The sequence below is a fragment of the Dasypus novemcinctus genome, chromosome 7 (assembly GCF_030445035.2).
Source record: "Dasypus novemcinctus isolate mDasNov1 chromosome 7, mDasNov1.1.hap2, whole genome shotgun sequence".
In the NCBI taxonomy this organism is placed as follows: Eukaryota; Metazoa; Chordata; class Mammalia; order Cingulata; family Dasypodidae; genus Dasypus; species Dasypus novemcinctus.
The window spans coordinates 125351473-125494514 of NC_080679.1; the positions used below are offsets into that span (position 1 = coordinate 125351473).

At 42.9% G+C, this 143042-nt stretch overlaps 1 protein-coding gene across 13 annotated transcripts; it reads right to left on the reverse strand.

Moving 5' to 3' along the window:
- Window positions 1-13771: 13771 nt before the first annotated feature.
- Window positions 13772-109741, reverse strand: LOC101430044 (cilia- and flagella-associated protein 221-like). 13 transcript variants are annotated; one of them, XM_058301135.2, is made up of 24 exons: window positions 109459-109739; window positions 107814-107994; window positions 104016-104116; window positions 95651-95737; window positions 95405-95503; window positions 93551-93651; window positions 72561-72664; window positions 71028-71187; window positions 68549-68669; window positions 68347-68458; window positions 68033-68141; window positions 64818-64905; window positions 61566-61655; window positions 49177-49275; window positions 46165-46267; window positions 43535-43671; window positions 38813-38893; window positions 38020-38127; window positions 37793-37927; window positions 31347-31505; window positions 29944-30035; window positions 24482-24574; window positions 17749-17841; window positions 13772-14045 (listed from the first exon to the last, which is right to left on the reverse strand). In XM_058301135.2, exons 2-24 carry the CDS (start codon window positions 107950-107952, stop codon window positions 13937-13939), a joined length of 2520 nt encoding a protein of 839 aa, XP_058157118.1. In that variant the 5' UTR covers window positions 107953-107994; window positions 109459-109739; the 3' UTR covers window positions 13772-13936. The 13 variants fall into 13 exon arrangements, 11 of the variants coding, with proteins under 11 accessions (XP_058157118.1, XP_058157120.1, XP_058157119.1 ...); XM_058301137.2 differs by lacking the exon at window positions 109459-109739 and adding an exon at window positions 109324-109450; XM_058301136.2 differs by lacking the exon at window positions 109459-109739 and adding an exon at window positions 108751-109283.
- Window positions 109742-143042: the final 33301 nt, after the last annotated feature.

Here is a 143042-nt window from a genome sequence, read left to right on the forward strand (position 1 = left end):
ATTATTAAGATGTCTATCCTACCAAAACTGATCTAAACATTCAATGCAATCCCAATAAAAATCAACACAGCCTTCTTTAAGGAACTAGAAAAACTAACCATGAAATTTATTTGGAAAGGAAAGAGGCCCCGAATAGCCAAAGACATATTGAAAAAGAAAAACGTAATATGAGGAATCACACTACCTGACTTCAAAACATTCTACAAAGCTACAATAGTGAGAACAGCATGGTATTGGCATAAGGAGAGACACACAGACCAATGGAATCGAATTGAAAGTTCTGATATAGAATATCATATATATAGCCATGTAATATTCGATAAAGCCACCAAACACTCTCAACTGGGAGAGAATGGCCTATTCAACAAATGGTGCCTGGAGAACTGGATATCCATATATGGAAGAATGAAAGAGGATGACCATCTCACACCTTATACAAAGATCAACTCAAGATGGATCAAAGACCTAAATATAAGAGCCAAGACCATAAAGACCTTGGAAAGCAGTGTAGGGAAACATCTACAGGACCTTGTAATAGGAAATGGCTTCATGAATATCACACCAAAAGCACGAGCAGCAAAAGAACTAATAGATAAATGGGACTTCCTCAAAATTAAAGCCTTCTGCACCTCAAAGGAGTTTGTCAAGAAAGTAAAAAGGGAGCCCACACAGTGGGAGAAAATATTTGGCAACCATATATCTGATAAGAAACTTATAACTTGTATATATAAAGAACTCCTATATCTTGAAAATAAAAAGATAAACAACCCATTTAAAAAATGGGAAAAAGATTTAAATAGACACTTCTCCAAAGAAGAAATACAAATGGCTAAAAAGCACATGAAAAATTGCTCCAAATCTCTAGCTATCAGGGAAATGCAAATCAAAACTACAATGAGATACCATCTTACACCCATAAGATTGGCAGCTATGAAAAAAACAGAAGAATGGACGTTAAATGTGTGGAACCAAAGTAAATGGGGGGTAAGAGAGGAGTTTCTTGAGAGTACACAAGGATGGATATAAAACATGTAATATTACACCATAACATATAGGAGATGACAGACTGATAATGTAAACCATAATGTAAAACATAGGATAACTAAAAATGTAAAGAACTGTGTATCCTAAAGTATGCACCATAATGTAAACACAGATGTCACCTTGTTAGAAAGCTAATGTCTCAGACTCTGTACATCACTTTAAGTAAATATGATATGAATAGGGCGTAAGAGTATCACTGTGGAAGGGGAAAGGTTTTCTGGTGGATGTGTGGGAGTGCTGTATATTATATATATACATTGCTGTGGTCTAGGACTCCTGTGAAGAAAAGCTGAATAATTAGGGGGGGGGGGGGGGAAAAAGGAAAAAAATAGGATGTGGAATTTTTTCAAGTCAACATTCTTTATCTAAGTTCTTTATCTAACTTTATCTAAGTTCTTTATCTATCCTTTAAACTCATCGCTATATGCCATTCCCTAGTAAGGGACCATGACATTATATTGGGCTTCAAATTTCGGGGAGTTCTGGATCACAGAATGTTTCAACAATGGCAATGGAGGGATACTGGTATGGGATACCAATGACAGGTGATATATGACTGACAGGGAGCTGTACAGAACATATGTCCAGGGTGCATGGTAATGTTTGGATATACTCATAGTGGCAACAATTAAAAACCACAGTAGGGGGGGTACTGGGTTCCTGGCCAGTGGTGCTCTGTCGTGGTCCCTAGGGGAGCAGCGACAGTCTCCCAGGTACAGTGGTGGGGACCGGGAGGGAGTGAGGGTTCAACAGTGAGCCCCTGATACTAATGACTATGCTTGTGAGCTGATAAACCCAAAATAATAACAAGGCCTAGAGCAACTTTGTGCCTGGGAATTTCCTTCTGTCAGCCTTCATGTTACTCAAATGTGGCCAGTCTCGAAGCCAAACTCAGCATGTAAATGCAATGCCTTCCCCCCAGCGTGGGACATGACACCCGGGGATGAGCCTCCCTGGCAACGAGGGACCACTATCAACTACCAACTGATGATGCAACTGGAAAATGACCTTATACGGAAGGTTCAATGCGGATCAGCAGAATATCCATGTCTACATAAAATACCATGACTTTAAAATGCTGTTTGACCTAAAGTAAGGGGGAAATGGAAAGGAGAAATGAGTTTATATGGCTACGAGTTTCTAAAAAAGAGTCTGGAGGCTGGCAGAAGGTTTGCCCTCATGCACAACTGAGCAGAGTCAGAGAGACAGATAAAGCAGATACAACCCCCAGATATTGGTTCCTTTGAGGGCTAAAGAGACCCATGGGAGTTATGGTCATGGCCGATGGGGTTAACTACCAGGGCAGATGGCCCCTCTTTGGAAATGGTGTTTATGTGTGATGAATCTGGACTCAGATGGGATCTCCCTTCATAAGACTTTCATGCTAATGTGCTGGAGGTGCAGTTAATGTTGGGGTTTAAGATATATTTAGGGGATTTGAATCTCTGGACTGACAATGTGATAGCCAGATCGTGAGCCTCAACAGACTCCAGCACCTACAATCTGATTTATTGGACTTACCACACTCAGCTAAGATGGAGGTGAAGAAGGACAACCACCACACCATGGAGCCTAGAGTGATTACAACTGAAAATGGGAGGATTGCATCCAGCATCCAGGTGGAATCTGAGCCTCCTCTTGACATAAAGGTGCAATGGACACAACCAATCCAGTGTCCACATAGAAGAGGTGGCATTGGATTGGGAAAAGTGGACATAATGGACAAAGGGTATGGGGAAAGGCAGGAAGAGATGAGAGGTGGAGGCGTCTTCGGGACATGGAGCTGCCCTGGATGGTGCTTCAGAGGTAATCACCGGACATTGTAAATCCTCACAGGGCCTACATGATGGAATAGAGGAGAGTATGGGCCATGATGTGAACCAATGTATATGAGGTGCAGAGGTGCCCAAAGATGTACTTACCAAATCCAATGGATGTGTCATGATGATGGGAACGAGTGTTGTTGGGGGGGCGGAGAGGGGGGGTGGGGGGGTGGGGTTGAATGGGACCTCACATATATATTTTTAATGTAATATTATTACAAAGTCAATAAAAAATAAAAAAAATTAAAAAAAAAAAAAAAAAAAAAAAAAAAAAAAAAAACAGAAGAATACAAATGCTGGAGAGGATGTGAAGAAAGGGGAACACTCATCCACTGCTGGTGGGAATGCAGAAGGATCCAACCATTCTGGAGGACATTATGGCGGTTTCTCAAAAAACTAGCCATACATATGCCATATGACCCAGCAATACCACTGCTGGGTATATACCCAGCAGAACTGAAAACTAGGACGCAAACCGATATATGTACACCAATGTTCATAGCAGCATTGTTCACTATTGCCAAAAGTTGGAATCAACCCAAATGCCCATCAACAGATGAGTGGATCAATAAAATGTGGTATATACACACAATGGAATACTACTCGGCTATAAGAACAAATACACTACAAACACACGTGATAACATGAATGAATCTTGAGAACCTTATATTTAGTGAAGCAACCCAGACATTGAAGGACAAATACTACATGACCTCAATGATATGAAATAAGCAAGCTGCCTCAGAGAGCAAGAGACTGAACGATAGGCTTACAGGAAATCGGGGGGTGGAGGAAGGAAGTGAGCCAACGTCTGCAGGGGTGGAATTTATGACGAGCTGGTGGTAAGTATGAACACAAAGAAGAGATAATGGGGGCAAGGGGTTGCCTTTGGGAGGGGCTTTGTGGGTTTGAGGGTGGCTGGGGATGGGCGGATGGGTAATATTGCCCAAAAGTAGGGGGAGGGAGGGGTAGCATACGAACATAGGAGAGTGTCAGGTGTTGGTGAAGAGTAAAATGCCGAGAAAATCATATCAAAATATAATTAAGAGGGTTACCTGTTTAGAATGCTTGGAGGGGATGGTCCAATGTGGGACGGACTCCTGGGGAATGTCTGAATGCTCATTTTGCCAGAGTGGGTGGCACCATTGGGTAGAGACCCAAGTAGTGAGAGTGGGGGTGGACCCACATCCTGGGAAGGACTAATGCCATCAAATAGAGGGAACTGTATCTCTCGAGAGAAAGGGTGGCTCCCAGGGAATTGGGGCAGTTGAGCAAGTTAGGCCCTGAACACTGTTGCAAGTATCTCTGGACGTGGCTCCTCGGGAAACGGAGGTTGGCTGTCACTGTGGGCACCAAGGGGATGGGAAAATGGATGTTAAATCTGTGGAACCAAGGTAAATGTGGCATAAGAGAGGAGTTTCAAGAGAATACACAAGGATGGATATAAAACATGTAATATTACACCATAAACATATAGGGGATGACAGACTGATAATGTAAACCATAATGTAAAACATAGGATAACTAAAAATTTAGAAAACTGTGTGTCCTAAAGTATGCACCACAATGTAAGCCCAGATGTCACCTTGTTTGAAAGCTATTGTCTCAGACTCTGTACATCACTTTAAGTAAATATGATGTGAATAGGTTGTAAGAGTATCGCTGTGGAAGGGAAAAGGTTTTATGGTGGATGTGTGGGAGTGCTTTATATTGTATATATGAATTGCTGTGGTCTAGGGCTGTTGTGAAGAGAAGTTCAATAATTAGGGAAAAAAAAAAAGAAAAAGATAGGGTGTAGAATTTTTCCAAGTCAACACGTATTCTATATCTAACCTTTAAACCCATTGCTATATGCCATTTTCCTTGTAAGGGATCCTGACATTATATTGGGCTTCAATTTTCAGGAAGTTCTGGATCACAGAGAGGCTCAACAATGGCAGCAGAGGAATACTGGTATGGGATTATATTGACAGGTGATATATGGCTGACAGGGAGCTATACAGGGCATATGTCCAGGGTGCATGGCAATGTTTGGATATACTCATAGTGGCAACAATTAAAAACTACAGCTGGGGGGGTACTGGATTTCTAGCCGGGAGTGCTCTGTCATTGTCCCTAGGGGAGCAGCGGCAGTCCCCCAGGTGCAGCGGCAAGGACCGGGAAGGAATGAGGGTCCAACAGTGAACCCCTGATACTAATGACTATGCTTGTGAGCCCATATGCCTGAAATAAGAACAAGGCCTAGAGCAGCATTGGGCCTAGGAATTTCCTCCTGACAGCCTTCATGTTACTCAAATGTGGCCAGTCTCGAAGCCAAACTCAGCAAGTAAATGCAATGCCTTCCCCCCAGCGTGGGACATGACACCCGGGGATGAGCCTCCCTGGCACCAAGGGATCACTATCAACTACCAACTAATGATGCAACTGGAAAATGACCTTGAGTTGAAGGTTTGGTGCGGATCAGCAGAATATCCCTGTCTACATATAATAACGTGACTTTTCAATTTTGTTTGACCTAATGTAGGGAGAAATGGAAAGGAGAAATGAGTTTATATGGCTACGAGTCTCTAAAAAAGAGTCTGGAGGCTGTCAGAAGGATTGCCCTTATGCACAACTGAGCAGAGTCTAAAAGACAGATAAAGTAGATACAATCCCCAGGTATTGGTTCCTTTGAGGGCTAAAGAGACACACGGGTTCTATGGTCATGGCAGATGGGGTTCACTGCCATGTCAGATGGCCCTTCTTTGGAGCTGGTGTTTTTGCATGATGAAACTGGACTCAGATGGGATCTCTTTTCATAAGACTTTCATGCTACTTTACTAGAATTGTAGTTGGTGTTGGGGTTTAAGATATATTTAGGGGATTTGAATCTCTGGACTGACAATAGATAGCCAGGCCCTGAACCTCAACAGACTCCAGCTCCTACAAGATGATTTATTGGACTCACCTCACTCAGCTAAGATGGAGTTGAAGAAGGACAACCACCACACAATGGAGCCTAGAGTGCCTACAACTGAAAGCAGGAGGATTGCATCCAGTATCCATGTGGAATCTGAGCCTCCTCTTGACAAAGAGGTGCAACGGACACAACCAATCCAAGGTCCACAGAGAAAAGGTGGAATTGGAGTGGGAAAAGTGGACATGGTGGCTGATGGGTATGGGGAATGGCAGGAAGAGATGAGATGTGGAGGCGTTTTTGGGACTTGGAGTTGCCCTGGATGGTGCTTCAGGGGCAATCACTGGACATTGTAAATCCTCCCAGGGCCCACTGGATGGAACGTGGGAGAGTATGGGCCATGATATGGACCATTGACCATGAGATGCAGAGATGCCCAGAGATTTACTTACCAAATGCAATGGATGTTCATGATAATGGGAGTGAGTGTTGCTGGGGGGGTGAGTGGTGGGGTGGGGGTGGTGGGGTTGAATGGGACCTCATATTTTTTTTAATGTAATATTTTTACAAAATCAATAAAAAAGAGGAAAAAAAATAAGAATGTAAAAAGGGAACCTACACAATGGGAGAAAATATTTGGCAACCATATATCCGATAAGAGACATAATTTGCATATATAAAGAATTACTATATCTTGAAAATAAAAAGATACAAAACACATTTAAAAAATGGGAAAAAGATTTAAACAGACACTTCTCTAAAGAAGAAATACAAATGGCTAAAAAGCACATGAAAAAATGCTCCAAATCTTTAGCTATCAGGGAAATGCAAATCAAAACTACAATGAGATACCACCTTACTCCCATAAGATTGGCAGCTATGAAAAAAACAGAAGAATACAAATGCTGGAGAGGATGTGAAGAAATGGGAACACTCATCCACTGCTGGTGGGAATGCAGAAGGATCCAACCATTCTGGAGGACAGTTTGGTGGTTTCTCAAAAAACTAAACATAGATTTGCCATATGACCCATCACTACCACTGCTGGGTATTTACCCAGCAGAACTGAAAACAAGGACACAAACCAATATATGCACACCAATGTTCATAGCAGCATTGTTCACTATCACCAAAAGTTGGAATCAACCCAAATGCCCATCAACAGATGAGTGGATCAATAAAATGTGGTATATACATACAATGGAATACTACTCGGCTCTAAGAACAAACACACTACAAACACACGTGATAACATGGATGAATCTTGAGAACCTTATGTTGAGTGAAGCAACCCAGGTATTGAAGGACAAATACTACATGACCTCAATGATATGAAATAAGCAAGCTGCCTCAGAGAGTTAGAGACTGGAAGATAGGCTTACAGGAAATCGGGGGGTACAGGAAGGATGTAAGCTGACATCTACATGGGTGAAATCTATGATGAGCTGGAGGTAAGTATGTGCATAAGGAAGAGATAAAATGGGGGCATAGGGTTACCTTTGCGTGGGGCTTTGTGCATTTGAGGGGGGGCTAGGGATGGGCGGATGGATAATATTGCCCAAGAAATTGGGGGGAAGGTGGGGCAACATACAAACATATGAGATTGTCAGGTGTTGGTTGAGAGTATAATGCTGAGAAAACCTTTTCAAAACATAATTAGGAAAGTTACCTGTTTAAGATACTTGAAGGGGATAATCTGATGCAGGACAGACTCCTAGGGAATATATGAATGATCATTTTGCCAGAGTGGGGTATACCATTGGGTAGAGACCCACATAATGAGAGTGAAGGTAGACCCACATCCTGGGAAGGACTAATGCCATCAAATAGAGGGAACTGTATCTCTCAAGAAAAATGGTGGCTCCCAGGGCATTAGGGCAGTTGAGCAAGTCAAGCCCTCAACACTGTTGCAACTATCTCTGAACATGGCTCCTCAAGAAATGAAGATTGACTGTCACTGTGGGGCCCAAGGGGAGGGGGGAAATAGATATTGAATAGATGGAACCAAAGTAAATGTGAGGGCAAAGTAAGTGTTTTACAAGAGTACACAAGGATGGATATAAAACATGTAATATTACACCAAAAACATATAGGGGACGACAGACTAATAATGTAAACCTTAATGTAAAAGATAGGATAACTAAAAAATTTAGAAAACTGTATAGCCTAAAGTATAAACCACAATGTAAACACAAGTGTTACCTTGTTTGAAAGCTATTGTCTCAATATCTGTACATCAGTTTCAGTAAATATGATATGAATAAGTTAAAAGATTATCACTGTGGAAGGGAAAAGGTTTTATAATGGACATGTGGGTGTACTGTATATTGTATATATGAATTACTGTGATCTAAGGCTCTTGTGACGAGAAGCTCAATAATTAGGAAAAAAGAATAAAAGATAGGATGTAGAATTTTTCCAAATCAATATGTATTCTATATCTAACCTTTAAACTCATCGCCATATTCCATTTTACTAGTAAAGGAACCTGACATTATATTGGACTTCACTTTTCAGGAAGTTTTGGATCACGGAGTGGCTCAACAATGGCAGCAGAGGAATACTGGTATGGGATGTTATTGACAGGCGATATACAGTTGACAGAGAGTTATACAGGGCATGTGTCCAGGGTACATGGAAATGTTGGATGTACTCATAGTGGAAACAATTAAAAAGAACAGCTGGGGGGGTACTGGGTTCCTGGCGGGGGGGAGGGGGCTCTGTCATGGTCCCTAGGGGAGCAGCGGCAGTCCCCCAGATGCAACGGTAAGGACCAGGAAGGAATGAGGGTCCAACAGTAAGCCCCTGATACTAATGACTATGCTTGTAAGCCTATACACCTGAAATAAGAACAAGGTCTAGAGTAGCACTGTGCCTAAGAGTTCCCTCCTGACAGCTTCCGTGTTACTCAAATGTGGCCAGTCTCGAAGCCAAACTCAGCATGCAAATGCACTGCCTTCCCCCCAGTGTGGGACATGACACCCGGGGATGAGCCTCCCTGGCACCGAGGGATCACTACCAAGTACCAGCTGATGACGTAAATAGAAAATGACCTTGAAGTAAAGGTCCAATGCGGACCAGCAGAATATCCATGTCTACATATAATAACAGGAGTTAAAAATGTTGTTTGACCTAAAGTAAGGGGGAAATGGAAAGGACAAATGAGTTTATATGGCTATGAGTCTCTGAAAAAAAGTCTGGAGGTTATCAGAAGGATTGTCCTTATGCACACCTGAGCAGAGTCTCAGAGACAGATAAAGTAGATACAACCCCAGGTATTGGTCCTTTTGAGGGCTAAAGAGACCCACAGGTTCTATGGTCATGGCAGATGGGGTTCACTGCCATGTCAGTTGGCCCTTCTTTGGAGCTGTGTTTCTGCATGATGGAGCTGGACTCAGATATGATCTCTTTTCACAAGCCTTTCATGCTACTTTACTGGAATTGTAGTTTGTGCTGGGGTTTAAAATGTATCTAGGAGATTTGAATCTCTGGACTGACAATATGATAGCCAGGCCCTGAAACTCAACAGACTTCAGCTCCTACACTCTGATTAATAGGACTAACCCCACTCAGCTAACATGGAGGTGAAGAATGTCAACCACCACACCATGGAGCCTAGAGTGCCTACAACTGAAAGCAGCAGGATTGCATCCAGTATCCATGGGGAATCTAAGTCCCCTCTTGACATACATGTGGAATGGACACAACCATGCCAAGGGCCACAGGAAGGAGGAATACAGTAAGTATTAGAGTGGACTTAATGATATTCTATTCATGAACTATTGTGGTTAATAGTCGAGAAAATGTGGCCATGGTGGCTGCTGGGGGTGGGGAATGGGAGGAAGAGATGAGATGTGGAAGCATTTTCGGGACTTGGAGTTGTCCTGGGTGGTGCTGCAGGGACAATTGCCAGACATTGTATGTCCTCCCATGGCCCACTGGATGGAATGTGGGAGAGTGTGGGCTATGATGTGGACCACAGGCCATGGGGTGCAGCGATGCCCAGAGATGTACTCACCAGATGCAATGGATGTGTCATGATGATGGGGGAGAGTGTTACTGTGGGGGGATTGGTGGGTTGGGGGCAGTGGGGGTGAATGGGGACCTCATATTTTTTTAATGTAATCTTTTTTTAAAAATGAACAAATTGAGTAGAATTTGAAAAAAAAGAAAAAAGAAATTAAGAAACCCATGACTGGAAAATAATATCCACTAGTCATATAACTGCCAAAGTCCACATGTTGAGACTAAAGGACTAATAAATATTCACCAGTGTAGGCAACCCACGTGAATAGACATTTGAGGGAGTCCTGGGTCCCAGGGCCTGGCTCCTCCTCCTCAGGGGAAACTCAGCCCCCGCATGCCCCAGGACAGAAGTCAAAATGGAACAGATCCCCCGCAGGGGCATACTGTACAGCTGCTGTCTTAGAATGTCATTTTCCCCAGACCCCATTTATGTGCTTCAGGTGACCTTAGCAGAAACTCTGTTATGAAATGACTTTGTTTTGAGGTCCTCTATTTTCCCCGAATCTTGGCAGAGCACTCCCTTCATTCTCTGGACCACCACCACCAGAGAATCTCTCCTGTCCATCAGTCCCAATGTAGCCCACGCCCGGCACTGCGCCAAGTGCATCCTTTGATCTTGCTCTCTGACCGACCCTGCCCTTCAGAAGCTGGGCTGGAACAACATTTTATTAATAACAACCAAAATACACAGATGTGTAGTAGGCGTAGTAAAAGATGCTCCAGATTACCAGATAAATGGGAATTAAAACCACAATTACGTACACTACTGGTATTTATGTTATCTGTCATTTAATATAACTGCCTATCAACCTACAAACCACAGTGCATACACATGATGGAATATTATGCAGTGGTAAGAAGAAATGAAGTCGTCTAACATATGACACCATGGATGAACCTGGAGGACATTCTGTTGAGTGAAGCAAGCCAGACACAAAAGGACAAATACTGTATGATTATGCTCTTATGAAGTAAATCTAGTGTGTAAACTCATGGGCCAAAAACTAGAATATGGGTCATCAGAAAATAGTATGAGGTTAGAGAATGGAAAGCTGAGGGTAAGCTGTATAGAACTGGTAAAAGACTGTTACTTTTTGGAAGTAAATAGAAGTAAACAGAAAAGGTGAAAGGACAACACAGTATGTAACTGGTAGTGCTATTATGTGGGTATGACCATGGTTGAAAGGGAAAGTCTAAGGTCAGAAGGAAAGCTAAAACATGTGACATGGGACTGTACAGCATAGTAAAACCTCAAGTGAAATACAAATGCGAGTAGTATCACATATATAAGGCTGTTTTTCTTTGACTCAATAAATGTATGTTAATCCTATAAGATGTTACTATCAGGCCAAAAAAAACCATATTATGCTAAATGAAAGAAACCAGATACAAAGTACTATGTACTGTATGATTCCATTTATATAATGTGTAAATACAAATCAATTAATAAAGATGAAATTAGGTTACTGGATATGTAGGGCTGGGGGAGGCTTGAAGGATTGAGAGGTGACTGCTAAGGAAAGGGGTACTGAGTTTTTCTTTTCGGAGTAATGAAATTCTTGTAAAAATTTTTGTAGTGATGAATGCACAGCACTGGGATTATAATAAAAGCCACTGATAGCACACTTTGGATAGATTCATGGTATGTGAAAATATCTCAATAAAACTGCTTTTACAAGAATGATGTAGGATGATGGGTGATAAATTTTAAGCCCATTATCATTGAAGCTGATGTTGGACTTGGAACAGCCATGGGGGTCTCTGAGCCCCTCCTGTGCAGGCTCTCCCTTCTGCTTCAGTACCTGCTATGAGCACTAGGTCTACCAGGCTCCAGGCAAGGACTGGCTGGCTGTCATCCACAGTGAAAATGACAGAAGTCCTGGGAAGACAGTGAAGAGCTGCCTGAACTCCTCTAGGGACTTTCTGCATCTGCTAATGCACAACCTGAAATCTGATGCCAGAGCCCTGTATTTCTGAGTAAAAGTCAGAGTGAGGGGAAGGCCCTGTGCCCCTGGACAGAACCTCTCCTGCGGGGCAGCCGGGAGAGGGCGCTCACGACCTAACCTGGGCCTGGGCTCAGGTCCCTGGTCTGGAGCAGCTAGAGGGAGGTTAGGGGCTGCTTTCCTGCCAGGCTCTACAGTTTCCCTGGGGAACCTCTCTGGGCTCCCACTGAATTCCTGAAATAGGAAAGTGCCACTGCACTCTCAGGAAACATTTCCCCATGTCCCCAGAGCAGAGTGCCCCTTAGGAAGGCAGCGATGGTTCTGCCAGGATCTCAGTTCTGAGCAGCTCAGGGCAGCCCGGTGAGCCTTGAAATCGAACTCAGGGCACAGGCCTCAGTGGGATTCTGATGAGGACACTTTTGGGGATTTGGGTGAGAGCCAATAGGAAGCTACATTAGGATCAGTAGCCTCTAAATCCTAATAGAATTGCACATCTGATTCTCGTCCTCAAAGAAAAGTGCACGCCTCAGGCTCAGAACTGGTCTGGTTGGTTGTCCTTTCTACTCCTAGTCCACCTTCTTTCTCCCAGTTCAGCAAGGCAATTGGGATGTCTTGAGTCAGTCTGCCCCACCAAAGGAGTCCCATGTCCCACTGAATGGGTCTCAGTATCACTCCCACACTCAGTCCTTGACTAGGTTGTCTTTCATGGGCACAAACAAGGTGATGTTTTCAGAGAACAGCAGCTGGGTGCTTGGTCCATTAGGTCCCTGGACCCTCGGCTCCTCCACCCCAGCAGACACCAGAAGGCCTCTTTCTGGGGAGGGGTGAAGTGTGCAGGCCCATCCTGGGCCCTGCCCAGGGCCTGGCACGCCCAGGGCAGCCTGCTGTGAGCCTCAAACCCTACAACCCTCCTTGCTGCTCATTTCCTTCCTCCCTTCCCCACTGGCGCCCTTCCTCCCACCACTGATCAGTAGAAAAACTATATAGGACACCCAGGCAAATTAGAATTTCAGGTAAATAAGTGATCTATTGTGCAATATGTCTTAAATATTGGCAAAGGACAAGCTAAAATTTATTTCTTGTTTATCTGAAATTCAGAGTCAGCTGGGCATCCAGGGCTGATCTGGCATTCCTGGAGCTGAGCAGGGGCCACTGGGGTCTGCATCTCAGGGTCTGGAGCTCCCCGCCCCCTTCTCCCTCCCACCTCCCCCCCAAGGGCCTTTCCTACCGCCTACTGCAGGTGGGATCCAGACCACTGCAATAAAGTAAGTACCACAAAAAAGCCAGTCACATGAATTTTTTTGGTTTCTTAGGGCCTATAAGAGTTACGTTCACACTATACTGTAGGCTATTAAGTGTGCAACAGCATTACATACATAAAACAATGTGACTGCATTAATTGAAATGAGATGAGGGATGAGCAGATGCTGTTGCAAAAATGGCACCTATAGACTTCATCAAGGCCAAAAACCATCAGTTTGTGAAAAACAAAACAAAACAAAACACAGTTATCTCCAAAATGCAAGAAAACAAGGCCCACCTGTACGTGGTGCATAATTGAATCAGGGAAACTTGTATTTTGATGTTGGACATCTAGGCTCTAAAACTAGTCAACAAATGCCTTTGATAGAGTGAAGCTGTTGTGTGGTATTTGTCGCAGCAGCCCAGTGATTTCTGACACTCCCAAATCAGCCTAAAAGCTCCAGCTGCCTCACCATGTCCCCCACTTCCAGTACCCCTCACCGGTGTCTGCCACAGGAATGGCTACTATGTCCATGCCAACTCTGTCCTTTCTGGGAGTGGATGCCACCCAAGCCAGCTAATGCTCAGGGAGCTGAGGGGCCCAGTTCCCCACAGAGTGGGGAGGGCGCCTTCCTTCCCCCACCCACCTACCCCTGGACCCTGGGCACTGCACCTGCCATGACTCTCAGGGGACAGCTGTCAGCATCTGGCTTCAGTCACTAGTTAGGGCAGCTCACACCTCACAAAAACTTGATCCCAGCACTAAATCTTGTGCATAGAAACTTCAAATACTATTACCATCCATACGACCTTTATTTTTTCAAAAGAAGAAGTTATAACTGGAAAACTACATCACTCACGGTTCAATTTTTTTTCTCTAGGAATTTTAATTCCCAAATGGACACAAAGGAACATGGGGTCCCACAGAAAGTGAACAAGGGGAACCGAGCTATGGGTGATGGTTATTCTAGAATCAGGTATGGGTTGAGGGCTTTTAACCGCAGATTCTTCATCTCCTCAGGCACCTTTTCTCCAGCCTTCTCTGGTTGCTGTGCTTGGTCTTTCACTTCTCTAAATAGGAAAAAAATGAAAAGGACATGTGAGGACAGTAAGTCACGCAAGCCACCCAGCACTGACAGTGACATCCCAGTCATATTTGGTGGAACGTTTTAAAAACAAGGCTTTACATGGTATTTTGTGATCATTTAGCTACCAGTTAAAGTCTCAGCTTGTGAGTGATATGAATCTGGCATCAACCTCCCTGCACCGAGGTCTTAGCCTCCCCAAGTTCCCTAAATGTTCAGAGCCTCCATTTCCTGAGAGGGGTGGGAGCTCCGTGGAGATAACAAACACTCTCTCAAGTTCATTACAGTCATCAGGAGAGAGCAGGTGATTCTTTGCATCCATGAAAATAAATATTTGCCAGAAACCAAATGGACAGCAGTCTTCATGGGGAGATGGAAGGCGACGTGTGCTGTGTGTTCCTTGTGACTGTCCCTGTCTGTTCAGCTCTGGTGCATGTACCTGACTAAAGGAAGGGCTTCTGTTGGCTTCTGGCTGAGGCTGATGGAGGTGAGGAAGGTGAACATGTAAGGACAGAGAAGACAAAAATGAACATGGGATATAAGGCTCATCTTGAGCTGAAGAGAATTTCCAAACCAAAGGAGTTTTGAAAATGGTCTATGGGATATCAGCCCATTAGAATACTACACAGCCAATCAAATGAGAATTATGTTGACAACTTTGACATGTGGGGAAAATGTATGTGAGCTTTATCTGCAAAACAGGTGAATTCAAAATACCAAGGATACATTGATTTCAAATGTATGCAATGCATGCCTACTTTGAAAAACTGGAAGTTAATCTGATGTACAGAATATGTTAGTTTATTGTTTGCTACCTATTTTTTAAGTAAACTGGAAGTTAACTAGTGTTTAGAAAATTTTCAGAGTTTATCATTTGCTAGCTATTTTTTTTTCTTCTTAAGTAGCTAAAATTCATTTTTAAAAAAAGAAAAAGAATGACATACCACTTTGGGCAAATGTATAAAGTAAGAAATTCTATTTCACTTAATAATACTTTGATAATCAAATGGCATTGCACATTAACTCAGTAGCATAAAGAGTAAAAAATCATCTTAAAGTACAAAAGAGTATATCGGTATTGGATATTAGCCTGATCATTGGGCAAACCATTCTATGTCCTGGGGTAATTTTTGAAATAAAATATATATATGACACTCTTAGCCAACTATTTACTTGAAACAGAATGCAAAGGGCATCTGGGAGTTGAGTGTCACAGGATATTTTATAGTGGTCATTAACTGATCAAAGCAGGCACTCACTGAATTTCCATTTAAAATTTTCATCCTTAAACTCTCTTACTAAAAACTTGCAACTTCCTTTTGGAGACCTGTGGGTTGCTGCAGGCCTTGAAATGATCACAAACAAACCAAAGACTCCCACACTCCTAAGACATGTGGGCATTCCTTTCAGAAAAGATAGGACCCAAAACACCTTAAACTAAGTTAGAAGATAAGCTGAGAAAAGAACTTTGCAACATACCTAGAAAGGGTAGAGACCTTTAATATATGAGAGACTCACAAGTAAATGAAAGATAATGTTAAATAGGCAAAAAGATGAACAGTCCCCTCACAAAAGATGAAAAAACAGTTGATAAGCAGAGAATATTTTAATATCACTAGTAAGTGAAGAAACGAAAATGAAGACAAGGGGATGGCCTTTAAAAAGATCATCTTGGTAAAAACGAAGCGAACAAAGAAAAGGACAGTGTCCTGTTGTGCAGGGTATTTGGAGACAGGTGCCCTTGACCTCTGCTGGTGGGAGGTATGTGGAAGGACTTTCTGAATGGTAATTTAGCAACAAAATTACCTTAAAATGCATCCACAAACATTGCATTTATGTTTCTAGGAGTTTCTCCTAAGGAAACATTCTGATATTTTGCAGGTGATTCTGGCACAAGAACGTTGGCTGCAGCAAAACATTGGAAAGAGTCTACGTGTCCAACAATAGGCGTTGGATAAATATATCAAGGCACATCTACCCAATGAAATAGGAAATATGTTTATCAGTGCATATTTATGATATATTGTTTAATAAAAATACAGAAAACAAAATACGTAGAGCATGATTTAATTGTTGTTAAAAACTCTTTATATGTGTATACATATGTATACAGAAAGGTTTGGGAGGCCATATATCAAAATGTAAAGTCACCACCCCTTGGTGATTAGATAATGTTTTTGTTTTATTCTTCATATTTTTCTGTATATTCTTAGTTTTAAAATACAAATGATAATAAATAAAAGAAAGTGTATTTTCTTTTAAAAAGATAGTTTTAAAAGATTATACCCACAATTTAAAACTTATAAACCAAATGAACTATGGGTGGTTATTTACATCACAAAAGGATTCTTAAAAAATGGATATGTTTATGACTGTGACGATGTACATTGGAAAGACAAACAACATACTAGATGCTCCTCACTTGACCTGTGAGATAGATTTTTTTTCGGAGGGGGTTGTTTATAGTATGGGTTTATTTGTTCTGCACTGGCCAGGTGACAGTGAACTCAACATTTACAGAATAAGAAGAAGATACTAGAACCTTCCTTACTTTGCTGAAAGGGACTAAACAAGAGGTGCTGGGGGGCACATTCAGGGGAACTCAAAGAGCTAAATGAGGGCTAGGGGAGATGGTTTACTAGCTGAAGTGTTCCTGTATTCTGAAAATAAAATTGCCCTTCTCAGCCAACGTTTAGCAAAGTGGCAGATTCGTAACTCCAGTGTAGAGGGCTGAACATGCCAACAGAGCAAACAGAAGCCTTAAGGAAATACCTCCAATTTCAAACCTAATTCCACCAGTGGAAACTTTCAGTGCTCTGTTTCATGCCCTAGAAGTCTAACTCTGAGTAAGGTTGGGATGTGGGGGGAGCTTTGGACACACGGGAGAACATCTGGGAATACCTTGGTTGCACATTGGAATCACCTGGGGAGACATACAAAACCCTGGCACCTGGGTCTCAACAACTAGAGGTTCTGATTCCATTAGGCTGAAGTACTGTCTGGGTAATGGAGTTTGTAAAGCAATTTTATTGAGCTATATGCACGCACCATACAGTCCATCCAAAGTGGACAGTGGCTCTCAGTATAATCACAGAGTTGTGCATTCATCATCACAATCAAGTTTTAGAACTTTTTCATTACTTCAGAGAGAAAAACCCAGTACCCTTTAGCAGTTACCTCTCAATCCCTCTATTCTTCCCCAGCCCTACACAACCACTAATCTAATTTCATCTCTGGAGTCAGATTTTATTATCTGCATTTTTTTTTCAGGTGAGGAAAGAGGCCCAGAGACAATAAGCAATTTGGCTCAAGACCTCACACGTGATAACCTGTGATAACCAGTGGTGCTGGGATTCGGCCCCAGGTCTCACCTGGCTCTAGAGAGCCCAGGGCCCTTACACTGAATAAAATGCAATCAGCTGTTGAGAAGAAACAGACACATCTCTGAAATCAAATGATAAGCAAATAGAAAAACTGGATTCCGTCTTTAAAGTTCACTTGCCAACAACATTTAAGGGAGTGCATGTATGCAAAATAAAGCCCACATCAAAATAATGAAGGCCTTAGAAACATGTCTCTTACTAAAGCCTGAGATATTTAGATTCAGCTATGATAACAGTACCGTAATTTATGCAGGACAAATTTTACCCAGTGCAACATCTGATTATGGCATTAAAACGTCCACTTACTTCTTCTTGTTGTCCTTGCGGTCTAACATAGGGAATTCCACTTGGATCATTTCTGGAGTCAACATAATATTTACATCCCGTTCACAAAGCTCACTGAAAAGTAATAAGATGTTTAGCCGGAACTGTTTCACCTTTCCAAAGGAAAAATAGAAGGAATATGCCATCATTTAAGAGTTACACAATTCTTGTGGCTTTCCACATTGATTCCATCTACCTTTTTAAAAAAATTTGTTGACGTATATCACTCTTACATAAACATACATAAACAATAAGTGTATAGTAATAGTTGTAAACTTATAAAACAAGCATACATAATAATGTCATACAGGGCTCACATACCTCACCTCACCCTACCACCAATACCTTGCATTGTTGTGAAACATTTTTAACTATTGATTAAAGAGCATCCTCAAAATATTACTACTAACCAAATATCTTACATTTGGTATATTCGCCCCCCCAGCCTATTATTATTATTACTATATCATTTATACATGAACATACATAAACAATAAGTGCATAGTAAAAGTTGTAAACTTACAAAGGAAAACATGCCTAACATCATTCAGGTGTCCCATACATCAGTCCACCACCAAACTTTGCATTGTTGTGAGACATTTGTTTCAAATTACAAGAGAATATTGTCAAAATCTTACTACAGACTATAGCCCTTATATCTTTTTTTTTTAAGATTTATTTATTCATCCCTCTCCCCACCTCCCTCCCCACTGTCTGCTTTCTGTGTCCATTCGCTGTGTGTTCATCTGTGTCTGCTTGTATTCTCATTAGGCACTTCTGGCAACTGATCCTGGGACCTTCCAGAGTGGGAGAGAGGCGATCATTCTCTTGTGCCACCTCAGCTCCCTGATCTGCTGTGTCTCTTACTGTCTATCCTCTGTGTCTTTTTTTGTTCCATCATCTTGCCACACCAGCTCTCCATGTGGGCCAGCACTCCTTTGCGGGACAGCACACCTGCAAGGGGCAGGCTATGTGCAGGCCAGCACTCCACGTGGGCCAGCTCACCACACGGCCAGCTTTCCTTCACCAGGAGGCCCAGGGCATCGAACCCCGGACCTCCAATATGGTAGACAGGAGCCCAAGTGATTGAGCCACATCTGCTTCCCTATAATCCTTATCTTAAATTTGGTGAATTTTCCCTCCAGGCATCCCTATTATTATTTTTAAAATATACTTTTATGATACAAGATATAAACTTAAAAACAATCATGCACATGTAAAGAATTCCCAAATAACCTCCCTCTATCAATACACTATACTATGGTAGAACATTTGTTACCAATTATGAGATATCTTCAGACTATTAGCAGGTCCATAATGTACATCTGTCACACATTTTCTATACTCCACCACTATCAGTACAGTACATCTTCGGCATAGATGCATGAATATTATATTATTACTGTTATTCACAATCATAGGTCACACCAGTTCTGTTTTCTCATGCTTCTCCACATTCACACCACCCTTTGATATTGATGTACATCTGCTCTAGCTCACAAAGGACACTCTTGCATCTGTACTATCAACCACAATTCTCATCCACCTCTGGGTTTACTGTGTTAAGTCATTCTTTAGATTATATTCTAGCATTCTTTCATTTGACATTTACATCCCTAGAATACCCTTTTCAGCCATATTCCCATTTATAAACCAGCTGTAACTATCATGTGTTACCATCCACTCTATACATTTCCACCCTTTTACAGTAAAGTTAGTTAAAACTTCTATATACCTTATACATCAGGAGTCCATCGCAGTCTTTCTCTTATCTCCTTTAACAATCCACCACCTACCACCAGGTCGTGAACATATTTTCTTTTATTTTTTTCTAGAAGCTTTATGGTTCTTACTTTTATACTTAGGTTTTTGATCCATTTTGACTTAATTTTGGGGTAAGGTGTGAGATAGGCGTCCTTTTTTCCTTCTTTTGGCTATGGATATTCAGTTCCCTTGGGGCCATTTGTGGAATGGACTGTTCTGCCAAAGCTCGGTAGGTTTGACAGGCTTATCAAAAATCACTTGACCATAGATGTGAGAGTCTGTTTCTGAGCCATCAATTTTGTTCTATTGATCTGTGTGTCTGTCTTTATGCTAGTACCATGCTGTTTTTACCACTGCAGCTATGTAATATGATTTAAAAGCTGAAAGTGAGAGTCCTCCAACTCGGTTTTTCCTTTTTCAGCTGTTTCTGGCTATTCAGTACACCTTACCCTTCCAAATAAATTTGATAAGCATGCTTTCAATTTTTTTTAAATGCCAGTGAAATTTTAATTGGGATTGCATTTAATCTATATATCAATTTGAGTAGCACTGACACCTTAATGATATTTAGTCTTCCAATCTGTGAGCATGGAATGTTCTTCCAATTATTTAGGTCTTTTAAAATTTCTTTTAACAATGAGTTGTAATTTTCTGTCATATTTTTTCTGTCATATTTATTTCCACCATTCTTTTGACACTTTGTTACTTTTATTGTTATAATCTTTATTACTGTCCTCTCTTCCAAGTCTCTCTATCCTGTCTTATCATTTCAGACTATAGCACACCCTTTGGTATTGTCTGCAATCTGTTCTCTTGGCTACAAACTCTGTTTCTGTTTATATCTGTGAATATTCTAAATTCACCATCATGTTTGAAAGACAATCTTGCTGGATATAAGACTCTTGGCTGGAAGTTTTTCTCTTGCAGTATCTTAAATATATCATACCACTGCCTTCTTGCCTCCATGGTTTCCAATGAGAAATCAACACTTAATCGTATTGGGTATTCCATATATGTTTTTTTGTTTCGGTTGTCTGTTTCTGTGTCTATTTGCTGCATCTTCTTCTTTGTCCACTTCTGTTGTTGTCAATGGCACTGGAATCTGTGTTTCTTTTTGTTGAGTCATCTTGTTGTGTCAGCTCTCCGTGTGGTGGTGCCATTCTTAGGCAGGCTGCATTTTCTTTCACACTGGGCAGCTCTCCTTATGGGGCACACTCCTTTTGTGTGGGGCTGCCCTACACAGGGGACACCCCTGCATGGCACAGCACTCCTTGTATGCATCAGCACTGCACATGGGCCAGCTCAACACTGGTCAAGGAGGACCGGGGCTTGAACCATGGACCTCCCATGTGTAGACAGATGCCCTAACCACTGGGCCAAGTCCGCTTCCCCCCTTATATGTTATGCATTGCTTTTCTCTTACTCCTCTCAGAATTCCCTTTGTCTTTGGCATTTGACATTCTGTTTAGTACATGTTTTGGAGTTGGTCTGCACAGATTTATTCCTATGGGAGTATGTTGTGTTTCTTCATCATGGCAATCTGTCTTGCAATAGGGTTGGGAAATTTTCTAACATTATTCTTCCAAATATTCCTTCTGCTCCTTTTCCCTTATCTTCTCCTTCTGACACCCATGACACATATGTTTGCATGTCTCTTGCTGTCATTTAGTCTCAGAAACCCTGTTCAACTTCTTCCTTTCTTTTCTTGATCTGTTCTTTTGTATGTTTGCTTTCAGAGACCATGTCTTCTAGCTCACTGATTCTTTCTTCTGCCTCCTCAAATCTACTGTTATATGCCTCCAATATATTTATTTATTGTGCCATTCATTCCCATAAGATCTGCTATATTTCTACGTATGCTTTCAAATTCCTCTTTGTGATCGCACAGTGTCTTCTTAATATCCTTAATCTCTTTAGCCATCTAATGGAATTTATTAAGGATATTTGTTTGAACATTTATGATAAGTTGTTTCAACTCCTTTGTGTCACCTGGAGGCTTATCTTGTTCTTTTGACTGGGCCATATCTTCCTGTTTCTTGGTATGGATTGTGATTTTTTCTTGGTGTCTCCACATCTGGCTTACTAAATGGATTTATTTCTGTGAGCAATTTCTCTTTTTAGGTTAGTACTTTCTTGCCCTTTCTCCTTTGTAGGTTGTGTTGTAGTAGCTGAGGATTTCATTGATACTGTAATCTGTGGAGGCTGAAGCTACCCACATTTCCCAAGGAACTAGTGATGCTTCTTTCCCCCTTTCTCCTCTACCAGCGATAGGGACAGAGCTACAGCCATATGTAATAATCCAAGTCTTACAGACCAAGACCATCTGTAGTTGCCTGAAAAGAATGATGAAACGTCATGCTCCTTCCCCTACTACCTGAGCCAGGGATGGAGCTGCAAGTTTGGGCAGCAAACTATGTCACAAAGGGCCAAAATGACTATAGTTGCCAGGTAGAATGACATAGACTGGCCCTCCTCATCCCCTGCCAAGGGTAGGGATGGATCCTCTGGAGTGCCCAACAGTCTAATCTCTGTGAGCCAAATGTGCCTGCAGTTGCCTGGAGAGGCTGAGGGAGTACTGTCCCTTCTGCCCCTGGGGGGATGGTAGATTCACAAGTACCCAAGAGTTCAGTCCCTGTAGGATGAAAGTGCCTGCTGTCACCCAGAGAAGCTGAGAATACACCAGTCCCCTTCTATCCTATTAGGGGATGGGGGCGAATCCACAGGCATCAACAGTTGAGTCCATGAAAACCAAAGTTCCTGCCATGCATGGAGAGGCTGAGGAAATACCAGCCCCCACCTACTCTATTGGGGGATGGGGTTGGATACAAGGTACCTAACAGTCCAGTCCATGCTGGCCCAAAGTGCCTGTCATTGCCTGGAAAGGCTGAGGAAACATGCCTCCCTCTTATCCTACTTGGGGGCAGGGATGGAGCTACAAGTGTCTGACTATTCAGTTTGTGGGGGCCAAAAGCACCTCCAATTACTCCAAGAGGCTAGGGAATCACTGTTCCCTTCTTGCCCTATTGGAACTGGTGTAGAACCACAGACACCCAATAGTTGAGTTCATGCAGGCCAAAAGCACCTGCATTTGCCCTGAAAGGCTGAGGAAACACCAGACCCTTCCTATCTTAAGAGGGGTGGGAGGTGAAGGTGGAGATGGAATTGAACTCACTCAACAAACCAGTTCATGGGGGCACACAGGGCCTGCAACTGCTTGGAGAGGTTAGGGAATAACAGTTCCCCTCCTATCATATATGAGGCTGGGGATGGAGCTACAGGTGTCTGAGTATACAGTCTGTGGAGGCTGAAAGCACCTGGGGTTGCCTGGAGAGGCTGAAGAAACACCAGCCCTTCCTATCCCATGGGGGTAGAGGGGTGGAGATGGAATCAAAGGTGCTCAACAAACTAGTTCTTGCAGGCCAAAAACACCTGCAGTTGCCCAGCAATGCTGGAACCTTCTTCCCTGCCAGAGGTAGGGCTGGGGCTTTGGCTAGTGCTGCAATATGATCTGGTTAGAAGAAGCCAGTCCTGACAGTTACTGTGATTTTCAACTGTCACTGAGATTTTCAATCAGTCTCTCTTCCCCTCCTGTCGGAGGCAGAGTTAAAATGGTGGCTACAAGCCTCTTTACAACTTGGACAGGCTCAAACTTCAACTGTTCTTAGGATTATACTTCAGCCAGCCAAATTTACTATTCAGTAGATGCAGTTGGTGCCCAACTGTCTCTTCCAACTCTGTTTTGGGGAAATGGAGCTTCCCACTCCAGTCATGGAATACCTCCTGAGGTAGCTTGTGCTGCCAGTGTGGGATGGGCACTGGTTACCACAGTGTGGAATGATCAACTCATGAATCCTCAATGCAGAGAGGCAGTCTTCTCCTTCTATTACTCATGGATGTGTCAGGATGCTCTTCTGGTCTCCTGGCCCCCATGAGGTGCTTTAGATAGCCCTGGGTGACTACTAATGGCTCTGTAGGATGAGCTGACTCTTGAATGCCTTACTCAGTCACCGCTTGCCCTGTCCTTCTAATGTAAATTTTAATGGAAGATGAAGATCTATAAAACTCTAGGCCATGTTGGTTAATTAAACCAGAAAACTTAAACGGATTTTATTCTTGTCTGGAAAACAGAAACCCACTAACAACAGAGCTCTGGAGGCCACCGTTGTGCAATAGGGCAGCCCACAGTAGCAATGGGGAAAGTGCCCTGGTGTAGAAGGATTCTGGGTATTTGTGGAAGGTTGGAGCCAAGAGAAAATGTTGAGAAATGGAGGTGGGGTGTGAGAGAAAGAGAGGGGAACAAAAGTCTTGGCTAAAATATATGAACTTCTCTGAAATGATGTGATGGTAAAATAAATTGCTAACATATTTTTTAAGGGATAAAGCAGAGCTTGAGACCTAGAGGGACTGGCACATGGGGCTGCACAGGGGTTCCAGCTGGAGGCAGGGTACACTGGATACTGGGGAGACATGCACAGAGGTTCTCATGTGGAGAAGCTGCTCCTGGCCAAGGACACACACTCTGCTGGGTTTAGATTTGATTCTCAGATCTGATGCTGAGACTGTAGCTACCAGGTTGAAATGGGGATGAAGCAGGAGATTCAAGGACACAGTTTCACTGCCCATTGGATGCTGATTGGTGAGAGCAAATTTAAGGGTCTTGCTTTCATGGCTATCCAAATCCTACCCCTCTTTCAAGTATTAATCCAAGTCCACATGATCACAGAAGCCTTCAAAACCCATTTATGCCCTCTGAGTTCCCCTCCTTTGAGCTCCTGGAGCACCTAAAGATAAGGAAACTTTTGATCCTACCATGAACTTAGTTACCATCTTACCTAGTTAATGGAATGGCTAGGTGTTGGCCTTATCTTCTTATTTGGCTGTCAAGTGCTCATGACATCTACAATATTTTTGGAAAACAGACCACATGAGAGACCAAAGGAAAAAAAAATACCGTTGGGCTATTTCCAATCTGTCTTCTTCTGGCAGGCCATCCACAATTGCAGGGGCATCTATAGGAAGTATAACTGTATTGAAGGAGTCACAGCTGTGGAGAAATCATACAAGCAGCCAAAGGTAAGTGATCACATTATTAGTTTGGGTGTCTTTATATAATTTTCCCAAAGCATGTTATTTTACACTGGGAGAAGCTACAGTTTCCCTAGAAGGAAGACCTTCTACTGGGGAGGTCCCAGTAGAACCCAAAAAGGACAATTTTCCAGAATTTGGACACAGAATCATAGGATTTTTTACCTGGTAAGGACTAAAATTACATTATTTCTTGGAGAGGGGGGACTGGTAAGTCAGTTTTCATTCATAATAGCTTTTCCCACTTTTATATACTCCCTTCATCATTCTATTCAATGTCAAACCTTCCCTCCCTCTCCCATCCTTACGCATTATTTGGTATTACAAGTTTAGAGCTTTATATAAAAATTCTTGGGTATTAGGACATTAAAGGAATTGAGCTAGGGAGAATAAAAGTATTGTTATTTAAAAGTTGGCCACACACTCACTCTTTGTTTCTACTCCTTCCTTATAAGCCTTTCAAATGATATTAAAAGAATAAAAAAAAAAAAAAAAGAACCTGCAACAGCAAAGAGAAAGGACATCAGTGAAAAAACGTTTCAATAATTTCCAGGAATAATTAATGGATGCTGGGAAGTGAGCTGTCTGAAGCAAAGGAGAGAAGAAAACTGACCTCCTTGCAGATCCCTAAGAGGCAGCAGAAGGCAAGTAAGGCAGCAGATGGGGTGGCAAACGGAATAACTGAAGGCTCCTTGTGAGGACTTATATGTCTTTGAGTTGTCTCTTCTTCTACCCCCTTTGTTTTCTTTTAAATGTTACATTCAAAAAATATGAGGTCCCATACACCCCTCACCCCCCCTACCCCACTGCTCCCACATCAAAACCTCTTTCATCATCGTGGCACATTCACTGCACCTAGTGAATACATTTCGGAGCACTGCTGCACCACATGGACAGTGGTCTACATTGTAGTCTACACTCTTCCCCATTCCACCCAGTAAGCCATAGCAGGACACGCAATGTCCAGCATCTCTCCCTGCAGCACCACCCAGGACAACTCCAAATCCTGAAAATGTGTCCACATCATATCTCTTCTTCCCTCTCCCTAACATCAGCAGCTACCATGGACACTTTCTCCATGTCAATATTACAATTTCTTCCCTTACTAATCACAATAGTTCCCCAGCAGAACACCAGCAAGTGCACTCTAATCCATACTCTATTTCTCCATCCTGTGGACCCTGGGGTGGTTACTTCCAGTCTCTTTGCCTTCTTTTAGTTTTTGTGCAAAAATGTACCAGCTCACTGAGTATGAGACTGGTTGAAAAAAAATATGGAACATAGTTTTCACAGCTGTAAAAAGAATGTGGAATGGGATCTAAGCCCCTTCTCAGATAGAAGGACAATTTGGATCACCATCCCCAAAACCTCATGTTGGGAAATGAATAGTGGACTAAAGTAGACTCATTGTTATTTTCCTATAGACTTGTTATTCTAGCAATGCAGGAACTTTTATCACTGATATAAAGGTAGGGTCCACCAGAGGTTCTGAGAGATAGAAGAGGGAACAATAGGTATAATGTGAGGGCATTTCCAGGACTCTAGAATTGTCCTGCATGACACTACAGTGACAGATACAGCCAACTATATATTTTGTCACAACTTACAAAAATGTGTGGGACAGAGTGAAAACTGTAAACTGCGGTACATGGTTAGCAGCAATACTTCAATATGTATTCATTAATTGTAACAAATGTACCACACCAATTAGTAATATTGTTAATGTGGGAAAATGCATGTGGGGGAGGGAGTGGGGCATATGGGAATCCCTCAATTTTTTTATGTGACATTTACGTAATCCCAAAGCTTCTCTGAAACTAAAAAAAATAATTATTTTAAAAAAGAATGGGGAAGTTCTCTATGAACTGATAGTCATTTTTAAGAGATATTAGTAAGTGAAAAAAGTGTGAAGAACACATATGACGAGTCACATTTAATAAAAAAAAAAAGAGGAGAAATAAGAAAACCTCGTATATTCATAACCGCCTCTGCCAAAGACGAGCTGAAGTATCTCATTAGACCCCCACCATGTCGGTGGGAGTGACTGCAGTCTCTCTTCAGACCCCTTCCGTTGGGAGAACTTCCCAATAAACTTTCTGCCTGCAATCATTAGTCTCTGTGTCCCAATGAGTGCAATTTTATTCTAACAGTGAGTTTTTCAGCAAACAAAATTTACCCAATTTTAAATATCTGAGACCATGTTCCTTTGACTTTACCATGTGTGTGTTAACATGCTCTTTTAAAATTAAAATACTAGTGCCAGTAGTTGTTTCTTGTAAGCTTTTTTAAGAATGTCATTACTTGGGAAGGAAAAATTCTGACAACTATAAGCTAGTTCCCCAATTTCTTTTGGAGATTTCACTGATGTATAAAACCTGAAATTCTGGAAAGTAATGGATTCGATCATTTCTTCAGTTGCTGCTGACTCAGATTTTATGGAAACCCATGCAGACTGAAAAAATTCCCTCTGATTTTATTAAAGAGTAAAGAAAACCAAATGGGCATTTCAGTAACACAAAAATGACTTGGAATAAAGACTGAATACCTACATTGCAAGGCTTAACAACAAATAGGTAACTCTCAGGTGCAGCAGACACAAGGGGAAACACCAAATAAGTGATGGGAAGTAATTTATTCACAAAGTGGCTGCAAAGTTGAAATATCATTAGTGGATTTATAAAGATTTTAAAAAGCAATTATCATTTTTCTTTTGTTACAGTTTCAGGAGGAAAACAAACCACCATGATCTAGAATCTTGCATCCAGTGGACATCGACAACAAGGAAATATATAATTCTATTTTGGTTGTATAATCTATTATATAATTACAATTTATTTTAAACTGAACTGGCCTAACAGAGCCCTCAGGAAAAGAAGCTATAAGTAACAATTCATGGAGAGTGTTCTTTAATTCCTGCAGAATTCATGTTTAATTTTGGTTTCCTTCAAGGGCATTCTGCCTGCAGCAGCCATGGAGATTTTGCCAAGGACACTGCTCTGGGAAAATAAAAAAGGATGTTTCTTCCTAATTCTGGAGACAGTGCTCGCTGCTGTGGTATGCAGGTAGTACATGCTTCTCCCTTTCCTCCTTTTGCTGATTCAGCCTCCTGACTGGACCTAAAATCCACCTCAGTGGAGTTTTCTGATGGCAGGTGGGGTTACTACACCAAGCACAATAAGGCTGCCTATTAGAGCATATCATCTGGCGGTGACAGTTACTGCAGGGTTTAGTGGGTGGGCATAGGGGTAAGGAGAACAAAGTTGCCAAGTGTGTACCAGGCAAGGAGCTAAAAGCTTCACACACCACCCAGGCCACACAGCTGGTGACACAGTGGTGCAGCATGGGGACAGGACTCTCTGACTCCAAGCTCTGTTCTTTCTACAGTGCCACTGTGTCCCCCATGTTCTGGAAACTTCAGAGTTTAGAAATATGCTAAAATGAAGTACAAGAAGATCCACAGTTCATTTGGGGATGGCAATGGAGTGGGGTGGATGAGGTATAGATGAACTAAGATAAAAGGATCTAGTGATTTGTGCTCCCACCATGTCCTAAATCCTGGGATGGGTGCTTTTTATTGACCTCATTTTAATCTCCAGGCTAGGCAGAGTAGTAGAGGATCACTAAGAAAATAAAAGGGGTAGCACATAAAGAGGCATCTAGAAGCAAGCCTGGGGCTTGAATGATTTGCAGAGAGCTTTTCCTGCTAGATATGAAGTAAGAAATAAAAAGAAGTGATAAAGAGTCACAAACTGGACTCCCAATACCGTGGGTGGGTTGTGGGTAGGGTGAAGTATGGTAGATGGGTGGCATCTGTGGGGTAGCTGCATCCTCTGGAGAGCTTTTTACTCCAACTAAAACTTCCATGTCAAGGCTGAGAAGCCTCCACAACAATTCCAATTCCCATGTCTTACAGAGGAGAGGAATGGGCCCAGAGAGGCTGCTGATGAGCATGCCCAAGGACAGGCAGCTCCTGGAGGCTGGTGGTCATGGTGGTAGGAAAGGGAGGCTGAGAAGTTGGGTTTTTGAGCCAAGATCCAGGACATATCAGTGGTAGGGGGTGGGGTAGGGGTGGCGGTGGGTGGGTAAAGATTCTGGATGCTTCTCCTGTTTGGTGGCAGAGTTCACATTTCCTGAACACTCCTGGGGCCAAGACAGGTGTGATGGATTTAATTATGTGCGCCAATTTAGACAGGTTCTTGGTCTTGATCAGCATTCACATGGGTATGGACCCTCTGTAAATAGATCTCTTGAAGATGGCATTTTAGTTAAGGTGTGGCCCAAATGAAGGAGAGTGGGCCTTAATCCAGATTACTGGAGGCCTTTATAAGCAGGATAGGGAGGAGTCAGAACCAGTAGTCAGCAGAACCCAGAAGAGAAAGGAGAGGACATCACCGTGTGATGACAGAGAGGGAAACAAGCAAAGGCACCCCAAGAACAGCCAGCAGCAGCCCCAGAATGATATAGGTCTTGGGGAGAAAGCCTCGGCTTGCTGACACCTTGATTTGGACTTCTTCTCACCTCAAAACTTTGACCCAACAGATTGCTGTTGCTTAAATCAACCCATTGTGTGGTACTTGTCAAAGCAGCCTGGTAGACTAAGACAACGGGCCTCTGCCCAACTGTGGTGGGAAACCTCATTCCAGATCAAAGGTGTTGAACAAAAGGTGATAGCTGATGGTCATCATTTTGGTATGTCAGCCACATTTGCTGACCAAGAACTTTTTAAAATCTACTTATAAAGACAAGGGGCTAAAGATGTAAATTCAAGGGGTTATTAGCTGAGCAGAGTCCTAAAGACAAAGCATCAGGCTACTTATTTGATATCTTAGGGCTTTGAAGGTAGAAATAAGAAAATTTGCAAAAATATGGTCACCATAATTTCTTCTTTCTTTGGTTCAAGGAATTTATCTCACTTACATGTTCTAGGTTGTATGTGTAGCTGAGCTAGCCATGGGGCATCACAGTTAATGCCAGGTTATGATATGAGAGAGAAGATCCTTTGGAATTGGATATAGGGTGTGTAGATATTTAATCTCAGCAACTGGGGGACACACTGGACTTTTTAAAAATGACTTAATATTTCCAATAAATTATGTGGATCAGCTGTCAACTTTACTTGAGAATTGTCAAATAGCCCCCTGTGACATTCATTTTTTTAAAGGTGTACCTCAAGACAAATTTGAAATATGAAAATCAGTCAATATATCATCAGAGTTCTCAGTGAAGCAATCTTTTCTCATGCCTTAAAAATATAATTTGACATAGCTTCAACATTTAACTTTTCAGGATCACAACCTCTGTGACACAAACAGATGAGCTTCAGCTTACCTCTGGCTCACCTCTGCCTTAGAGGTGTCGGGCAGGGATGAAAGAACCAGGGACTGGAAACTTTTCCAGTGCATTATTCCAGGAATAATGTCCTATAATGAAAACCAGCAGATGACCTCAAGTATAAAGCCACTGTGTGGTGAGGTAAAGGCTAGGAAGAACTTTCATTGCCTTCAGGGCAATGATTCCAGTTTTTCAGTCTGGAAAGTTTAGCTCCAAAATTTTTTATTCCATTAAGTTTAATTTTTCTGAAGCTAAGAGACAACTGCACCAGCAAAGAGCATTAAACAAGACGACACAGAAATAAAATAGGGACAAAGGAGACCTGTTTTCTCCTTCCTTCACACAGTAGGAAGGGATATCTGCTTAAGGGGGGATGGATTTGGCTTTTGTGGTCTGTTTTAGTGATTGCAAATGCAAGGCTAGTGCAATATTCCAGGACGATGGGTAGCTCGTCAAATGGCACTCCGGGCAGGGGGGAGGCGGGCGAGCATATGAAGCATGTGTGCAGATGAAGGAGGGCGCTGCTGGGGACCACCAGCTCAGGGGGGTGTAGGGTGTGTGCTGGGGACTAGAGGGGGGTGTGAATGGAGAGGCAGGCAGGTCACAGAGGTCCTTGTCGGCAAAGTTCACGAGCTTGGAGCTGCTCCTGTGGGCAGCAGGGAGCCACCAAGGGCCTCTGAGCTAGAAAGCAATGCAGCTAAGGGAGCCTTCTGGGGATAGTGACTGTGACAGTGGTCGGCAATGGGGCAGAATGGAGAGGATGGATCCACGTGCACTTGAACAAGCAGACTGCGGGGACCCACTGATGTTTAGACGAGTGAATGAGGGAGAGAGGGCTCAGGGAGACCCAGGTAATCGCCCAAGTGCAGTAATGAACTGAACTTGGGAATTATTGGGTCTGAGTGGCCTGAGTGCACCCACACAAGGGGTGTCCTGGATGGTGGGTTTTCAGGACAGCCCAGTCTCCTGGGGGGAGAAGGACATCTCTGTGCCACCTCCCTTACTGTGTACCTGTCACATCACCACTGTGCCCATTCCTGAGTTTTACATACTTGGCAGTGCCAAAGGAAAGAGGGCATCTGCCCATGGGTTCTTCCCACCTTGGGACCCTCTTTACACGGCTGAAATGGGAACGCAGTGAGCCTCAGGAGTAGCCTTCAAGAGAAAAGCAAGAGAGAATGTTGGGGAAAGGGCAACATGCAGCCCGAGAGGCGGCTATGGGTGGGCAGGAGGCGACAGGGCTGGCAGAGTAGAATGAACGGAAGCCACTGAGGCTGTCGCTCTTGGTGGAGGTTGCAAGCCTTCTTTTCCTCAACCCCAGTGGGGACCTGCTGCCCTCAGGCCCTGCACCTCCCTGCAACCCAGGGCCAGCTCAGCTGGCAGCCCGGTGATGGCTTTACCGTGTGATGGAGAAAGTGCTTTTGGGTGACAGGAATAGTGGAGCCGATGTGGGACTCTTTGGTGAACTCGTACTTGGGGTGAGGGCACAGATGATAATCTATCACAGTTTCCATGTAGGTGAGAGGGTGCATCACAGCAAATAAGCCCGGGCTGGGATTCTACAGAAGAGAGAGGAAGAGAAAGGAAGATTCCTTTTTGTTTACCAGTTTCAGCATTGGGCCAGGACAGTTGCCAGCCAGTGCCTCTGGCTCCCACCAGCACCAACACTCAACTCCAGGTCATCTTGTCAGGGGTAGAGAAGCAGGACAGCAGAGGTGTCTTCAAATTGGCAGGGTTTTTAAATGTCACAGTCATTCATACAGGCCGCTTTTCAGGTTTAAGAGCTTCATTTCATCCTACGTAGATTTACTGAGTCACTTGGAAACAAGTAAAACTGAAATGGCAGCCTACAATGACTTAAGTATTTCTTTTGAAATTTGATGAATTACAGGAAATATGGAAAAAGCCAACTGGCTGAAAAGCAAATAAGCTTCTGGTTTTGAAAACAAAAAGAGCCTCCTTTGTCATTTAATGACTTTGAAAAGGAGAAAAAGGAGAGGATGACATTTGACATATCATATCAGGAAATGTCAATGCTTAACATTGTTTGGGTAATGTTTTTAACCTGGGAAGGCTCCATTTGGATGCAGGGTCAGGTCCTTCAGGAGGTCTGCACCAGATTTTTTGTTGGTATTATTTTATGCAAATTTTTCAGCACAACTGATGGAAGCACGGAGCAATTACATCATAATAGTAAAATATAGAGAATTTTAATAGTCCTCCTGGGGCATGCACAACAAAACACCTATTCCCAAAAAAGCTCTTCTTCCCCTTCCAGTTGTTTAATCACAGATGTTTCAGAACATCTAAGCTAAGATTGTTGTATGATTTTTTAACAATAAAATAGCCACCGACTCCTCGTGGACATCAGAAACCCAACCTCACTGTGAAGAAACTAACCCTCTCCCACTGAAATGAAACAAAACCAAACCAGGGAAGCCTGGGAGCCCCAGGTGCAGGGGCAGGAGTCCTGGTGCAGAGCATGCACCTAGGAGTGGGGTGGGAGTTAAGGAGGCTGGAAAGACCAGGGGATGTTAGTGCAGAGATGTGATGGGGAGATGGATTTGGCTGAAGGGGTGGAGGTGAAGAGAGGGGGAAGGCAGGGAGGCAGTGAGGGCCACGGAGGGTCTGCCTTCCCCCAGGAAGGAACGATCCAGCACACATCTCAATGAGCACTCAGTGCGAGAGAGTCAGGGCACAGGGACAAGGACAGAGTGTGACGTGGGTGGCACTGGGTGTCCCCTATGAGGTGGTGACCAGGGGAGATGTGTACAACACCAGGGGAAAGAGAATTTGCTGCATGGCCCTCAGGAGCGTCTCTTACACTGGTTGACAGAGGGTCCACAAGGTTGCCACTTGGCCAGCTCTCTTGGTCAGCCTCAGGCCAAATGTGGTCAATGAAACCTTTTTGGAAATGGCCATCTCCTCATCTCCAATGGCTGTCATGCTTCATAGCCACCTGGGTGAGCCAGCGGTCAGTCCCCTACCAGGTGCCTCCTGAATTACAGGGTTTTCTACTCTGGCAGTGGGAAGTGGAACTCTCTTTGCCCTGTGTGAGTTTCTGGTTTCCCTCCTTGAGTCCTTTGGAGTTATTCTTTCCTGGCTTTGGGCAGTTTCCTGACACACATGTGCTGATCAGTATTCAGCTGCTGACTTGAGAGACCCAGCTCCAGAACTTTCTCTCTGCACCTCTCTCCTCCCTTGTATCCTGTCCCATGACCTCTCAGCCCCTTAGCCCCCTCATTCCTTCTCATAAACTTAGGAAGAATCCTGGGCTTAGTGTGGGTTCCCCAACTTTTGCTGCAGCTTGGATGCTCTCTCCAGGTAACCCGCAAGGCTCTGTTACTTAACATCTCTCAGGGATCACTGTCCTTTGTTAGTTGATACCCAATGTATGTTTTCCTATGTTTGTCAGTTTCTCAGTTGATTCAGGCAGGATGGGAAGGAAATTCAGACCCTGTTACTTCATTTTGGACAGAGTGGAAGTCAGTTATTATTTCTTGAAAGCCAAGTGTTCCTTTTTTCTTCATTTACACTGTTATTTGCTGGAGTATATGCCCAGGTAATGTCCTTAGAAGACAGGAACCTGCCTTCCTATCAAGAGGCTCTGGGCTTAGAGTTATTGAAAAATCCATGTGGGGCAAGATTGAGAAATAGGGAACCTCTGCCAATTTTCCCAATACTTTTAGAGGAAATAGGTAAATATATCTCTACATCCTGGGGACTTTCTTTCTTTTTTTTTCTTAAAGATGTATTTTTTTATTTATTTCTCTCCCCCCTCCCCACCCCGGTTGTCTGGTCTCTGTGTCTATCTGCTGTGTCTTCTTTGTCTGCTTTTGTTGTTGTCAGCGGCATGGAAATCTGTGTTTCTTTTTGTTGCATCATCTTGTGTGTCAGCTTTCCATGTGGGTGGCACAATTCTTAGGCAGGCTGCACTTTCTTTCCCACTTGGTGGCTATCCTTACGGGGCACACTCCTTGCGCGTGGGGCTCCCCTACATGGGGACACCCATGAGGCACGGCACTCCTTGCACGCATCAGCACTGCTCATGGACCAGCTCCACACGGGTCAAGGAGGCCCCGGGTTTGAACCGCAAACCTCCCCTGTGGTAGATGGATGCCCTAACTACTGGGCCAAGTCCACTTCCCCTGGGGACTTCCAATGATCTGAAACCAATGACTACATTTTAGTATGTGAAATTACTGGGACAAATTTTATAGTCCACTAAGAATCTCTTAATGGAGAAAATAGTATAAGAGCGGATTGTAAATTAGGAACAAAAATTCATGACTAAGGGAAAATTTCATAGGTGAAACTTTACCTAGAAAGTTTAGCTCTGCAAGCAAATCCTGAGATTTTTTTGTCTTCCAAACACAGGCAGAGCTGATAGACCCAAAAATTCCACGGGAGCGAAATGGGCATCTGATCTAGCCACCATCCCTGATAATGCTCCCCAGAGCACAGGGCCTCAGATTCCCTCGTCCTCTGCTCGTGTCCACTAGCAAAAAGTAGGGAATGATACGAACACAAGGCTTTCATAGAAAGGAGCCATAGAGGAGGCTGTCCCTGAGCACAGCCGTGCTTGGATTCCCACCCTGTACATGGAATCTGTGCCCAAGTATTTGTGGAATTAAAGGATAAATAAATAAATTCTGATACTTTCCAAGAAAGTACGAGCCTGACTAGGGAAAATTCTCTTGACCTCTCGAGGCTGCAGGTTTCCCTCTGTTAGAATGGGAGAGGAGCGTAATGGGTGGATCTGGGGACCAGAGGTGGAAGAGAGGTTTTATAGCCTACCGTGGGGAAGCCCAGGTTTGTGCAGGGACACCCCTCTGGGGATGCCCTGAGGGCAGAGGAGGTGTGGGCAGAGCCCCTGACCCCAACGCAATCTGAGCAGCCAGAGCCGCCTCCATTTTACCTGTTGGCTTTCCAGGTCAGATTCCATTTGATGAGAGGACCCTGCCACTAAATGAAAGGTGGAAATGTCCTGTGAGGTGAGTTCCAGCTATAAGATTCTCCATGTCTCTGTGGAACACTTCCCTCACCCAATAAGACTATGAGGAGTGCGTCCCATGATGGCCAAAGTGCTAACATCACAGCTCACAGAGGAAGGGAACCTCAATTTTGGAGCAGGGGCAAGGTAGGGAATCTGGGCTCTCAGGTGGGTTTTTGTTGCTGCTCTTACACCAAGTAGCTGAGCAACCTTGGCTATGACCATCAGCAGCTCTGCCCACATGAGAGGCAGAGCTTATATGGAAGAGACGGAAGATGCCTAAGTAGTGTCTCAGGTACTCTTTTTTTTTTTTTTTTTTTTTTTTTTTAATTTTATTCATTTTGTAAAAATATTACATTCAAAAAATATGAGGTCCCATTCAACCCCACCACCCCCACCCCACCACTCCCCCCCCCCCCCCCCCAGCAACACTCACTCCCATCATCATGACACATCCACTGCATTTGGTAAGTACATCTCTGGGCATCTCTGCACCTCATGGTCAATGGTCCACATCATAGCCCATACTCTCCCACGTTCCATCCAGTGGGCCCTGGGAGGATTTACAATGTCCAGTGATTGCCTCTGAAGCACCATCCAGGGCAACTCCAAGTCCCAAAAACGCCTCCACATCTCATCTCTTCCTGCCATGCCTCATACCCATCAGCCACCATGTCCACTTTTCCCACTCCAATTCCACCTTTTCTCTGTGGACCTTGGATTGGTTGTGTCTGTTGCACCTCTATGTCAAGAGGAGGCTCAGATTCCACATGGATACAGGATGCAATCCTCCTGCTTTCAGTTGTAGGCACTCTAGGCTCCATTGTGTGGTGGTTGTCCTTCTTCAACTCCATCTTAGCTGAGTGGGGTGAGTCCAATAAATCAGAGTGTACGAGCTGAAGTCTGTTGAGGCTCAGGGCCTGGCTATCATATTGTCCATCCAGAGATTCAAATCCCCTAAATATATCTTAAACCCCAACACCAACTACAATTCCAGTAAAGTAGCATGAAAGTCTTGTGAAAAGAGATCCCATCTGAGTCCAGTTTCATCACGCAGAAACACCAGCTCCAAAGAAGGGCCATCTGACATGGCAGTGAACCCCATTGGCCATGACCATAGAACCTGTGGGTCTCTTTAGCTCAAGGTCATTTTCTAGTTGCATCATCAGTTGGTACTTGGTAGTGATCCCTCGGTGCCAGGGAGGCTCATCCCCGGGTGTCATGTCCCACGCTGGGGGGAAGGCATTGCATTTACTTGCTGAGTTTGGCTTCGAGACTGGCCACATTTGAGTAACATGAAGGCTGTCAGGAGGAAATTCCTAGGCACAGTGCTGCTCCAGGCCTTGTTCTTATTTCAGGCATATAGGCTCACAAGCATAGTCATTAGTGTCATGGTCTCACTGTTGGACCCTCATTCCTTCCTGGTCCTTACCGTTGCACCTGGGGGACTGCCGCTGCTCCCCTAGGGACCACGACAGAGCACCCCCGGCCAGGAATGCAGTACCCCCCCAGCTGTAGTTTTTAATTGTTGCCACTATGAGTATATCCAAACATTACCATGCACCCTGGACATATGCCCTGTATAGCTCCCTGTCAGCCATATATCACCTGTCAATAGTATCCTATACCAGTATTCCTCCGCTGCCATTGTTGAACCACTCTGTGATCCAAAACTTCCTGAAAATTGAAGCCCAATATAATGTCAGGATCCCTTACTAGTAAAATGGCATATAGCGATGGGTTTAAAGGTTAGATATAGAATACGTGTTGATTTGGAAAAAATTCTACATCCTATCTTTTTCTTTTCTTTTTTCTAATTATTAAACTTTCTCTTTACAAGAGCCCTAGACCACAGTAATTCATATATACAATATACAGTACTCCCACACATCTACCATAAAACCTTTTCCCTTCCACAGCAATATTCTTATAACTTACTCATATCATATTTACTTAAACTGATGTATAGACTCTGAGACAATAGCTTTCAAACAAGGTGACATCTGTGCTTACATTGTGGTCCATACTTAATTCCATGTGTGCACGTGTGTAAGTGAATGTGCACAGGTGTGTGCTTGTGTGCATGAATCTTTAAAAAAAGAGAACATAACTTGGGCGATGATTGTGGATTTTCACTGATGGTCACATTATTACATAGAACCTTGTCAGATTTCCTGTCTGGATCTGATGCCACCAGGATTGGGTAGACGGAAATGGAAGGATAGAAGAGAGAAACCATGTGAGGGTAGACAGGGGTAAGTGAAGAGGGCCCACAATGTGGCTGGGACATGTGCAGCAGGGGGCCACAGGGTTGGGGTGTTATTACTGGCCAACAGGAGATTGGGCTTGATTTCGCAGAAAACAGGGAGCCAGTGAAGAATGTTGAGCAGGGTAGTGGCCTGAGTAGAGTGTGCTTCAGGGCAGTTAATCAAGTGAGGTTATAGAAAAACCAAACACAAAACTGAGAGGCATGTGTGGCATGTGTGGCAGGGACACTTACATCTCTGCCCAAGGACAGAAAAAGGAAACAGCACTGTAGTGACAATAATCCTGAGTGACAGGGTTTGGGGTGATTTTGCTTTCTTTTTCTTTCTCTTTCTCTCTTTCTTTCTTCTTCTTCATTTATAATACCATGAATGTATGTACAGCTAATGACAAAAGCATGAATACAAATGCTACAATTCTTGAAAGATAGAAATGCAGATATTCTCCAAATAATAAATGCTGGCATGCAATTTCCAAGATGAGATATAATTTAACATTTGAAACATATTCCCTATTAATGCTTCAGTTTTCTTATAAAGTCATTCACTGTTGAAATAAAGGAACAGAGAACAAAAGATTGTCACTTACAAAAATATAAAGCTGATCATAGTCTAGGGACTTGGCCAAGGCCTCAGGTGGCTTCATGTTCAAGATCGAGGTCTTTCCAGAGAGCTGAGGCATGGCATCCTGCTTTGGAAGGGTGATGATGGTGGTGGCTTCGTCCTTCACAAGGACCAAAGGAGGCAGTTAGACTCTAGGCCACAGTAGGGTGGGGGAGGGAGTCTGGGGCAATTCTGGGAGATGGGACATGTTACCTCAGCTCCTTGCTTCAGGGCTCGAGCAAGCTTTTGAGGTTTGTAACTTGTCGATGACTTCTGGATAGAGAATGGCTGATACCCCTTGATTTGGTACACTTGAGGGACCTGACAATGAAAGAAGACAACTGAGTGGATATCCTTCAAAATCCTTTACCCTTCTTGAGTACTACCACACATGCTGGGTTACTTCAAGGGGTGGGTGGGATCTATTTCTAAACAACAGCATTTCTGAGCCACCCAATGTTAAAAGTAAAACAAGCATCACGTTGTAACTGGAGATTGTGGCGACTGCTAATTTGGACCAGCACCAGATAGATGTCAGTCCAGAGCCTTCTTCTGTGTCCCACCACACATAAAGGTTCATACTTCCTCTCCCATACCAGATGTTTTAACTGTAGAAAGACACCCAACACTGGCTGGTCAATTTAGATGATTTACATTTTCAAAAAAAGAAGTGGTCATATACCTCAAGAGAGGTCAACTAACTCTTATTCACTTCATCTTGCATTTTTTCCTCAAGTTTCTAATAAACGCAGTTTGCAGAGCTTCATGTATGCACAATCTGTGGTATATCATAGTTAAGATACTGCTCTGTGTGAGCCACGTTCAGCAAAAAGGATCTGTTACACCTCACACATACAATAAAATAACAGCAGAAAAACATACGTAGTGTGCTACCCAGTATCACCCATAATAGAACAAAATGATAAAATAATACAATTCAAATTTTAAAATATTTTGTTGACTTCATAAGAAACACAATCAACGAATGCCATGTGACAGGTCTGACCTGCAAATTCAAGAAGGAATAACACTGCTTGATCTGAACTTCTGAAGACTTAACTGGGACCAGTCCAAGACCATCAGGAGCCTAAAGTGTGAAAAGTTTAAAATTGGCACATAATCCACAGAGTAAAAGCTTCTATTTCCACTACATTTTGAAAGGGGAATTTGACAGTTCTCAAGGAACACTGTTCCCGACCCCAGTTGCTACTCCACGCACAGGGTACTGAGCAGCTCTGGTTATGCCTCTCAGGACTGAGGAGGGCCACATTCCCACTGAGCTGGAGGAACACAAATGCCAGTGGTAAACTTGAAACTGGGTCCAAACAACTCAAAATGCACCAAGAAACATCAGCCCAGGAATTATGAGGAAACCTAGTTTTCTCTGATTTCCTACCATAGGAAAGTAGTTATTGGTAGCACCAAATAATCTGAGATTGATTTTTGCCCTGGTTTTTATACCACTTGGATGAGATTTCTTATTAATTTACTAAAGACTAGCTGAAATTCTACTTCTGCTGACAGAACATACAACTAGAATGGCACTCTGAAGTGTTGCAAGGCACTGGCTTTCTCTCTGAAGTGACGCTAGCGTGGGGTGGAATACAGACACTACGTATACCTGTAGTCCAAGTGGACAGCAGGGTGTAAAGTCTGCTGTACAGGTGTAAAGGAGTTGATTTCTTAGGAAAGTAAGCATTCACCAAGTCAGGTAAAAAAACACTGTACAAGGTTCATCTTTCTTTGTTTGGGATAGCCTCATAAAGAAAACTTGAAGAATTTGTGATCCTAACTTATGTCCTTACTAAGAGCTGTGGGGGCAGTTATAATACATAATAGCTAACATATATTGAGCATTTATTATATGCCAGGAAATGCGTGAAGAGCTCTATATGTATTAGATCATCCAATCCTATCAACAGCTGATAAAATTTAAGGTCTCACTTCATGGATGAGGAAATTGAGGCTCCAAAGAATTAAGGAATAGGTGCTTGGTGGTACCAGGACTGAAACCCAAGCCTGTAGCCCAAAACGCACACTCTGCCTTTTTAAGGAATTGGCATTGGAGGCATGTCTGTCTCTGAGGTCTTTTCTATTCTTTCTCAAAGAGGAAAACTCCAGCAACCAACCATTTTCATCTTTCTTTTCATTTCCCAAGAGTGTCGCATGCAGAGGTGTGTTTAAGCCTCTGTTCCTCAGGTTGTACATAGCTGTGGAATCAATCAGCAGTTTGATTGGAAAACCAGCCTGGAAGAATACTAGTTGGCTCTACTCTCAAATCACTGCTGAGATATGGAGAGATATGGAGATGATGACTGTTGTAATTCACTGATGGCCCAGGATGTTTTCCTGATTAAAAGCCAATTGTGGTTGGCCTTGGGGAGGAGGGAAGCTTCTAATATTCAAATCTATCCTTTTGTCTGGCATTGCTATCCTGAAAAATTTCATATGAAACTGCAAATTATGTAGGTCAAAAGTGGTTAACTAGCATAAGTTCATCTGGTCCAAAGGAGTATTTCTAGAATTTTCACTGATATTCCTCTTCAAAAGGGGAATAATGATTATATATCACAGTCTTCTGGATTTGTGGTTTCATGTTTGTAAAAATGACAATGCTCATTTTTTCAATCAAGCAATAAGAAAGTACTAAAAGAAGGTAAACATTCATTCAAAATTCTAGCATTTGGATTTGGTAAACATGATTTCAGATCTCTTCTGCCTATATACAGGCATAAAGATGAAAGCAACATTTGGAAATGGGATCCAAATATATATGGTTCTAAAATTACAGCAAACATTAAAGGAAATTTTTAAGTTTAACAGAAAAGGAAACAGGTGAAACTGAAAAGAACATGACAATTTCTAGAATGCCCCTCTCCCCATATCACCTTTACGAATTCTTGTTTCAGGAAGATAGTAATATCTAAAAAAATTTTGAGCATATGAAGATTGCCTTCCACCTCCAAACTCTTCCTCTGTTTCCTGGGTCAATTCTTCTTCTACTTAATGTTCTTATCTGCTGATGCCCTTTCTCTTTTCCTCTTCTTCCTCCTCCATTCCCATTCCTCTCACTGCTCTGCCCTGGTATCTAGGCAAAATCCTCTACTGACCCCGTTCTGGTTATCATCCATCTTTGAATGAAGACAGTTCCATGGAGATCATTAGCTGCAGACTAGAGTGGAGAGGAATAAAGCAGGGTACTGCAGTTTGGATTTATCTCTCAAATTTGTAATGCCTTCCATCCTGGATATAAGTCTCTCTCTTGTTTTTCAGGGGTCCAGAAGGAAGGTATTTTCTCAGAGACACTCTGTAAATAACCAGCTTTCTTTTTGGTGATCTGATGGGTGCTGCTTTCCTTCCCTCCTTCACTAGCTTCACCTCTATCCATTTTCCTTGGAGAGGAGGGTAGACCACAGATTATGACTGGCATATTGCCTTGACCTCCCCTGCCATTTTGCATCTCCAACAGCAGTCCCTCCTCCTTCCATGCATGCCTCTGACCTGCTTGTAACTACCATCAAAGAATCCCTGGGCAGGCCTTTTAGGGATGTGATACCAGAAAAAATGGCATCCTGCCCTAAGCCTTAAGAAGGATGGACAGGCTCATAGCTTCTTGGGGGTTTTGACTCAAATTTTATGATTTGGGCTGGACGTACAGCATAATGTATGGTTTGCGACTAGTTTCTCATTTCATTGAAAATGGAGCTTTCACCTGCATTTTCCATTTCAGTTTCAAGGAATGGCAGTGGGGTGAAAATGCCTTTAGTCCATTATGCCTATGACTTCAATCTTAATTTAAACCCTGAGGACTTTGTTTGATTCTTCCATAAAGCTATCTATGAAACTGGGTACCTACATTCTAGGGTCATACTTGAGGAAAGAAGTTATACTACTTTTTGATGCTACAATACAAATCCAAGTTGGAATTGTACTTATTTGCATTCATGTTTCATCTCCTCAGGAGTGATGAATTCCTTGAGGGAAGATTCTGTATGTGATTTATCTTTTTTATTTTCTACTGTAGCACCACCCAGAATCCCCTCCAGGCGAAGGACGATGTCTCCAAGCTGCCAGGAGTCCTCTTGAGAGAAACAGCTCTAAGGGTCAACCCTCTTCAGGCACTGACTTCATTGAAGGTCAAGAGGCAAGGGTATAAATACATGGGCCTCTAACTACCGCAGCTTCAGAGCTCATCGCAGTTCAGCCGATGTGTGGATTGAAGCCTCTCTCCCTCCCAGTCCTTCTGTCCCTGCCCCCTCACACGTGCTAATCCTAAAAGTACCCCTAATACGCATTCTGAGTGCTAATTTCTGTCTCAGACACCCACAGAACCTAGGATAGTGGCTGACATATTATGTGCACTCAAGAAATACCGTATTTCATCTATGCTAAGACACCGTCACTAAATTAGTATGAGACCATGCTAATAGGTAATTCTGCATGAAATATTTCTGAATTACTTAGATGATAAATATAAAAAGAATGTGGATCATAGGAAGGATGAAATACAGAAATTTATGGAATCAATAATTCTTTATAGATAAGAAAAGTGAACATTCCATTTTTCATCAGCCCTGACCAGCAGAGAAGTCTTCATAGAACTTAAGGACCAAAGGAAATGTATAAGGTTTGAATTATTCAAGATACTCAGATGGGTTCCAAAGGAACATGTGGAAATTGCTTTTCATCCATACCTCATTAATTATTGAGTATTAGGCATTTATTCTTGCTTGAAAATCACAAATATATTATTTCATATGAGATAAATAGTCTGATATTTTAAGCCATTTAATTATTTATGTGAAAAAACACATGGATTCTGAGAGTTGATCTTGTAATTCTTGAGGACATTAATCTGCAATGCTTAGCAAGTATTTTGGAATATGAATGGCACATTTATTCTCTGAAATTAAAAATCATTTTGCATATACTCTTCGATATTGATTTAATCACACTTTTTATCATTAACTTGGAGAATGTGGGCAACATTTTATTAGTGGCTATGTGACCCTGTGCCTCAGTTTCCTCTTCTGTAAAATGATAAGGCATTCTCATAGATTTGTGGCAGATCAAATGAGTGGATACCACTAAAGCTCTTTAGATACTGCCTCACGCTCAGTAAATGCATTGTATAGGTTAGCTATTATTTTTATTATAATGCATCATTATGCCCATAAGAAAAAGAACTGTCATACCTCCTGCCCACCCCCTTTAAGAGAGAAAGAGAGAACTACGTATAGGGAGAGAATCGTGAGTCTGATGGTTTAGATTCTGGGGACACATTTCCTAATTACTAGCTTGGGTGACAAATCTGGGGGCTGCCCTTCTCTGGCATACCCATTACCCCATGCAGCAGAAGGGCTCTGATGAGCAAAGCCTGTCTCCTGGAGCCAGGCCTGGCTCTCTTGGTTTCTCTCTCTGCCCTTCTGCTCTCACACCAGTTCTTGGGTCTGGGTTCTTGGAAAGGGCTCTAGTGCTCTGAGCCAGATTCCAGGCTGGGCAAGACCCAGCCCAGTTTACCAGGAAGCTCTGCACAGGTGTATCAGATGCAAGGCAGATGCAAAGAGATGATCCCTGGTTTCCCACTGGGCCCAGTTCCCTGGCCACAGATCTCCTTGAGAACGTCCCTAGAAGAGGTTAGGGGATGGGAATGGACTGGAGTTTGCCTTGGCTGCCCAACTATGGTCGGACCCCATCCTCTCCCATGCCTCAGGCTAACAGCACCCACCAACTCATCGGAGCCTTGTGGAGGACTGTAGGATGGGAAGGCAAAGGGCAGCACAACGTTGGGTGACACAGAGAACTGGATGGAGTAATCATCTTGACTCATCCCAGGCAGAAAAAGGTATTTGGAGGGAATTTTGTCTATGGGTGGAGAGAAAACAGCACTTTTAGGGCTTCTTAAAGTATTTTATGGGAAACTACCATCTTCAGTTTAATATTTTGACCGCCTCTTGGATATGTGTCACACACCACTGCAAAAGTAAGATGTCTATATAGTTTCCCCCATTTTTTATCCCCTTTTTTCCTAAGCTCAACTGCTTCTCTAGTTTTAAAGAAAAAATTTGTTTTAAAATATGTTTCCCAAAACTTATACTTCCCAATTAAGGTATTTCTCATGAATATTCTTTGTCTTTGCAAGGAAAGAAAAAAGAAAAGATTAAACTAAAGAAGTATATGAGTAGATTTTAGAGATAGCCACACATAATTTGCAGAGAAAGTTTAAATATTTTTTATACAGACAGTTTCTCTATTGGAAGTTCAAAATCAGAGACATAAACAATACAGGAGGTATGGTAGTTTATAACTGTATGAACCAAAGAAAATCATTATCTTAAAGCGAGTACATTCCTGTGGGTGCAAATGTATTTGAAGTAGGGCCTTTTGACAAGCTTCATCCTCTTACTGGAGTCCTTTATAAATGGGATGAACAGAGAGACAGAGGCAGCAAACTACAGAGGCATGAAGCTGAAAGCAATGAAACCTGGAAGAGAAGGAAGAGCCCAGCAGATGCCACCATGTGCCTTGCCATGTGACAGAGAAATAAAAGATCACTGGCAAGTGTATTCAGGGAGAAAGCATCACCTGAGGATGCCTTCACTTGGACATTTTTCTCACTCTCAAATCAGTGAGCTTGTAAGCTAATAAATTCCCGCTGTACAAAGCCAGTCGAGGAGAGTAGATGTGGCTCAAGCAGTTGGGTGTCCATCTACCACATGGGAGGTCCTAGGTTCAGTTCCTAGTGCCTTCTAAAGAAGACAAGCTGGTACAATGAGATGACGCAATGAGGAGGCACAATGAGGAGGCACAACAAGGAGACACAGCAAGCAGAGAGCAGATGTGGCTCAAGCAATTTGGCACCTCCCTCCCACATGGGAGATCCTGGGTTCAGTTCCCAGTGCCTCCTAAAAGAAGGTAAGCCAACACAGAGAGCACACAAAAAACAGACACAGAGAGCAGACAGCCAGCACAGACAGTGTGGCGGGAGAGTGTGTTGGAAATAAATAAATACATAAATCTTAAAAGAAAAGCCAACTCGTTTTCTGGTATCTGCTTTTTGCAACAAAGCAAACTAAAATGGGAGGAAAAGTGTAAATCATTAAAATGCTGTAAAATGTTTTGAAAAACACAGGCTATACATACTTCTGGACCTTGGCAGTGAGGAAGAAAGGAGCATGTGGCTGCTGCTGGCAAGGGTGACAAGCCTGAGGGAGGCCGAGACAGTCAGGCAAGGCAGAATAGAATGAGACTGGAAGGGTCAGGGCCACCTGGGCACCTTCAGAAGATCCATGGATTGATATTGACAGATATTGGGAAAGGATGGGACTATGCCTTTGGGACACCCAGAAGCTACTGAGAATGGGCCTCCAACAAGCCCCAACGAACCTGGGGATTGGAGGGTTGGATTTTTTAAATAGCAAAGACTTGTGTCCCACAACATGAGATCAAAACTTTCTGTAAAAATTTTACATTGAGATGATGCCAGACTCAGTCAATCAGCAAGTGTGACAATGGTCCTAGTCCCCCTGCTTCCAAGAGGGAGCAGAAGACACAAAACCAGAGGGTGGAGCCACAGTCCAATGTCACAGATGCCACAACCTGGCCTGGGTCGGCCTTGTCTGCTGTCAACTGGGCAGGTATTTTGGCCAGACCCAGCATGAAGGTTTGCTTTACGGGATGTGGCAGACTGGTAACAGCCCCCAAAGGCGTCTGTGTCTTAATCTCCAGAACCTGGGAGCATGTTCCACTACAAGGTAAAAGGGATACTGCAGAGGTGAGTAAGGATTCTGAGATGGAAAGATGATTCTAGATTACCTGGGTGGGCCCAATGTAATCACAGGGGTCCTGATAAGAGAGAGGCTGGAGAGCCAGAGGCAGGGAGAGACCTGATGACCAATGAAGAAAGGTTGAAGGGGGCATGGATGTAGATCAGTAGGTGGGCACCCGCCCCCATGTACAAGGTCCAGTTCAATCCCCAGTACAGAAAGGAGGGTAGGGAAGGGGGAGGGTGGGGAGCCAAGGGGAGGAAGAAATTGGACTGATGAAAGGAAGGTGCCAAGAGCCAAGGAATGCAGACCGCCTCCTGAAGCTGGAGAAGGCAAGGAAACGGCTTCTCTCCAGTAGCCCGCGAGGAAAAGCAGCCTTACTGACCCCTTCATTTTAGACTTCTGACCTCCAGATCTCTAAGACACTAAATTTGTTCTGTTTTTAAGTCACTAATTTTGTGGTAATTTGTTACAGCAGCTATAAGAAAGTAAGATGCATGATTTTTGAAAATACTATTCCTTTTCAGCTAAATTTATTATAATGGAACCTCAGTCATGGTTGAAATTGCTGAAGTTCAAAGATATACTTTACCTAAAAGTGATGGTTTTCTTTGACCAACCCCTTTTAGTGGCCTCGCTTTGTCAATTTCACGAACAGCATTCAGCATACGGATTAATCGCAGGTGAACCATGATCTGAAATTGGGAAGAACAATGATTTCAAGTTATAATTGATACGTGCTCATTGTGGAGCTCAATTTCATTCACTTCCCTCAACCACAACTGAGGGCTGAGGGAGCACTCTAAGTCAGAATTCACAAAGCGTCACACTGCCGCACGCGGAGGCCATGGGGACTTCTAGGTCTAGGCAGTGGGTGACTTCCTTGAAAATAAATAAAGACCAGGGGAACAGGTGAGCTCGTCCCACCCAGTTTATGAGCCCTGGTTTTCACATGTTGCCAGAGCAGGAAAGAAGGATTAGTTCTACATCACTTCTTTTGGAGGCATCTGAGGAAAAATGCTACCACTGTGCAATTTTCAGAGCCAAAGGCCAGAAGACACAGATGATTCTAGAGAAAGCTTTGAATTAGGGGCCCTGATAATGCACTCTACCCTGCTTGGAATTTAGAGAGGATGCTACTGAAAGTGAAGGTACAAGAGCTGGGGCTGAAGAGATCACTGGTTCCATGATGAACACTCTTTGCCATTCTGTAAGAGACCCTTTCATTCAACAAATGTTGAATTGGCTACTCTGGGCCTGTTTAGTCAAAGAGCTGGGGATGCAGTGGAGAGCTGATGTAGTTCCAGCCTGCTTGAAGATGAGAGTCCAAGTTGTGTGGGGAGGGGAGGGAGTGGCCACAATAAGCTCCTAGGTGGGAAAACAAACCAGCACTGTAAGGAAATGGACAAGGGCATGACAGAAGGACTGGAAGAGGATCTGGTCCCTTGTGCAAGGGTCATTAGAGAAGGCCTTCTCTGAGGAGGGGAGGTTTGATCTGAGACTGGGATGATGAGGAAATAGTGATGAGGCCACCTTGGGAAAAGTTTCAAGGAAAGGAAACTAGCAAATCCAAAGATCCTGAGGATATACTTAAGGAACAGAGTGAGATCCAGTAGGCCCTGTAGCCTTGATTTTTTAAAATGGGTATTTTATGCTAATTGTAATGAGAAGGGTTTTCTGAAGGGAGAGCTGCTATCCACATTAAGCTTCGGAAAGGCCACTGTTCTGGCTGCTGAGAGGAGACTGGAAGCAGGGGGGCCTATGGCGCAGCCCAGGCTGGAGCTAAGGGCCTGGGCTGTGACTACCTGGGATTATGGCAAGAAGCCACTGGGTGGAGTATATATTTGGACCTAGGACTGGTAGGACTCTCCATGACTAGGAAAGGATTGAGAGCCAGCACTCAGAACAAAGCACATGACTCTGGACAGGGCTTTGTTAGGCTCGAGGGCTCCTTCCAGAAGGGTTCAGGGTGCCCCACTTGCAGCAAGCAAGGCTGGCCAGCTTCTTGCTGATTTGTCCCCTCTGTCAACTGCTGCAGCCTCCTCCCTAGAGCTCACTTTGCCTGTCTCTGTCCACCACCTTCTTCTCTGTATGTGTTCTCAGCAAAGCTTCACTGGGAACACTGGCTCTCTAGGGGCCTTGGTTGGTGGTGACCAGGTCACTCAATGGGGCCACCAACCCAGGCTGAAGGTCTGCTTGAAAGATAATGCTTAACTCAAACTTTGGGAGTTCCTAGTGTAATTTCTCATTTAACTTTCATGGTGACCCTTCACGAAAGGTATTATTATTATCCTCCTTGTATGGATGAGGAAACTAAGACACAGAGGTTATGGAACTAGTCCAGGAGCATAAGGCTGTGAGAAGCAGCTCCAAGAATTATGCTTGGGCAGTCACGCTCCCGAGTTCAGGCCTGAGCTCTACAGAGTTGACCTGCTGGAGGTGCCTCATGGTCCCCAGGGCAGCCTCACCTTATAGCAGGGACAGAGACCCACAGATGGCACAAGATGCAAGGGGTACCAAGAAGACCCCAGGACTAAAGCGCTGAAGGACTGTTTCTCCCAGGAAAGGTGAACTTGAGCTAGCCCAAAGAACAGGGAGGGTTGGAGACAGATAGAGGAGACCTGAAGAGGCATTTTAGTCAGAGGATGAGGTGTAAACATACAAGTTTGTGGTAGGGAACGAGCAAGGGGTGTTTGGAAGAAGAGAGGGACAGGGAGAGCACAAGGGGACAGTAGGGGACTGGAGAAGAGTGGCTGCAGCCAGACTTGATGGTACCTTGAACACTGCTGACATCAAAGGCTAACAAGTCCTCATTTTAGCCAGACAAGAGGAAGCCACTGGAGCCATGCTTAGAAATGTATTTCGTGGAGACCAGTGTGAGGTGGATCAAGCCTCATCACTGTCAGCCACCAGCCTGAGTTTTAGAAGATCCCACAGGAATTATCAATTGTTCTCTCCAGAAAGAATCCATCAAACTCCCTTTGTTCTAGAGCAACTCTACTGCGAAGTATATATCCAAGAGATGTGAAAACATGTGTCCACCTGAAAACTTGTACACCAACTTTCATAGCAGCATAATCCAAAACAGCTAAAAGGTAGAAACAACCCAAGCAGCCACTGACTGATATATGCATGAATAATACAGTTTACTAATACAATGGAATACTACTCAGCCACAAAAAGGAATGAAGGGATGATACATGCAACAACACGGGCGAACCTTGAAGACATGCTAAGTGAAAGAAACCAGTAACAAAAATGTCGGATTCCTTTTACACGAAAGGTGGAGAGTAGGCAAAATCCATAAAGACACAAAGTAGATGAGCAGTTACCAGAAGATGGAGGGCAAGAGGGAGAAATGGGGAGAAACTGCTAATGGGACTGGGGTTTATTTCAGAGGTGATGAACTTACTAAAATAAATAATGGTGATGGCTGCACAACTGTGAATATATTAAAAACTATTGAATTGTACAAGTTAAAGGGGCAAATTATATGGTATGTGATTTATATCTTAATAAAACCATTATTAAAAAAAACGACTGTTCAACTTCCTTGTGCTGATGATCAAATAAATTAAACTTTCAATCTGGTGCTGAGACTTACCTTGCGTGCTGCTTGTTGAAACCGCTTTTGTGCCCTGAACCTATTGATCCATGTGTTGTTAATGAGTGGGTCAAAATTAGGATGAAATTCATGGACTTTCTGTGAATATAAAATATTAGCACCTTTTAGATTTAAGTTTTCACTCCAGGCAAATGCATTTAATCGAAACAGAGTATTGACTTAAGAGTCTGATCTCAGATCAAGTTATTATTTATTCGTTCTTTCATTTAATAACCATTTCTTAAATACTTCTAGTGTGCAGAACATTTCAGGGGATATTTCTGCATGGGAACCAAAAAGGAGAAGATGAGATTGGGTTTATAAGGAACTTATGGTCTAGTTAGGGCTATTAGGGAAGTTCCAGGAGAAGTCATACAGAAATCAGTCCCACATGGTGAGACTGCTTCTGTCAAGAAAGGCGACACTTGAGGTGCTTCTGAGGGACAGGGGGAGAGGGGAAAGAACATAAACTGTGATGTCTGTGAGTGGGGATGGCATGTGTGTGAATGGAGAAGATAGTTTTGCTCGAGTCTGCAAGATGAATGCCAGGCAGTGTCCACAGAATCAGTGAATGAATGAAGGGTACTGAGACCCACCAGAGCCCGAGTTCAACTTTACATGTGGCCCTGAACAGGAGATAAAGGAAGCAGCACACATCTTGGAGAGGCAAGGGTAAAGGCAAGGAAAAAGTGGGTAGGAGGAGACAGTTAAAAATGGACTGGATGGAAGCAAAGAGCCCATGCCAATGGGCAGCATGAGGCAATGGACATGCACAGGGTGTGAGCTTTGAGATCAGTTAAAAATGGACTTGATGGAAGCAAAGAGCCCATGCCAATGGGCAGCATGGGGCAATGAACATGCACATGTTGTGAGCTTTGAGATCAAAGGGCCTAAGTCAGAATCCAGCTCCACTGTTTCCTGCTGAGCGAATGACTTACTCTTGCTTTCATGGCTGTAACACAGAAATCTGCTTACCTACCTCTAGCTTGTTATCAGGAGCAAATAAGCTAAAACAGGTAAAAGCATTTCTTCAACAACAAAGCTATAGACCCATGGTTCTCAGATTTTAGTAAGCATCAGAATCCCTGGAGGACTGGGACATGGGGCCAGGCTGTGCCCAGAGTCTTTGATTCAGCAGGTGAGGAGTGGGTGGAGAATTTGCATTTCTAACAAGTTCCTGGTCTAGAGAACACACTTTGAGAACCACATTGGGCCATGTTAGAGTTGACTGAGGTGGTCAGTGTTAAGGAGGCACTGTACGCTCTTGAATGGGAAAACAACATGAAGAAAAAGGCATCAGAAAAGAATTATTCATATGCTGGCACAAGGAGTGGACTGCAGAGGAGAAGGCAGAAAGGCAGAAGGGTGAACACAAAATGCTCTTAGGTTAGTGGAAGGGTATGACAGTTTGAAGTTCTTTTATGAATGCCCAAAAGAAAAAGTTTATGTTTTTTAAAGAATCCATTCCTGTGGGTGTGATACCCTTTTGATTGGACTACATTAGTGAGGGGTGATTCAGGTTGAGTCTCTGCCCTCTAGCTGGGTTTGACATGAATGGACACACATTGAAAAAGGAAGGTGCCATGTTGATCCTGCCATGTGAGAGAGAGGACTGCAGGAAACAGGGAAGCCCCAAGGGCTGAGAGAGGTGCAGGAGTCTAGAACCAGGAGAGCACAGAGGCACAGAAAGAGGCCTTTGAGAGGGTGGGCCCATGGAATAGCCAAGGCTAAAGAGACGAGCCCTGGGCCTGATCACTCACAGCCAAACTCGCTAAGAATGGAGCAGCTGAGAGTGAGAGGAGGCCCAGTAACAGACAAGCCCCAAGCCTGCTTGTGCACAGGGGAGACAGTGGATTCTGGAGGGAAAGGCAAGGAATTCAGCAGAGATCAGTGGTCAACCTGCTTTGCCACTTGGCAGGGCTCCAGAATCACCAGTAGCTGACTTTGGTGAAAAAACATCAGTTGTGGTGCCTTGATTTGGACATTTCATGGCCATGGACGTCTAAGTTTTTACCCCAAATAAAATTCCTGTTATAAAAGCCAGCCCATTTTTGGCACTTTGCATCAGTAGCCCTGTGGCAGACTAAGACATAGGGTGAGTCAAGAAGGTTGGATTTGGGCATAACCTTGTAGAAGAGCTATTGGTAAGCCTGTGTGGCCAGATTAGACATGGGGAGAAGAAAAGAGGCAAAAATAATAATAATCCCAAAGTGGCAAACCCAGTAAAGAAAAGTTAGAATGAGGAGATGGGGAAATTAGTAAGAATTGTTTTTCATTAGTAAAATCAACAATTTGAGTTGTAACAGGAAACTCACATGACAGGGGGTTTTCAGGTGGAGGGCAACCATCCTTACTTTATACTTGAGGACACTGAGGCATCAGAGCCAAGAGGGCTCCTCCCAAGTCCTATGTCTGTGACAGAGCTGAGAACAAACCTCTGGCTTCAGAAATCTGATCTTCTATCGATTACCAAGTAGATGGCGGCAGTGAACAGAGGACCGAGAGAGCAAAGGGAAATGGAAAAAGGATGCCAAGAGGGCAAAGAATGTAAAGGGGTGGAGAGAAGGAGCCAAAGCACAGAATGCTGTTAATTTCAAGAGAAAAATAAATCCCAAGTTTTGGTGCTTTGATTTCAGAATCTAAAAAAAAACACTGTGAAAATATAAGCATATTTAAAAAAATACTGAATATCTCTGGGTAAAAGTATTTCAATAAAACTTTTGGGAGTTTTTTAAAAAATCAACATAGAAAAGACTGCCAATAATTAGACTCAAAAAAAAAAAATACAAATTTGGTGGGGCAAGAAGGCATCTGAGTACACCCCATAGTCTCTCCTGCTTAGCACCGGCTGGGTGGGGTTGGAATCTTGCTGGAGGGGCTGCTCAGCAGCCTGCAGGGCACGAGGTGTCTGGACGTCGGTTTAGGGGGACTGCGACAGGGGTGATGCATCCTGGAGGTGGGACTGGGGGTTTCTGACACTGAGGTGGGAGGTGGTGGGAGGGCGGGGCCCTTCCCCCTAGGGTTGAGGGCTGTGGCTTCACTGGGGACTGTCAGTTGTGCGCAGCGGCGATCCCAGCTCCATGTTCCCCAGGTGTGTCTTCCCCCAGTCCATGTTCCTGGACTGCCATGGCCCGCGTTTTGTGGACGCAGGTGCCTCGGGTCTGCAGCATAACAGACTTCACTTCCCGAATCCAGGGCTCCCCAAAGTCCAGGATTCCCCTCCAGTCTATGACTGCCTCCAGGAGTGGGAGAGTTTTGGTGGGAGGTACAGAGGGTCCTGATGAGTGCAGGCTCAATTTTTTGGAGCCCCCCCCCTTTTTTTTCCTGAGCTTGGAGGAGCGTGCCAGCTGGATTGGGGAGAGCCTGGGAGGAACAAAGGGGCGCAGGGGTGAATCTGATGAGAAAACCCGATTTACCTAAACGCCCTGGTATGGGGGACTTGGTCTGGGAGAGGGTGGAGTCAGAAAGGTAACTGGCCCTCCCATAGCACACCTGAGGGAGAGGGACAGTGGGGCATTCTTTGCAGGCTTCCAATAGCATATTTAGGGTTCCTGGCAAGGTATGGGTGCTCTCTCCAAGAACTGAGTCATTAATTTTTCCTGTGGCGAGTTGGTTCACCCATTTGTGTCTCCTGCTGGGTCCCTTGTGCAGCTTTCCTGCTGCCCTGGGAGAGAGGGAAGTGAGGAAGGGATAAAGGGGAAGGTTAGACTCCTAAGCGGTTTATTTAACTGCAAAGAGGATTCCTTACTTGAAGCATTGTCTGGTCTTTTTTGTTGGTTTGTTTTCTTATTTCTCCTACCACTTTAACCCCCACCATGGCCTTTTTTCTTTTTTTTTTCTTTTTCTTGGTTGCTTCCCCCACCCCCACCCCATTTTCTTTCTTCTTTTTTCTTTTTTTATATTATGTCTGCAGGGAGTGTTTCTTATTTGCTGTGTTTCCCCATCTATTTTCTCTTTTCTATGTGTACTGATTTGGCTACCAACGCTATCCCCTTTCCTTTACATCTTTCTATCCTCTATTGTTTATTGTTTCTCTTACATTCCACCTCTCTTTGTTTAGCCCCCAATTTTTCTGGCTTTTTATTTCTAATACCTTTGTTCTGTTGCTATCCTTTATTCACTCTTTATATTATTGTCCCCTCATTTCTCTTTCCCTCCTTCCTGATCACACTGGCCTTTTTAACTCATACTATATTCCTCCCCATATTGACTTTATTATCTCATTATGGGTACTCCAATTTTCTTACTGTTATAACTATACAGAGCTTACATGAGTCCAATATCCAGTCTCAAGACCTCATGTGCGTCTTCTGCTAACATTTACTATCAATACTACCACTATACTTTTTCTTATCCTACCCCTTTTGCTTTCTCTGGCCCTAATATTTTCCTTCAAGAGAACTTAGCCAACAACAAGGAAATAGAATAAGAAAACAAAGTGACAAAAAGAAGACTTACCAACCTCGAGACTAGAAGCAGCTAATCAACTGAATGAATAAACCCATCAAGATAAAACGATGACCAGACAGCAACAAAAAACTACAAACCAAATCAATAATCAGGAAATCATGGCCCAGTCCAATAACCAAATTAAAAACCAGGAAGAGGAGCAGAACATCGAACAACTAATCAAGGCTCTCAAAACATATCATGGATCAATTTAATGAAGAAAAGGAAGAGATTAAGGATATTAAGAAAAAACACTTGGAGAGCATAGAGAAGAAACTGTAATCATACACAAAAGATAACAGATATGATGGTGATGAACAGCACAATTCAAGAAATCAAAAATACACTCTCAGAAAAATAACAGCAGCTTTGAAGAGGCAGAGGAAAGAATTAGTGATGTGGAAGACAGAGCATCTGAAATCAAACAAACAGTAGAATTGATAGATGAAAAGATAGAAAATATACAGCAGGAACTTAGGGACCTGATGATGATGCAAAACACACAAACATATGTATTATAGGCATCCCAGAAGGAGAAGAGAAGGAAAAGGGGAGAGATGGGGTGTTGGAAGAAATAATGGCTGAAAAATTCCCAAATCTACTGAGAGAGATGGATGTACATGTCCAGGAAGAAAAACACACCCCAAATATCATAAATCCCAACAGGCCCACCCCAAGACATACACTTGTCAAATTATCCAATGATTAAGACAAAGAGAAAATTTTAAAAGCAGCAACAGGAAAGAGAACCATCACATACAAGGGAGGCTCCATAAGATTAAGTGCTGATTTTGCATCTGAAACCATGGAGGCAAGAAGGCAGTGGTATGATACAGTCAAGGTACTAAAAGAAAAAAATTTCCAACCAAGAATACTCTACCCAGCTAAACTAGCATTCAAAAAATGATGGAGAGTTCAAAATATTCACAGATAAACAGAAATTAAAAGAGTATGCCAACAAGAACCCTGCCCTTCAAGAAATACTAAAGAGAGTTCTGCAGGAAGAAAGAAAAAACCAGGAGAGGCAGAGTTGGAGGAGAGTGTGAAAGCAACAAAAAAGCAAAAAGAGAAGGAACAAAACAAACAAAATATGACAAACACAAGTCCAAACAAAATATGGCTAACCTAAATAATTCCTTGAAAGTAATAACACTGAATGCTAATGGATTAACTCACCTGTCAAAAGATTCAGACTGAAAGATTGGAAAAGGAAATATGACTCATTTATATGCTGACTACAAGAAACACATCTTAGACCCAGGGATTCATGGAGCTTGAAAGTGAATGGCTGGAAAACAATCTTGCAAACAAACAATAACCAAAAAAAGGCAGGAGTAGCTATATTACTACCAGACAAAATAGACTTTAAATGTGATACAATTATGGGAGACAAAGAAGGATAAAGGATACTACATATTAGTGAAAGGGATAATCTTTCAAGAAGAACGAACAATCATAAATATTTATGCTTCTAACAAGGGCGCCTCCAATACGTGAGGCAAACACTGGAAAAACTAAGTGAAGAATAGATGCCTCTACAATTATAGTGAGAGACTTTAATACACCACTATCAACTCTGGACAGAACATCTCAAAAGAGAATCAACAAAGTAACAAAAACTTTGAACAGTATATTAGAGGAGCTAGATATAACAGACATATACAGATCATTACACCCATTATACCCGAAGACAGCATACATTTTTCTCAGGTGCATATGGATCATTCTCCAAGATAGACCATATGCTAGGCCACAAAGAAAGGCTCAATGAATCCAGAAAGATCGAAATCATACAAAATAATATCTCTGACCACAGTGGAGTGAAACTGGAAATTTGCAAGGGCCAGAGGCTGAGATTTCACACCAAGATATGGAAATTAAGCAGCACACTCTTAGAAAAACAGTGGGTTAAAGAGGAAATCTCAAAAGAAATTAATAACTACCTTGAAACTAATGAAAATGATAACACAACATACCAAAATTTATGGGATGCAGTAAAAGCAGTACTGAGAGGGAAATTGATAGCCATACATTCATACATCAAAAAAGAAGAGCAAAAATTGAAGAACTAACTGCACATTTGCAGTAATTAGTAAAAAAAAAAAACAACAACAAAGTAACCCCACAGGAAGAAGAAACAAAGAAATATCAAAGATAAGAGCAGAACTAAATGAAATAGAAAATAAGAAAGCACTTGCAAAGATAAACAAAACCAAGAGCTGGTTCTTTGAGAAGATCAATAAAATTGACAAACCCTTAGCTAGACTAACAAAGAAAAAGAGAGAGAAGATGCAAATACACAAAATAAGAAATGAGAAAGGGGATATCACCCACTCACCCCACAGAAGTAAAGACCATCATAAGAGGATCCTTTGAAAAACTATATTCTAATAAGAAGGACACTTTAGAGGAAATGGGCAAATTCCTAGAAATACATAAGCAACCTACATTGATGAAAGAAGAAACTGGCGATGTCAACAAACCAATAACAAGTAAAGAGATAGAATCAATCATTAAAAACCTCCCAAGTAAGAAAAGCCCTGGGCCAGATGGCTTCACAGGTGAATTCTACCAAACATTCTGGAAAGAACTAACACCAATCTTGCTTAAGCTCTTCCAAAAAATAGAAACAGAGGGAACACTGCCTAACTCATTCTATGATGCCAACATTACCCTAATACAAAAGCCAATCAAAGACACCACAAGACAGGAAAATTACAGACCTATCTCTCTAATGAACCTAGATGTGAAAATCCTCAACAAACTACTTGCTAATCGTATTTAAAAACACATTAGATGAATTATACACCATGACCAAGTGGGATTCTCTCTTGGTATGCAAGGAGGTTCAACAAAAGAAAATCAATTAATGTAATACACCACATAAAAGAATTGAAGGAAAAAAATCACATGATTCTATCTATAGATGCGGAAAAAGCATTTGACCAAATACAGCATCCTTTCTTGATAAAAACACTGCAAAAGATTGGAATAAAAGGAAACTTTCTGAACATGATAAAGGGTATATATGAACAACCCACAGCTAACATGATTTACAATGGTGAAATCCTAAAAATCTTTCCCTATAAGATCAGGAATAAGACAAGGATGCCCAGTATCACCCCTTCTATTTAACATTGTGTTGGAAGTACTTGCTCAAGCACTGAGGCAAGAAACAGACATAAAAGGCATCCAAACTGGAAAGGAAGAAGTCAAAATTTCATTATTTGCAGATGACATGATCCTATACATAGAAAGCCCTGAGAAGTCTATGACAAAGCACCTAGAACTTATAAACGAGTTCAGTAAAGTCACAGGTTATAAGATCAATGTGTAAAAATCAGTAGCATTTCTGTACACTAATAATAAGCTAACTGAGAAGGAAATCAAGAAACAAATACCATTTACAATAGTAAACTAAAAAAATTAAATACCTAGGAATAAATTTAATTAAAGATGTAAAAGACTTATACACAGAAAACTACACAACACTGTTCAAGGAAATCAAAGAAGACCTAAAAAATGCAAGAATATTCCCTGTTTATGGATAGGAAGACTAAATAATATTGAGATGTCTATCCACCAAAACTGATCTAAGATTCGACGTAATCCCAATAAAAATCAACAAAGCATTATTTAATGAACTAGAAAAACTATGAAATTTATTTGGAAAGGAAAGAGATCTCAAATAGCCAAAAAATTATTGAAAAAGAAAAATGAAATTGGAGGAATCATACTACCTGACTTCAAAACATACTTCAAAGTACAGGAGTGAAAAGGGCATGGTATTGGCATTAGGATAGACACACTGACCAATGGAACCGAATTGAGAGTTCTGATATACATCCTCATATATATATATATAGTCATATGATATTCGACAAGACCACCAAACCCATTCAACTGGGACAGAATGGCCTCTTCAACAAATGATGCCTGGAGAACAGGATATCCATATGCAAAAGAATGAAAGAGGATTACCATCTCACACCTTATACAAAAATCAACTCAAGATGGAGCAAAGACCTAAATATAAAAGCCAAGACCAAAAAGACCTTCAAAAACAATGCAGGGAAGCATCTACAGGACCTTGTAATAGGAAAAGACTTCAGGAACTTCACAAGCAGCAAAGCAGCAAAAAAACAAATAAATAAATGGGACTTCCTCAAAATTAAAGCCTTTTGCACCTCAAACACATTTGTCAAGAAAGTGAAAAGACAGCCTACCCAATGGGAGAATATAACCATATATCTGATAGGAGATTAATATCCTGCATGCATAAAGAACTCGTATATCTCGAAAATGAAAAGACAACCCAACTAAAAAATGGGCAAGAGATTTGAACAGACACCTCTCCAAAAAAGAAATACAAGTGCCTAAAAAGCACATGGAAAAATGCTCAAAATCACTAGCTATTAGGGAAATGCAAATCAAAACTACAATGAGATACCATCTTATTCCCACAAGACTGGTGGCTATCAAAAAAACAAAAGACTACGAGTGTTGGAGAGGATGTGCAGGAATGGGAACACTCATCCATTGCTGGTGGGAATACAGAAGGATCCAGCCATTCTGGAGGACAGTTTTGGCAGTTTCTCAAAAAACTAGCTATTGATTTGCCATATGACCCAGCAATTCTACTGCTGGGCATATACCCAGAAAAACTGAAAACAAGGACACAAACCGATATATGCACACCAATGTTCACAGCAGCAGTATTCACTATTGCCAAAAGTTGGAATCAATCCAAATGCCCACCAACAGATGAATGGATAAATAAAATGTGGTATATATATACAATGGAATACTACTCAGCTAAAAGAAGGAATACGTACAAACACATGGGATAACATGGATGAAATCTTAAGGACCTTGCGTTGAGTGAAGCAAGCCAGGCATTGAGAGACAAATACTACATGACCTCTCTGATATGAAATAAGTAAACCAAGCTGTCTCAGAGACCTAGAGACTGGATCACACACTTAAAGAAGTTGGGGCGGGGAGGTTGTGAGAAGTGCCCACATGGGTGAAATCTATGATAAGCTAGAGGCAAGTATTAGTACAGGGAAGGGATAAGATGAGGGCATAGGAATACCTTTGGTTAGGGCTTTATAGGCTTCAGGGAAGGCAAGGGTTGGGAGAGTGGGTCAGATGGCCCAAGGAATTATGGGGAGGATGAGGGGAACATTTGAACAAGTGAGATTTTCAGGTATGTGGTTGAAACTACAATGTTGAGAAAACTCTTCAGAAAATATCATAAAGGATTGCCCATTTAAGATGCTTAAGTGTGACATCTGCCTGGGGTCAGGTTTTTAGGGAGTGTGTGAGTGTTCATTTTGTCATAGTATGTTATATCATTGGGTGGAGAACTATAAAATGAGTGTGAAGGTGCACCCATATCCTGGGGAGGACTGATGTTCTCAAACAGAGGAACTGTGTCTCTTGAGAGAACTGGTGGCTCCCAATGGGTTAGGGCAGTCTAGTATGTCAAGCCCTGGGCATTGTTCCAAGTATCTGTGAATCTGGTCCTTCAAGTAATGAAGATCGTTGGTCACTGTGGGCCCTGAGGGGAGGAGAACAGAGGTATAGAATAGATGAAATCAGAGTAACTGGGGGGCAGTGGAAGTGTTTCACAGGAACGTGCATTGATGGATATAGAACATGTTAAATTACACCAAAAATGGATAAAAGTCAATAGGCCAAAATATAAACCATAATTTAAAACATAAGGTAAATAAAAATTTAGAAAATTGTATAGTCTAAAATATGAACCATAATGTAAACCAAACTGGAACCATGTTTGAAAGCTATGTTTCAGTATCTGTACAACAGCTACAGCAAATATAACATGAACATGTAAAGGGATCATTGCTGGGAAAAGGGGGAAAGGGTCTGATGTTGGATATGTGGGAATCCCCTATATTGTATATATGAATTACTGTGATCTAAAACTTTTGTAAAGACAAAATTAAAAATCAGGGGAAAAAAAAGCAAGGATGTTGCCACTGAAGTAATGAAAGAAATTTCCTTGCCACTGTACATACATGGTAATACCTATTGCAGTGATGAAATGCAAAATGTCAAAAACAAATCTTAATAATAGTTTTCATCCCTTAATACCCCAATTTACTTTTACTCTATTTTAGTTTTCCTAAATTAATATGTATTCTATTTCCAATTTTTAAACCCATCACTATATTTCATTTTCCTATTAATTGAATTTGACAATATATTATTCTGCTTAACTTTTGAAGAAGCTTTGTACCACGGAGTGGTTCAACTATGGCAGGGGAGGAACACTGGTGTGGGGTGTTACTGATGGGGGACACATGGTTGGGAGTTCTCCAGAGCATATATATAGGGTACATAAAAATGTTTGGATATATGTTGGGTATTTTCATAGTAGTTACAGTTACAAAGGACAACTGAGGGAGTGCTGAGTTCCTAGCCAGCGGAGCTCTACCACATTCCCCAATGGAACAGCAACAATCCCCTAAGTACAACGGCAAAGACCAACAAAGAAGGGTGGTCCAACAATGAGCCCTTGATACTGATGACTATGCTTATGAGCCTGTGTGCCTGCAATATGAACTAGTCCTAGAGCTGCAGGGTGCCTAAGAGTTACCTCCCAAGAGCCTCCATGTTGCTCAAATGTGACCACTCTCTAAACCAAACTCAGCATAAAAATGCATTGCCTTCCCCACAATGTGGGACATGACTTCCAGGGATGAGCCTCCCTGGTGCCAAGGGATTACTATCAAGCACCAGCTGGTAACATAACTAGAAAAAGACCTTGAATAAAAGGGTCAACTCAGACCAGCAGAATATCTCAGCCTACATGTAGGACTGTGTGATAAAAACTGCTTTTTGACCTTGAATGAAAGGGGGAAATGGCAAAGACAAAAGAGTTTATATGGCTAAGAGTCTTCAAAAAATAGTCAGGAGGTCATCAGAGGGGTTGTGCTTACACACTGTTCAGCAGGACCCCTGAGGCAGCCAAAGTAGGTACAACCCTAGGTACTGGTTGTCCTGAGGGCAATGGATACCCACAGGTTGTATGGTCATGTCAGATGGCTCTGGAATTCAGTGCCATGTCAGTTGGCCCTACTTTGGAATTTGTGTTCCTGAGTATGATGGAGATGGACTCAGAGATGACCTTTCTACACATGTCTCTTCTGCACTTTTACTGCATCTGTGGTTGATGCTAGGGTTGGTATACACTCAGGAGACTTGAATCTCTGGACTGTTCATGTGCCCTGAGCCTCAGCAGTCTTACAACTCTTACCCTCTGGTTCATTGGATTTACCCAGGCCAGCTAACAGGGAGGTGATGATGGTCAACCACCACACCAGGGAACAGAGACTGCCTACAACTGCAAGCAGGAGAATTGCATCCATCATCCATGTGGAATCTAAGACCCCTTTTGATATAGATGTGGAGTGGACATCACCAATCCAGGGTCCACAGGATGGAGGAATAAAATATGGATTAGAGTGGACTTACTGATATTCTACTATGGAACTACTGTGACTAGTAATGGAAGGAATGGTAGCACTGATTTGGAGAAAGTGGCTATGGTAGTTGCTGGGGGCACAGAAAGGGAAGAAGAGATGTGATGTGGGGTGTTTTCAGGACTTGGAGTTGTCCTGAATGATGTTGCAGGGACAGATGCTAGACATTATGTATCCTGCCATAACCCACTGCGTGGACTGGGGGAGAGTGTAAACTACAATGTGGACTGTTATCCATGTGGTGGGGCAGTGCTCCCGGGTGTGTTCACCAAGTGCAATGAGTGTGCCGTGGTGGTGGGGGGCATTGTTGATGTGGGAGGAGTGGGGTGAAGGGGGCAGTGGGTATATGGAACCTCTTATATTTTTTTAACATAACATTAAAAAAATAAAAGAAAAGAAAAAACAATTTGAAAAGCCAGAGTTACCCACATCTTCTAGATTGTGGATGATCCGTTTGTGGTTAACTTCGGTCTCGAGTCGCTGAAATTCTTCATCTGCAACTGGGTCTCCTCTATCTAGCTGGGTTTTTGATCATCAGAAATATTAAAGTTGAATACAAGTGCATAAAACTTGGTTTCTCTTCAAAGCTGGTAGAGACCCATTAAGCAATTAGTCAAATGCACCCCACCCTTGGGATTCCCTTAGGAGTGGTGGAAACACATGTAGGTTAAAAGTCATTATAATTATACTTGCTTTTTAAACTAAAGGGGTTTTTATAGAAGCACAGACCTGAGAACTTCATTTTTTAAAATATAGTTATTGTCCTTTTTCCCTGAGTAAAACCTCATCATCCTTTAGGATTTGCACCATCCAGCTGTAAAGCCCACCCCTTCCTCCGTAGCTCCCTCCACCACCCCATCCTTGCCAGCTCTTTTTCCCAGCTCTCTGCCATATGTCTTGGGCCCCAGGTGTTCCCTGCCAGGGTCACCTGTCAGATGAAATCCCCTGGACACAAGGAATAGGTCCCTGAAAAAACACCAGGGCCTTGGAGCCTGCTCACCCTTCCACTTGTCCTGGTGAGCACTGCCAAGCATGTGGATGCCCCCTCCTGCTCGCCTCAATCAATTTGCAAGCCCACACCCCTCTCTTCAAACCCCTACCTGACCCCCTCACTCTGTGCAACTGACCTTGCTTCTTGAACCATCCAGAAAGACAGGGCCACAAGCATCACCTCCTTGGACGGCCCATCTCCCTGCACACAAACCTGTCTAGACTCACCATCCTTGCTAACGGGGTTGTCCCAGTCCTTCCTCCTCATGATAGATAAGCTGCCCCAGGACCTTGGTCCCCTCTGGAGCTCATTCTCTAAGTGATCACCTTCTCCTGCTTCTTCAAACTTTTCCTCTATAATTGCTCTTTATCCTACACCTAAAAAATATGCTCAAGTTCTTCCAGCTCAAAAACTTCTTCCCTGATCCCTCAGGACCCTCTAAATGTCCAGAAGAGTTTTCTTTACTTCTGCTCATTTCAACTTCTCAAACTCAAACTATCTCTACTTCTCACCTCAACATAGTCCTTGTTCCATTAGTTTAACTTCTTTGCCTCTAAAAGTCTACTGAAATGGCCATCCTTAAAACCAACCATGAGCTCCAAAATGCCAGTTCCAAGGTGTATCTTCCAAGCCTTATCACCCTGGAATCTTCTTGTGCACTTGACCGATCCTTCCTCCCTCTACTTGAACACAACTCTTCCTTAGGCTCTGAGTCCTCCAGTTCTCCTGACCTTTCTGACCATTTCTCTGCTGTCTCCTGAAACTGTGAATTTCTCTCATTTCCTGCATTGTGCCACCTCCTTTCTCATGCTTTTTCCTGGATCTCCACAATTGTTCTTCAGATCTCCTCCTCTACGTCTGATCTGATCACATCTGAAGCTCTGTTTCTTGCTCTGACCTGTCCACTTAGGTGCCACCTGGTGGTCCTCAGTCACCTCAAATGCAGCAAGTCCCAAAACTGAACACTTCATCTTCCCTGCAAGTCAGGTTTTCCTCTGGTACTTGGGATCTCATTCAGAACAGCCAACATGCACCCAAACTGGAAATCCAGGAATCATTTTATCTTCTCCCTCTCCTTACCCCTCACCTACAATGGAGCAACAAGTCCTATCTCTATCACTGCACTTGGCATATGTTAAATTGTCTCTAAGAGTCTGTACTGTGATCTTCATGAGGACCATTGCTTAGTCACTGGTAGAGACTCTGCCTCACAATGGGTGCTCTCTAAAGCTATTTGACAAATGAATAAATGCTGGCAAATACGGTCGTAAATCTCACATTGACCTAGTCATAGCTTGTCAATGATCTCTTTAAAAAGTTAGGAAATACATTCTATTGCAGGTTTCACAGATAACACTTGATAATTTGCTTTAAAAATAGCATTCAAGAATCTGAAAAATTAAATTTAAATGAAAATCTAGTATGTGCCACTCAAACGCTAAGATTTATTGATATAGGGTAATGACATTCTTTTATTTATCTTTTGAAAAATTATGAAAAAATCAAATAACTGATATGGATGCCAAATCTAGGGGAAAATGCATTCTGTATGAAAAACAAATTCATAACTGATAAGATACATATATATGTATATATATGTTTAGGAGGTACTGGAGATTGAACACAGGACCTCATTCTTGGGAAGCTGGTGCTCAACCACTTGACCTACATCCGCTCCCCATGATATATTTTTATCTCCAATCCATCCTACCCACTGTTGCTCAGTTCATTTACCAGAAGCTCACACATGCAGTTTAAATATAAGGGATGTTTCCACAAGATCTAGCAATTAAGTCCAAGCTCCTCTTACATGGATCTCCAAGCTGAGGTCAACTTCCTCTGCCCCCATGGACTTTCTGGACTTGTCCTCTGAGCCCTACACTCAGCTTCCGGCTGCTACAAATACCACCTGCCTCCCAAATTGTGGTGAGGCCATGTGCATCCCCTATCCCACAGCCTGAGTGCCTCTGCTCCCCACCCTGAACCTCTAGGGGTTGCTCAGTATCCTAGCTGTGGTCCAGTTTTCCCACTTTACTCCTTCTTCAGATCTGGCTCTAGTTTGGCTCCTGGTCACTGTCTTGGTCTTTGCTCCCCAAAGCATGGGACAAAGGCACCTCACGTCAGAATTCTAGCCGGAATTTGAGACCTTCCCTCCATCTGGCATACCTTCATACCCTTTACCACTTTTCAAGCTAAGATCATGTTTTCCAGGAAGGTTTTCCAACCAGGCTCTTTCCTCTCTGGCTTCTGAATTCCCACAACACTCAGTTGTAACACTGAGGACCAGTCTTGATTTATAGTTAACAATGTACTTGTCATCGGCCTCCCATACTCCCAACTTGACTATAAATTCTTTTCCCCTGACATGGCATCTTGCACATACAGCAGAAGCTGAAAACAGTTAGTGCAATAAAAGATATCAAGTTAGGAGTAAGTCTGTGATTACAGGTTAACAGGGATGGGGCAGGAGTGGGAATGGGGAATTAACGCTTAATAGCTAGAGTTTTGGTTGAGGGATGATGAGAAAGTTTCAGTAATAGATAAATGGCAGCACAACATTGCAAGTGTAGCCAACAACACTGAATTGTATATTTGAAAGTGGTTAAAATGAGAAATTTTATGTTGTATATGTGTTACCAGAATAAAAATTTTTTAAAATGAAAAAGAAAAAAATCAGCAGTAATTCTGACCTTAGATTTGGCGCATGCTCTTTGGTATTCTTCAGTAAGCTCTTTTTTAAACTTAAAAGACATGTGATCTTTACCAAGGTGCACCTGCCTAGGGAGAGAAACAAAACAAAACTAACCCCAGCAACTATTCTGTAAACCCATCAGAATACCACAGTCAAATTTAGGGTGGAAGGTCCTGGCTGTATTCCACAACTGAAAAGGGATGTTGAAACATTGGAGACAGCATGAGGGAGAGAGTTGTAGAGCCTCCAACAACATAACCAACATGAATAATGTGTTCTACAAAAGGAAGCTTCTTTACTAGGGACAGATGCTAAAATATTTATGAATAATAAAACATCTGGGTACCCAACATCATTATTCAGTAGGAAAATGCAAATCAAAACAATGAGAAGGGAACGAATATGGCTCAAGCAGTGGAGAACCTGTTTTCCACATGGAATGTTCCAGGTTCAGTCCCTGGTGCCTCCTAAAAACAAAAAAACAACAAGCAAACAAATGTAAAAAAAACAACTCAAGGAGGCTGATGCGCCTCAGTAGTTGGGCACCAGCCTCCACGTATGAAACCTCGGCTCAGACCTAAAAAAAAAATACACAAAGAGATATCACTTCACACCCACTAGGATGCCTATAATTTTTAAAAGGGTGAAATAAGTGTTTGTGAGGGTGTGGGGGAATAGGAATCCCCCTGCATTGCTGGCAAGAATATGAAATGGCGCCGCTTTTTTGGAAAACAGTAATTCCTCAAACAGTAAACACAGAATTGCCACATGATCCAGTAACTCCATTCCTAGGCATATTTTCAACAGAAAACATACATCCACACAGAAACTTGTACACAGATGTTCAGAAAGCATTATTCACAAAGGCGAAAAGTGCAGACAACCCAAGTTATCAACTGATAAATGGATAAACAAAATGTGGTCTATCCATACAATGGAGCCATAAAAAGTAATGAAGTAGTCATACATGCAATAACATGGATGAACCTTGAAAACTTTTTGCTAAGTGAAAGAAGCCAGTCAAAAGACCACATATTGTATGACATCATTGATATGAAAGCATCCAGAAGGGGCAAATCCATAAAGACACAAAGTAGATGGGTGGTTGCCAAAGGCTGGTGTGGGGGGTGGGAAATGAGGAGTGACTGACTACTGTGTCCAGGGTTTCCTTTAAAGGCGGTAAGAAATTTTCTGGAATTAGTGGCAAAGTTTGCGTGATATTGTGACTACACCAAAATCTACTGAATTATACACTTGGAAGTGGTGAATTTTATGTTATGTGAATTGTTTTATCTCAATAGCAAAATCTGGCATGTAATGTATCTATCATAGAGCCTGGCACATGTTCTGAATAAGTAGTTGCTCTGATTTTTAAAAGGGGGAGGGTAGTCTGGGGAACTGTTTTTAGACTAAAGGAGACTAAAGAGATGTGAAAATGAAACACAAATTATATGGTCTTTGATTGGACCCTGGATTCCCCCTATCCCAAAATGAAACAAAACAAAACAAAAACAAACCCCAGTTACTGGGGAAATCTGAACTGATTAAGTAGTATTTCTATATTCATGTTAAATTTCTTGGAAGTGATCATGGTAATATAGGAGAATATGCTTGCTCTTAGGGAGCTACATGGAGCTTCAAAATATCTGTAAGTTACTTTCAAATGGTTCAAGAAAAAAGATGGTGTATGCACATGTCTGTGTTTGTGGCCGTGTGTGTGTGCACACAAGAACAAATAGTGAGTGAACTTAGGCCAAGTGTTATTACAGGTTGTTTTTTTTTTTTTTAAAGATTTATTTATTTATTTAATTCCGCCTCCCTCCCCCAGTTGTCTGTTCTCTGTGTCTATTTGCTGCATCTTGTTTCTTTTGTCCGTTTCTGTTGTCTTCAGCTGCACAGGAAGTGTGGGCGGTGCCATTCCTGGGCAGACTGCACTTTCTTTCGCGCTGGGTGGCTCTCCTTATGGGGTGCACTCCTTGCGTGTGGGGCTCCCCTACGCGGGGAACACCCCTGCGTGGCAGGGCACTCCTTGCGCACATCAGCACTGTGCATGGTGCAGCTCCACACAGGTCAAGGAGGCCCGGGATTTGAACCGCGGACCTCCCATGTGGTAGACGGACGCCCTAACCACTGGGCCAAGTCCGTTTCCCTATTACAGATTTTAAATCTGTCAACATAAACAGCTGACATAGTTAAGATCTTTACTTGAATTTAGAAGGTGATTTCAAGGACGTTACAGATCAACATAAAAGGAAGGAAATGCACCAAAGCATTAATTGGGGTCATGCTGGGAGGTGGATATTGGTGACCTTTTTTTTTTTACCTTCTCTATATTTTTAAAATAATATTTTCAGGTTTCTACAATGACAACATCTCAGGATTTTATAATCGGAACAATTATGTCTTAAAATTATGTTTAGCTATTTAGCATAACCGTAAAAACAGACTTTGCACTGAAGAGAAGGTTTTTCTGTGAGAAACAGAGGCCTTTCCCCATTAAAATGGGGTAGCAAGGTGTTGTAAGCACCGTTTTTGAACGTCTTTGAGATTAAGATGTTCTTGTCTGTCTGGGAAATGTGAAGGCAAGGGCAGGGATTAGAGCATTTCTCAATGACACTTTTGAAGAGTGTATTTAGCTCTTTTAAAGTCTTTCTAAAGTTGACTTTAGCCAAATCTTTGTTATGTTGAATATGCTGGGGATGATCCTTTTTTTTTTTTTTTTTTAATTGTGGAAAGGTTCCATTTTGATCACAGAAGCACAAGGAGGAATTCTTACGTGTGAAGTTTCAAGCCTCTGCCAGGAGTCTCCCGCTTCTTCCCACCAGGGCTGGCATCCTGAGGGCTCCAGGGGCTCGAGCTCGGGGCACAGGGGACCATGGGGGAGTGAGAGGGGATAGGGTGAGATTTGAGTGCCCAAGTCACCAAGCTCTCTCCTGGAGCGAGGAGGGTGCTGCCAGCAGTGTCTCAGCCATGCATGGAACTCCACTGCTGCCACCAATCGGTCTCGCTTAGATAGAGTGTGGTTTGATCACATTAATTTACTCCAAATAGAAACACCATTTGGAAACAGAGTCATCTTTTGAGCGGAGACAACAATCAAATACTTCAAAGGGCATAAAAAGTTATTACATTTCATTGTGTCCCACATATAAAAAGGGTTCATCTAAAAAGAATCATACAGCAACTTGACACAAATAACTGATCAGTATTTACCACTTAAGGTGATTTTCGATTTCTTCTTGAGTGTCCTGTCTGACTTTCTGTTCAAACAGTGCTTCCCTCATTTCTCTTGTTTTTGAAATCTCATTGCCTTGGTCCAAAACTGAAGGAAGAAGAAAACAATGATGATACGATTATACCAGGAATCAAATCGGAAGCATTTGCCAAAAGGAAAGTACATTTTTAATGGCAAAACATAACAGCTACTTAACCAAGTCTTGTTGTTGTTTGCAAACAGTAAATGTGACAAGCAATCATTTTTTTTCATATTCATCCAGGGGTTGATTTATGATGGATATATTGGTTACCTTTTCTTAATTCTTTAACCTTCATTTTTCCTGGTTCTTGGTTTAAAACAGTTGCTACAGCAAACGGATTTGATAAATTTACTGGAAACCTCAAGTTCTGGTATTCAATTTCCTAAGAAACCACAAGGGGTGGGGGGAGAGGGGATAATTATTTTGCTCTCTATCATTCCTTCCATCATCTGTAGAATAATGTCCACTTTACCTTACACTTTTGAGGCTTTTGCTTTGCTGGACAGCTGCGAAAATGCATACGTGGCACTGTCTTTTCTGGAGGAACGCCTACTTTCTTAGAAAGAGTATTTAATCTTTCAAATTCTTCTAAGCTGTTTTTTAAAACAAATATTAAATTAGTATATAATCCATGATTCAAGCTCCTGTCTTTATGCTCCCTCTCATAATACCATGACTTATAGTCGATTATATTATAATTAAACTGAAAAGAATTGCCTGCTAAAACAGTGGTGTACTAAAATAAATGTGATATCAGAATATCATAATCCCACCAAGAGCTGTTTTTCCTTACATTCTTAAAGAAGCAAGTGAAAAACATGGTATGCTGGAAAATGCCCTCATGGTCCAGCATAATTTACAGGCTGTTGGTTTTCAAAAGCCAAATTTACTTTCGTAGCAAAAGAATGAATATGCCCACTCTTTATGGAAAGGTCTTAAAGAGATTCAGACAAACGTTTCAGATCTTTTCTAAACTGAAAACTGCCTTTGGACAGATGTAGGTGGAGCTGGTCCCAGTCCCAAGGCTGCAGAAGATACTCAGGGGACCTGGGTTATGTTCAGAATTGTTTTATAGGATGGCATGCCTCCATGACATTACAGACATTAGATAAGAATATGCTAATATTCATCCATTCTGACAGTCAATATGCATTTGCTGAGCACCTACTGAATACTCCCCATTGGAAAGTAAGGGCTGTTTGCTGGCAATGTCAGATTTAACATCCACCTATGGAAGATGTCCGCCCAGGTCCATGGCGAGGAATCACCTGTCGTTTGGCAAGACCATATGGACTGACAGGCGCTGATGTGCAGTGATGAGGAGCTTAGCTAGGGAGTCAGCTGCAGGCCCCCATCCATATCTCAACAGACCTTTGTTATCACCTCGGCTGTGAAACACAGGGGAGCAACAAAACCTTTGCAGGGGGATGTGAGGCACGGTTCCCTAAAGAAATCTAATTGCTAGTGGTGAAGACGGAAATGAGGCATCTAAGGAGGGGATACACTAACAAGGTACATGTGGAATTCGGCAATGCCAAAAACTTAGGACATGGTAAGTCCATCACACACTCTACACGCAGACAGGAAAAGCAATCTGTGACATTTTCAGAGAGTGCTGCAGCCAGTATAATTTCTGTACTTCACGATGCAATCTATATGTTATCATACTATCCGCAGTCATGGGAGACAGGCAGATCTTGAGACCTAGTCCTTGAAAATGTCAAAACTGTACTAAATAAGGCACAGTCTTTAATTCATTGGGAAATAAGGCACATCTGCATTTGTTTGGTGCTTCTACACATAGAAGATGCCCTCATGTATTGAGAGCATGTGTGTGGGAGGATATGCACGGGTCAAAATCCTACTTAAGTGCTGTCTTCAACAAACGCCCTTCTATGTTACAGCACATGACATGAGATGGCAAGTGGCATTTTGTTGACCCCCTTATCTGACACCGGACAACTTAGCACTATTTGCTTTTAGTCAATTCTACTTGTCTATTGCTTGAGTGATTTTATTTCTACCTTGGCTTTTTGCAGGATATGCACTCACTAATATTCCATAGTTAGGTTAGACTACTTTGAACTGCTAAGAAGAAAATCATGGTATAAATGTAAAATAAAGAATGGTGTTAGTTTTATACTTTGGTGTGCTCGTTACTCCACTTTTAATATGTCTAATGATATTAATAGGAGCTATGTATCTAGCAATGAAAGGAAAGAGGAAGAAATCAAGGTATTTCTTTTTCATTTGCAAGATAATTTTAAGGATTTTCTAAGGGCAGTATTTATACTGTGTCAACTTTTCCTTTTAACTTTTATAGAACTCATGGCTATTAGAAAACAACTTGCAATATATATTGGGATATAAAAATATCAGCTTATGTTCAAGTGAAAATTGAAGTTCAGTAAATACTGGTAAGAAGTAAAAGTTCCATTTCACATCTTTCTCTTCTCATTTGAAATCTGATGGGGCTTTTTAAAAAAAATTTGTGTGACACATTTTAGTTTCTACCTTATATCGAAGTAACTTGTTCTACACAACTTACTTCTGCTCCTTGGTCATGAGTATCTTGAGGGCATGGGCTGTTTCCCATGGTGCTTTGCAACTGACACTGCACACAGCAGGCTCTCAATGAATTGTAATGTTGTACTTCAACTTTTAAAATAATTATGTTATGTTGGCCGCCTTGTAATTTAAATTTCTGACAGTAATATATGCATATAGTCAAATTTTCACTGTCCATCAGTAGTAATAAGTGAAAAGAAAGTAACCCTTGCAAACCCCTTTCTCTCAGACGTACTACTGTTACATTTTATGCATGCTCATCATTCTAAATAAGTTTTTGATGGCAATCTTTTATAAGACAGAAAGATAGAATGGAAGAAATGAAGATTTGAAGTTTGAAAGAAGTTTTTAAAAATAAATGAAACATGTGAAAGAAGCCATACTTTAAAGACATGTTGGGATAGCAGGTTCCAGTGAATACACATTCGTATGGTTGAGAGTTGAACTGTGAAATCCATAACTGCACTTTTATCTGTGCAGTCCCATACTGAAATGGTGTAAACTTAATTATCACATTCACCTTCCCATTCGCTGGAATTATTCCTTAGAGGAAAGAAAGGAGAAAACATGATACTCTTTATTGCTAAGTTCATTCAATATAGTCTTCCCATGATAAGAATTTCTATATTCTTTACAATCGTCTTCTCGATAAATACACCTGAATAAACTTCTGCATGTTCACATTGATCTCATTTGTCAATTATTCCATTAATCCTTTATAATAACTTTATTGTGGCAATTATAAATATCTATATACATATCCATCAGCATTAGTAAATCAGAAGTAAACGCTCAGAACAGTAATCTTCAAGCTAATTGCCAGATGTCAATTTTAATGCTCCAAACAAGGAAAAACTGGGAACATACGTAAGCTTTGTGCCCAAACAATTCATTTCCCTATATTTTTGTGTAATTCAGTTCTCTGCTTTCAATTCTTCAGATGGAAAACTATTCTCTCAGAGATCAAACATCACTCTATACCAAACCTATTTCTCCTTTATATCCCTGGTACCAATGGAGCTCAGAACATAGTAAATGCTCAATAAGTGTGGAAAGGAAAAAGGAAAGGAAGGAAAGAGAGAGGGAGGAAGAGTCAAGGTCCTAGGTCTATAGGGCTAGTGTTTTCTCTGACTTCCAGAGGCTTTGGTTTCCTTTCTAGAATGAGGTCTTCTGCCCTCGCACATCTGGTCACCCCACTGTCCCCACAGAGGCCTTGCACATTCTCTCATAAATGCCTAAAGATCAGTTTGTTCACCTGGAATACCTCCTTCTTGTCTATCCCCTCCTCTGAGGGTTATACTACTCTCCTCTTGCTACATTCTGCCCCATGCACCTCCCATTCAGCCATTCAACAAGCACTTATTGAGCACTTACTGTGTACCAGGCACTCTTTTAGGAACCCGAGATACAGCAATAAACACGGCAAAGTCTCAGGTCTCACAGAGACTCCAGAGCAGCACTGAGAACTATGTCCTTTGGGGCAGGCAAAGATGGATTTTTCACATCACACATGACACAAACCTATTAAAACCATCACGAAGATTCTGAACTCTTGGAAAGAATATTCCCATTTTATTTGAAATTGAATTAAAGGTGAATACCAAGGATGTACCAAGAGCTAAAATTAGAAATGACAGAGGATTCACTTCGGCTTTTAAGCACTGATAATGGACACAGCTAACCTGGATATTATTATAAAGTATTGAGTATTAAAGTTATACCAAAGTGTTCTTATTCCCAAGTCTCCAAACCCAATTAACATTGCCAGATATATAAAATTTGTTAATGTTACACACACAAAATTACCCGCTTCAAATGTTGCTTATTCTCTCTTAGAACTTGACACCAACTTTCCAAATCCCCTTTGGTCAGAGAACCCTAAGTACTTGGAAACTGGAAATCCTGAATCTCATTACCTGATTTGGGCTCAATAGTAAAGGCACGATGAGACTGAATCAAGGCAATATGAAATTCAAAATCCACAGGGCAGCTGCACTGCAAAGGAATAACATGATTTTTGCTGCAAAACAAAAAAGAGAAATGGAAAATATTATTTTTCTTTATAACCAGCTAATTTGGTGGCAAGGGAAGACTTTCTTATGTTATAAAGTTCGCAAGAGCCCACACTGAGAGTACTTCCTGTGTGCCAGGAAGTCTAAACATTTCCCAGAATTAACTATTTTGATCCTTTGAGGTTGGTTGTTCCCCATTTACAGAAGAGGAGACAGAGGAATAAGAGAAGTTAGGTGTTCCACGCAAGGCAACATAGCTAGAACCAGGTGGGAGAACCAGGACTGAACGCAGGTCGACTACTGTCAGGTGTCTGCACTCCTGACCACTCTTGGAACTGGCTGATGTAATCTATGGATTCTCATGGTGACAGGGGACAGGTAGTCTCGTCCATGCAGCCAGATCTGAATAAACCAGCCTTCGAGGAAGCCTGGGAAACCCTGGTCTTCACAGAGCCTAGAACAGTGTTGAAGAAAACTTGCTTTGGGTTGGGTTTGATTTAAATAAGCTGGAGATTCCGTATATGGTCAGAAGTCCCGTAACCCCTGGAGAACACAGGGAGGGGCTGTGTATCCACGAATGGTCTCCACACCCAGGGTGGCAAGCCTCCTAAGGAAGCTTGAGGCTGTCACAGACAAGCACCCGGAAGCTGCCACAGCAGCCGCCACCTCTCAGAGAGCCCTGTGCTGTTCCTAAAAGCCTCTCTTTGGATCACGACACGAGTGAGGACCAGAAAGGCAGAACTTCTCAGTGATCTGTCTTAGACTCCTGGAGCTGCTGTAACAACGTACCACAAACCGACTGGCTTAAAACAACAGAAATGTATTCTCTCACAGTTCTGGAGCCCAGAAGTCCAAAATCAAGGGGGCCAGCAGGGCCACCGTCCCTCTGACCCTGTAGGAGATTCCTTCCTCACCTCTAGAAGCATTATCTTCCAATTAATTAACCTTCTCTTCAACTACGTCTAGTGTAAAGTTTTTCTGATCTGTTGGTATTTTTTATTTCAATGGTTAAGTTTTTTTAATTCCTAAGATTTCTAAATGGTTCTTATTTTCCACCTGTTTTTAATTTCCACCTAGTTTTATTTCATACTTTGTTTTTATCTTTAAATGGAAGATTGCTGGCATTTATCTAATTGAATGTCCTAGTGTACCTATTTTAAAGTCCTTATCAAACTGTTCTACAAATTTAATTTCATCCAACCATATTCTGATTTTTGGGATTTTGGCTCTCTTTTTTAGCATGAGGTTTATTCGTGTGCTATGGAATTTGGATTTGTACATTCATTTTGAGTAAAAGGTTTCAGTCTTATACTGGGTTTTGTAATGGTGTACTGGAGTTCTGCCAGGCAGCTATTTTGGGGCTTTGGTGTTTTCAGTTACTGGCCAAGCAGGTAGCTTGGCTCACAAGCTGGATATTATTGTTCTCCCACATTCCTCTGCCCACAAAGTGCCAGGTAACAGGTCAGCAAAGATTTTTCCAACCTTCTTTCATGGGAGCTGCAAAAGTGGGGAGGCTCACTGTACCCCGGCTTTGAGCAGAAGGCCAGATTCTGATCTCCTGTGTCAGCGGGAAATTTGTGGTCTCTTTTACGCCACAGCCCACAGGAGCGAACTCCAAACCCCCATTTTCTGCTTCAGGACCTAGATCCTCCAAGGCCGTGGCTTTACCCTGATCACCAATTAGCACTTCTCTTCCTGCTCTACAGTATTCTTTGTCTTCTTTCTGAGTTTGGCTCTGTCTTTCTGGGGGTCTCTTTTTATATGTTATCTCTCACTACTAGGTATCTGGAGCAGAAGGGGGTACACATTGCAGCATAAGCTTGGTGCTGCTTCTTGTCACATGTCTCTAAATGTACTTTCCTTTTTTTTTTTCTTTTAAGGAACTAGGGTGTTTAGAATTGAACCTGGGACCTCGTAAGTGGGAAGTCATCACTCAATCACTGAGCTACATTGGCTCCCCTAAATGTACTTTTGAGAGACCTACACTATGAATGCAGAGAGTTCCCAATACCTCCAGGAAATACCCTATTTTCTCATTAATTTTCACTGGCATTTGTTTTTTTCTTCCTTTTTTTAATATGATTTTTATAGAAACGTCATGCAGAAAATATAGAGTTCCAATATTCCTCCCCTTACTCCATGCCTCATATGCAGTTTTCCCTACTAGTAACACTGTATTAGTGTGGTACCTTTGACACAATTAATGAAGTATATAATTATGTTATTAATTATGGCCCATAGGCTATGTTACCGTTTACTGTTTGTGTTTTACACTTCTGTGGTTTTTAAAACTTTTCATTCTGTTAACATATAAACCACCTAGTAGCTCCCCTTTTAACCACATTTAAATGTACAATTCAGTGGTGTTAATTACTTTCACAATGTTATGATGCCATTACTACCACCCATTACTGTAACTTCTGGTAAATTTTTGTCGACTTAAAATATATATATATATATATTGTTCTTAGCAGAAATGTATCTGAGAGAGGAGAATAGTTGTCCTATAAGTACATGAGATCCCCAGTGAGGTGCACGCTTGCCTCAGATTTTATACAATCATGGCCAAGGGCCTCACATTTCTGATATAAATTCTGGATAAGGGTCTCTGTGCAGAGCAATCTCTTTAGCATCAATGAGACAAATAATTCACAGGCTTTGCTTTTGGTTTTTACCATACTCATAAACTTGTCCTAAACCAGGCTCTACACAAGGTCAATCTTAACTCTCTGAGATGCTTCCTAATTCTGGAAAACAGAGTCCACAGAGGTCATTGCATTTTCTTATTTCTTTCTTTCTTTTTTCTTTTTGGCTTTATTTATTTATTTTTAACGTTACATTCAAAAAATATGAGGTCCCCCTATAAACCTCACCAGCCTCACCTCACTCCTCCCACATCAACCACCTCTTTCATCATCATGGCACATTCATTGCATTTGGTGAATACATTTTGGAGCACTGCTGCACCACATGGATAGTGGTTTACATTGTAGTTTACACTGTCCCCCAGTCCACCCCGTGGGCCCTGGTAGGACATACAGTGTCCAGCAACTGTCCCTGCAGTACCACCCAGGACAACTCCAAGTCCTGAAAATGCCCCCACATCATATCTCTTCTTCCCTCTCCCTACCCTCAGCCACTACCAGGGCCACTTTCTCCACATCAATGCTACATTTTCTTCCATTACTAATTACAATAGTTCCAGAATAGAATATCAGGAAGTCCACTCTAATCCATACTCTATTTTCAAGGCAATTCAGCCTCACTGATGCTCATGCCTCACTGGGTAGACAGAAGTAGCAGTACAAGTTACCTAAGCCCCTCAAAGCATAAGCAAGCATAAGGAAGCCTTGGGCAATGCTCGATGGGAAACGTTCAACGGCCCAAAGGTGGTCTCTGAAGCTCAGGCAGGTAATTCACATATGCACACAGGCTGCATAGCCATCAGCTTGGTGATCCCAGGGCCTGCTCAGAGCTGCCCCCAGCCAAGTCAGGTCTGATGCCTAGGACTCTTCTGCTTAAAGCTGCATGTTTGCATTTTCCTGAACAGAAACAAAAAAATGCTGAGGTTTTTCCCATTGCTAATATGTGTCTAATTTTCAATTTAATTTCAGAGCCCTGATAATACCCACAGAGAAGGTGTCAGGGCTCTTGTTTAATGATGATTACACGAACCCAAAATCCTAATATAGTAACCAGTCTGGAAAAACAAACAATTTCTTAAGTGGCACAAAATTCCAGCACTGTGATTCATAAGAAGACATAAGTAGGGCAAGTAATACAAATTTCAATGGGCTCACTGAACTTGGCTTTCGTTGCTGCAGTTCAGACTGAAGAGGTCAAACTTAGTGAGAATGACCACTACAATCATAAATCAAGGTAAATCTAGATCAATTTGGGTCAAAGGCAGGTTCAGCGAATATAAAGCTTCGCTTATTTAGAAGTTTTTCATATTTGAAGAATGAAATCCCATTAGGTAGGGACCTGAATTAGAGTAATTCTTTAACTTACAGGAGGGTAGGCAATAAAATTATTAAAGCAGGTAGACGTTAGGACTTGGGGAGATAACCACAACCTTTCTCCTCATTATTTCATTATTTAAATATTCTGTTTATTATTCTAAGACTATGTATAAAAACTAAATTAAGTACTTTTAAAGAACTGTTCTTTAAAATCCAGCCCAAATCTTTTAAATATTAGACCTTTACATTCTGATCATGTATAAATGTATGCCTATTAGAAGAAGAGAGCAAGTTTTGCCTTAGAGAAAGTAAATACAATAAAATAACTTAAGATGAATTCGAATTTTCTCTCCCCCTTCTCAAAACAAATGCTAGAAGAGGGCAAGGCATTCCATTATTTTCTAGTTAATCATATATATAATATGTTCCTACCGTACTCTTATATTATTTACGCCATTTACATTAACATTTACCATCTTTGTCAAAGCAGTAATCAAGAATTTTTTTCTCAGAGAATGAATGATCTTGTGAACTTACTATAGATAACATAAAATTAAAAATCCTCCCGTTAAAAATCTCACTGTTGAGAAAGGGAGTGAGTAGGCTATTTTATCACAATAAGATACTGGCTCCTTTTCTGGATAATGATAGTAGGCTGACCTGGGTGATCCATGAGCATGTCAAAAGCTAACTTATTTCTGGACAGCATCATAAATTATCCACTAGTTACTATGTGTGTATAAATTTTGAGGAAAACACCATCAAGACAAAGGGCAGCCTTCCCACAAAGATATATGACTAAGTTAAACTAGACCACAAACTGTAAAGTTGTGGCACAAAGACCAAGCAAAGCCTACAGTTAGTAGGCTCAACTGTCTCATTTTAGGTTAAGTCCATTTAAGCAGGAGTTTTCTTTTGACAACTTCTGGTTGATATGAGAATCTTTTAGAGATTCAAAGACATGGATGATGATGTATCTGTATATCCTTCACTTACAAGTGTACAAGACTCACAGTCTGGGCAAGCTTTGGAGTTATATGCTATGGCAGTTTTGAAATAAGTCCACACAATCTTTGACATGCCTGTCCTTGAGAGGTGAAGTCTCCTTCCCTGGGTTCTCTGACTACTTAACTAATATCAGTATTAACAGAATATGATGCAAATGCTGCTGTCCCAGATTCTGGGTCCAAGCCTCAAGAAGCTAGCATGCTCTCACTTCTCATGGGATACTCACTCTGGAACCTAGCCACCATGTTGCAAGGAAGCCCAAGCAGCTTGTGGAGAGACTCCCGTGGGGGAACTGAAGCTCCTAGCGCTCAGTCCAGGCTGAGCTCCCAGGATGATAGGCAGCCACAGGAGTGAGCCAACCTGGAAGTGGATCTTTCAGCCCCAGCTGACTTCTGTGTGGAGCAGAGATGAGCCTTCCCCATTAGGCCATGGCCAGACTGCAGATCCATGGGCAAAATAAGTGACTAGTTTGCCCCCTTAAGCCATTTGTTTTTTTTAAGCCATGTGTGGTATTTATTACACAGTAGATAAATGGAACCAAAAATTTTTCTACTTCACTTCTTCTTCAGTGAACAATTACCTTACCCTGTTTCTGACTGCAATCTTAATTTGGCAATTTTATAGTTATTTTGTTTTGTTTTGTGTTTCGCTTTAATATGTAGCAGTCATTGTGCTTGTATCTCAGTTAACTTTCTGAACAACGCTATGAGGTAGTTTTATCATCTCTATTTTACAAATAAATAGCCTGATATATGGAGAGGTCCAACATATAAAGAGGATAGAGGTGACATGGGATTAAAGCCTAATTTCCAGAAGCTTCTCTTAACTGCTCTATTATTTCATCTTACCTAGAACTCTAAAAAGAAAGAGCTAATCACGTGTCATTATTTGCAGTATACTCTTCTCTACTGACATTCTCCTTGAAAGCAATCACTCTGTGATTTATTAGTTAGGTTTTTTAGGAGATATTTCCTTTCATTAGTCGATCAGCAAGAAAGGCCTATAAAATCCCTAGACTATTTTCTAAAATGTTACCAATCTCTTCCAAGTATTGACAAGCATGTAGAGAGAAATAAGGAAATCTGGGAATTGGCTGGCTATTTTCATTTAAGATTTAGATACAAATTGCTATATTCATACTGTGATCAAAGAAAATGGAAGAAAATCAGACACAATGATTCATTATCTGAGAAGCCAGAACCCCAACCTCCAACCCACCCCAACCTCCCAAGCGGGAAAGAATCTGAAAAGATATAGAAGAGTTCAAGTTTCAAAGAATGCTCTTTTACCTAAGCTAATTTATAGTCTCATGAAATTTCATATGTTCCTTATCTTATTTTCAAAGACACAATTAATCTTACTGGGACTGGGGCCTCAAACCAGAAGCACAGTGGGCTCATAATCCTTAATGATAGCATTAAATAAAGATTAACATACATTTACACAATTGAACGTCCAAATAACAGCACGCAATTACTTCTTACATAGAGTGAAAAACCACCCTAATTTTAGATTACGCTTAGGACAGTATTAGAGGAAAAGAGATCAACATATCAATAAGACTTAGTTTTTTCACTTGGTGGCCTGACCTTCGAGCTCCTTCCTTTCCTTTGGTTCAATTTCTTTCTCAACCTACTTAGTCCTCTCTGCCAGGAACCCTCTTCACCCCAGCAGTTTGGGAACAGGTGGAATTCTGGGGAAACCTCTAATAACTTGAACTACATGTGGTCACTTCTCCATCTTCCGTAAAAGAAGTTAAGCAAGGAACTGAATTTAGAAACCGTTGGAGACGATCAAATGATATATTTGTCATCTATACAGAATATACAACGGCTATTCATTTTTCAAAAAACAACTTTTGAAGACACCTTTAAACAATGGAGTATTACACTAAAAATAAATGTTAATAGTGAATTTACTAGAAAAGAGCAAGTTATAACTCACCAGAGTTACAGATGATATGGGATAATGAATGAATGAAATTCCAGGGAGGCTGATTTGAGATGAGAGCAGGATCTGTGTCTGGAGATGATAGAACAGAGAGTGTTGGGCAAGGAAAGGAAAGGAATGGAAAGGAAGGAGTTAATCATGATATGAAGAGTGATGAAAAGCCTCCAGCAGAGTGATTTTTTTTTGGTTGGGAAAAAGACAACATTTATTAGAAGAGATACACTAAAAACCACTCATAACCTTTTCTTCTTTTAGATTTGGGAGTAGAGAAAACAACATAGTGACTACATGGAAACACTTCCTCAGAGCTAAATGGCCTATGGTAGCCTGGCCTCTAACAGGTCACCCAGCTGCCAGCTAATCAGTCGTGTAGCTTATCCACCAGCAATTATTGAAACAAGAAGCCCACTTGGCAGTGGAATAACAGATAAAGTAACAGAAAGACACTATTTGAGAAAAAGCAGTTGGAATTTGGTTGACTGGTTGCTGGTTACTCTATTCTAAATATGTGGACAAGCATTAAATAATCATGTCCTAGAAACCATAGTAAAAGAATGTGTGTATGTGTATGTAGTGCTTTTGTGAAAAATAAAACACCATTTCGTATGTTACCAGGCTTCAGAAAGTGACCAAATGTGACTGCATTTACAGTGTCTATATGGGATGTGACAATTGCATAAACCAAGCAAGGTGGAGGAATCACCCAGAAAGTACTCAAAGCACTCTCAAATGAGCGGTCTTTAATTGGAGACCATCTATGACTTTGCTTCTCCAAGGAATGGTACTTCAGGGAGACCCTGGAATTCCTCGGGTTACATTCTTAAACACTAGAATTGGGAATTAATCCAGGAATATATTTTCCAACAATATTTTAAATTAGTGTTTCTTTCTTCTTAGCACAGGATACCACCTTGACATTTTCATATAAGCCAAAAAACAAATATGCTCCTAAATTCAATGAACCATTCCAAGAATTTATATAAAGGCTAGAAGACCTAAATAAGAAAAATACTCCACCTTTACCTACTTCCTCTGGCATACATATTTATTTGTTCTAGTTGCTGATAATAAATATGTGTTGTTCTGCCCCTTTGCCTGATGCAAACCATCTGAGCAAGGCTTTAATAAGGTCAATATTGGCTTGCTCCATTTTGGGTACTGCTTCCTCCAGGAGTCAAAAGTCTAGAATTCAATATTTAAGAAAACAAAAACTAACTTAGGTTTTTCACTGAAAGTTCCCTTCATGGAATATCTCACGCTGGTAAAGGAAAGGGGGGTACACTTTATGCTTTATAAATAAAATCCCTATGATTTAGAGGTTGGATGACTTTCTTTTCCTGCTAAAATTCATGAAGACAGACTGGGTGAAGATGAGTAACTAAATCAATACCAGGTCAGCAAAGGGATATGAACTCAAAGAAATTTTAACTACTACATATGGGAGAAGTTTTTGTATACTACAAATTCAGGTTGTTGTTAAGCAACAATGATCATACATCAATTTTGAAACATTATGAAAGATAAGCTCAGGACTGCTGCATACACTAAGCAAGAGCTGAAGTAAATAAAGGACAAGTGTGTTGATGAGCTCAAGTCTTGCCAGATGGTTTCCATAAAATGCTGCTGGTCCTTCAAGACACCAGCTTTGAGCTTTGAAGACATAAGTATAAGTCAAGAGTGTGTTTTCCTTGGCTTGGTGAAAAATGGGAATTTTTCCTCTTTCAGCAGGATGGCTTCAAAAGACCCTTTTGAAGATCAATTGTAAGCTTTCATCACCATGCCTCCCTCTAAGCCAGGCTCACCTGGTTCTCTGCTCCCTCAACTGGAGGCTCATTTTAGCACAATCAGATGGAGCCTGGTTATTGGCTGTGCGAGGAAAGACTCTCACTATCTCACTTCCTGTCAGTGCTATTTACAAATGCATGTTGCCACATGGCCCAGACTCTTTAAACTCCAGTGACAGGGAGAAACTTTGGTTTCATTCAGACATCATATTCTGACTTTGGTTATTCCCACACTTCTAAAATGAGCCCTGAAGTTCACTGCCTAAGGAAACACAACAAGAATTCAGTGAATTCTTAAAACATATGCCTTAAAAGTTCCAGAAACTGTGTTCATAGATTGCAAGACATAATATTGTTCAGAAGTCAGAATTACCCAAAGCAATCCAGATTCAATGCAATCCCTGTCAAAATCTCAGCAACCTTCTCTGCAGAAATGGAAAGACAATCCTCAAATTCATATGGAATTGCAAGGACCCTCGAATAGACAAAGCAATCGTGAAAAAGAACAACAAAGTAGCAAAGACTCAAAAACAGGGTGACATGTCAAACAAATCCAGTCACTTGGCCAGTTGTTTTCTCCACGTGGCACCAACTGATCTTCCTTGCACCATGCTGCCTCTGTTGACCAGTTGACTGGTGTGTTGTAGACACAATTTCAAAACCAAATAAAAAGGTATAGTGAGCAAAACAGTGTTGCATTTGTACAAGGATAGATATATAGACAATGGAATAGAACTGAGAGGCCAGAAATAAACTGAAAAATCTATGGCAAACTGATTTTTGACAAGGGTGCCAAGTCCATTCAATGGGGAAAGAATAGTCTCTTTAACACATAGTGATGAAAAACTGGATTTCCACATGCAAAAGAATGAAGTTGGATCCCTATCTCACACCATATAAAGAAATTAACTCAAAATGGATCAATGACCTAAAACCAAAAGCTTTAGGAAATTAATATAGGGGAAAACCTACATGATCTTGGATTTGGCAATGCATTCTTAGATTTGGAACTGAAAGCATGAGCAATAAAAAAAAAATAAACTGTACTTCATCAAAATTAAAAAGTTTTGCGCATCAAAGGACATTATCAAGAAAGTTAAAAAAGCAAACTACATAATGGGAGAAAAGAAGTGCAAAGCATATATGTAGTAAAACTATAATATTCATAATATCTAAAGAATTCCTACATCTCAGAAACATAAAAAATGTTCTACTGGGCAAAAGATTGAACAGACATCTCTCCAAAGAAGATAAACATATGGACAATAAACACACAAAAAGATGTCCAACGTCATTTACCATTCAAGAAATGCAATGAAGTACTACTTCATACCCACTAGGATGGCTATTAAATAAGAAAAAGAAAATAACAAGTGTTAACAAGGATGTGAAGAAACTGGAACCCTTGTGAATTGCTAGTGGTAACATAAAAATGCTGTGGAAAACAGTTTGACATGCCTAAAAAAGTTAAATGTGGATTTAACATAGGACCCAGCAATTCCACTCCTAGGCATACAGTACAAAAGAACTGAAAACAGGGACTCAATTAGATAATTGTACACCAAATGTTCAAAGCAGCATTATTCTCAGTAGCCAAAAGGTGGAAAAAACCTGGGTGCATGAACAGATGAATGGATGAACAAAATATAGTATAGCCATACAACGGAGTATTTTACCGCTGTAAAAAAGAATGAAGGAATGATACATGCAACGTGGACGAATCTTGCAAACATTATGCTAAGTAAAATAATACAGACACAAAAGATAAATGTCACATGATTCCAGTTATATGAAATACTTACAAGATGCAAACTAAAAGAGACAGTGTAAATTCGAGGTTAACAGGGACCAGGAGGAAGTGGAAATGGGTAGTTACTGCTCAATGGATAACAGAACTTCTGTTTGGCGGATGAAAAAGTTTTGGCAGTGGTTGGTGTTGGTGGTAGTACAATATTGTAAACGTAATTAATGCCATTGAATTTTACCTTTAAGATGGAACATTTTGTTATAACATAAATACATATGTGTGCTAGCACAATAAAATTTTTCCTAAAGTTCCAGGAACTAGAAGATCCTGACTTTAGAACGGAGTAGCTGGGAATATGTTCTGTTAATAAAATGCTTGCGGCCCTGCAGTCTTTGGAGTGGCCCCAGCCTTCACAGACGCATGAGGCTGTGGAGTTCCATGCTCACGCAGCCAGACCCAGAACGAAAACTGGGGAAGGCAGGGGTAATCCAGAGGAGGCCTGAGGACATTTTCATGTAAGTGTGTCTACGACACACCAGCCAACTGGTCAACAGAGGCAGCATGCTGCAAGGAAGATAAGTTGGTACCACATGGAGAAAATAACTGGCCAATTGACTGGATTGGCTTGACATGTCGCCCTGTTTTTGGTACCAGGTACACACATGCTGGAGAAACTGCAGAGCATGCTGAAGCAAAACAAATCTTTTTAGAACCACAGAAATGGACAGACACAAAATTTCAGTACCTAATATAAGCATGTTCTTATTTACTTGCCTAGGAAAAGTGAGACTATATTTTGTCTACAATGCCCCGTAAAATAGTGAATAATTACAAAGTTCACCAAGCCATGGTGGTTAGGTTTGTCTAGTTCTAAGGCAAGGTTCAAAATACAGAGCTGAAAGTCCTCCTGCACCCCAGGATGCTGTTTGATGTTTAGAGATGTTGGATAGAAACTGGAATGCCACTCTGTTGTTTACTGAGGCTGTCAAAATACCTTTTATCAGATTTCAAGCCACAAAAATTGTTTATAGGCAGTTGGTAAATGTTCAATGGAATTTTATCTCAGTAAGGAAATTTTACAACGATGAAATCCAGCCAAGGAAAATTTAGTTGATGAATACATATACTTTGTGGGAAAATGTACTGAGGCATTATCTAGTCCTCAGAGAAGCTCTATCTGGCAGCAACACCAAAGTGCATTAGATGCAAATCCTACAACTTCTGGCGATTTTGTCCAAGTGTTTTAAACGTGCAAAGGGAAATCAACTTTCTGAATCGGAGTTCTCCCCTTACCTTCGTCTTTCCCATGGTGTTTCTTCTTTAACTGTAGAAATGTTTTATTTTGATATTTAAAATATAAGTCTTATTGGACTCCTCATACATTGCTGGCAGGAATGTGAAATTGGTGCAGTCACTGTGGAAAAGAGTCTGGCAGCTCCTCAACATGCTAAACATAGACTTACCACAGACTCCAGCAATTCCAGGTGCTACCCAGGAGAAATGAAAATCTGTCCACATAAAAACATATGTCCTTCAATGTCTGGGTTGCTTCACTCAACATAAGGTTGACATAGAGGTGCAATGGACACAACCAATCCAATGTCCACATAGAAGAGGTGGCATTGGATTGGGAAAAGTGGACATGGTGGCTGATGGGTATGGGGAAAGGCAGGAAGAGATGAGAGGTGGAGGCGTCTTTGGGACATGGAGCTGCCCTGGATGGTGCTTCAGAGGCAATCACCGGACATTGTAAATCCTCACAGGGCCCACTGGATGGAATGGAGGAGAGTATGGGCCATGATGTGGACCATTGACTATGAGGTACAGAGGTGCCCAAAGATGTACTTGCCAAATCCAATGGATGTGTCATGATGATGGGAACGAGTGTTGCTGGGGGGGGGGAGAGGTGGGGTGGGGGGGTGGGGTTGAATGGGACCTCACATATATATTTTTAATGTAATATTATTACAAAGTCAATAAAAAAATAAAAATAAAAAATAAAAACAAGAAAAAAAAAAAAACATATGTCTATAGCAGCATTACTCATAATAACCAATAAGCAAAACAACTCAACAACTCAAACATCCAGGAACTGAAGAATGGATAATCACAATGTGCTCTGGCTATACAAGGGAATATTACTTGGCAATAAAAGAAGAACGAAGTACTGCTACATGCTCCAACATCGATGAACCTTGAAATCATCATGCTAAGTGAAAGAAGCTCCTTATGAAAGACCCTATATTTTATGATTCCATGTATCTGAAATATCCAGAATAGGTGAATCTATAGAGACAGAAGTAGATTAGTGTTGGGCAGGGAGATTTGGGGGGTGGGGAGAGGGACACACTACTAGTGGGTTTGGAGTTTCTTTTGGGGGGTTATGCAAATATTCTAAAATTGATTCTCGCGATGGTCACACAACTTTGTGGATGTCCTCAAGACCACTGAACTGCACATTTTAAATTGATGAATTTTATGGTATGTGAATTATATCTCAATAAAGCTATTTATTTTTAGTATAAGTACCAAGAGAAGTTAGAAGCTCTCCTCTAATTCCAGAGCCATTCCCTCATCGCAAGCCCTCTGTGGAATTGCCAGAGCTTATGCAGTCCCCAGCAGGGCATTCTGGGGGTTTCACACATCCTTCTGCCCTTAGACCCACTCACTGGGTGTTGGAAGCCCACCTGCAACTTGGCGAGCCAGACCTTCCACTTCTCCGTCTCTTGTTGCCATTTCTCTATGTGTTGTCTACCTCTGCTAGTGTGTAAGCCAATCTGGCTAGAACTCACTTGTGACTTCTTTAGGCTAAAATCTCTACAAGAACAATCGTAATAGTAATCATTATGATAACAGTAATAGTAATGATAATAATAATTAAGACAAAGCACTGACTGCATGGTAGGCAGCATTCTATGTGTTTTAAAAAACTTGAAACGATTATTATTAATGATGAATAAGTTCTATTTTAATTCATTTAATCCTCAGAACAATCATACGAGGTAGGTACTATTATGGGGTACATTTCACAGATGAGGAACTTAGAGCACACAGAGATTGTTGATTGGCAAGAACACACAGCTCTCCAGAAGCAGAACTGGGACTGGAATCCAGGCAGAATGGCTCCAGAGCCTTGGTGCTTTGCTGCATTGCCTCTTCTTTTTGGTTGTTTACTGATAAAAAGTCCTCATTCTCCAGGCAGTAACAAATGGAAGCCAGCAGACCAAATGGATGAATGAGACAATGAATGAGTGATGAAGTCATGACAAGCTGAGGATTTAAAAAAAAAAATCTGCAACAGACTCAATTTGAGTATTGATGGACCACTTCTCCTTTACTCTTTCCAACAGTCTAAAGATTCTGTTATAAACCATCCTCAGGCTGGGCCTTTCCCTAAGGAGGTACAAATGGAAACCCAGACAGCGGGGAGTACCAGGGCATCACAATGAGCCAGTGGCAATGCTGCAGCAGCATCCGGGGTCCCATTGCTTAAAGACACAGTGATGGCTCAGCTAACATGGAGTTGAAGAAGGACAACCACCACACCACGGAGCCCAGAGTGCCTACAACTGAAAGCGAGAGGATTGCATCCAGTATCCATGAGGAATCTGAGCCTCCTCTTGACATAGAGGTGCAATAGACACAACCAATCCAATGTCCACAGAGAAAAGGTGGCATTGGAGTGGGAAAAGTGGACATGGGGGCTAATGGGTATGGGGAATGGCAGGAAGAGACGAGATGTGGAGGTGTCTTAGGGACTTGGAGCTGCCCTGGATGGTGCTTCAGGGGCAATCACCGGACATTATAAATCCTCCCAGGGCCCATTGGATGGAATAGGGGAGAGTATGGGCCAAGATGTGGACCATTGACCATGAGGTGCAGAGGTGCCCAGAGACATACTTACCAAATGCAATGGATGTGTCATGATGATGGGAATGAGTGTTGCTGGGGGGGGAGTGGTGGGGTGGGGGTGGTGGAGTTGAAGGGGTCCTCATATATTTTTTTTTAATGTAATATTTTTACAAAATCAATTTTAAAAAATTTAATAAAAAAAATAAAAAATAAAAAATACGTATTAAAATAAATGGAATAAAATAAACCTAATAAGATTCTATTTTTGGAGAAAAAAAAAAAAGACACAGTGATGGGAGAGCTGGAAGAGGAGCTGACTGGAGACTGTCCTCTTGGTAGGCGAGAGAGTAAGGGGAGCAGGTACAGCTCAGTGGCTGAGCACCTGCTTCGCATGTAAGAGGTCCCAGGTTCCATCCCTGGTACCTCCTAAAAAAAATAGAGAATGGGAGAGAGAGAAGCTGACCTGGAAGCTGCCACAAGCTGGGACAAGCACAGAAAGGCAAGCACCCATACGCCCATCCACTGCTGGTCGCAAGCCTCACTGGACAAGTGGCCCCTGAAGAAATGGAGCCCCAGTGGGCATGTTTGTGCACACGTGGGGTGGGGCTCACGCTGACACAGAGAAAGGGCCAGGGCTAGACAGCTTTTCAGCTCTGAGGGAGCGCGCCAGACAGCCTCACACACCAGGGTAAGTCGAGAGAGGAGCAAAGCTGAGCATGGCAAGCTGGGAGACCAGGGGCAAGATGCTGCTTTTGTCTGAGAGGCAATGGATGGGAGCAGTCGGCCTCGCAGGGAGGAGAATATTTTATCACTGACAATATTTAGAACTGTGGGTGCACAGTGATATTAAAAGGAGGCCAACTTTTAGTAGCTTTATTGTCATTTTAAAATTTTCTACAGACAATGGCCCATCTTATTGCTTGCATGTGCGATGGCCCACGTGCAAGCACTTCTTAGGATGGAATGGATTAGACTCCCGGGCCTCATTCCTAGGCGTTGTCGCCTAGAGATGGCTCACATGGTGCACAGCAGCCTGGAGCGATATGATAATAACACAATCCACCAGGAGATGGTCACCTCTAAAGGCTACAGCTCAGTTGCTCATAGAATCGGCGCCATTACACCAGGGAAGGACAAATGCAGAGGCACATGAAGCCAGGTGGGCTGACAAGTTGGACGTGTAAATCTAGGGCCAGTCAGCTTGCTGGCGATTTGTAGCTGCTCTAGGCATCCCTTTTACAAGCTGGTGCCCCCTGCCCCCTGCCTCCCAGCTGCTGGGAACACTGTAGGTAGCAGCTCTCACCTTGACCTTCTCCAGAGAAGCATCCTTGGCTGGGAGGTTAGAACCCCCCACCCTCCTACCCCCAACTCCATCCCTAAGTAACCAGTGACTAATCACGGGGAAGGGGTGGAGTGGCACTCAGTCCCTTTCCCACACCCTCGCCCTTCTCTCACTCCTTCATTTTTCCCCCAGTGAAGGCCTTGTCTCTGCATCTAAGGAGCCTGGTCTGAGGCCGAGATGCCCTGCTGCTACATCTGAGTATTTGGAATCATGGCCTATTTTTCCAGAGTTTCAGGCCCTCACCTGGCTCACAGCAATGCCAGCCTTGTGCCCACAGATTCTCTGCACACCACTGCCAGAGAGAGGGCTCTCAAATGTTGAGATGACTGGGCCATTTCTCTGCTTAAACTTTTATTATGGCCTCAGGGTCAAGGCAAGATTTCCCAGCACAGCCTGAGGCCCTTTGGGATGGCGTCTCTCCTGTTTTCCTGGCCGCTGCTCTGGTGACCCATGTCCAGTAACTCGGAACTCTCTAGAAAGGCCCAAACGTGACACTTCACATCTCTGACCCCATGCAGGTCACCTACCCCCTCTGTGAACACCCACACTTCTCTTCTACTGCTTCCTCTTCTACTGGCTGATTTCTAGGCATCCTTCAAAACTCAGTTCAGACAAGCTCTCCTCTAGGATATTGGGTCTGAGCCCCTCCTCCATTCCACCTGCCCCCAACATGCCTCACTCACAGTTGGGTTAGGGTGTCCCACCTTAGAATGCCGAATTAAGCAGTGGAATCATTTGTCTAACCATAGGCCAATGTCTTCATTAGTACCTACCACTGTGTCTGGCACTTAGTAGGCATTCAGTAAAGGTTGGTTGAATGAATCAATGAATGAATGCTAAATAAAGAACCCATCCAGGACATGACTCCCAGAAATGAGCCTCCCTGGCACTGAGGGATTACTACCAAGCACCAGCTTATGATATAACCAGAAAAAGACCTTGAATAAAAGGGTCAACTCAGACTGGCAGAATATCTCAACTGACATATAATATCAGGTGTTAAAAGCTGATGAAACTAGATAAAAGGGAGAAATGGAAAGGACAAATGAGTTTATATGGCTATAAGTCTCCAAAAAAAGAGTCGGGTGGTATTCGAGGGGTAATGCTTACACATGCCTCCACAGGGTACCAGAGACAGCCAAAGTAGCTAGAAACCCAGGTACTGGTACTCCAGAGAGCTACAGAGACCCACAGGTTCTATGGTGATGGCAGATGGCTCTGGAGTTCAGGGCCATGGCAGTTGGCCCTACTCTGGAGTTTGTGTTCCTGAGTGTGATGAAGTTGGCCTCAGATATGACCTTTCTACACATGCCTCTTCTGTTACTTTTACCAGACCTGTGGTTGACGATGGGGTTGGTGTATACACAGGAGACCTGAATCTCTGGACTATTCAGGTGACAGCCAGGCCCTGAGCCTCAGCAGTCTTGCAACTCCTACCCTCTGGTTTATTGGACTTACCCTGCCCAGCTAACAGGGAGGTGAAGAAGGTCAACCACCACACCAGGGAGCCAAGAGTGCCTACAACTGCAAGCAGGAGAATTGCATCCATCATCCAGGTGGAATCTAAGCCCCTTCTTGATGTAGAGGGGACTGGACATAACTATCCCAGGGTCCACAGGATGGAGGAATAGAGTATGGATTAGAAAGGACTTACTGGTGTTCTACTGGGGAACTATTGTGATTACTAAGGGAAGAAATTGTAATATTGATGTGGAGAAAGTGGCCATGGTGGCTGCTGATGGTAGGGAGAGGGAAGAAGAGATATGATGTGGACGCATTTTCAGGATTTGGAGTTGTCCTAGGTGGTGCTGCAGGGACACATACTGGACATTGTGTGTTCTGCCATTGACCCACTGGGTGGAGTGGGGGAGAGTGTAGACTACAATGTAGACTACTGTCCATGTGGTGCAGCAGTGCTCCAAAATGTATTCACCAGGTGCAGTGAATGTGCCACGATGATGAAAGAGGTTGATGTAGGAGGAGTGAGGTAGGGGGTGTGGGGGGTATATGGGGACCGCATCTTTTTTTAATGTAACATTTAAAAGAAAATAAAGAAGAAAAATTAAAAAAATATATATCGTGTAAACTAATGCAATTTTTATAAAATAAGAAAATGGACTAAAGTGACAGGGTCAAGTCCTTGTACAAGGATGGAAGGCTGGCATGCTTGCTGATTGTAGGTGTAGATGGCAAACTTGGTGGAGAAGGCGAAGAAGAAAAGTGCATGACCGCTTACTATATTCCAACAAATTTTAATTCAAAATGAAAGTGAGTTTTTTCCCTAGCTTAATATTTGTAAGGATTTATGACACTCTAATTTCTAACGAAATAATCTATACAAAACTTTGTGTCTGCAACATGTTTGCAAATCATTTACTGAATAGGAAGAAAAAATGAAAGACTTGCTTTTTAATACCCCATATTTTGGCGCATATCTGTCTTATTTTAATCTCTGAGGATTGATATGAGTAGTTCTGTAGATGGTATAGGCTATATGCAAGCATAAAAAGCACTCAGTTAAAATTGTTGTAAATAACAACCAAAAAAAAAAAAAATACCCAGCCAAATGATACCTTCATCCCACAAGGTAGCCTAGGATCAATAGGGAACTTTTCATGCAAAAGTCCTTTCAAATACTCACCCCTGTCCTGCTCCCAGATAGTTTATATTGAAGGGATAGTTAAGAGTTGGTTAAAAAGAAAAAAAAAAGCCATTATTTAAAGGACATCAAGTCTTGGGAAGGCACAACGTGCTGCCAGAATGTTTAGAGGAGAAAATGAGCATGCTTATCTTTTCAAAGATTTAAAAAATGTATTACACCATTATAAGCAATAATTCATTTTAATGAACTGTTCAGCTGAAGTTTTTATTCTGATTGTAAATAATGAGAATTATACACAAAATAGAAGAGGAAGAGCCTTAGGGAGGTTGTGTTGTGTTCAGGACCAAAGACAGATGTCTGCCTTACAAAGTCTATTCATTTTTGTGAGTTTAATAAACCATTGTTCTCAACTCATAACCTTGACTAATGGTCCCCCCAGAAAAGTAATTTGTGGAGGGGAAAAAAGGAGGAAAGAAAAAAAGAACGAATGAAAGAAGCTGGTTGTTTCCAGCCACTTCAACTGCTATAGCTGTTCATTTAAAAGAAATAGTTGGGAGCGGAGGTGGCTCAAGCAATTAAGCACCTCCCTCCCACATGGGAGGACCTGGGTTCAGTTCCCCAACAAAGGGGGGGGGGGAGGGAGGAATAAATAAATAAAAATAGTAAATAAACATTTTTTAAAAAGACCTTAAATAGCTATATTTGGCATCAAAATGCATAGAGTGAGTGGGCGCTGCCAGCCTCTTGAGGCCCCTGTACAGACCACTCAATACTGAGGAGTGGGAGATGACAAGAAGGGTGGCCACACAGAACCAGGAAGGGAGGTGAGGAAGAGAGATGATTAATTGGTGGAGGAAGCTCTGGGATAGAGTCCAGCAGAATGACTGAGGAAAAGAAGTAGAGAATCGAAGCGCAAGGAACAAAGAAGATACAAGACACCAAAAATGTATAACTCAAGTAACACCCAGTGTTGCAATGACATAGGAGAAACAGGAATTCTCGTGCACTGCAGGTGGGTATGTAAATGGGTACAACTGATTCAGAAAAGTTGGGCATCACATAGTAAATTGAACCTATGCAACAACCTGTAATTCCACTTCTGGGAAAATACCCAAGAGAAATTCTTGAACATGTGCTGTCCCAGGAGACAAGAACAAGTATATACGACAGCAGAAAACCAAACAGCAGAAACGACCCACATGCCATGGGCATTAAAGCAAATAAAAAATTGGGAAGAAATTCACACAACGGGCTATCCAGAAGTGAACTACAGCTATATGCGTTAGCATGGCTGAATCACAAAAACATAATACTGAAGGAAAAAAACAGGTTACAATAGAACTGACGAACAGAGTGACTGCATTTCCATAGAGAACAGAAAGGGGCAAAGCTAAGCAATGTGTTATTTAGGGGATGCATGCATATGTGTCAGAATTTTGAAAGCAAGTCAAGGGAATGGTTATCATAAAATTCACACTAGTGGTCACTGGTAATGTTTTATGTCTTCAAACAAGTATCCATTCTATTATTCTTCTTTAAATTGTATACTTTTTTGTACACCTTATTTTACATCTTTTGAAGAGTTGCTTAAAAATAAACAGATGATAAGTCAGGAGCTCAAGGGGAAGGTGCCAAATCCAGGCAGTCCTTGAAGACCTAGTTTTGGGATTCCACTCAAGGATGGCAGGTGGTACTAAAAAGAGAAAGGCTGGAAGCTCACATACATCAATTGCCCTCTTTCTAACTCTACCTCCTGGTCATCAGGGGCTGGTACCCTCTGCTCAGTGCTGCCTATGTGCTCCCTTGAACTTGCTTTCATCCACGTAAGCCAGCTGCAGTCCCACAGTCTTGACCTATGGTATGGGCTTGCTACTGGATGGATTAGCCCTTTGGTGGCTTTTCATCTCCTCCAGGAATTAGTCCCTATCTCCTTCAGAAGTAGTCCCTGCTCTCTCCTGCCACCTGCCTCAGAATATGCCAATCCTCTGCCTGGAATGCTTCCTTATTCCCCCGCCACACACACACACACAGTGTCCACATAGAATAATCCAGATGCACCTCCTACATGAGCGAGGACTTTCCGAGTTCTGTCGGTCAGAGTTAAGGGTTTCCTCTTCAGGGCCTCCATTATACCACTTAGCAACTGACGTAAGAAATTGATAGCATCGTTCTCCATTAGACTCTAAGACCTCCAGAATCAGAACCTATGCTGATTCATCCTTTAACCACAGGGTGCTTTCAAAATATCAATCAGTTGGCACTTCTCAGGCAGGAATCCCCTCCCCATCCCTCCCCCCCAGCCTCCACCCACCTTGGCCAATTGTTAGGCCTGAACTTAGTTGCTGAGTCATTGGGTGGCAGGGGGACAGAGGTGGGGCCAGGCAGCTGCCACAGAGGGATAGGGGACTAAGGACAGTACATGTTTCCCTAAACCAGTATACGAGCATTACAATATTTTAACAACTGGCATGGCAATTATTTATCAACATCAAACAACTCAATATCACCTTCTTCATATCGCTAGAGATAGCACTATAATCAGAGTAAGTACTTAAAGAATAATTTTTAATGAGGAAAACCACAAGTCTAAGACATTCTTTAACTTTTTACATCCTTTGATATTTTAGCAGTTCCTCTGGTAACTCACCTTTCACCAAGTAGAACATCTGACAGATTTATAAATGAAGGAAAGTCCAGTTTATTCATGACAGGATAAGCATGGATGGGAACCAGCAAAGTGTCATCTCCCTAAAATTAATGGGGGAAATGCTGAGCTTACCATATTGAAGATCAAAGGAAAATTTGTAGATGCTTTATTTCTTGTCTTGTTTTTAGTCATTTAAAAAATATTCTCAAGAATTCCGAGGGAGGGAAGTGAATTTGGCCTAACAGATAGGGCATCTGCCTACCACATGGGATGTCCAAGGTTCAAACCCAGAGCCTCCTGACCTATGTGGTGAGCTGGCCCACTCGCAGTGCTGATGTGCACAAGGAGTGCCGTGCTACACAGGGGTGACCCCTGCGTAGGGGAGCCCCACACACAACGAGTGCACCCCATAAGGAGAACTGGCCAGCGCAAAGAAAGCTCAGCCTGCACAGGTGTGGCACCACACACACGGACAGCTGATGCAGCAAGATGACACAACAAAAAGAGACACAGATTCCAGATGTTGCTGACAAAAACACAGGAGGACACAGAAGAACACGCAGCAAATGGACACAGAGAGCAGACAACTGGGGGAGGGGCAGAGAAGGGGAAAGAAATAAATAAAAGATAAATCTTAAAAGAATTCCGAGGGCGTTTAAGTACAACGTTTGAAATATTGAATGTTCTTAACCATAAACAAAATACAGATATGTTTAAATACACTTTGAAATGATGTTCACTATCCAGAAACGTGAAAGATAATGATGCCTTTGTGTAAACATGAAAATAATAATAGAGGTGCATCTCTCAATCTTTAGTGGCCTGCTAAAAAGAGATATCAGCACAGAACTGGATAAAAAAAAAATTAAAAGGAACTGGAAATTGGGAAAAAAAAGAGAGAGAGAGAAAGAGAAGTGTAGAGACCTGTTTTTAGTCCCAAGGTAAGTTTACCCTCTCTCAGACTTGTTTCTTCCTCTGCAAAATGCGGAAATTTCATCTTTCCCCAAAGACGTTTTAAGAATTGAAGATGACTGCCTTGAAAAGTTAGAAGTATTATACAACTGTGAGATATTATTTTTACGACTGTTTTGAGTAGCAGGAAAAGTGCACCACAAACCAAAGAAGGCCTCTCTTAGGAAAATTTCTTCTGCTTGGAACAGAATGTTCCTGAAAGGAATATTTTGTTTTTGGGTTGCTGTTTTTTTAATTGAAACTCATTTGTTGCTCAAGGTTAGTGTTCAGTTTTAGTTTCAGTTTTGAAAAATGAGGGATTTAGTGAACCTAAGGCTTCTCAAGTTGCGAAGGCTGGGCCTTCGAAGGGGTGTGGAATTGACGGTTTTAAGGGAAGGATGGACAGGACATAGAGCTGGTTGTGGCTGGAGGCCAAAGACGCATTAGGTGACCTAGACAAGCCCAGGAGAGTTCAAGCAGCAGAGCCATCTGGGGTCAGGCCACACCGGCTCTCAGCAGACCCTGGGGGCTATCTCTGAGGATGCTCCACCTGAGACCCAGTCCAGCTACCTGTGCTTCTCATCACGACTCGGGGTTAATTTTTCAACCTAGCGCTTAAAGAAGTTCACTTAAGCTGTTTGAAAAGCCTTCACTGCCTCCCAGCACCATCTGATAAGTGAGGTTTTAGGCCGGCTCTGCCCCAGTTCTCGGCTGCCTCACACCCCCTTCCTGGACCCACCTCACTGGACACCCCTTCCTTGCCATTGGACTGGCTGCCAGGTAAAACCCAGGCACTGGGGTGGGAAGCCTCATTCTTGTCATCCAATCTCCCTTTCTTTTTCCCTTTAGGATATAAATTTTGACTCCCTCATTTCCCTCCCCCAAACATTTTAAGAAGCTTACCTTACAGTGAACACGGAGGCAATCATAATAGTAACGCCACTCATCTGGAGAAAATGTAATGGTGACTGGGAGGGACAAGCCAGGGACGAGGCGGTGCTCCTGGAAGACAAGCGGGCTCTCATTAGGCCAAGGCCCTGGATGCACAGGCAGCAGGACTCTGGGTGACAACACGCCACAGGGCCCAGGCAGACCCACCACCTGGAATACCAACACCCCACAGAACGTGGAATGGACGGTGACACTTACCTTTTTCACATACTTGATCTGAAAGTACGTGGTTTGTGGAGGTAAAATATGAAGATGTATGTCTTCACCAGAAACATTGACCAGATGCTGTGAGACAAAAAGAAGCATTTCCAGTAAATACAATGTTTTATTTATCTGCACGTTCACCTCCTCATTTACTTTTGTTCCTGAGGGGATATGAGGAGATGCATTTTTTAACTTTCTAAAAGAGATGAGGGAAACGGACTTTGGCCCAGTGGTTAGGGCGTCCGTCTACCATATGGGAGGTCCGCGGTTCAAACCCCGGGCCTCCTTGACCCGTGTGGAGCTGGCCATGCGCAGTGCTGATGCGCGCAAGGAGTGCCGTGCCACGCAAGGGTGTCCCCCGCGTGGGGGAGCCCCACGCGCAAGGAGTGCGCCCGTGAGGAAAGCCGCCCAGCGTGAAAAGAAAGAGCAGCCTGCCCAGGAATGGCGCCGCCCACACTTCCCGTGCCGCTGACGACAACAGAAGCGGACAAAGAAACAAAAGCAGACAAAGAAACAAGACGCAACAAATAGACACCAAGAACAGACAACCAGGGGAGGGGGGGGAAATTAAATAAATAAATAAATCTTAAAAAAAATAAAAATAAAAAAAAAAAATAAAAGAGATGAAATGTATCAGACACTGTGTAAAGAATAGTAACATAAACACAATTAAACACTAAAGAATAATAAAGCAGACCGCATGGGCCTACTGCCGAGCTTAAGAACATTACAGGGGGCTACAGCCCCCGAGAGCCTCTCCAGGCACTTATCCTTCTCCTTAGCAACTCCAATCCTGAAGTTTTATGGTGTGTGCTTTTTGCTGAACTCTCATCACTCCTGAGCTAAGACCAGCCACCCACCAACTCCAGCACGTTCCCTAATTACCTGCCATTGGTGCTGGGGCAGGAGGACACTTAGGCAGTCAGGAAGTCAGGAAACAAGAGTGTGGCTAGGACAGCCTCCGTCCATCCCTGGGCGAATGAAAGAGTACTCGAGGTGGGACCCCTGGCTTGGTGAAGGGAGAAGGCCACTCCTCTACGGTACGACAACCTAGTTGGAGAAGTACCCAGGTCTCTGAGTAAAGAGCTGTTGTTCCTTCATGTGCTTGAGGTGCCAGCAAGGGATCTAGGCTCTGAGCTTCCTCCTGGGCCAGGAGAGGATTTAAGGGGCCTTTGGTCACCAGTGTCTGAACCAGAGGCAGAGCCTGCGACAGGGCTCCAGATGCCCTGGGTACGATGCCTCCCATGCACCTAGGACCTAAATTAGACTTCAGACATTATGTCCAGATGAGCACATAGGTGTTGGCAGATGGTGAAAGTTCTCATGGTTGGGTACAAATAGTTAAGGGCCGTAATTTGTGTGGCCCTATTTTAGCCTATCATTTTTTTAAATATGCTAGGAGCCTAAAAAGAAGTTGACCAGGCCTCTCCCACCTCTGAGGGGCCCTTAACTGCGTAGCCCTGGCAAAGACAGGGATCCGAGGGTTGAAGGAGGGGGAGAGCCTGACCCACAAGAGCCATCTCTGCAAAGAGACCAGGAGGACAGGTGTACTGGGATCCAAGGATGCCCAGAACCCATGCCCACAGCACCAGGAGCCTGTCTGGGGATGGAGAGGTGGGCACTTGCCCAGGACCCAGAATCCCTAAAACTAAAAGACAGAGGGACAAACGAGGATATACGAATTGGTTTTAAATTGTATCCGTGGGGGGAGAGGGGAGGCAGGGTGTGCATTAAATTTGGAAGAAATTCAATCAGTAACACAAACTCTAGGAGTAATTTGTTAGCAGGGTCCATATTCCACAAGTGCTATAAAGAGTGCTTTGGTTACGCTCATTTCAATTGACACTAAAAGGCCTTCTATTCTCATGAGAAGTTCAGGGTATATGGATTAAACAGAAATATAGTACAGGCATTTCTGCTCTAGAACAAAAGGGATTTGAGAATCTGATGAGTACGAAAGCCCATTACCTATTGAAATGATATTCAAAGGCCCAGGACTGCCTTAGATCCTGTATTAACAAAAATCCTGCCCATTCCTCCCCTGAAAGACAGTCAACCTACCCTTCTGACAGAATGTTGCTGCATCTATGCCAGAAGACCTTTCCTGCCAGGTGATACAGCTGGAACATCTTGGAAATTACAAGTACAGTTCTTCTTTTTTCCCTGTTTCCAAATACATGTTGACGTGCATGGCAGAATTTCTTCTAGGACATGTACTCATTGCAGCAGACGACCTGCTTGCAAGAGTGTTGGGGAGGGGACCTATCTCTCCCAACTCTTACTGTCAGGCCGTCACCTTCCAGAAAGAAGCTGACGACTGGATAGAACTGAAATGGCTTAGGTCTGTTGGCAATAAGCAGAATCAGGGATGATCTCAAAGGTGCTGGGCTGGCTCAGTCCCAGGACTGTGAAGAGTCCTGAGGGAGGGGGAGAGAGATGCTAGAACACCTGCGTTTGAAGATTCAGTCAGCCCCTGTGGGGCAGGGGCTGTGTAAGACTTTGATTCAGAAATATAAAGAAACCTAATGCTTCCTCCAACCCGGGTGTGGTAGAGAAAATTCAGATAGTACACTGCACATTTGTATGTGAATGTGCCCTGTGGAAAGTCATGAGATGCTATCCTGTAGGGTCAAGTGGGTCAAAAATTAGCAGTAAGGAAATAGTGAAGGACTCAAAGAATAAAACTAAGGCGATCCCATTCATGACAGTAAAAGATACATTATTTGGCTGTTTCCTATATTCACCTTTAAAAGATCCTTGATCTAGAATTGTTCATTTGGATCAAAAGATAAATAAGGAAGAGAATCAAACAGAAATTTAGACATTTGGGGAAAAGGAGTATAGGAAACAGAAGAAAATTTCAGCTTTTACTTGAGATCTGTTGTAGGTTAAATTAGGTTCCCCAAGAAAACACATCTTCTTACTCTTAATCTCCATCCCTGAAAGCCTGAACCCACTGTAAATGGGATTTGTATTAGGGAGTGGCCAACTAAAGCAGGGTGGGTCTGAATCTGAATTACAGGCCCTATAACAAGAAGGCCACAGGGAGAAGCTGGAAGTCATCAGGAACCTGAAGAGTACGAATAAAGGAGAAGACATCACCCTGTTACAGGAGGCAGAAATACAAGCCCAGGAACCCCAGGGACGGTTGGCTGCCAGCATCAGAACATGACAGTCTTCGGGGAGAAAGCAAGAGCTTAGTTTGCAAAAGCTGCTGGAATGCGATATATCAGAAATGGGTTGGCTTTTCAATGGGATTTACTAACTTGTAAGCTTATAGTTTTGAGGCTGTGAAAACATCCACATTAAGGCATCATCAGGTGATGCTTTCTCCCCAGAGACTGACTGCTGGTGCTCCTTTATCACATGGCAAAGCAAACATCATCTGCTGGTCTCTTCCTTCTCTTCCAGGTTCCATTGCTTCAGCTTCTGGCTTCCTTTCTCTGCTTCTGTTGGTTTCTCTGTTTCTGCAGCTTTTCTCTCTACTCCTGTGCTTTCTTTCTCCATATACAGCCCATTTATTAAGACTCCAGTAAGAGGGTTAAGACCCACACTGGGCCACACCTTAACTGAAGCAACCTCATCAAAAGGTTCCATCCACAATAGGTTCACACCCACAGGAATGGACCAGCTTTATTAAGAACATGATTTTCTGGGGTCCACACAGTCTCATACAGCCTCAAACTACCATAGAAAGTATTGCGGATATCCTCATTTTGGATTTCTTCTAGTTTCAAAGCCATAAGCCAATAAATTCCTATTTACTGCGAAAACCAGTTTGCAATATTTGTGATAGCAGCTTAGGCAAATGAAGGCAAGAAATGAAATGAAATGGAGAATAGATCACACTGAAGATCCAGGCCCACCTTTACACATGGCAGATGGCAGAGGCCTAAGCAGGCAGTCAGCAGACCACAGTGATGCGTGTGATGGGGGGTGGGATAAATCCTTCTTCCGATATGGACATTTAAACCAATAGTGCTGAAGACAATTCCAAGAGACATGAGGGCAAATGAGCTTTTAAAAGAAACATATTAGAAAGCAAAGCCAATATCTAAAAATCTGATTTCAAAAACATAGTGGAAATGTGGAATTCTATTACTTTTTGGTGCTGAAATTTTGGTTCCCAACCCTCACTGCTTGCTACAGTAACCCATGTGCTCTGTCCTATCAAAGACCACACTGCCTAGACCTAAAAGGACTGAAGAATCAATAAGCCCAACCCCTTATTTTGTGAAGTCCCAGTGACTTGTTCACTTGCTCAGCATCACATGGTATATTAAGTGGCGAGACCCAGATCTAGAACTCTGGTCTGGCCCTGGTCTATAGCCCTTTCTACCACATACTGTGACCTCATAGCTCAATATACCTCAGCACACAAACTACATTTCGTGTCTTTCCTTTTACACTTTATCGATGAGTCAGTTTTATTTTTAAATTGTTAAAAAATAGTATCCTTTCAGGGAGAAAATAAATGGTATTCCTGCAAAAAAATTACAAGTCAATGAAAAAAATAACCTTGAAATCAAGAGGGACGCATATAGAAAATGTCTTTTAAGTTAACTTAAAAGTTTATTTGATGGGAATGGGGAGAGAAAGGGGAATTAATGCTTAATGGGTGCAGAGTTTCTGTTTGGGGTGATGGAGAAGTTTGGTAATGGATGGTCGTGATGGTAACACAACGCTGTGAATGTAATTAATACTGGAATTGCATATCTGAAAGTAACTAAAATGAAAACTTTATTTTAAAAGTTTTTTTGAAAGCATAAAACCTATGTAATCCAGTTGCTAGCTGGGGTCTTCCACCCCTTCCGGCAAGGTAAACTTGACTAAACTCCCACATACTCTTCCCATTCTAGGCTCAGTACAAGTCCCAAGCCCACTAAGATCTCCCTTCCCCTGGGAACTGGCCTCCTGGCTTCTGCCCTGTGGGCTCCCATTTCAATGCTAACAGAAAACCCACCCCTCCATTTTTTCATATTCCCCTACCCAAATCATTAACACACAGTAGGCATGGGTCTACCAGCTTTTACTCAAGATTAACAGGGATTTCTCCAGGCAGGCTGACGCTCTCTCACTCCTGCTTTGCAACCTGCCTTCTGCCACCTCTGTGAAGAGTCTATTCTCTATCTGGAGTGCACAGCATTTGCGAACCTTCAACTCCAAACACATAGTTTAGCATTTTTCCAAACACACCACAGTCAACGGGAAAAGAACCGTCTTTTCAACAAATGGTACTGACACAACTGGTTATCTACATGCACAAGAATGTAGCTGCACTCCTACCCTTCCACCTTACACAATACACATAAATAATTTAAGATGAATCAAAGACTTAATATTACACCTAAAACTATAAAACTCTAGGAAACTAACTTAGGAGAAAATCTTCTTTACCTTGGATTTGGCAATGGATTCTCAGATATGGAATCAAAAGCACAGGTAATGAAAAACAGACATCATTAAAATTTTTAAAACTCTTGTGCATTAAAGGACACCATCCACAGAATGAAAAGACAAACCACAGAATGAGAGAAAATATTTGCAGATCATATAACTGATAAGGGAGTTATATCCAGAATATACAAAGAACTCTTACAAACCAACAATAAAAAAACAAATAACCCAATTTAAAAATAGGCAAAGGAACTGAATAAACATTTCTCCAAAGAGATTATGAGAAACCACTCCACATCTACTGGACTGGCTATAAGAAAAAAAGATGGACAAGTACAAGCATTAGCAAGGATATGAAGAAATTAGAACTCTCATACATTGCTGGTGGGAATGGAAAATGGTGCAGCCACTTTGGAAAACAGTTTGGCAGTTCTTAAACATGTTAAACACAGAGTTACCACATGGCTCAGCAATTCTACACCTACGCATATACCCAAGAGAAATGAAAACATCCGTCTACCCAGAAACATGTACAGTGATGTTCACAGCAGCATTATTCACAATAAGTAAAAAGTAGAAACAACTAAAATGCCCATCAACTAACAAAAGGATAAAACATGGTATATCCATCCAATGGGACATTGTTCAGTCATAAAAAGGAATGATGTACTGATAAAACATGGAATAACCTTGAAAACATTTAAGCGCAGTGAAAGAGGTTAGTCAAAAAGAACCACATACTGTATGATTCCATTTATATGAATCCAGAATATGCAAGTAGACTGGTGTTTCCCTGGGGATGGATGGGAGAAGGACTGGAGTGAAAGGAAGCTTGATTGCTAATGGAGCAATTACTAATGGATGCTGAAAAAGTTCTAAACTTGGATTGTGGTGATGGTTGCATAACTCTGAGAATATATTAAAAAGCATTGAATTGTACACTTTAAATGAGTCAATTGGATAGTATGTGAATTATCTTTCAATAAAGTTGTAAAAAAGGAATGAATAAACAAGTAATAAAATTTTACTTTAGCTTTTGGTTTAAAAACATTTGTAAGGGAAGGCCACATTGGGAAAATAGAAATAGAACTACATTAGGAAATTAGAATTGCAAGTGCCTTCAGATAAATAAATAACTTAGAGCCGCTCGTAAAAAAGTGTAAACAAGTTAGGGCTGTACTCAAGAAGAGTGCCAATAAATAACTGAGGCCTTAGGGCTGCTTCCAAGAAAAGTGTCAATAAATAACATGGGGCTGTTCACGAAAAAAGGGCTTTTAAAAAGAAAAAGATAGATACGCTACCTTCAGCTAACCGCAGTGTTCTGCTTCTGTGCCTGCTTGCTCGCTCACTCGCTTACTAGTAAACCCCCTCCCCCTCCTAGAAGGCTATAAAAACACCTCTTCCCTGAAACTGGGGGCTGCTCTCTCCTCTGCATAGGATGAGACAGTAGCCGCGCGGCTAATAAAGCTCTCAATTGGAACTTTATTCAAAGTCTAAGTCTGGTCAATATCACTCATCTATAACATAGTGAACAATTATAGAGAATGATTTTGGGTCTATCTCATCATAACCAAGACATACCAAACCTAATAACTTGGAAAAGTAGGCTCTGAAATGAACGATTAACATTGGATTTTGATTGCTGTGTTCCAAGAAATGAGTTCTTGGAGTTGATGATGAGTAAAGTTTTTACTCACAACTTAATAATCTAACTCTTTTCCTGAGAGGAAATGCTTGACCTCTAGCAGGTTTCTCTCCTGATCTACTGTCTTCTGTCACCCTCAAAATGTAAGAGACTCATAGAAGCTGTTCTCCTCTTTTAATGGCAGATCACCAGAAAGAGACCTCACTTCCCTTCCTGAGGGCTGCACCATCTGTCCGCTACTACCATCGATTCTCTACTCTCAGAACAGTTCAATACAATAATTGGGATTCTTTCTTAAAATGAGCCTAATCACGACATCTAAAGGTAGAGACTCTTGAGGTGGCTGGGACAGAACTAGAGGGGTAACAGCATATTCAGAGCGAGGGGCTGAGAAGGCCCAGGTGATGACAGTCCACCTCTACCCAACTCCAACACATGCGCAGAGCTCAGTTTGGCTCAGATTTAGGACCCAGTGTGGAGACTCTCTGCAATGGCCCAGTGTGAGTTGAGGAAATATTGGGGGAGGTCACTGAAGTTGGAAGGCTTAAATATTTAGGTCCATTTCTGCATGGGGTGTGGGACTCTGTAGTCACGTTCAGGCTGGAATCCAGGTTAATGAAGAGGGCCCAAGGACAGACTTCAGTGTAACTCTGTGGTGGACTGCAGGCGCTAGAGGCTAGAGGTTGCAGTCCAACCTTTGATCTTTCCCTCCTAGAGCCTGTTCAGTGGAGGTGAGCCCCACCAGCCAGACCCAGCCAGGTAGAGGGCAGCATCGCTCTGTCTAGGACTGAGGCAAGGGCAACTGACCCAAGCCAAGCTAAATGGAAGCCTCTGGAACCTCTTGGGAAAGAGACACCATTTTCCTTGGGGCTGAAGGGCACTTGGAGGAAGGCAGCCCAAAGGTCGAATTGTGTCTCATCACTTAGTAGCTGTGTGTACTCAAACAAATTAACCTTTTGGCATCTCAATAAATTAACCTTTTTGCATGGGGATAACAATGCAACCTCTACAGAGTTATTACAAGGACACAATTAAATGACCTAAAACACAAAGCACAATAGCTGGCCCCCAAGAGTCACTCACTCAGTAATGACACCTGTTTTGAAATAGTGATGGCAGGAGGCTTGTGGAAGGGGAAGCAAGGGAAAGCACCTGTCCATGCATACTGATAAAATTTTAAAATTTCTCACCACAGAAAAATCTCATACCCACATTTCTGATGATTATGCCTTCTCTTAGATGAGCCAGTCATATAAATGCAGAACATCCACATTGTTTCATTATTATGATTAATCATCCCAATTAAAAACTACCTACCAGAATCTGTTGGTGTTGTTTTTCTATTTGATAGCCTCCAAAATGCAATATGCCAGGTTTTGCCTGTATGACCTTATTATTCAGAAGTTTTGTGTAAACCTCTATAAAAACAATGGAATAAGTACATGAGACACAAGAGAAAATATTAAATTAAAGAAGACCCTATGAACATGGGCTCTTTTTAATTTGGGACATTTTAAGCATATGAAAGTTGTAGGCAGAGGATACAGCTGTCAACAAGATGAATAATCTGTCCCAGGTTAACTCACTGCCTTTCTCTATTTTTAAACACTCACCAAGAGTTTAGCATCACAATACAAATTCACATCATTATGTCAAAATAATGTGCAAAAAAAGAGATAATTACTCTTCACACATTTAATACAAATCTTTGTAATAAAATATCATCTCTTTAAAGAACACAGCCCTTCTCACTTAATGATTCATTAAGAAATTACTACCCAGTTCAAAGTACCCAAATACCATGTGTTTCATTACATTACTTTGTATTTGGATTTTTATTATTTGACTTCCTCTGAATAGAACTACAATTTGATATACAATCATCTTAAACCTTTGAATAATTATCATGCTGGTCAGGAAAACTCTCAGTTTTTTGAGAATTTTTTTTTTCAGTTTTGAAAGCACAGTGACAATTAAGCTCACAAAAGTTGTGCCAGGTCCATAACTTTTCCAGCTCTTTATTTAGGCAGGAACTGAGCCATGCCCATTACACAATGAATTGTTTCCTTTCCTTAAGTGCTTTGTGCCAGGAGGTGCTGTGCCCCCATTTACATAGAGCCTTCATTCCTACCCCATGAGGTAGGTGTTATTTCTGTTTACAGAGGAGGAAGCTGAGACCTTACTAAGTTGCCCAGGATTTTTTTTTTTTTTTTTTTTTTTTTTAAAGATTTATTTATTTATTTAATTTCCCCCCCTCCCCTGGTTGTCTGTTCTTGGTGTCTACTCGCTGAGTCTTGTTTCTTTGTCCGCTTCTGTTGTCGTCAGCGGCACGGGAAGTGTGGGCGGCGCCATTCCTGGGCAGGCTGCTCTTTCTTTTCACGCTGGGCGGCTTTCCTCACGGGCGCACTCCTTGCGCGTGGGGCTCCCCCACGCGGGGGACACCCTTGCGTGGCACGGCACTCCTTGCGCGCATCAGCACTGCGCATGGCCAGCTCCACACGGGTCAAGGAGGCCCGGGGTTTGAACCGCGGACCTCCCATATGGTAGACGGACGCCCTAACCGCTGGGCCAAAGTCCGTTTCCCATTTGCCCAGGATTGATAGTTAAAATCAAGCCCAGGTCCATCTGATTTCCCACCACTATTCTAAACTGCCTCCCGCAATATGATTGTGGGGTCTGCTTTCTCACAAACACTAGCCTTCCAGCTTTGATTACATCCAAATCATGTGAGTCACAGACACCCTCATGCTGCTCCTTACCCCATCATGACTCTAGTATCAATCAGAGGTGGGTGAGAAACTGGGTACTTTTGCTGTTCCCCAGGTGAGCTGTCAATGTCATCAGGTTTGGGACAAACTGAAGAGCTAGAATGGGGCAAGGATGGCAGGTAAGGGGAAATAAAGATTTCTGAGGTTACTATTCAGTAATTTCTAAGTGCTGAAATTGCCAGTGTTCACTGAACTCTTTTCATGATGAATGCCTGTTTATTCTTGGTTGGTTGGTTGGTTTAGGGCCACAAAGTAGATTTAAAACTGGTCTTTTCCTGCTAATGGCTGGAAATTGTAAAGTATACTAACTTGTTCTACAAGCGGCAGAAGAGCCACACCAACACATTACGTTTCCAACACTGAGATGGGCTCTGAAGAATGCATGGGGGCCATCAAGGTTGATGGGAAAGAGCTGAAAGACAAACGCCGGCCTGGGGCTGACTGCCACCCCTTGGGGAATTCGGTTGACTTCTCTAGGTTTCAGCTTTCCCACCAGTAAAATGGAAATAGAACGTACCTCATAAGGTTGCTGTGTGATTTAATAACATAGGCAAAATGATCAGTGTTTCACGTCATAGTTATAGGATTTACCAGGTTTCCCAGGCTAAGAGATCACATGAAAAAAACAAGAAAGTATAAAATCCACATGGACTCGAAGGAGCAGGGAGTAATATGAGGTGGCTGGAGCTGGGGACCAGTGGAGAGTCAGTGAGGGGACACTGCGGGATCAGACAGCAAAGGGGTCCAGAGGCCAGGTGAAGGAAGAGTACTAGAGCACACAGGGCTAAGATTCACGCAGGATTTGAAAAAGGAAACTGACTGCAAGGGTGTGGTAATGTTGTAGAATTTGAGAGAGGTTCAATTATTTGCGTATAGAAAGCCCAGGACTCAGGAATGATTTTGAGAAGGAAAAATGATTTATTGATGGCAGGCCAGACTCAGGAGCTTTCTGTTTCAAACCTGAGCCCCAAACAAGATTTTTGAGTCTCTTTCATACAGAGAGGAAAGGCCAAATGGTTCTTTTGTTTCATTCTCAATAGGCTTGAATTAGCATATATCTTCCACATCTTAGGTAAGCTTTTAGCATGGACTTCAGACATTCTAGATAAGCTTTTAGCACATTTGGTTTGCATTTTCCCTGAATATTTAAAGTTTATAGACTTTGCATTGTTAAACTGTTTCCTGGGACTGGAGTCCTTGCCATGGTCACCAAGGGCAGGACTGCAGCCTCTTACCGTTCCACACCCACAAGTCAGGACAGACAGTTTAGGTTAAGGTTATCTCTGAAGAGACAGGGAGCCTCCTATCCATAGCCCACATCAGTGAACCATGGAGAGTGTGGCCAGGGAAGAGAGCAGTGCAGCAGTTCCAGGCCCTGGGGAGGGGAAGGAAAGACATTTGAGGAAGTAGAAGCCACAGAACTTGATAGCTTATTTACTCCACAAAAATAGATAGGTTAATCCAGGGGCAGGAGTGAGGGGTAGGGAATGGGGAGTTAATGCTTAATGGGTACCAAATTTCTGATTGGGGTGATAGAACAGTTTTGGTAATGCATGGTAAGTACAGTAGCACAACATTGTGAATGTAACTAAACACTAACAAATTGAATATCTAAAATTGGTTAAAATGCAAAACATTATATTACATGTCTTAACACAATTTTTTTTTTAATTTATTGGTTAAGAGAGTCCTCTTAACGAATCCTCAGGATTGAGGAATGAACGATGGACTAGAGTAGACATACTGTTATTCTACTATGGACAATGTGATTCTAGCAATAGAAGAACTTTTATCATTGGTGTGGTAGCAGTGGTCACAGTGGTTCTGAGGGGAGGAAGAGGGAAAAATAAGTGTAATATGGGGGCATTTTTCAGACTTAGGAAGTGTTCTGAATGACACTGCAATGACAGATACAAGCCATTATATATCTTGTCATAACTTTCAAAATTGTGCAGGAGAGTGTAAACTACAATGTAAACTATAATTCAAGTGCAGTGGCAATGCTCCAAGATGGCTCAAACAAACATACCCCACTAATGAAGGATGTTGTTATGGTGGAAAATGTGGGAGGGTAGAGAGGGGGGCATATGGGAATCCCTCATATTTTTATGTCACATTTGTGTAAATCTAAGCATCTTTAAAAAATAAAAAGTATATATTTAAAAACCTATTAAACAAAAAGAGAATATTCCTGATTTAAATAGGACCATTGTTCTTAATAATAAAAACGATTATGGGCCTATTAAAAAATAGATGAATCAGCAGCAAAACTTCTATTATGCTTTCTGGACTTTGGATGCTCTGGCAAAATGGAAGTTAGAGAGCAAATCTTTTTCTAGTCACTTACTTGATTCTAGGAGGTGATTAGGTACCTCTGTTCTTTTCTTGGGCTCCTCCACTAGGTTCTTCAAAAGGAGGGATGATACCTTGTTAAATGATTCTTCGGCATTCTTTGGTTCTCTGCTGGAGGGTTTCACCACAGCCATTTTACCACGAAAAGCAGTGCCTTCTTTTTTGAACCAAATGTTCTGGGGAGAAAACAGTAGCAGCATAATCATCCATGAGAAACCAAGTGCATTTTTCTCCTCAATCCTTGACAAAGGTACCTCTTGTCCCTGCCATGGTTAACTGTGGTTCAAGACCCCTGTCTCCCTCTTGGCTGCCGGGCTCTGGGTTCCCACAAACAGGTGTCCCATTAGTCTCCTTATATCATATGTCACAACCAGATATCCTGCCATTGCTCCAAACCTGCCAGAGCCCTTAATGCTCCTCAGTAGCTTTCCCCAGAATGTCCTCCTTGATGAGATGCTACTTGAGCTGTCAGGGGGGCCCATGGAGGGAAAAGGAAAGGATCTCAGAGTCAATTAAGTTTGGAAAATGTAGAAGTAAACAGGTCTCTTCCATTCTGGGATTTCTCCAAATCGGTCTCGTGGCTATATGGGACCAAGGAACACTTTAAACATTTAGGAGCCACCTTCCTGGGCCCCTCTCCCAACAGCGGGCACTGCGGGGTGGACGAATCCACAGTCCAGCCAGGTTCCTGTCCCTCCTCCATGCCTCAAGTGCCTTTCCTAGGAGCCCCATGGGCCCTGCTGCATGCTGTACCCTTTGCCAGATCTGCCTTCCCATAACATTCTCATCTTAACTTCCACCTACTTCATAAGGCCCACCCTATCCCCACATCCTTCCAAGTTCTTTGGCAACTACTGCCTCTGCTATTCGGTTGGCATTTAACAATTGACTGCCTTGTGATAGCACTTTACAAATTCCACACTTCTTTGTACCTTGGGGCCTTTTCACAGGCTGCAAGGCTGCTCTGGGAAGCCCCCCAAAAATTCATGTAAAATCACGTGTGGGTCTTCATGTGTGTTCTTTAGAAGGCCCATTGCTGTAGATTACTAAAGGAGTCCCTGGCCAAGATATTTTCGAGACTTTTCTATACCATCATGCAAAATACAGCGAATATACAGGAGGTGCTTGGCACTGCCTTTCTGGAAGAAGGAGTTCCTCCTTTCACCCACTTCCACCCCCTCTTCCCAGTAGCCGCCAAGATGGGCGGTTCCCCAGCAAGGCCTCTCCCGACCTCATTTCCCTCCTCTAAATCCACACTCCCTCCCCATCTCCTCCCGGACCCCACTCCTTCCCTGCCAGGAGCCCCAGGGAGGCTCCAGAGCTCCGCGTTTCCCCACACCTCCCATTCTGGCGGCCCATCCCTAGGGAGAGCCTGTAGCCGCGGGCCTGTCCTCTCGCTCCATCCTCTGGGCTGGACCCTCTCACCCCGGCCAAACGCCTGCTCCCCTCGGCGCCCCCGCACCGCCCCCTGCTAGGAGTACGGGAAGACCCCAGGGCCGCCCCACCCCTCCTCCTGCAGCCCTGCCGGCCCGCCTCTCTCGACCCGGTGACTCGAGGCTGGACTCCGCCGGGGGCTCAGACCGCCTCAGCGCTCCGCCTGCCCCCAGCCCGCCCCGGCGCCAGCACCCGGCCGCTCCCACCCGAGAGGGTTCAGCCGAAGGATCTGCCCCGCGGCGGCCGCGCTCAGCCGTCGCCACGACGACGCCGACGCGCTCCGAGCCCGCGACCGGAAGCGACCGGCCTCCCGAGGGGGCGGGGGAGGCGGCGGCCCCGGCCCGAGGGACGGGGGCTGGGGGCTATTTTGTGGGGCTCGGAGCAGTCTTGGGGTGTGAAGGAGGAACTGACAGCCGACTGAGAAACGGCAGCGAGCGGGCTCCAGAGGGGGAAGGGGAAGGCGCGGCCTCCGCCGACAGGCAGGCGGGAGAGCAGCCCTGGGGCAAGGGGCGGTGTCTCAGGGCGGGGCCTCGGAGCGCCCGGGGTGGCGCTTCCGCCTCAGGCTTTCAGTCACCGCCGCCTACCCTCTTTTTTATAGTTTTTTTTTTTGTTTTACATTTTCTGTTATTATAAATTTCAAATATATGCAAAGGTAGGCAGAATGGTTTATTGAACCTTCAATACCCAGCTGCAGCAAGGATCACAAGCGGCCAATCTATGCCTCCCCCACTGCCTGCATTATTTTGACGCAAATCTCTGACATCATTAAATCCATAAATATTTCAGAATGCACATCCGAAAAGTAAAAACTCCTTTTAACATAACCACCATAGTAACGCCTAAAAAAATTGTGGTAACTTTTTAACGTTTTCAAATATTCAATAGTCAAGTGCCTCATAAACGGCAAAATATTTTTTAAGAGTTTGCCAGTTGGAATCAGAATTCAAACAAACCCACACATTGCAATAGATTGGCATATCTTTTAAGTCTTTCAATCTATGACTACCTCCTCCACCTCTCTCGTTCTTCTTTGCAATTTATTGCTTGAAGAAGCTGTTTCTGTCCGTCATTCTGATTTTTAGGGGGTATGTGCCATGAAACCAGGTCAGCGCTTCTGACCTCCTGACCTCCTGCCCTTCATCCATGGACATTCTTCTCTACACAGACTGCTCAGGCTTCTCTCTTCCCAGGAGCTATCCTTGTCTCACTCTCTCCTTTTAAAACTTGACACTTGCTTTATACTATTTATGGCTTCACGTTGATAGGAGATTTTAGGGGGCATCTACCTGGGTTCCTGCCTTTTTCACATTCACATCACATATTGTTTTGTACGTGGTTTCTTTCCCCTTCACCTGGAACGTTCATTTTTCCCATCTTCCATTCTCCAACTCCTCCCACCCCACCCCCACCATCATCACCTATTAAAACTCTCCCCATCCTAAAGGATAGCAGTGCAGCATCTTCGTGGAGCCTGCCCATGTCATCCCCACCCTTCAGACTCTTTTCTCCTCTGAACTTCCATAATACTTTATTCTGGCACCTTTTCTTCTCTCATTATATGCTGCACCCATCATTATTTATGTATGGTCTTGTTGTGGAATTTAAGAGAAGTTTAATTATTTGAGTATAGAGAGGCCAGGACTCAGCAATGATTTTGAGAAGGAAAAATGGTTTATTGACGGCTGGCCGGACTCGGGAGCTTTCAGTTTGAATCCCGAGCCCCGAACAAGATTTTCAAACGTCTTTTATACAGAGAGGAAAGGCTAAATGGTCTTTTTGTTTTAGTTTTCAATAGGCTTTAATTAGCATATATCTCTTTCACATCTTAGGTAAGCTTTTAGCAAGGACTCTAGACATTTTAGATAAGCCTTGGTTTTTGCATTTCCCTTAAATACTTAAAGTTTATAGCCCTTGCTTTGTTAAACATTTCCTGGGACTGGAGCCTGCTGGGCCCTAAGAGCAGGACTGCAGCTTCTTACCGTTTCACACTTACAAGTCAAACAACTTAGTTATCTCTGAAGAGACAAAGAGCTTTCCACCCATAGCCCACATCAGTCTTATACAACAGAATCCTTAGAGGAAGGTGGCTGTGCCTTATCTTTGACTTTCCCACAGCACATGACCTAGTTTTTATATTCATAATCATTACTCATTAACTGTTGGCCAACTAGGTGCAAAATTCACTTGCTTTCGTTTTTTCTGTGTTGTTACCTCAACAAGATAGATTTCAGGAGAACAGATACCATCATTGTAGCAAAGAGAAGTCAGGTGTACACGGTATTGAAGGCCAGGATGTGAGAATTCTGAGAAGGAAGATTTATTTCAACTAGCCAGACTGGACAGACTCTTGTCCTGATAAAAACTGAGCTTTAACTAGAATTTTTGGGTCCCTTTTATATGTAGGATGTAAGAGGGGGAGTCAAACGGTGCTTATATGCAAATGACTTTTGTTAATTTCTTCAAGTGTTTTATCTGAGTATTAGGTTATTTCCTTCAGGTAAGCTTGAATTACCACATATCCCCCACATTCCAGGTAAGCTTTTAATACATTTGGTTTGCATTCTCCCTGAGTATCCAAAGCCTATACAGTTTATACTTCTCAAATGGCTTTCTAGGCATACTTGGATATAGAATAAGTTTGAATTTATGTACAGGCCATATTATTTCCCACCTTTGATGCATGCTTAAGGGTATTAAGCTTTAGCATCACTATTGTCAGAGTCTCTCTGGACTGACTGGTATGTATATAGAGCCGTGAGATGGGCAGCTGTCTGCCTTTTTACTATACCATTTATTAGGGTGCGTGTTCTGTTTTTGATGAAAGGGAGGAGGCAAGGCAGTATGGTGCATCCTCCTATGAGGAAGACAACTATTCCCAGTAAAAGCTTAAAATTGTTTTGCTACTGACTGCCAGTTTCCAAAGGAATTACATACATTCCAACCATTCCACACACTGGAACATGAGCACTTTTTACCCTTTTGCTTGTAATTTCATCGATAACCTTGCCAGTACCATCTAGTTCAAGGCAGCAATTAGAGATTGAATTTTCCGCAAACTCCCCCTTCAGCTGCCAGGAGATAGTCTAGGGCGAGACAGTTTTGATAGACAGGGTTTCTGAGTTTAGTTTGCTGTTGGGCTACTAAGTTTAGGGCATGGGCAGTTTCATTAGTTATTATTTCTACCACGGCTTGTAAGTGGATGATTCAGTTTAGCATACACATAGGGGTTCAATAACCCCACATGCCATCCTCTGCCCAAGTTGCTGGCCCATAGTATTGGATTATATGCCTAGGGGGCCATTCTTCACCTCCCCAGGTAATGACAGTCCTTTTTTCTCTTATGTTTTGATATACTCGCTGGCTTAGCTCTTTCCCATCTGCTAAGGGAATGAGGAAGAAGGAGGGTTTTATTGTACCGAGCATACAAGTACTACAACAGTTTGGGGAAGTTCTTGGGATGCAACCTTTCCACAAATCCAGTACAGACCATTTGGGGCAGTAAAGGGGCCCTTCGCTGTGGAGTTCCACACTGTGATGAATTTGGGGAAAGTACGATTTACAAGAATGAGGTCAGATTCATTCCATGTTCCCCAAGGCTCTGTTGTATTGGTGGTATAATTTTGGAATTTTCCCCCTGTAATGTTAGGATTCCAACAGATATAGAGGAGTTTAGGCAGGCTCTTGAAGCACAATATTTTCCTATAATAGAAGTTTGCAAGGGCCACATACTATCACGGGGTTAGCTGGGAGGCAGTTTCATTATATGGTTGGCTGTACTTGTATTCTTTAGTTTCCCAGGGTCATTGGTCTCCCATATTAGTACCTCCATATACCTAGCATGAGGAGACATTTAAGGCTGCCCCTACTACATCAGCCAGGTTTATGAAGAGGTTTTTTGCCACTTGTGGAATGGAAAAGGGCTTTTCCATTTCTTCATAGAAGGAGTGGAACACAGAGTGGGCTTTACTTTTGAGTGGATGTTCCCGATACCCAACTCAGATGTATGCCCCTGGGTCAATTCCTCTACCGTCAATGCGGAGACCCATTTGGACTCCCTGAGTCTGCCAGGATTCAGGGTTAAGGATGGTGAGGTTTAAGGGGTTACATTGACCACATGGACAGTTAGACGGGGCCATACCTTTGGTGCCGATGGCTGTTTAGTTGTGCTCCAAGTGGCCCAGGTGACACAGGACCAGTAGGGGCAGTAGTATGCACCTATGTATTTGCACAAGAAACTCCCCCTCAGGCTGCACTTTTCATTACTGGAGCGCACATATACTTATTGTTATGAGTATATTTCTGCTCCCAGCTGAGCCTCAACATTTGGTGTTCCATGGTATCTTGGAGTCTATAACTTGAAATGCATAGAATAGGAGGAACACTCGGTGGTTCCAGCTAATGACTGGGGTAGAGTTAAGTAGCTTCCCATTTTGATTAAACACACTTATTTCCCATTTATGGGAGACTGTTGGGGGCATGGTATCAGAGCACATTATTTGGCCAGGTATGTTACAGACACTGTAGGAGATTCCCTGAAAATGGCAGGTGGTTATATGGCCCTTGCAGGTGTAATGGCTATGATATATTAATGTGGTATCGACATGGGCCCCCGTTTGCACTTCTTCAAAACACAGCTTACACAATGTCCCTGGAATCAGGGACATTGTAACTGGGATTAAACCGGTTTCCTATTCTTCAGCTGTGCATAGATCAATCAGCTTCCGGGGTGTGATTCAAGCAGAGCTCATTGTTCCATCCTTAACCTTTGACCATGCGTGGACCAGTCAGCTTCCGGGGTGTGACTGAAGCAGGGCTTGGTGTTCCATCCTCAATCTTCTGCTGTGCATGGATCAGTCAGCTTCCAGGGTGTGCCTGGAGCAGGGCTTGGTGTTTTGTTCTTTCACAAGATGAGTTTGGTTGAGTTGTGGGTATCTGGAATATAGGTCCAGGACTCTGGGGCAGCTCGCTTGACTCAGCTATGGTGTATCCACAGGGTGATTTCAGCTACTTTAAATGCACTGGCAGTGGATTAAATGACAAGATAGGGCCCTCACCATAGAGGGGTTAGTGGTGCTGCTTTCCAGGCTTTGAGCCAGACGGCATCTCCTGGCTTGTACAGGTGTACAGAGCTGCTTAAGCTAATGGGGGCCCTTTCTTGGACCCAGTGATGCAGGTTTTGTAGGGTTTTTCTTAAGCTGATCATTTGCTGAGCTATTGATAAGTTTCTTCTTTCTCTGAGATCCCCTTCTATATTTCAGACTAAGTGGTAAGGCCTGCCAAAGAGGATTTCATAAGGGGTTAAGCTCAGCTTTCAGCTTGGGCTAGTCCAAACTTGGAGGAAAGCACTCGGGAGTACCTGCACCCATGTTAGCCCAGTTTCTTGGCAAATCTTGGTAATATAAGTTTTTATTGTACGGTTCACTCACTCTACTTTCCCTGAGCTTTGAGGACAGTAAGCAGTATGCAGTCTTCATCAGATGCACAGTGCTTTGGCAATCTTTTGAGTGATTTCAGAGATCAAGGTGGCTCCATTGTCGGAGCCAACTGAGAGGGGTAGCCCTTATCGAGGAATGATTTCCCTGAGGAGAACTTTGGCTACTTCTTCAGCTTTCTCTGTTCAAGTAGGGAAGGCTTCCACCAATTCAGAAAAGGTGCAAATAAAGACTAGGAGACATTTATAGCTTCTGGATAGTGGCATTTCAGTGAAATCAACTACTAGATCTTTGAGAGGCATACTGCCAATTCTTTGGACTCCTCAGGCTCCCGTGGGTCCCTGGTGAGGGCTATTTTTTGCACATGACACACCCCACTGGCATATGGCAAGGGTGATAGCAGCTAGACCTGGGATGTAGAAGAATCTTCCTAACACTTCTTTAAGATAAGTTTTTCCCAAGTGTGTGTTCTTGTGGTAGTCTTGAACTACAATTGTGGCTAATATTAGTGGCACAACTATTCTGCGATCCAGCAATGTCCACCACCCATTTGCTCCTTGTGTCCCACTCTAGGAGAGTATCCACTCTCTCTCAGTTTGAGTATATTACGATTCCTGGTGATTGAGAGGCCGTGGGATGAGAGCAGGCAGTGTATACTGGAGTTTCTGAGAATTAAGAGGTTGAGGAATGACAGCAGTCACCAGGTTTTCAGATAGGGATCCTTCCTGTGCCACTCTTTTTGCGTCAGCATCTGCCCTCTGATTTCCCTGGATGATGGGTCTGTGACTTGTCTGGTGTCCCATGCAGCACATTACAAGTACTTTCATAGGCTCTCAAACTGCTGCTAGTAGTACCAGAATCTATGTGCCATATTTAATGCTCTTTCCTCCTGAGTTAATGAGTCCTTTTTGTTTGTATAAGGCTCCATGCATGAGTATTGTAAGGAAGGCATGTTTGGAGTCTCTCTAGATGTTAACCTAGGCTCCGCAAGTTGTAGGGCTCAGGTGAGGGCAACGAGTTTGGCTTTTTGTGCTGATGAGTTATCCAGGAGGTGCTGGGTCTCTACCATGGTCTCAGATGTTACTACAGCATATCCTGCTTGCCAATCACTGCCCTGAATAAAGCTAATCCAATCCGCGAAGAACTCCATGTCGGGATTTGGTAGTGGCTGGTCCTGGAGGCCCGGCCAGCTGAAATACATTTCTTGCAATGTTTCCAGGCAGTTATGGGTTGGAATTCCTAACTTGATGGGTAGCCTAGTAGCAGGGTTCAGGGTTTTTACAAGTTCCAGTTGGACAGATGGATTTTCACACAATAGGGTTTGATATTTAACTAGGCAGCTGTTAGTAAGCCAGTGTGTTCCTTTGGCTTCTAACATTGGGATTACTGCATGCAGAACCTGAACAATTATAAGCTGCCCATGAGTTAATTTTATGGCTTCTAGTGTTAGCATTGCTGCAGTGGCTACAGCTTGCAGGCATGAGGGCCATCCCTGGGCTACAGTGTCCAGTTGTTTGGAGAAATAAGCTACAGGTCTTTGCCAGGAACTAAGGTATTGAGTGAGTACTCCTACTGCGATGCTTTGGTGATTATGAACATATGGGTTGAATAGTTTACTGAGATCTGGAAATCTGAGGCTCGGTGCTTCCATCAGAGCTTGTTTGAAAGCAGTGATAACTTTCTTCTGTGGGCTTTCCCTAAACAGCAGTTCACAATCTCCCTGCTTTGTGGCTTCATATAAAGGGCGTGTGAGTGGGGGGGGGGGGTGGCAAGATGGTGGTTGAGTGAGTGTACCTGATAATCTCTCCTGCAAAGAAGTGGCTGGGCAGTGTTGGAAATTCTTTGGGACCAGGCTGTTTCGGGATTTTGCAGGGCAGGAGGTGTCTGGACATGGATTTGGTGGGAAGATAACAGAAAATTCGTGTATAAGATAAAATTGAGGCTCTATTACATGGAGGTGGGGGCTGCGCATGACACGCTCCCTCCTGGGGTGGGCGGAGCCGTGGCACCAGAACCGCAGCAGTGATTCCTGGAGGCTCTGTGGTACTGGGGAATTAATAAGCCCTGAGTGGGCTATTGGGGGGCTAACAGGGCAGGAGGCCTTTGCAGACTGATTTGGGAAGACAGATGGGAGTTTTATGGTGAAGTGGAGAATTTTTGATTGCGGACACAAATAATAGCGCTTCCGGCTAGAGCCCCGCCCCAAGGCTGGCTGCCGATCTGCAGCGGCCTTAAGTCGCTTGCAATAAAGAGACGTCACCAGGAGGCTGTTTCAGGGGCTGACAGGGTGGGAGACATCTGGAAGCCGATTAGTGGAATATTTTGTGAAGCATGGGAATCTCGGTTTCAGACACTGATATCGGCGCTTCCGGCTGGAGCCCTGCCCCCTGGGCCTCGCTACTGATCTGCAGCATCATTAAATTAGCTGCAGTGTAGAGGAACCCCCAGGTGGTTGTTTCAGAGGCTTGCAGGGCGGGAGGTTTCCTGAAGTCGAATTGGTGATAAAGCCACAGAAGAGACCTGAGTGAGATGGTGAATTGCGGGTTTCTGACACATAGGTCAGAGTTTGTGGATATGACCTCCCCCATAGGGCTAGCACCCACCTGTGGGGATCCCTGAAGGCTGTGTTGCACTGCGGTGCTCCCAGGCTCCCTGTTAACCAGATTTGAGGTTGCCAGGTCTGTGTCCCCTAAACCTTGGTGGCCCACATCCCAGAGACTACACCTCTTGAGTCTGCAATATCACAGACTTTCGATCCCTGAATCCACCACACCCTGAGGTCCATCTGAGGTCCCTGAATGTCCTAGCCCTCAACGTTTGCGTTTTTTCTTTTTTCTTTTGTTTGTTTTGATTTGTTTTGTTTTGTTATTTTTATTTTATTTTATATTTTTTATTGTCCTGATTGTGAACATGCACTATCTCCTAGTCTTTTCTCCCATTGTATCCCCCAAGGGCTTTTTTTGGTTTGTTTGTTATTAGGGGGGGTTTTTGTTGTTCCTGTTGTGGATGTTCTATATCTTTTTTTTCTTTTCCTTACTTATTCCCCACCCTTTACCCACCCCCCTTTTTCTTTCTTTCTTTCTTCTCTCTTTTTTTTCTCTCTTATCCCTCATTTTCTTCTTATTTTCTTTTACCTTAATTATACAATAATTAATAGGTGCTGCAGGGAACACCTCACATTTGCTGGGTTTCCTCATCCTCCATTGCCTCATTTCTGTGGGAATTGATTTTGGCTACCTATAGTATCCCCTTTCCCCCACATCTTGATATCCTCCATCATCTACGGTCTCTCCTATATTCCACCTCCCTTTCTTTGATCCCCAAATTGTCTAACTCTTAATTTCTAATACCCTTGTTTTGTTTTTGGTCCTTTATCCACTCTTGAATCTATTGCCTTTCTTTTCTCTTTCCCTCTCTCACAAAAACACTAGCTTTTTAATTCATACCATATTCCTCCCATATGAAGTCGACTACCTCATTATAGGTACTCTACCTACTGCTATAACTCTACACAACTTACATGAATCTAATATCCATCCTCCCAGATCTCATATTGTTGCTCTGTTACCATTTATTTCCAATAATACCTTACACATTTTCCTTTCTTTCACAATTGCCATTCCCTGGCCATAATACTTTCCTTCAAAGTGAACTCAGCCAGCAATAAGAAATTAGAATAAGAAGAACAAAGTGACAAAAAGAAGATATAACACTTATCCAAAAACAACAGCTAATTAATCCCCAAGACTAGACAAAGAAGCTAAGGAACTGATTAAACCCATCAAGATAAAATGATGACCAGACAGCAACAAAAATCTACAAACCAAACCAGTAATCAGGAAAACATGGCTGAATCCAATGAACAAACTAAAAACCAGGAAGGGGAGCAGAACTTTGCACAAGTAATTAAAGATCTCAGAACATATATCACAGACAAAAAATAATGAAGTAAAGGAAGAGGTTAACGATATAAAGACAATACTTGGAGGGAAATTACAGACATATGCAAAAAGATAACAGATATGATGGGAATGAACACCACAGTTCAAGAAATCAAAAATACACTCGCAGCAAATAACAGCAGATTAGAATAGGCAGAGGAGAGAATTAGTGATGTGGAAGACAGTACATCAGAAATCAAACAGATAGTAGAAATGATCGATAAAAAGATAGAAAAAATCCAGCTAGGACTTAGGGACATGAATGAGAATGCAAAATGCACAAACATACATATCATAGGCATCCCAGAAGGAGAAGAGAAGGGAAAGGGGTCAGAAGGAGTGTTGCAGGAAATAATGGCTGAAAACTTCCCAAATCTACTGAAAGAGAAAGATGTACATATCCAAGAAGCACAACATACCCCAAACATCATAAAACCGAACACCCCACCCCAAAACATATACTTCTCAAATTATCCAAAGCTCAAGACAAAGAGAAAATTCTAAAAGCAGCAAGAGAAAAGAAAACCATCACATATAAGGGAAGCTCCATAAGATTAAGTGCTGATTTCTCATCTGAAACCATGAAGGCAAGAAGGCAGTGATATGATATAGTCAAGAAACTAAAAGAAAAAAATTTTCAACCAAGAATACTCTATCCAGCTAAACTAGCATTCAAAAATGATGGAGAGTTCAAAATATTCACAAATAAACAGAAATTGAAAGAGAATGCCAACAAGAAACCTCCCCTTCAAGAAATTCTAAAGGGAGTTCTGCAGGAAAAAAGGAAAAAATAGAACAGACAGAGTTGGAAGAGAGTGTAAGAGCAACAAAAAAGACAAAAAGAGAAGAAAAACAAACAAACAAAATATGACAAACACAAGTCCAATCAAAATATGGCTAACATAAATAATTCCTTGAAAGTAATAACACTGAATGTCAATGGATTAAACTCACCTATCAAAAGATTCAGACTGGGACATTGGATAAGGAAATATTACCCATCTATATGCTGTCTACAAGAGACACATCTTAGACCCAGAGATCCATGGAGGCAGAAAGTGAATGGTTGGAAAACAATCTTACAAGCAAACAATAACCAAAAAAAGGCAGGAGTAGCTATATTAATATCAGACAAAATAGACTTTAAATGCGAAACATTCGTGAGAGACAAAGAAGGATACTACATATTTGTGAAAGGGACAATCTGTCAAAAAGAATGAACAATCATATATATTTATGCTCCTAACAAGGGCGCCTCTAAATACGCGAGGCAAATGCTGGAAAAACTAAGTGAAAGAATAGATGCATCTACAGGTACAGTGGGGGATTTTAATACACCACTATCAACTCTGGACAGAACATCTCAAAAGAGAATCACTAAAGAAATGAAATATTTGAACAGTATATTAGAGGAGCTGGATCTAATAGACATATATAGATCATTACACCCAAACACAGCAGGATATACATTTTTCTAAAGTGTACATGGATCATTCTCCAAGATAGACCATATGCTAGGCCACAAAGAAAGGCTTAATGAATTCAGAAAGATCAAAATCATACAAAATAATATCTCTGACCACAGTGGAGTGAAGTTGGAAATCTGCAAGGGCCAGAGTCCCAGATTTCACACCAAGATATGGAAATTAAACAGCACACTCTTAGAAAAACAGTGGGTCAAAGAGGAAATCTCAAAAGAAATCAATGACTACCTTGAAACAAATGATAATGAAAACACAACATACCAAAATTTATGGGATGCAGCAAAAGCAGTACTGAGAGGGAAATTTATAGCCATAAATTCATCCATCAAAAATGAAGAAAGAGCAAAAATTGAAGAACTAACTGCACATTTGGAGGAATTAGGAAAAAAACAACAAAGTAATACCACAGGAAGAAGGAAGGAAATAACAAAGATAAGAGGAGAACTAAATGAAATAGAAAATAAGAAAGCACTTGAAAAGATAAACAAGACCAAGAGCTGGTTTTTTGAGAAGATCAATAAAATTGACAAACCTTTAGGAGACTAACAAAGAAAAAATGAGAGAAGATGCAAATACACAAAATAAGAAATCAGAAAAGGAGATATCACCACTGACCCCACAGAAATAAAGACTATCATAAGAGGATACTTTGAAAAACTATATTCCAACAAAAATGACAATTCAGAGGAAATGGACAAATTCCTAGAAACACATAAGCAGCCTATATTGATGAAAGAAGAAATTGATGATCTCAACAAACCAATCACAAGTAAAGAGATAGAATCAGTCATTAAAAACCTCCCAACTAAGAAGAGCCCAGGGCAAGATGGCTTCACAGGTGAATTCTACAAAACATTCTGGAAAGAACTAACACAAATCCTGCTGAAACTCTTCCAAAAAATCAAAACAGAAGGAACATTGTCTAACTCCTTCTATGATGCCAACATTACCCTAGTACCAAAGCCAAACAAAGACACCACAAGAAAGGAAATTTATAGACCAATTTCTCTAATGAACCTATGAAGGCAGCCGGTTGGCTGCACCACGGGGGAGCTGCGCGGCCAGGCGGCTCGTGGACCAGTTCCACAGGGGAAGAGGGCCTTCCTCATGCTGCGGGCATGGATACGGGTTGTCGGGGCAACTCTCTGCCTCGCTCTGGGAAACACTGCCGCAGCCACAAACCAGCAGTGGCGAAGAGGACCCCGCTACAAACTCATGTGAACACTGGCCAGAAGAAACAAGAGACTTTAATGACAGAGGCGGGAGAGCCAGGGCGTGCAGGCTCATACACGATCTGCCGGTCATTTTGGGGAAGAGGAGGGGAAGGTGGGTTATATAGGGATATGGTAATTTAGGGGCTTCCCAGTCAGGCTGTCAAGGCGCATGCGCCTCGGCCTTGCCCCATGACTCAGCACCCATGGCTCAGCATGACTCAGCACCCATGACTCAGCACTGTGATGGTAGCCAGGCCCACCACACAGCCAAGGTTCCCTTCAAACCTAGACACAAAAAAATTTAACAAAATACATGCTAATCATATTCAACAACACATTAAATGAATTATACACCACAACCAAGTGGGATTCATTCCAGGTCTGCAAGGATGGTTCAACATAAGAAAATCAATCCATGTAATACACCATATAAACAGATTGAAGGAAAAAAATCACATGATTATATCTATAGATGCAGAAAAAGCATTTGACAAAATACAGCACCCTTTCTTGATAAAAACACTCCAAAAGATCAGAATACAAGGAAATTTTTTGAACATGATAAAGACTATATATGAAAAACCTACAGCCAACATTGTTTACAATGGGGAAATCCTAAAACACTTCCCTCTAAAGTCAGGGACAAGACAAGGATGCCCACTCTCTCCCCTTCTATTTAACATTGACTTAGAAGTACTTGCTCGAGCACTGAGGCAAGAACCAGATATAAAAGGCATTCAAATTGGAAAGGAAGAAGTCAAAATTTCATTATTTGCAGATGACATGATCCTATACATAGAAAACCCTGAGAGTTCTACAACAAAGCTTCGAGAACTCAGAAATGAGTTTAGTAAAGTTGCAGGTTACATAGACCAATGCACAAAAATCAGTAGCATTTCTATACACCAGTAATGAGCAAGATCAGGAGGAAATCAAGAAACAAATACCATTCACAATAGTAAATTAAAAAATCAAATATTTAGGAATAAATTTAACTAAAGATGTAAAAAACTTATACACTGAGAACTATACAAGACTGTTCAAGGAAATCAAAGATGACCTAAATAAATGGAAGAATATTCCCTGTTCATGGATAGGAACACTAAATATTATTAAGATGTCTACCCTACCAAAACTGATCTACACATTCAATGCAATCCCAATAAAAATCAACACAGCCTTCTTTAAGGAAGTAGAAAAACTATGAAATTTATTGGGAAAGGAAAGAGGCCCCGAATAGCCAAAGGCATATTGAAAAAGAAAAACATAATATGAGGAATCACACTACCTGACTTCAAAACATTCTACAAAGCTACAATAGTGAGAACAGCATGGTATTGGCATAAGGAGAGACACACAGACCAATGGAATCGAATTGAAAGTTCTGATATAGAACCTCATATAAATAGCTGTATAATATTCGATAAAGCCACCAAACCCTCTCAACTGGGAGAAAATGGCCTATTTAACAAATGGTGCCTGGAGAACTGGATATCCATATGGAGAAGAATGAAAGAGAATGACCAGCTCACACCTTATACAAAGATCAACTCAAGATGGATCAAAGACCTAAATATAAGAGACAAGACCATAAAGACCTTGGAAAGCAGTGTAGGGAAACATCTACAAGATCTTGTAATAGGAAATGGCTTCATGAACATCACACCAAAAGCACGAGCAGCAAAAGAACAAATAGATAAATGGGACTTCCTCAAAATTAAAGCCTTCTGCACCTCAAAGGAGTTTGTCAAGAAAGTAAAAAGGGAACCTACACAATGGGAGAAAATATTTGGCAACCTTATATCCGATAAGAGACTTATAACTTTCATATATAAAGAACTCCTATATCTTGAAAATAAAAAGATAAACAACCCATTTTAAAAATGGGGAAAAGGTTTAAACAGACACTTCTCCAAAGAAGAAATACAAATGGCTAAAAATCACAAGAAAAAATGCCCCAAATCTTTAGCAATAAGGGAAATGCAAATCAAAACTACAATGAGATACCATCTTACTCCCATAAGATTGGCAGCTATGAAAAAAAACAGAAGAATACAAATGCTGGAGAGGATGTGAAGAAATGGGAACACTCATCCACAGCTGGTGGGAATGCAGAAGGATCCAACCATTCTGGAGGACAGTTGGGCGGTTTCTCAAAAAACTAACCATAGATTTGCCATATGACCCAGCAATATCACTGTTGGGTATATACCCAGCAGAACTGAAAACAAGGACACAAACCGATATATGCACACCAATGTTCAGAGCAGCATTGTTCACTATCACCAAAAGTTGGAATCAACCCAAATGCCCATCAACAGATGAGTGGATCAATAAAATGTGGTATATACATACAATGGAATACTACTCGGCTTGAAGAACAAATACACTACAAACATGAGAACATGGATGAATCTTGAGAGCCTTATATTGAGTGAAGCAACCCAGGCATTGAAGGACAAATACGACATGACTTCAATGATATGAAATAAGCAAGCTGCCTAGAGAGCTAGAGACTGGAAGATAGGCTTACAGGAAATCGGGGGGTAGAGGAAGGATGTAAGCTGACATCTACATGGGTGAAATCTATGATAAGCTGGAGGTAAGTATGTGCACAAGTAAGAGATAAAATGGGGGCATAGGGTTACCTTTGGGTGGGGCTTTGTGGGTTTGAGGGGGGCTAGGGATGGGCAGATGGGTAATATTGCCCAAGAAATTGGGGAGAGGGTGGAGCAACATATGAACATGGGAGATTGTCAGGTGTTGATTGAGAGTATAATGCTGAGAAAACCTTTTCAAAATATAATTAGGAAAGTTACCTGTTTAAGATACTCAAAGGGGATAATCTGACACAGGACAGACTCCTAGGGAATATCTGAATGCTCATTTTGCCAGAGTGGTTAAATCATTGGGTAGAGACCCATATAATGAGAGTGAAGGTAGACCCACATCCTGGGGAGGACTAACGCCATCAAATAGAGGGAACTGTATCTCTCAAGAGAAAGGATGGCTCCCAGGGCATTAGGGCAGTTGAGCAAATCAAGCCCTCAACACTGTTGCAAGTATCTCTGAACATGGCTCCTCAAGAAATGAAGATTGACTGTCACTGTGGGCCCCAAGTGGAGGGGGAAATTGATATTGAATAGATGGAACCAAAGTAAATGTGAGGGCAAAAGAAGTGTTTCACAAGAGTACACAAGGATGGATATAAAACATGTAATATTACACCAAAAACATATAGGGGACGACAGACTAATAATGTAAATCATAATGTAAAACATAGGATAACTAAAAAATTTAGAAAACTGTATAGTCTAAAGTATAAACCACAATGTAAATACAAATGTTACCTTGTTTGAAAGCTATTGTCTCAATATCTGTACATCAGTTTTAGTAAATATGATATGAATAAGTTAAAAGATTATCGCTGTGGAAGGGAAAAGGTTTTATAATGGATATGTGGGACTCCTGTATATTGTATATATGAATTACTGTGCTCTATGGCTCTTGTGAAGAGAAGCTCAATAATTAGGGAAAAAGAAAAGAAAAAGATAGGATGTAGAATTTTTCCAAATCAATATGTATTCTATATCTAACCTTTAAACTCATTGCTATATTCCATTTTACTAGTAAGGGATCCTGACATTATATTGGGCTTCACTTTTCAGGAAGTTTTTTTGTTTGTTTGTTTTTTAATTTTTTAATTCATTTTGTAAAAATATAACATTCAAAAAATATGAGGCCCCATTCAACCCCACCACCCCCCCTCACCACTCCCCACCCCCCCCCCCAGCAACACTCACTCCCATCATCATGACATATTTCAGGAAGTTTTTGATCACAGAGTGGTTCGATAATGGCAGCGGAGGAATACTGGTATGGGATGTTATTGACAGGCGATATATGGTTGACAGGGAGTTATACAGGGCATGTGTCCAGGGTACATGGAAATGTTTGGATATACTCATAGTGGAAACAATTAAAAACAACAGCTGGGGGGGTACTGGGTTCCTGGCTGGGTGGGGCTCTGTTGTGGTCCCTACGGGAGCATCGGCAGTCCCCTAGGTGCAACAGTAAGGACCAGGAAGGAATGAAGGTCCAACAGTGAGCCCCTGATACTAATGACTATGCTTGTGAGCCTATACACCTGAAATAAGAACAAGGCCTAGAGCAGCACTGTGCCTAAGAGTTCCCTCCTGAAAGCCTCCATGTTACTCAAATGTGGCCAGTCTCGAAGCCAAACTCAGCATGTAAATGCAATGCCTTCCCCCCAGCGTGTGACATGACACCCAGGGATGAGCCTCCCTGGCACCGAGGGATCACTACCAAGTACCAACTGATAATGCAACTGGAAAATGACCTTGAATTGAAGGTTCAAAGCGGATCAGCAGAATATCCGTGTCTACATATAATAACAGGTGTTAAAAATGCTGTTTGACCTAAAGTAAGGGGGAAATGTAAAGGACAAATAAGTTTATATGGCTATGAGTCTCTATAAAAAAGACTCTGGAGGTTGTCAGAAGGATTGCCCTTATGCACACCTGAGCAGAGTCTCAGAGACAGATAAAGCAGATACAACCCCAGGTACTGGTTCTTTTGAGGGCTAAAGAGACCCACAGGTTCTATGGTCACAGCAGATGGAGTTCACTGCTATGTCAGTTGGCCCTTCTTTGGAGTTGGTGTTACTGCGTGATGGAACTGGACTCAGATGTGATCTCTTTTCACAAGGCTTTCCTGCTACTTTATTGGAATTGTAGTTGGTGATGGGGTATAAGATATATCTAGGGAACTGAATCTCTGGACTGACAATATGATAGCCAAGCCCTGAGCCTCAATAGACTTCAGCTTCTACACTCTGATTTATTGGACTTACCCCACTTAGCTAACATGGAGTTGAAGAATGTCAACCACCACACCATGGAGCCTAGAGTGCCTACAACTGAAAGCAGGAGGATTGCATCCAGTACCCATGTGGTATCTAAACCCCTCTTGACATAGATGTGGAATGGACACAACCAAGCCAAGGTCCACAGGAAGGTGGAATACAGTAAGGACTAGAGTGGACTTACTGATATTCTATTCATGAACTATTGTGGTTAATAATCGAGAAAATGTGGCATTGGTGTGGAAAAAGTGGCCATGGTGGCTGCTGGGGGTGGGGAATGGGAGGAAGAGATGAGATGTGGAGGCATTGTCGGGACTTGGAGTTGTCCTGAGTGGTGCTGCAGGGACAATTACTGGACATTGTATGTTCTCCCATGGCCCACTGTATGTAATGTGGGAGAGTGTGGGCTATGGTGTGGACCATAGGACATGGGGTGCAGCAATGCCCAGAGATGTACTCACCAGATGCAATGGATGTGTCATGATGATGGGGGAGAGTGTTACTGTGGGGAGAGTGGTGGGGTGGTGGTGGTGGGGGTGAATGGAGACCTCATATTTTTTTAATGTAATATTTTTAAAAAAATGAATAAATTGAATAGAATTTGGAAAAATAAATAAATAAATAAAGGGCGTGTGAGAACCCCAAAATTGGGGATCCAAATGCGGCAGAACCCAGCTGCTTCGAGGAAGTCTCGCAGCTTCCAGCAGGTGTTGGGCTCAGGGAGGTTACAGATGGCTTTCTTTCTTTCACGTCCCAATTCACAGTGCCCCTGAGTTATTTTATAACCTAGATATTTGACCTGAAGTAGGCAGATTTGGGCTTTTTTCTTAGATACCTGATAGCCTTTTTCTTGCAGATGGTTTAAAAGCGCATGGGTTCTGCTAGCACAGTCTTGGTAGGTGGGACTTCCAAAGATGAGGTCATCTGCATATTGGAGGAGAAAACAGTTGTGGCTTTCTGTTTTAAATGATTTGAGATCACTGGCCAGGGCTTGTCTAAAAATAGTGGGTGCATTTTAAATTCCTGAGGGAGTCGCATCCATGTGAGCTGTTGCTTTTCCACAGAGTTCGGATAGTCCCACATAAAGATGAAAATTGGTTAGCTCTGGAGTGCTACCCAAATGCCAAAGAAGGCATCCTTAAGATCCAGGCATGAAAAGTAGATTGCCGATGAGGGTATCAAGCTAAGGAGAGTGTACACATTTGGAACTGCAGGACAGAGATTTATTACTGCAGAGCTGACTGCTCACAAGTCCTGGACCAGGAGGTAATCCCCATCAGCTTTTTTAACTGGGAAGTGTGGGGTGTTCCATGGAGACTGGCATGGCTTTAATATGCCTTCATTCAGCAATCTCTGAATATGTAGCCAGACTTTTTCTTGCACTGTGTGTGGAACTGGATATTGCTTTATGTTCACTGGGCTGACTGTGGGCTTTATTTCAATAATAATCGGAGGAATGTCATGTGCCATCCCCGGGGGTTGCCTTCTGACCATACTTTGGGCACATCTTCGAAGGGGAGCTGTGTGTGTGGCTGTAGACTGGCCAGCTTTGCTGAGGCAAAACAGTCTCCATTTCTCCTGCAGAGGGAGGGTTAGTGCTATTTTCAGAGGGTTTAGTGGTCCCAGTGTTAATGTGGATTGCCCCCTGGCATTAAAGGTAATTTGAGCCCGTAGTTTAGACAACAGGTCTCAACCTAGGATGGGGACTGGGCACTCTGGGAGAAAAAGGAATTCATGAGTGACTTCTTTACCCCCAAGGTTACAGGTCCTGGCTTGGAGGAAGGGCTGCTAAGTACTTTTGCCAGTTGTCCCTATGATAGTGGCTTGTCTTTTTGATAACGACCCAACTGGTTTGATCATCACAGAGTGTTGGGCCCCAGTGTCAACCATCATATGTATGGTGCAGCCCCCAATTTGGACTCTGACCTTAGGCTCTGTGGGGCCAAGAGAATAGGAGCCCAGTGTGTCCTAATAATCTCTTTCAGAGTCTTCTATTCCTGTAAGTCCAATGAGCTGATTTGCTGGGCTTTATTTCTGAATTTTTACAAACCCAGGGTTTGGTTTGCGATGCTCCATTAGCTTTCCTGGCTAATATTTTAGCTGCTTGTTTTGCAGTGATGGGGTCGACTGGCCTGCTGGGACACTCTGGTTTCCAATGCCCCTCCTCCTTTCAGTATACACACTGATTTCACCCTAGGCATAGGCCCTTCCTCCTCCTTGGGTCAGGGGTTCCCCAGTTTACTCTCCTTGACACAGGATTGCTTCTTTTGACTATTGCTGCTGCCAGATTTCTTCCCTCCTGGTCTCTACATCATGGTTGATGTAGACCTTAGTGGCTATTTCCATGAGCTGAGGAACATTTATACCAGTGAAGCCATCCAACTTTTGTAGCTTTCTTCAGATGTCAGCCTGTGATTGGGCAACACATGCTGCATTGACCATTGTTTGGGTTTCCAGAGTGTCCAGGTTAAAGGGCGTGTATACACGGAATGCCTCGCATGGTCTCTCATAGAATTGAGCTGGACTTTCAGCGAGAACCTGTACGATTTGGGTGGTTTTTGCCATGTTTACTGCTTTTCAACTCCCAGCTCTGAATCCTTCAACAAAGGCGCTATGGAATATTTCTAGTCAGTTGAGCCTGGTTGTGTTACTGGGATCCCATTGGGGGTCCTCGTCTGGGAACTGTTAATGGACATAATGGTTGCTGTCCAAGATTACCTCAGGTGGGTGCTCTTTGAGCCAGGTTACAGCCCACTGTGTGACTCACAGTCTTTCTTCAAAGTTTAGTAAAGTCATGAAGAGTTGTTTGTTTACAACCAGCCCAGGTGGGTTTGTGGGTCTATATGATGGATGGGAAAAGGTCCATCATGGCCTGAGGCTTCTCCAAGTATGGTGGGGTGTGGCTTTTCCAGTTAAACAGGTCTGTTGTAGTAAAGGGCTGATAGACAAACATCTGATTTCCCCCCTGAATCTGGCCATCTGCATCATAATAAATTGGGGCCTGGGCTTCATGGAGAGGTAACCGTAGGGCTACCCTTGTCCCTGCTTGCCCTGTCTCTGGGGCTCCCCATGATCTGAGTTGTCATTTTTCAGGGACTCCTTCCTGACTGATGGCCAGTGCTGCGCTGCCAGGGGCACACAGCTGTGGGGGTGAGGGATGTATTTCCTGGTGTGGATGGTGATAAAGGCAGCTACAGGGATGGTGTGGGTGTACTCTCCTATGCAGATGGTGGATGGCGATAAAGGCAGCTGTAGGGATGGTGTGGGTGTTGTACTTCCCAGCATGGATGACGACGGGGAAGTGCTGCTTAGGGAAATTGGCTCATCTCCATTCCTCAGCACTGCCATGGTAGGAGCAATCACATAGGGTGGTGGGAGGTCATTTTCATTTGGCCCTTCTAGAATGGGCAGGTCAGCCCTGGATTTGGGGCTCACTTCCTCTAGACCCTTTGCACAGTGCTTGTTTGGCCTAGTTCCTGGGACAGCACTTCTAGGATTTTGTATTAGGCAAATCCTGGCTTCTTTAGTCATACACTTCCCTAACCAGGGCGGACTTTGACTCAGTGTCTTGCCAGGCATCAATGTAGGGGAACTGGTCAGGGTGCCCTGGTTTTCTGGTTACTATGCCATGGACTTTACAGATGATCCAGGGGTCAAAAGTGCCCTCCTGGGGCTGGCCCATGCCAAAAGTCAGCCATTCTAATTCATAAAGCATTCTAAGCTTTCCTGGCTGGAACTTTATGCTGTATACATCTCCATGGAATGCACAGGGAAAGTTCTCCAGCATACATCCTAATGGGGTCCTACTTTGTGTGTTTCCCATGTTTCCACCCTGTGCTGATGCTACACAACATTCACTCAGCCTTACGCTTCATCCGTTTCTGGATGCATCCCTCACAGGAGCTTACAGTACCTCTTAGCCTTAGCAGGTCAGTATAAACCCCCAACTCTGAAGAGGGTCAGTATAAACCCCCAACTCTGAAATGAAGTCAGAGGACTCTCACTTCCAGACTTTAAATCATGTTACCTAGCTACAGTGGTAAAAACAGCATGGTATGGCATAAAGATAGACACATAGACCAACAGAAGTGAATTGATGGTTCAGAAACAGAACCTCACAGCTACGGCCAAGTGATTTTTGACAAGCCTGTCAAGCCCTCCCAGTTGGGGCAGAATAGTTTACTCAACAAATGGTGTTGGGAGAACTAGATATCCCTAGCCAAAAGAAAAAAAAAAGACCCTTATCTCACAACCTTATACAAAAATTAACTCGAAATGGATCAAATGCCTAAATATAAAAAGAAGTACACTAAAGCTCCTAGAAGAAAATTTAGGGAAACATCTTCAAGACTTGGTGGCATATTCTTAAAACTTGCACCAAAAGCATGAGCAATGAAAGAAAGCGTGGAAAAAAGGGACCTTCTCAAACTTAAACATTTCTGTGATCAAAGGACTTCATCAGTCTATGCATCCAAAATGAGAGCTCTAATTAGTAGTACATGTAAATGTTTTACAGAATGAAAGGCGTGCTTTTTTATTTTCTTACTTCATTACATTGGTGGCAAAAGAAGTCTGTATGAAAATCAGTTCTTTGCTGACACAAGTTCCATTTGTTACAATTGAATTCTAATAAAAATGTCAGTGTTATGCCAAAAAAAAAAAACCAAAAAAAACAAAAGGACTTCATCAAGAAGGTGAAAAGGCAGCCCAGTCAATGGGAGAAAATATTTGGAAACCACTTACCCAATAAGGGTTTGATTTCCATTCTATATAAAGAGATCATACAACTTAACAATAAAAGAGCAAGCAATCAATTAAAAAATGGACAAAAGATTTAAATAGACATTTCTCCAAAGAAGAAATACAAATGGCCAAAAAGCACTTGAAAAAATATTTCATATCACTAGATATTAGGGAAATGCAAATTTAAACAACAATGAAGTATCATCTAACACCACATAGAATGGCCATTACTTTAAAAAAAAAAAAACAGACCACAATAAGTGCTGGAAAGGATGTGGAGAAACAGGAACACTCCTTCACCATTGGGGGGAGTGTAAAATGGTGCAGCCTCTGTGGAAGACAGTTCGGCAGTTCCTCAGGAAGCTAAATGTAGAACTGCCACATGGAGCAGCAATTCCTCTACTAGGATTATATCCAGAAGAACTAAAAACTATGGCAGGAACAGACATCTGCACACCAATGTTCAAAGCGGTGTTGCTCACAATTGCCAAAAGATGGAAACAACCCAAGTATCCATCCAATAAATGGATAAACAAAATGAGGTATATGTATATGATGGAATACTATGCTGCAATAAGAAGAAATGAAATTGGGACATATGTGATAACATGGATGAGTCTTGAAGGCATTATACTAAGAGAAGTAAGACAGACACAAAAGGACAAATATTGCATGGTCTCATTAATATGAGCTAAATAGAAACAGTAAACACATGGAATTAAAACCTAGAGCATAGGTTATTAGGAGATAAGAGGAGGGTTGAGAAGAACTACAGATGCTTAATGTATATAGAAGTTTTAGTTAACTTGACTGTAAAAGTGTGGAGATGGATAGAGTTGATAGTAACACATTATAGTGAGTAGCAACTGGTTTATAAATGGAATTTTGGCTGAAAAAGGTAGTCTGGGGAAGTAAATGTCAATAGAAAGAAAGCTAAAGAATAATCTATGAACTGAAGAACACAGTGAATCCAGAGGCAGTTGAGAACTGTGGTTAAGGGTACAAATGCAAGGGAGTCCTTCTGTGAGCTAAAGCAGATGTACATCACTGTTGCATGGTGATGGGAATATGGAGAAGCATGGGAAAACTACAATTGATGTGACCTATAGACTGTGGTTTACAGCAATACATTGATATTGCATCAATGCCAAAGCTGTACTGTGTTGGTAATGGCGGTATATGGGAAAAGTGTGCCAAATGTATGCTATGGACCATGATAGATATATAGCTGAGCCATTGGAACACTTGGAAAAATCAGCCATGTGTATATAGCAAACTAAGGAAATGAAAAAACTATGAATGAGCTCAGGAAAAACAAAATGTAAAAGAAGAGAGACATAATCATTACACATGACTTCACTCAGCAGTGAACAATATTTTGCAAAGTAAGCCACTATAAATATAGACCATGCATCTAGCTAAACATTACAAAGAGAAGTATACTCAGTATGTAGGAAAGAGCAGTGTATGCAGGGAGATTTTAAGATTTTGCATTTCTATAATGATGAGTGAGGGATCTCATGTTTTCAATGTTTTCAAATGGTTAGGAGACATGTCCTGTAAATTTGTGCCCCTTATCAACTTCCCCATTGGGTTCTTGTTTTTATTGAGTTGTTGGAGCTCTTTATGTTAGGAAGATCAGTCTTTTGTTCTGTGATATGTGTAGCAAATTTTTTTCCAGCTTGTCATTTTTCATTCTATTTTTCTGGCTTTTGCCTTGCAGAAACTGTTTTTAAAAATGTTTGTTTTGTGCATTTTCTATTCCACCAGAACAAATTACTCCAAGACTTCGTAGGTTAAACAACTGTAATCATCTGTTATTTCTCACAGTTTCTGTGGGACAGGAATTCAGACAGCGCACCCCAGAGATGGCTTGTGCCAGCTCCATGATGTCGGAGAGGACCAGAAAGCTGGGTGATGGAATTATCTGAAGGCGCCATCTGGTGGCTGATGCAAAAGTCATTCGCTGAGAGCGTGAGTGAGGCTATTGGCCAAAATATCCACATGTGGCCACTCCCTGTGACCTGCCATCCTCCCAGCATGGTGCCTGCCTTCCAGGAGACAGGCTGAAGCACATTTCCTTTTAGGACTTAGCCTTGGAAATCATTTGGCATCACTTACCCTCATTCTATTGGTTGAGGCAGTTATAAAATCCACCCAGGTTTATCAGGAAGGACTGACTCCACTTTTTGATGGGAAAGGGCCACCATCTCGAAAGGTTCCTCTGGCATTGACTGTGGATGCTGCAGCCATCTGACTACCACCTGTGGTTATCCCACTCATAAAGGAGCGCAGAGGTAAGTGAACCTGGGAACACAGTGTGAGCCCTGCATGAGTCCACCTGGAAGTATGCCCTGATTCCAGACCCTCCGTTATAGGAGCCAGTATATACCTGTATTTCTGTGTAAGCCAGTTGGAACTGGTTTGCTTACTGCTTGCAGCCAAATACATCTTAATTTGTATATTCAGACAATTTAATCACACTGAATTATTTCTAAATTTCTGGCAATGCTAAAAGATGGGTTTATTTTCTGATCCCCAACCACCTGCCCCCCACCCCCGAGTCCAACAAACTGAAGAAAAGCAGGGTTTCCAAGGCTGGGAAATAGTCCAACCAAAGTAGGTCAATTCCATACCTATTCACTGAAGGAGTTTCTGCCAAGAAGTATGAGACACAATCTTGGGTCTGGAAAAGTCCATCAAAGAATCGGAGCTCCAACACTTGCATCCAGGAAGCCATCTCATAATAATACAAGGCCATCAAGAGTATTTGAAACAACATGTAAAGACAAGGGATGGAATGGCTTGGTTGGGAACCAAGAGGTCTGGGTTCTAATCCCAGCACGACCACTAACTTTCTGAGCTTCCACAGGTGCATGCCCTCAGGTGCTCTGGTTGCTCAGATTTGGATTGCAACATAATCAAGCATCCTTCTGGGGCACAAGAAAGAACATTTTGCCAAATGAAGGCTATTTCCCCTTTTGCTATTTGTGACATAATCCTGAGATATTCCTGAGATATTCTTGAGATATAATATAGGCTGAACCCTATTCCAACAGCCCTGTTACCTGCTGATTTCTTAAAGCACCTTAGCGTCACTGCAAATACTTAAGAAGGATGTTATTGCCTCTTCAAAACCTGGGCAGTGAATGACATGCTACTAGGTCATATTGGCTTCAAATTGTCCAAGATGTCCCAGGGGGCATTACTCTCAGATTGGGGTTCAGACTAATGGGTGGGTGCTGTCACTTAGGCACCTACTGCCTGCCACACAGGAGAGAAGGCCCCAAAGTGATAAGGGAGCTAGGAGCCAGCCCCAAATTCCGCTCTTCCAAACTCCTGCTGCTGGAAATTCATGCAGCTGCCTGAAAGATGGCACCTCCTCACTGCACACTGATAAGCAGCTGGGGAGAAGGGGTTGTTCTTACAAACCGGAGCGGACTACAGGAAGGCAAGATCATTGGACGCTAGCATGAACTTGACCAGGACGGAGATAGGAGACTGAGAATTCCGTCCTCAAGCACTTTCCTTGGGGAGTTTCTTGGGACAGCGGCCTTAGGAACCAGTTGGGAATACTGGTGGGAATTTCTGGGACTCTGCTGCTAGGTAGTCCGGGTCTAGCCAAGCTCTCACTAATCCCAGAGGGAGGGACCTGGGATTCCCAGGGATCTCTGTTGGAAAGAAAAACAAACCACCTACCCTGCCACCTTTTCCTGTTGCAAAGCTTCTTCCTGGTTCTAGTTTGTGGGGAGCAGCTGCCCCCAGAAGCCCCCAGACATGGAACCAAATCCCACAAGAAAGGGTTGGGAGGCCACCGCAAATGGTGCCATCACACACCAGGAAGCTCCCGCCAGAGCTTTCTGAGGTTTCCCCATTTGCAGCCCAGGGTGTGTGAAAATGTCAAGGCTTTGGTGCAGACGGATGTGGGATTCCAATCCTAGTTTCCTGACCCAGGGCAAGATTTTTGTCCTCGCTGAGCCTCAGTTTCCTTGTCTGTAAAGTGAGGGTGATGATATTTGCCTCCAGGGTGATTATGAGGTTTCAATGAAATAATAGAGGCAAAGTGCCCAGCACAAAAAAGGTAATGTCGGGGGCGGCTCCAGAATTTCCATCTAGGAAAGGCTTAGAGCCACAGCCTGGGTGGAGGGCGAGGCGATTTGCCTCGGAGCTGCTGTTTCCAGAAGCGCCAGCCGTCTGTACTCCCCGGGGAGGGGGCTTTCTGGATAGGAGCCAACAGAGGACTGTTGCCTGGTGCGCGACCCCGGCAAGGGACGCGTACTCACCTTATGCGCGGGGGCGCAGGCGACCAGCAGCAGCCAGAGCGGCAGGCAGGGGCGCATGGTACCCGGCGCCCTCCGCGGGGCGCACCCCGACGGCCACCCGCCTCGTGTGCTCGGCCCCCTCGGGAGCTCAGCGTCCCGGGCAGGGTCCCGGGCCACGGACGGACGCCGACCCCGCGGAGCCATGGCTGGGCCGTTCGACCGCGGTGGACGCGCCCGGGTGCTGCTCCTCCCAGCCGTGTGGCTGTGCGCTAAACCACCCGGGCCATCGATAAAACCCTGGCGCTACAGCGCGCCTCCTCCCAGCAGAGGGGGTAGGGGAGGTCGGGCGCTCGGGCGCGCTGGTGGCAGAAAGCAGGCGGAGGGAGAGCACCATGCCATCCAGTCGACTCCTCCAGCTGGTGCCCGCTGCCTCGTCTCTGGAGTGGAGGAGGCCAGGAGAGGACAGGCTGGCTTAGCCTTCCAGGCTGCAGCACTCCAAACAGGGGCCCCTAAATCTGGGAAGAGCCCTCTCCCGAGCCGTGACAGACCTAAGTTCAGGGTCGGCCCTGCCACGACCTTGCTGGATGGCCCTGGGCAGCTTAGGGCACCCTTCTGAGCTTTGGTGTTCTCACCCCGGACAACCAACACAGTCATACCTTCCTCCGAGTTGAAACAAAGCTAGTCAGTGCTTGTTACATAGCCAGAGCCCGTAAACGCCTTTGCATCTACTAGTGGGTGGGGGTTCACTTTAAGTGAGTCTTTCACTTTAAGAAATTACATGGCATGCACCACCCGCCTCTCTTCTTTTGCCAGCACACCTGCCCACCTGCAAAGAGCCTGGAAGTCCATTGCTCTGGCCTTGGACCACCTGGCTCCTGCACCATCAGGAACAGGTCTCTCTAATCCTGGGGTCCAGTGTTAGAGAACCCATTTGCCCACAAGAATAAACCACATTCTCTGATTAAAACTTTATCACTAATATAAGTGATATTTGGCCCCATCTATCTTTTTATTCCCTTTAGAGGTAGCAGGGATTGAACTGGTACCTGCAAAGCAGGCGCTCAACCACTGAGCTACACTGGCCCCCTGACTCTGTCTTTTTTTATTTTTTATTATTTTATTGATTATCTTCTTTATATATAGATAGATAGATAACCAGCTCTGTCTTAGTCTTAATCTTACTTCTCAATTGGTTCAAGATTCAGACTGGAAAGAAAATTGTTACTTCCTGGGTCCCAGGAATGCCAACATCCTACATATGCATCAGAAAGCACATGAGGTAAGAAAGTGCACTTTTTTCTGTAGAGACTTTCCTGATACTTGATACTTGAATTTTTTTTGTTAACAATAATATGTATTACTTTTTGGATTGAAGGAAATCAAAGGAAAACAATGCAAGAATGCAATCTGTGTTTATTCCAGAGTCCTTTTTGGCAATGAGAAAGCAATAACAACATTTGCTCTGGACAATTCAATACATTTCTGGTCTGTGGCAAGCTATTCTTCCTTAAATGGGACACTGTCTGTCTGTGAGAGGTGCTTTTACAGACCGTGGGTGCAATCAGTGTCAGTGTCAGAAACTTCATAGTAGGGGTGGAAGGAAGGAGTAGGAACTAACAGTATCTTTGACAGCTGCCATGTGCTTGGGAGTGTTAAAAATGTGCAGTGTGTTACCATGTCTAATCCTCCAAGACTGTGGGTGAGAATTATTTTCCTTGATTAATAGAATGGGCATTTGGGGCTTAGGAAGGATCTGCCCTCGCCCTTAAACACAGCTAACAAGGGGCAGAGCCAGGATTTGAACCCCAAACTGCATCCAAAGCCACCGTGTACTGTGCCCTGCAGTAGGTTCCTCTCCATCGTGCCGATGACTTCCTGACCCTTGGGGTTTCCAAAGCTCTTTTGCAGGCACCATCTCATTTAAGCCTTGAAACCACTCTGCGAGGTCAGTAGTACCAGCAGTCCAGGTCCTGGCGGGAGAAGGTGGCATGTGCTCAAAGGGTTTAACTGAGGGGAGTTTAATGCAAGGACCATGTGCAGAGGTGTGGGCAGAGCTCAGGGAACAACAAGGCATGGTGAGGACCAGGGAAGAGCAAGAGCGGAGAGGGAACAGTGCTCCCCGAAGCCAGCCAGAGGGTCCTGGGAGGGGGCTCAGCCGTCAGAGCTTGGCCATAGAGGAACGCAGCCACCGTCTGTCTTGTGGCCTGGCATGGGTGTCATGTGCTGGAGTAAACACCCTGACCCTTCTCCTGTCCCCTGAGCTCCTGGAAATGTCTCCCTTTGGCTGGACCCAACCAGAAACCGGCATAGGAGAAACTGTTATAGAGTTTAACCTCCTGGCTGGAGAAGGGAAGAATGGATTTGGGAGGGGGTGAGGCAAAAGGAGAGCAATCCCACTTGGTGATATTGTTACATCCCTAGAAGAGATGAAGAGAGCTGAGCTCATGAGGCTGTAACTCAAGATTACGCAGCTAGGATGGAGAATTGCTGGCACCTGCAATCTGCTTTTGCTTCGCAGCTCTGCGCTGTGTCCATCATACTGAAACCTAACGATAGAAACCACCACCAGGTGTTTGCTATTATTTCATAGCTCTGGCCTTGACTCGCGGGTCCCCTTGGGGCCTCTTACAGGGCTGCTATCAGACAGTGGCTGAGACCGGAGTCCCCTGAAGACCTGTTCGCTGCCTGCCCGGGCCTGGGCTGGGGAGACCCAGCTGTGCAGGGGCTCGGCCAGCGGCGGCTCCTCGAGCTTCCCTCCTACCCCCGCATGCTCTCTCCTTGCGGTCTCTCAAGCACAGCCTCTTCAGGGAGGTTGGATTTCTCACACAGCAGCTCACGGCATGGCCCCAGAGAGAGCCAGGCAGCCACTGTGTCATGGTTTATGACCTACCCTGGAAAGTCACACAGTGCCCCTTCTGCTGCTTTTTTTTGTCAAGACGATCACAACAGCCTGCCCAGGTTCAAGGGGAGAAGACATAGACTCAACCTCTTATAGGGGGAGGGAAGGTTCTGGGAGACATAAATACGGTTATGGTCATTGTGGGACAGTACCAAACTGGTCACCCTCGAAACGACAACCCCCGTGAGTGGCAGGGAAGGGCCATTTCTGTGATTGGCTTCCCAGGTCTTGTTCAAATCCCTTTCTGCTAGTCCCACTGCAGAGGGAGGGTGCGGCATGCAAACTGAAGCCACGACCACGCACATATTTGAATTATTGCAATACCCTTACATTTCAAAATCAAATGTCTTACCCCCAGAGTCAAGCCAGAGACTTAAAGGACAATTTATTCTGAAGATGGGAGCTCCAGTATTTACTTTTAGGATAAATGGTTCTCTAAAAACCTCTTTGCAGATTGCCTGTGATATGCATCAAAATAAAACTGTTTCATTCTTTTCTACATTTTGTGGAGAGGATTTCTTGGGTTGGGAGAAGGTATTTAAATAATTCAAATATGATCTCTCAAGAGGGAGATCGTAGATATACTCCTAATGGCAATTCATTAGGACCAAATTGCTTATTATTATCCCACCCCACTTTTCCTTCCAGAGAGGTGTTAGTAGAGTCTTATGAAGGGGACACCAACGGTGGCAATGAGTGTTGGGGACAGTTTTCATAGGCCTCCCATAGGAAGCACTGACCACTCCTCCCTCTGCCACCCCCCATGTATCTCATGAGCATTTTTACCTGTAACAATATTGTCATTGTTTACTAGCATGTCTGTCCTCCCCACCACCCCGACACACAGACACTATGAGCTTGAGTATTGAAACCTTGTCTTTTTCATCTCTTTATTCCGAGAGCCTCTCATAGCGTAAGGACTTCACTGAGTGTGTGTTGATTGACTGACTGACCGAATGCAAAGACGATGATACCGTAGGACAGCATGTTAATTATAAAACAACAGTTCATGTGCAAACAGTAATGAAGAATGACATTTTGAAAGTACTCCTTCCTTGCTAAGTTGCCCATAAATGTGTCAAGCAATGGAGAAATGGTCATTTAAATGAGGGCTTTTTAAATGCATGGCCCCTGGCAAACTGCCAGCTGGATAACCTCAGTGAGGTAAGTGGGGGTGGGAGGCAGCTTTTTCCTTAGAACAGGGTTCTTAACTGGAGTTGTGGACATTTTGGGCCCAATAATTCTGTGGAGGGGGTCTTTCCTGTTCATGTTGAGAGGTTTTTACCCCCCAAAGACTGGTAACGCCCCTCTCCCGCAAGTTAGGACAACATCCAATGGCTCCAGTCAGTGTCAGATGCCCCCCAGTTGAGAGCCACTGCCTTAACGTTTGTCAGGTTTCCCGGGAGATGCAGTACCAGGAAGAGTGGTAGGTGTTCCTTACGCGCTGGATTCAGGGCAGTGGGGTTGGGGAAAGGGAACCGGGGCCAGAGGATGGGGTTTTGGTGAAAACCCGTTTCCAAGCCAGACAAAAAGACCTGCTGGGAACGGGTCCCAGCTCTTGTCCCCCTCCCTTCCCACCTTTCCCTCTCCTCTTCCTCCTCTCCCCACCTGATGGCTCAGAAATGTGAAATTGCCGGTACAGGGTCTGGCCCGGAGAAGCTTCTAGGACGTGCTGGCTCCTGCCCCTTTCCTCAGTGCATCTCCTTGGAGGGCCGACAAGCCCTGCAGCCTTGCAGCCAGCACAATTTTAGGGCAGCCTGCAGGAGTCACGTGGGGAGCCCAGTATTGCTGACTTTCGCTGGTATTTTTCGCAGACCTGAAAAATCACCAATTTTCTGAAGAAGTGCTTGTAGATTTTTAAATTTTATTTTACGGGCTCTAAATTTAGTAAGTGAATAGTGAAGATAATGATGATAATAAAGGTGACCCTTGCTGAGCGCATCACACCACACACTCTGCTAAGTTCTTCCAGCAACATCTGATTTAATTCTCACGTCAACACTTCTTATGCCCATGGTGCAGATGAGGAAACTGAGGCTTAGAGGTGAAGCCCTTTGCCCAGGAGCACCAGCTGAACCTGGTGGTGTGAGAACTCAACCCCAGGTGCCCTCACAAGGCTGTGCATCTGCCCCCATAGAGAGGCCTGCTCTGGATTTCTGGTGCCCCAGGGACTGCCATAACGTAAAATTCTCTCCCAAACATCAAAAAGACATTAATTCAAATTTAATGTAAGCACCTTATATAATATAACACAAACACTGGATTACACATAGCATTTTATTGAGGGAGCTAGAGATGAGTTTGGGGTCACAAAATCAAACGGGGAGGGAGACCCCCTTCTCTTTCTTCTGGCATTGCCATTTGGAGTTCCCCTTCTCAGGGTCCCATCCCCACTGTCCCCCCGACACTGTCCCACCATCATTGCCCCTCCCCATTGCCCCCATCTCCACTGCCCCTTTCCCGTTGCCTCCACCCAAGGTGGAAGAGCCCCAGGTTTCCTCTTATGCCAAGGGAGGGCATACCCTCTCTTCCTTGTCGAAAACCCAGCTTTAATATCTGGGGTTGGGGGCTCTGCCACCCCTGCAGTGGCCCCTGATTTGGTCCCTCCTTCTGTGGCCTCAGCAAGCTGAGGTTTCTCACCACTGACCTTCACTCAGGCTCCAGGAGAGCGCACAATGCTCAGATGCTATCTGCAGGCTTACCCTACAAACACGAGGCTGAGCCGCATTCGTGCAGCCTCGGGAAAGTAAGACTACCCAGCCCGCCCGCCAGCCTCCACATTCTCTGCCCGACCTTCCAGGGCCTTTGGGGAAGAGAGCCCCTGGTTCAGCATGGCCCACAGACCTACCCGTGTTCCCGGGGGTCAGATCGTCTTGCCACCAGGATTCCTGAGCTCCCAGAGTGCTCCCCGGCATCTCCACCTGCCCACTCCAGTTCCCACACCAGCCCCTCAGGGCTCTCCCTGATGTCCACGTCTCATTTCAGCCCCTCCCCGCTCGTTCTCAGTGGACGGGTGTGCCTCCAGTTCCCCCAGAGTCAACACTCTCTGGAGACGCTTGCTCTGACCATCACCTTGACCCTGTGGACGCGTCTGAATGGTACCCTCCTGTTTCGTCCCCTCCCAGAAGAGGCGAAGGGAGGCTCCCCTCCTGCCCACCACACGTTCCTGTGCCCCTCATCCTCACGGCCCTAGACTGCGATGGCACGATGACAGTCTGCCCAACCTCCCCTGGCTTTTCCCCATCACCAGCCAGCTCGGCCAAGGCTGTCCACCCTGCCGTCACCAGCCCCCCTCTGCACCCCAGACCTCTCTAGCTCTGCTCCACCTCTGCCTCCTGATGGCCAAGCCTCTAGAAAGAAGAGCGCTCGCCCATTGCCGCAGCTTCTGGGCCCTTCTCAGCCAGCTGCCCTCTCTCAGCGCCTTTGCTTTCATAGTGGGGTCTGCTTCCTAATTCTCTCTCTACAGCCTGGATTTTTCTGTTGCTTTCTAAAGGAGTCCTTTGACTTTGTGGACCAAATTCTTTCTAGGTCTGTTGCAGAGCTGTGAAAAGCATACTCCTCAAGTTCTGGGTGAAATCCATTTTCTTGCATCCCATATGTCTTCCGTAATAGGAGATTTGGGATAATGTCTCAAATTAATAATCCAATATAACTTAAAAATACGGAGGCAAAAATGAAAATAAACAGCTCAAAGTTGGAAGTGGTTGCCTTTGGACAGCAGAGAAACGTTAGGGTAGAGAACTAAAATTTTTCTTTATAAATTCTTTAGTACCAGTAGAAGAAAGAGAATTAAAAAAAAAAAACAACTATGCCCATATTCTAATTTAATGTTTTTTTTAAACTGTAGCTTTTAAGTGTATCTTTTAAGAACTAATATCCCTTATTATAAGGAAAGTTTTACATAAAGTTTAACAATTCTTTCACCTTTTTCTCAGTGACTTTCTCTCTTGTGACTTTCAATACTTTTAGATTTAACAAGTATATATTTATATATAAATATGCATACATACAGCTACTAAATGCCAGTCTCTCCTCACTTTTCCTTGGTTAGTAAGCCTAAGGAGCTAGTTTCACATCCTGCCGCCAAACCATCCGCCAGCCCCCTTCAGCCATGCACTCTCCCAGCCCCTTCCAGCAGCCCTGCAGGCCTTATCCTTCACTACTGGCCACCACCTGGAAGCCCTGAGCTCAGCAGAATATGGTCCCTGTCACACAGACATTGCTGGTGGATGTGCCACCATTGCACAAAATTATCCCAGCTCATTAGATTTTACGGAAGGATCTGGGTTAAAGAAATATAGGATGAAAAGTCAAACTTAAACTGCCTCTGATGATTATCTTTTCTACAGTCCTAGGGAGAGGCATCGAGGAAGGTAGACTTTCTTAGAGGGAGATCTGCATCATAGGTGCTCCCCCATTTCTAACCTTGCCCCATTGCTCTCAAGGAGTCCCCTTTGCAGGAGCACCCTTTTCCTCAAATCCCCAAAGTGAAAAATTGCCACTCAGTTTTGGAAAACTTCATACCCTATCCCTACACATTGGTTGCCCTAGAATATATTTCCCAGCTATGCTGCATAATAATCACAACAAATCACAATGGCATACACCGTTAAGTAGACGGCACTCACCATTAGGTCATGTGTGTTCATTTCTCCATCAGTGTTTGCCAGTGAAATAGGGTTTGGTGCAACCGGGCTGGGCTCAGCTTGCTTGGCACTAGCCCGTAGAATAGGTTCAGGTCTGCTGCACATGTTACTCATTCCTCCAAAACCAGCAGGCTGTGTTAAATGGCAGAAATGCAAGTGGGCAAGAGCAACCACAAGCATTTTTCCAGCCCCTGCTCCCATCAAATCTACTAATATTCCATTGACACAGTCACATGCCAAGCCCAAAATGAAAAAGCAAGGAAGTATACACCGCTCACCATGAG

Excerpts from the sequence above, each read along its gene's own strand:
- LOC101430044 (XM_058301134.2), bottom strand. The coding sequence starts at position 108,024 with ATGATTATGCTGCTACTGTTTTCTCCCCAGAACATTTGGTTCAAAAAA. Across the intron at positions 93,652-95,404 it reads GCCTCCGTGTTCACTGTAAG|GGAGATGACACTTTGCTGGT; the intron begins GTAAGCTTCTTA and ends CATTAATTTTAG. Across the intron at positions 68,670-71,027 it reads TATCCCAACATGTCTTTAAA|CTTAGAAGAATTTGAAAGAT; the intron begins GTATGGCTTCTT and ends TTTAAAAAACAG.